Source organism: Rattus rattus, chromosome 11, assembly GCF_011064425.1.
Source record: "Rattus rattus isolate New Zealand chromosome 11, Rrattus_CSIRO_v1, whole genome shotgun sequence".
NCBI lineage: Eukaryota > Metazoa > Chordata > Mammalia > Rodentia > Muridae > Rattus > Rattus rattus.
In genome coordinates, this window is record NC_046164.1 from 80857622 (window position 1) to 80979517 (window position 121896).

The 121896-nt window shown below is 44.6% G+C and overlaps 1 protein-coding gene across 2 annotated transcripts; it reads right to left on the reverse strand.

Moving 5' to 3' along the window:
* Positions 1-14957: 14957 nt before the first annotated feature.
* Positions 14958-120296, reverse strand: Grb10 (growth factor receptor bound protein 10). Of its 2 annotated transcripts, XM_032917145.1 has the most exons (17): positions 120257-120296; positions 69676-69754; positions 53401-53626; positions 50076-50229; positions 38710-38874; positions 35415-35571; positions 30353-30468; positions 30058-30126; positions 29596-29733; positions 28905-29015; positions 28044-28142; positions 22833-22910; positions 22206-22322; positions 21342-21408; positions 21064-21151; positions 18590-18683; positions 14958-18053 (listed from the first exon to the last, which is right to left on the reverse strand). In XM_032917145.1, the coding sequence occupies exons 3-17, from the start codon at positions 53598-53600 to the stop codon at positions 17907-17909; spliced, it is 1800 nt and encodes a 599-aa protein (XP_032773036.1). In that variant the 5' UTR covers positions 53601-53626; positions 69676-69754; positions 120257-120296; the 3' UTR covers positions 14958-17906. The 2 variants fall into 2 exon arrangements, with proteins under 2 accessions (XP_032773036.1, XP_032773035.1); XM_032917144.1 differs by lacking the exons at positions 14958-18053; positions 18590-18683; positions 21064-21151; positions 21342-21408; positions 120257-120296 and adding an exon at positions 108903-109040 and having other exon boundaries at positions 21669-22322.
* Between the last annotated feature and the right edge of the window lie 1600 nt (positions 120297-121896).

The following is a 121896-nucleotide window of genomic DNA, read 5'->3' on the forward strand; positions in this document are numbered from 1 at the left end:
AGCAAGTCCTTGCCTGTGTCTACATCCTGGAGTTCTTGATTCATTTGGAGTTGATTTTTGTGCGGGATGAGAGATAAGGATCAAATTTTATTCTTCTACATATGGACACGTGGGTCCTTCCACATATGGAGTTTTCCCAGCACCATATGTTGATGCTGCTGCCTTCCTTCCAGTGTGTATGTTGGCATCCTTGTCGAATATTGGGCTGTAATTATGTGCACTTAAGTTTGGATCTTCATACTGCTTTTAATGTTTTGGGGTTTTTTAGAATTATTTATTTTATTATGTGAGTACATTGTAGATCTCTTCAGACCACCAGAAGAGGATATTGGATCCCATTTTAGATGGTTGTGAGCCACCATATGGTTGCTGGGAATTGAACTCAGGACCTCTGGAAGAGCAGTCAGTGCTCTTAACCACTGAGCCATCTCTCCAGCCCAGCTGTTTTAAGCTGTTTTTATTGCTAAGGCTCTGTAATATAACTTGAAATCTGGTATAATAATCCTTTCTTTTTTCTTTGCTTAGGGTTGTTTTGGCTACCTATGAGTCTTTTGTGCTTCCATATAAACTTTAGGATTCTTTCTCTCTCTCTCTCTCTCTGAAGAAGATAATGTGAGTTTTATTAGAACTGCATCAAATCTATAAATTGTCTTTTGTAAAATGATAATTTTCCCAGTTAATTCTACTTACCCATGAACATGAGAGGTTTTCCATTTTCTAATATCTTCCTCAATTTCTTTCTCCAAAGACTTAAAGGTTTTCATTGTTGGGGGCTGGAGAGATGGCTCAGTGGTTAAGAGCACTGACTGCCCTTTCAGAGGTCCTGAGTTCAAATCTCAGCAACAACATAGTGGCTCACAACCATCTGTGATGGGATCTGACAACCTCTTCTGATGTGTCTGAGGACAGCTACAGTGTACTTATATATAATAAATACATAAATCTTTAAAAAAAGTTTTCATTGTTAAAACCTTTCACTCAGTTAGTCTTATGCCTAGAGATTTATCTTTTAAAAGGATTATTTTAGTTTTAATCATGGAGTGAGGAGCATGTGTGTGGGCTTGCATGTGAGTACAGATGCTCATGGAGACCAGAAGCACTGGATCCTTGGGGACAGAGTTACAGACCTGATGTATGTGTTGGTAGTCAAGGTTGGATCCCCTGGGAGAAGAAGCCCCTTAAGAGCTGAACCATGTCTCCAGCCCCTAGAATTCTTTCCCTCTCCCTCCTCTCCCTCCTCCCTCTCCTCCTCTCCTCCTCTCCTCTCCTCCCTCCTCTCCCTCCCTCCTCCCTTCCCCCCTCCCCCTCCCTCCCCCCTCCCTCCCCTTCTCCTCGTCTTTGAATTTATTGTGAATGGGGATATCTGCATCCTTTCTCAGAGAGTTTGTTGTTAGCTTACAGAAAGGCTATTGACTTTTTTAAGGTACATTTTGTATCCTACCTCTTTTCTGAAACTTTTAGAAGTTTAGTGACATCTTTGGGATCTCTCATGGATCATATAGGATCTTCTGCAACCAGAGAGGATTTCCCTTCTTTTCCTATGTGTATCTATGAGAAAAATGAGGCAGAGAAGCAGATAGACTCAGTCTCAATAGGCCAAGGTGGCTTTATCAGAGCAGCAAGGGGCCACAACCGTTCTTCAGACTAGAAGTTACACGCATTTAGAGGGGGCTTGGGGACACATTCATAGCTACTGGAAAGTGGTGGCTAATTTCTTCCTTCCTTCCTTCCTTCCTTCCTTCCTTCCTTCCTTCCCTTTTTCTTTTTTCTTTCTTTCTTTCTTTCTTTCTTTCTTTCTTTCTTTCTTTCTTTCTTTCTTTCTTTCTCTTTCCTTCTTTCTTTGTGGTTTGCCTGGTGAGCTGAGTGGGATGTTTTTGGAAAAATCATTGTTCCTGCAGGTAGAATGGAAAAGTCACGCTAGAGCTAAGCTGTTCCTTTTGGCTATTGTCCAGTACAGCCTGGCTCCATTCCTCATGACCTGACAGTATCCACTTAGTTTCCTTCTCTTGTCTTATCATCATTCTAGTTAAGGCTTTAAGTGCTAGGCTGAAAAGGAGCTAAGGATAACTCATTCCTCCTTATCAGTTTCTATAAAAGAAGCAGTTCCTGAGCGGTAGATTGACTTGAGAACTCATATGCCACTTTAACAAAGAGTAACATACCCTGGTGTCAGGTTAGCATAGGGAAAAAAGGTTTCAGTTTGGAGTATTACATTAGACAGGTAGAAATGATGTGGAGGAATGTGACGGAAGGAAAGGCTTATGTAGATTTGTCCTTATATCATCTTTGTGGTGATGACTGACCTAACTCAAATGTTAAGAATGTTTACTCCTTATTACAAAGAGAATGCCTTTTTTTTCCCCTTTTTTTTCTTTATTAACTTGAGTATTTCTTATTTACATTTCGAATGTTATTCCCTTTCTCGGTTTCCGGGCCAACATCGCCCTAACCCCTCCCCCTCCCCTTCTAGATGGCTGTTCCCCTCCCCATCCTCCCCCCATTACCGCCCTCCCCCCAACAATCACGTTCACTGGGGGTTCAGTCTTAGCAGGACCAAGGGCTTCCCCTTCCACTGGTGCTCTTACTAGGCTATTCATTGCTACCTATGAGGTTGGAGCCCAGGGTCAGTCCATGTATAGTATAGTCTTGGGTAGTGGCTTAGTCCCTGGAAGCTCTGGTTGGGAGAATGCCTTTCTTAAAGGAAATTTATGTACCACATTTAGATAGGAAGGCCAGGATCAAGAAGCTTTAATTAAAAAAAGTTTGAGAATTTGAAATATGCAAATAATGCATTTTTATCAAATTTACCCTCTAGTTCTTCCCTCCAATCCTTTCTTTTTTTATTCTTCCCCCTACCCCAACCTTTTCTTCCCAATTCCTTTTATTTTTTAAACCCACTGAGTCTAATTAATGCTACTTGTGTATGCATGGATACGGGACCCTGAGCTAGAGTGTGGGGAGCTACTTGGAAACCACATCTCTGGGAATTCATCCTTGAGAAGAGAATCCTCTTCACTCCTGATTCCTATGATTTTGTCTCCATTTAGGATGTAGGCTGTGGTCTTGTCAAATAGACCCTTCATTGTGATGAAGAGTGTTCCCCTTAGTCTGATTTTCTTTGGGACATTTATCATGAAACCATGCTGGATTTTTCAAAGGACTTTTTTCTCGCATACGTTGAGATGATTGTGTGATTGTTGTCTTTAAGTTCTTCTACCCAATTTACTGAATTTATTAACGTACGCATTTTCAACCATCTCTGCACTCTGAGGATAAAGCCAACTTGATCACAGTAGGTGCTCTTTCTGAGAGACACCTTCATTCTGTTTTCTGTCATTTTCTTCAGCCACACTGATACCTGATCGGAGGCAAAGAAGATGCAAGGTACTGATCCTGAGTCTTAGACAGGTTACCAGTCTTCCTGTAGACAAACTGTCCTCTCCTGCCACTTTTTAAAGTTTCATGTGTTCCTTGTCTGGGAGATGAACCAATTTAGAATTAGGATGCCTGTCTTAGTCAGGGTTTCTATTCCTGCACTAAACATCATGACCAAGAAGAAAGTTGGGGAGGAAAGGATTTATTCAGCTTACACTTCCACATTGCTGCTCATCACCAAAGGAAGTCAGGACAGGAACTTACACAGGGCAGGAAGTTGGAGGCAGGAGCTGATGCAGAGGCCGTGGAGGGTGCCGCTTACTGGATTGCTTCCCCTGTCTTTGCTCAGCTTTCTTTCTTCCTTTCTTCCTTCCTTCCTTCCTTCCTTCCTTCCTTTCTTTCTTTCTTCCTTTCTTTCTTTTTAAGAATTATTTATCTATATGTATACACTGTAGCTGTCTTCAGACACAACAGAAGAGAGCATCAGATCCCATTACAGATGGTTGTGAGTCAACATGCAGTTGCTGGGAATTGAACTCAGGACCTCTGGGAGGACAGCTAGTACTCTTAATCACTGATCCATCTCGCCGGTCCCTCAGCTAGCTCTCTTATAGAACCCTGGACACCCAGCCCAGAGATGGCACCACTCACAATGGGCTGGGTCCTCCCCAACCTTGACCACTAGTTGAGAAGATGCCTTACAGCTGGGTCTCATGGAGGCATCTCCTCAAGGGAGGCTCCTTTCTCTGAGATAGCTCCAGTTTATGTCAAGTTGATGCACAAAACCAGCCAGTACAGATGCCTATGCTGAAATGAGGAGCCGGGTGACTTGAGCTTAGTTAGAGAGCAAAACTAGCTAGAGTCTGCTACTGTGTCTGGTACCCAGGGCGGTAGGAGTGAGTGAGACAAGCCCAGAGCTCCTTTCTAGTTACCAGTTAACATGACTGTTTACTACTTTTTTTTTTTTTCAGACAGGGTCTCAGAATACATTTCAATATAACTAATTGCTAGTTCCCGATATATCTGAGGTTAGCCTTAAACGCTTGATCTTTCTGCCTCAGCCTTGCAGGTGCTGGGATTATAGGAGTATACCAAGCTTGATGTACATACTCCTTTAAAATATGTGGTGCTAGGAATGAACCCAGGGCTTTACGTATGTCAAGCACGTGTTATGTCATAGAGTGCATCATGCTAATTATCAAGAATGTCCCCAGCCATCTGGGAGGTGTTATAAAACTTAAAAGGTATGGCTTAGAGGAGGGGACGTTAGTTCTTTGGAGGGACTATCAGGGCAATTCCCCCACAACCCCTGCCCCGGCAACCATGAGTAAGCTCATTGAACCACTGTGCATTCCCTTGATGATGTACTGGCTTGACCCAAGCTCATTGTAAAACCTTCAAAACTGTGAGCTAAAATAATCATTTCCTTCCCCCCTCACCCCCGCCCCCACAAGGTTTCTCTGTGTAGCCTTGGCTGTTCTGGAACTCATTCTATACGTAGACCAGGCTGGCCTTTGAGATCACCCTGCCTCTGTCTCCTGAGTGTTGGGATTAAAGGCTTACACCACAGTCATAGCCACCACCACCACCACCCGGCTTCGTTTTCTCTTTTTAAGTTATTACCTCAGGTGCTTTGTTACAGCTATGGAATGCTACCACAGACTATATTACAGCCGGATTTTAAGTAACATTAAAAATAGTGTACTTCACCTTATACACAAGTTAAAAATTCATTGGTTAGTGCCTGTTTCTCAATTAAAAATGCGTCAAGAATCTCTCGAACTTGAAAGAGGCCGGGGAGGTGAATTGGCCTTTCAAAAACTAAGGAAGCAGAAAACACCACTCTGCTCTACCTAAATCACTTTTGAATCATGAAGTCCGCTTTAACTTAATCAGTTAATGTTATGGTGCTGGGGGGAGCATCCTGCCGTTGAGCCACACCCTGGACTATGATCCCTACTTCAAATGCGGTTGCTAAGACAAGGTTGTCTTTTTTTTTTTTAATTTTAAATCTTATTTTCTGTACATTGGTTATTTGACTGCATGTGTGCCTGTGTGAGGGTGTCAGATCCTCTGGGACAGAAGTTACAGGCAGTTGTGAGTGGCCATGTGGGCGGTTGAACCTGGAGCCTCTGGAAAAGCAGACAGTGCTCTTAGCAACTGAGTCATCTCTTCAAGCCCCAGCAAGGCCATCTTTTGAGAAGTTCTACCAGCCACCATTTTTTCTCTCACTTGGCAAACTGTATCAGTGGGCTTTGTACAGGCCAGTGTGTTCTATGTGGAGAGAGTTCACCTACTCTGAGTCTGCAGAGATCTCCCATAGATAGCAATCCTGAGGGTGAGGTGCCTATCTTGAGAAGTATAACCTTTTTTTTTTTTTATTGGATATTTTTTATTTACATTTCAAATGTTATTCCCTTTCCCGGTTCCCAGCCATAAGCCTCCTATCCCATCCTCCTCCCCTTTCTATGAGGGTGCTCCCCCTCCCCAACCACCTCCCCTTCCTGCCTCCCCACCCTGTCATTTCCCTACACTGGGGGAAGTCCAGCCTTGGCAGGACCAAGGGCTTCTCCTCCCATTGGTGCCCACCCTCTGCTACATATGCAGCTGGAGCCGTGGGTCTGTCCATGTGTACTCTTTGGGTAGTGGTTTAGTCCCTGGGACCTCTGGTTGGTTGGTATTGTTGTTCTTATGGGGTTGCAAACCCGTTCAGCTCCTTCAATCCTTTCTCGGGGACCCCATTCTCTGCTAGCATTTGCCTCTGTATTTGTCATGCTCTGACTCAGCCTCTCAGGAGACAGCTATATCAGGCTCCTGTCAGCATGCACTTCTTGGCTATATCAATACTGTCTAGTTTTGGTGGCTGTATTATATATGGGCTGGATCCCCAGGTGGGGCATTCTGAATGGCCATTCCTTCAGTCTCTGCTCCATATCCCCTCCTATGAATATTTTTGTTCCCCCTTTTAAGAAGGACTGAAGAAACCACACTTTGGTCGTCCTTTTTCTTGAGCTTCATGTGGTCTGTGGATTGTATCTGGCTAATTCAAACTTTCAGGCTAATATCCACTTATCAGTGAGTGCATACCATGTGTGTTTTTCTGTGATTGGGCTACCTCACTCAGGATGATATTTTCTAATTCCATCCACTTGCCTATGAATTTCATGAAGTCATTGTTTTTGATAGCTGAGTAGTACTCCATTGTGTAGATGTACCACATTTTCTGTATCCATTCCTCTGTTGAAGGGCATTTGGGATCTTTCCAGCTTCTGGCTATTCTAAATAAGGCTGCTATGAACAAAGTGGAACATGTATCTTTGTTGTATGTTGTAGCATCTTTTGGGTATATGCCCAGGAGTGGTATAGCTGGGTCCTCAGGTAGTGCAATGTCCAATTTTCTGAGGAACCCCCAGATTGATTTCCAGAGTGGTTGTACCAGCTTACAATCCCACCAACCATGGAGGAGTCTTTCTCCACATCCTGGCCAGCCTCTGCTGTCACCTGACTTTTTGATCTTAGCCCTTCTGACTGGCATGAGGTGGAATCCTTTTGATCTCTGCTCCCCACTTGCTTCTTGAAAGGCTGACAGTTCAGTTAGGAAGCATGTTTCGGTGCGGTTTTTCTTCAGACACCTTTGGGGAGGAGGTCAGGCCCAAACAGTGGAATTTTGCATCTAATATCCACCTACGCTATGGAGTGTTGACATTCATTTATTCTCAGAGTAAAAAGACCAAGCTGAATACAGGTAGTACGCAGTCCATTAGAATGTGAATGAATCTGACTGAGTCATATGTCTTGTCTAGGCGATGGGGTAGGTAAGTGGAGGGTCCTTACTCCCAAATCTAGAGCAGAGGTTTTCTGGACAACTGGGCAGGTCACAGTGTGGGAAGATTCTCCAATGAATCCCTGCTCACTCCAACCCACTCTTGCTACTTCTACATTTGTTTCTCACTTAGACGAGTATCTTTTAATTGAACCTTTTTACGGTGATGAATATACCCTCTCTGTACTCTGCGGCAGCCACTAGCTCCGTGTTGCTATTCAGAACTTAAAACACAACTGAGAAGTTGAGAGGCTCTAACTTTTCTTTTATCTATTTGGGTTCTTTTTGGGCAGAGGACAGGGTAGTTCTTGGCTTTGATCCTGTAATCTTCTGTCTTCGAGTCATGAGTGCAGGGGCCACACTGGTAGGTTGGTTTTAGTTAATAACTTAATGATGTGTGTGAATGCATGGTGAACATGGATGTGTGTACATCTAGTGCGTGTACCTGGGTTGCGTGAGTAGACACCAGAGGACCTCTTTCAGGGGTTGGGTCTCACCTTCAATCTTGTTTTGAGTCCGAGTCTCTCTTGTTTTTCTTGTCTGGTGCCTTTGGGGGTGCCTTTGTGTGTTTGGGGGACAGGGTATCTCTTATTCTTGACCCTACCTGGTTTGGAGCCACTGCCTTTCCTCTGCTTCTCACCTTGCACCTCACTTTTGAAGCAGTGTTGCTTGTTCAACTCCTCCAACCTCTTCTCAAGCAGCCTCTTCCTGTGGTTCTTCCCTTCCGCCTCGCTTTAAAGGCAAAGCCCTGAGTTCTTAGACCTTATCTTCAGGAAGCCTTTCTCACTGTTATGTGTCCATCTTCCAGGCTTCCTGGCTCACAGGTTTCACGTGAACCTTCTGTCTCCTCTTCCCAGCTCACCATGGAAGTGCTGTAAATGCTTTTTTTTTTTTTTTTCAACACTGGTTCTAGGAATCAGAATGGAATTCACCAGACTTGTGAATTCCACAAGTGCTTCGACTCCTGCGGCCATCATCATGGCCCTCTTTTATTGTCTGATCAGTGGACATTTAAATTTAACCTTCTATGGGCTAGTGGGGTCATTGGACAGAACACGCAAGGTCTAAGACCACCTGTGGTCAATCACGGAAGCCGGTGCTATTAAGGTTGCAGTCTTACCACGTCCACATAGGCTCTCTAAGCTCAGTGCAAAATGGAAGACTCCTTTTCTCCTCAGGGCTTCCTCTTCCCTGCCTAGTCTTATCTGGAAGAGTATCTCGAAGCGCAGGTGTGTGACCTTATCTAGAGGGTGACTCTGCAAAAGCTTCCTGCAAGTGTTGCATGACTCAGCAAATAAATGCTGATTGCCCCTCTCCACCCTGTGATAATTAGGTACTGGGTTATAACCAGTTAGCCCTTCTGACCTGTAACCCCTCCCCTTCCCCCCCAGCCCCACCCCCAAAAAGAAAATCTTTGAGGAAAGTCCTGTATCCTATGGCCAGATTACAGGTTCAATTTCTTCTCTCCTGATAAGAATTCCCCTTCATATAAATGAAGCATTCCCAGGTGTCCATCCCAGCCAATAACGTATATCCATCTTAGAATTTCTGTCCTTGTTCACTCCAATGAAGTCAAGCTGTCTTGCTGAAGCTGATCCCAGACGTCAATCATCCTTCCATGGTTTTTACCCTGTGCCTTGCTTCTGCTCCCTTTGTCCTGGCAGGCTGATGACCAACAGCCCCAGGGAGAAGAGAGGGTCACATATCTTCACACTTCTTCTTTCTGCCCCCACCCCCACGAGGTTTCTTTGTGCAGCTCTGGCTGTCCTGGAGGATCAGGCTGACCTCGACCTCAGCGATCCACTCATCGACTTCCCAAGTGCTGGGATCAAAGGCATGCACCACCACCATGGCTTCGTCTTCACAACCTTTATTACTCACCTTCTGGATGAATCTCCCCTCTGACCCAGAGCTTACCTTGGCACTTTCTCCTTTAGCATCCTGTGCTGCACCCCTCACAGACATCAACGCGTGCGTGAGAATGCACACAGTACAGTCTCTGTTTATCTGTGGGGGATTGGTTACAATATGTTCTATAGATAAAACGAATCTGCGTATACCCAAGTATGTATAGTCTCAGGTCCCCTGTGCCAAGTGGCATCATATCTGTGTATAACTGAAATATATCCTATTGTAAACCTTCTATTGTCAATAGAATACCTATAGTACCTAGTATAATATAAAGGTTGTGTGATAATGCTATACTATATTGTCTCTCTATGTAATGTCTATGAACCTAACTAGAGAGTACACATCAACAACAATGCAACTGTTTCAGTTCAATCTACTGAGACTGGTGGAGGCAGGGGGCTGGCTCTAATTCCAACAGAGATTTTAGTACTAAGAGAATTGGCCATAGCTTTCATCTCAAATAACAAGCCTCCGAAATGACATCTGATTAATATTCGATGGAAAAACCAAGTGAAAATGTTTTTCTGGTTGTAAAATTTACTGGAAAGCATTTCAGCAGGAGCCATCTGGAAGGTGCGAGTGCACGTGTGGGAAGGGGGAATTTATTGAGACGATCAGTTCTAATCGCCTTGAGCTATCCACGCAGCTCTTCGTCACAGGGCTTGCTGATTTATTTTGTGGACAGACGTCGAGGAGTAGTTGAGAAGGTAGCAAAGAGTAGATCAGACACTAAAGGATTTGGGAAGAGAAGGGGCCAGGGGCATCAGGGAAGTGATCCAACATACAAATAATTGAGCTCTTTAAGACCAAACGAAGGGCTTGGGAAAATAGTTCAGTGGTAGAGTGCCTGCCTAGCATGCATGAGGTGCTGGGTTTAATCCCTAGTATTATTTAAAAATTAAAAACAAAACAAAACAAATCAAAGCAAAACAACATTAACAGTAATAAAACAGCCAGATGTAATACATGAATTAGTTCAAGGAATCAAACCTACAGTTGGAAGGTGTACCCTGTGTTCCAGAAAACAATCTATCAGAAAAAGGACAATGGTATTAGCTGCCGTTCTATGCATGGTCTTTTCATGGCTTCTCAAAATATGCCATTTATCCCGAGAATGCCCTCTGGGGCTGAGATTGGTGACCTGGCTCTCTTTGGTCACTTTGATGTTTCTGCTACTGGCTCCTGACCCCTGACAGCAGCCTCACCGCTGTGGTGGATGATGGGATGACACATGAAACCTGTCTTGGTTGGTTGGTTGGTTGGTTTGTTGTCTGTTTGTTATGGTTACCAGCTAAAGTCATCTAAGAACACGCTCCCATTAGATTGGCTTCTAGACAAGTCTGTGCGGCTTTTTCTTGATTGATGTGGGAGAGCCTATCTGTAATGCCTGTAAGCTCCACTTGCCCAAGGACCAGGTACCTTCCTGAAATATTGGGAGTTGTAGTTCTGGAAAAAAAAAAAAAATAGGAAACAGCAAGCAAAGCCTGTTGGGAAATTACCGTGACCTATAGGTTTGTCTTTATAAGCCATTGCTTTCATATGGGGCCATTCAGCTGGAAAATTCCAGGGAGTGGTCCTGACCAAAGCCCATCTCATGGTCAGTATTTAATATTTAATAAAGCTTGCTTTAAATGTGGCTCAACATAGTGGAATTGGTTTTTTCTCCTGCAAAATCTCAGGATTGTACCCTGGGTGATGTCATCCCAGGCCAGGTGGTCCTGAGCTGTTTAAGAAAGCAAACAAGCTGGGCGGCGGTGGTGGCGCATACCTTTAATCCCAGAACTTGGGAGGCAAAGGGAGGTTGAGAGGCGGATCTCTGTGAGTTTGAGGTTAGCCTGGTCTACAGAGTTCCATCTCTGAAAACCAAAAGCAAATTAACAAAACAAACAAGGCAGGAGGAGCAAGCAGTCAGTAATCAGTGTTCTCCTCACTGTCTCTGCTTCAGTTCTCGCCCTGGTTCCCTTCACGATGGCCTGTAAACCGAGGAAGCCCTTTCCTTCTCAAGTTGCTTTTGGCCGTGCTTTGAGCCTTATCGCACCAACTGATACTGGGACCGTGGACTATTGCCGTGACGGATCTGAGCATGTCCCCCCCACCCCTCTTACCCCCACCCCGAGGTTGCAGGGTCGGAGGGAGGTGCTGGTCGTGGAAGTGCTCAGAACTTTGGCCTGGAAGAGCCACTCGAGTTCTCAGGGTTTAATCAGCTATTGTGGGAACTTAGAAGACAGTGCTCTAAAGAGTTCAGACCGTGAAGGCCTGGCTTGTGAAGCTTCAGAAGGAGGTGTGAGAGTCTCTCAAAGACTCTAGCAGGGCAGTTCATGTGGTAGACTTAAAGTTATCCTCTGTAGTGTGTGGTCGGTTAGAGCTGAAGAGTTCATCCATGAGCAAGGCTGGATAAGGACCACTGAAGTGAGACCTTTGCTTTATTTACTGCAGCGGTTCTCAGCCTTCCTAATGCTGACCCTTTAACACACTCCCTCATGTTGTGGTGACCCCCAATAAAATTATTGTTGTTCCTACTTCATAATATGCAGGACGTCTGATACGTGACCCTTGTAAAAGTGTTGTTTCGTTCCACCCTAAAGGGGGTCATGCCTCCCAGGTTGAGAACTGCTACTTTATTGGGACAATTGCTGCTGGTCAGCTGGAGCTGAGAAATCCGCTATGGTTAAGAGGAGACCAGGATTAGGGGGAGACTTGTATCCGTGAAGTGAAATCTTCTGAAATTATTTCCTCAGGGCTAGCGCACAAAAGCTGTGGTCTAGAAAGTACCAAGGCTGCACCTCGTACTGGCTGCTGAACTTGATAAGGCGTAAGAGTCCCCTAGGCGCTCCTGGTTTTGAAGGCATGAAGGGTCATGGAGAACAGTTGAGGCTTAGCACTGTGAGAGGCCAGGAGAGGTCATTGTGAAGGTGCATCCCAGATTCAAGACTTTGAGCTACAAGGATTTAATTTACATTGTTGAATTTTGGTTTTGCTTTGATCGCAACTATGTCCTGGTTCTAAAAGTATGTAACATGGTTTTCATTTTTACAGGAGCTCACAGTTGAGAGTTTGGACTTTTAAAAGTTTTTTTTTTTTTTTAATTTATTTACCTTTACTTCATGTGCATTGGTGTTTTGCCTCCAGGTATGTCTATGTGAAAGTGCCAGATCTTAAGAGTTACAGACAGTTCTGAGTTGCCAGGTTGGCACTGGGATTTGTACCTTGGTCACCTAGAAGAGCAGTCAATGCCCTTAACCACTGAGCCATCTCTCTAACCCCAGGAGTGTTTGTACTTTCAAAGAGACTTTTTTTTTTTTTTAAATAGATCTTGGACTTTTAAAGGCTTTATAAAGTTCTGCTTTGTTTTATTTGTTGTGATATTAATAGCAATATGGGTTCTTGGGGACAAACAAGAAAGGAAAGTTTATGGCTCAACAGTGATGAGGTTGTGTGTCAAGGTGAGAATTCAATTATGTTGGCTTTTTTTTCTTTGTGAACTTGACACAAAGTCATCTGAGGGAACTTCAAACTGAGAAAATGGCTCTATCATACCGTAGGCAAGTCGATGGGGGTATTTTCTTGATTGATGTGGGCAGTGCCATTCATGGGCAAGTAGTTCCGGCATATGTAAGAAAGCAAAACAACTGAGCTTTCCTCCATAGTTTTTGATTGAGTTCCTGCCTTGAGTTCCTGCCCTGGTTTCCCTTCATAATGGACAACCGTAAAATGAAATAAACCCTTTACTCCCCAAGTTGGTTTTGGTTATGGTGCTTTATCAACCTAATAGAAAAATGCACCGAGACAAAGTCTGATACTTTCTATGATGCACTTTCCACTGTTTGTTCCCAATCTTTAAGAGTGAGGTCTTAGGCCAAGGTACAATGTTGTGTGACTGATTTTTCTATTCTAATGTTTTTCACTGAAAAAATACCTTTTGAAACAGTGTCATATAGTCCAAGCTGGCTTCTGGCCTCTATTGCTAAGGCTAACCTTGACAGAACTATCCTCTTGCCCCTTCCCAAGTGTTGGTATCATAGGATTATAGGTATGTGCACTGTTTGGCACAGAGATTATTTTAAGTACTTATGAAGCAGTGATATCAAGGTTCATATTATGCTCTGAGCATTTTTTTTTCTTCCCATCCATGCGTGCTCTGTTTGGCTTCTGTTCTATTTGGAGTGACCAAAGTACATTTGAAACTGGTCTGGTAGTGCCATACGCACCTTGGCTCTCAGTATCAGATCTGTGAAGTAGTGCTGTGTCATGATAGGATGAAGGTGTGGTACATTATTGCCCTGCCTTTGAGATTTGCTTGTTTTTGTGAGGGGAGCTTATAGCAAAGACGGATCACGTTGTGTGTGGTGTGCATGTCAAGGTCCAAAGTGGACATTGGTTGCCTTCCTTGACCACCTTCTACTTAAGTTTGCTGAAATGGTGTATCTCACAGAACTCGGGGCTCACCAATTCTGGCCAGTTTGGCTAGCCTGCTTGTCATACAGACAAGTCATTGCCTTACACATGTGGGGACTACAGAGCTGCCACACTTGCCTGACTTTTAGTTAGGTTCTGAGACACACACTCTGGTTTCTCATGCTGACACATCAAGCACTTTATCCACCGAATCAGCTCCATAGTCCTACGGACTTGTGCTCTAAAACTACACGAACAAGTCTTCCAAAACACCACAGGTGACAATATCCATTTTCTCTGGGTGACTGGGATAGGTTGTGGAGGAGGCATGAAGACAGAGAGCCCTCCATTGAGGGCTTACAATAGCATTGGCCAGAGTCCGTCCATTTTCTTAATTTGCCAACTCCTTTCAATAATATTATACTCTTGTTTGTGTGTATCAATGTTTTGCCCCCATGTATGTGTACTGTGTGCATGCCTGGTCCCCAAGGAGACCGGAAAAGGTCATCTCATTCCCTGGAACTATAATAGGTAGTTGTGAGCTGTCTTGTCAATGCCAGGACCAAACTGGAAGAGCAGCTGGTGCCCTTAATTGCTGAGCTGTCTTTTTAAGGCCACTTAGTTGCCAATTTGAGAAGAAAACCCAGGTCCTTGGATGTTTCAATGCCTTGACAAATGCGAATGTCTGATTTTGGAGGCGTTTGTTAAACTTGGTGGATGTCGACTCTCTGAAACCATTTAAGGTCTGTGACTCCTTGCGTATGCCTATACATAGTCCTGGGTATATGCGTGTCCGTGAACAGGGTGCTCCTGTTGGTATGGAGGCCAGAGGTTAACCTTGGGTGCCATTCCCCAGGTGCCACCCACTTTTTTGAGACAGGTTCTTCGATTTGATCGGGAACTTATTAGGTTAGGTGCCAGGGAGTCCCAGAGGTCTGGTTTTGTGTTTTTAGCACTGGGATTACAAGTCTGTGCCACCATTGGTTTTTCTGTGGGTTCTAGGGATGGAATTCATATTCTTCCTTTTTTTTTTTTTCTTTCTCCAAGATAGGATTTCTTTGTGTAGGCCTGGTTGTCCTGAAACTCAATCAGACCAGCCTCAAAGTCCGAGCTCTGCCTACCTCTGCCTCCTGAGTGCTGGGATTAAAAGGGTATGTCATTACTACCCGTTTGCAACGCATATCTTTATCTTGTGTGGCAAACATTTTACCAGCTGAGCCCTAGCTCTGCAGCCCAGGCCTGTGATTCTTTCTTGTGGGGAGAGAAGGGACAGGTAGAGGCTGGTCAAGGTTGTCTTGGCATAGCTGAGCTGGCCCCACGTCTTGTCTAATTTTCACAGGTACTGGAAGGATCTGATTCTGTTGTGCTCACAGCAGGCACTCGTACCCACTGAGCTTATCCTCCCCAACCCCAGTTTTTGGATATAGGCGCAAGCGTAACAAATGACAGGAGATGAAGAACACTTTATTAATGTTTATTTCTAATAACAAGAAACAGAACATCAGTCCCTTATTTGTACAAAAATACCTGAAAGTTTACAATTAGGTTCACGAGCCAAAGAGCTATATAGCACAGAGTGAAGCAAAGCACGCGGGATAAAGGTTTTGTCTATCAATTAACACCCTCTGCATTCCCTGAAAACGTTTACACGTCAGGTCATTTTCCGGTCACTGCAGTTTGCACTATGATATCACAAATCTACGATGAGCTAGTAGCGCCCTCGGAGGCACAGTGATCGGACAGGCTGTCAGGTATTTAAGTGCAGAAAGGAGAAGACAAAACATCTAAGCTGAGGCACATATTTCTTCAAAGTTTAAGCAAACAAAAAAAGAAAAAAGAAAACACGTCGTTTGGAAACTCTTAACACCTAATAATATAACAGAGCCTACCTATTAAAACGCTAAAAACCCAAAGCATTTGGCATTTTCCTTCTCAACTTAGTCCAGGTGGTTACACGGAGTTGTCCTTAAGAAAAGAAAATCACAGGCAGAGATTGCAAAGTCAAACAGGCTCCAAACACCCCTGAGCTGTCCCCTTACATTCATGTCAATTAAATACAAAAATAAAAGTCAGTTGTCCTTCAGTCTCCGGTTAGGGGCGGCTGGGTGCCCGCTAACCTAGGGACCAGCTGTTTCTGGTGGAATTCCCAGCTACCTGTGCAAAGGCTGGTGAGCGAGCTCGGGGTCACTGAAGTCTGCTACACTCAAGGCGGGTGGCTTGCAGCCTTCAACAATTCACTTCAGCAAGGGAAGTACAAAATACTACGTCAAACCAGCTACGTACAAAATTGTGAACCAGAGTCAAGCCTATACTTCCGCTTAAATAGAATGCGTACTTATAAATATGAGATACACATCTTAGCTGTCTACTGTAGAGGCAGAAGAGTAAAGGGTTATGCACTGTGGGGACTGGTCTGTGTAAACTGGAGAAAGAAATCCTAGGGCTGTTTGTTATCTGTTTGTAAAGGTCTGACCTCAAAGTCAGCGGAAAGAAATGAGTATGGTAAAACTGAAATGTCCACTATTTGTCTCAAGGGGAAGATCAGTGGGAGCCTGCTGCCAAGTATGAACTTGAGAATTCTCTCATTGTCAACTGAATGATTAACTAGCTGCGAAAGAAAGAGAAATGCAATTGAGCGTTTATGCGTAAGAAAATGTTTTACTAAAAAAAAGTCAAAAAAGATTAAAATGAAAAAAAGGAAAAAAAATTCTTCATTTGTTGTAATAACATCACGTGGAAACACGGTTGCGTGGTCTGTGAACTACAGTGTTCCTACACCGTGGACCAGCGAGCCGCTGGCCTGCGTTACAAAGCGCTGTCATATCTATCTTCCACCGTGCCGTCAACCGCAGCGCAATCAGAAGTGGCTCCCTGGGGAGCACTTCGTGCAGTCGGGACTGGCAATCTAGTGGCTAGCTCAGGTGTGTAGCAGACTTCCTGTGTGGTGTCAAGAAAGGGAAATAAATGTGATCACCACAGCTGTCTGTGCTCCTCAAGGGAGTCCTGTCTGCTACTCTCATGCCTGATGAATCATCAAGGGGACAACAGAGGGTCCTCCATGGAGCTCAGGGGACCAATGATCACTCCGGCCACCTTCTGACTCCTTTCTCAAAGGAGGCAAACATCATCCTCCTAAAAACTATCCAATGTTCACAACCACTGTGAGGTACTTCTCACCCTAAGCCAGCAGAGGCAGGACCTCTGCATACCCTGCTCCTGCTGGCTTAGGGGGTTTTCAGTAGGGTGCAGAGGTCATCAAGCAAAGACTCAAAGCCAGCCTATGCCTGTGCCTCTGCAGTGTTTCCTTCTCTTTAATCACCAAACATGCTCAGAGTGACAAGAGCACAAGGCCAACAAGTTGGCATTTTTCTCTTTCGATCCTTTAACCCCACCCCCACCCCACCCCTGTGGGAGAACTGAAATGACGGAGGCTACTGCAGAGGGTAAAGGCAGCGATCATTCTACAACAGTGGGCGGCTGTGAAAATGGGAGGCACGGGGCACCCCAGATGGACTGTGTGGCATCCACAATGAATACCAATGTGTTCCAAGAAGGCTGGCTGACATCAGTCTGAAGCTGAGGTCATGCGGCTGTGCTGCGCTGGGGAACAGCGAGTTTTCCAAAGTAATGAGGTCTCCGGCACTGGAGAACGAGACACACTAATAATAAATGACCAGACGTCAGCACAACAACAACGATGACCAGACTGTGGCAGCTTGACTGCGTCCACAAAACATGCTTGGTGTCAACTGCGGTTGACACTTTTTATTTTATTATTTCTTTAAAAAAAAAAAGCTTTTCAAGTATAATGGGGAGGACTGGGGTGTCTATAATGTAGGAGCCAAATCCACACTGTCATAGCCTGCAGAGCGCAGGACGCCATCTAGAAAACTCTGGGGACCCATGTGTAGGCCGAAGCCTGCCAAATCAAAAAACCTTTGTCTCATCCGGGTTGCAAAGCCACATCCTCTCCTACCATAGGCTGAGTACAACATTGACAACGAAGAAGGAGTGCAAAAAAGTGATCAATACAAAAAGTAAACATCGCGGTTTGAATTGTCAAGGTTATTCCAGGGCAAGAGTTCATTTCCAATCATTTCTCTGCGGTTTTCACCCTACGTGGCCTAATCAAAATCATCATTCCAGTTTCTTCCCACACTTGCACTGGATCTCTTCCCTCCCCCAATTTAAATGGCTGATGCAGAGGGAGGTGGTCCTGTTTGATCCGCAGCGGCAAATCTTTGTAAAGTCCAATAACTAATTGATGTTGGTCGGTTGGTACCGATCAGAAAGCCATGTTGATCTGAGTCCTTGGGTGGGAGTAGGTGTGTGTTCTCACCCTCATGCAGGCCTCTCTTCTCCGTTCCAGTGTTGCTGCCTCCAGCCTGAGTGGGCAAGGAGGTCATAAGGCCACGCGGATGCAGTGGTGCTTCAGCTTGCAGGGCAGGACGCCTTTGTTGAGCTGGTAGAAGTCGACCAGCTGAATCAGATCCGAGAACTTGGTGTTCCCATCATCCAGAGTGAAGAAGGTCTGCCCATCATCCTCGCACTGCTGAGAGACAGAAAACACTTGCCATGTTAGAGGGCGTGACCCTGGGGGACAACCTGTGGTACTGCAGGAGACTTAGACATTGGACACTCTCCTAATTTCCATGTTTTAAAGGAAAGCAAAGGGGATGGAGAAGGTGTTCTGTAATGGCACAGTGGACCAAGGGCAGAACTGTTTGGTGATCCAATGACCAAGTGGACAGAAAACTCATGCTCCTCTTGGGAGCCACTGAACCATCAGCAAGTTCCTTTATAATTCTGAGCAGCCATGAGACACATTGGCTCAGGTTAGACCATTCATTCTTGTGTTGGAAAGAGCCAATGTCAAACTGCTCAAGGCTCCAGTGGATCTAGACTCTCACACGCGCTGAGGTCTCAGGGCAACAGGGGCCTCTGCAACATCTCCTCTCGGAGACTCTGAGAACTTCCCCAGCCTGAAGCTGTCGGTCCTGTCCACAAGCTTGCTGTGTTTACATTGGAAACTGCATTAGAACTAGAGCAGGGGACTCGGGAGGGCGGGCGGGCTGAGGCACTTACAGGTAAGATCTGGAAGTTCCTGATCTTCTGCTGGTGGCACAGCGTCAGCACGAAGGCCTTTGGATTGCTCTGGCTGTCACGAAGGAGGAACAGCCTGGGGAGTGGGAAACCAGCGATTAATTACTGACTCCTTTTAAAACCCAAAATGAATTGTCCATGTATGAATATGCATGTATGCATGTGCATACCAGCCAGAACTGACTGAGAAAAATGCACTTGCAAGCCATGACACTTCAGTGTTGTGGCACATGAGTGTTGGCATCTGAGTGGCATTTAGTGGCTACAGAGACCATCCAGAAGTCTACAATGTCATTCAACACTGAAGGAACCAGGGCCCTAGGAATATGGCTGATTCTGGCAAGGCAGAGAAAGTATAAAGGTGGAACTGAAATGTTCTGTGTTAGAGGGTCAGAAAGTGTTCAAGATTGACAGGGACAGGCCAAAATTATCCAACAAAGGGAAGCTTTTCTCTTGAGAAGATGCCTAGCACACAAGGAGGGCTGGGAGACTACAAAGTGTTCACCTGGGGACACAAGCCTGAGAAGAAACTTTATTTCCCACTGCAACAGTACCATAGTCTTGATATTTACTCTTTACAAAAGGGAAAATGTTAGCTTGACGGTCCAGGAGTCAGACTGAGAGCACCTCCTTCCAGTGTCGGATCGCCACCATGGGAATAGGACAAACGGTCCTTAGATGTCTCCAGCCTCTATCTACTGAGGAGGCTACTGCACCATTTGCTGTGCACTCCTGCCCCAGATACACGAGCCAACTCTAGCCATGGGACACTGCCTGGAGCAAATCCAGACACCACTTGTCAAGTCTGGCGTCTGCTCCCAACAGGAGCCGACGACAATGCCTATGGGGATGTTAGACGCAGTACCCAAGGTTGTGGATTTTTCCTTCTGTTACGAAGCACACAATGAGGGGTACTCCAAATGTAAATGAGTCAGTAGCAACGGTTGATATCAGCGCTAGCTTCTTGGCCTTTATAATGCCACTGTGGTTATGTAAAACCACACCAAGCTTCCACCCAGAAATCACTGGAATAAGAGGACACTGAGCTATAATTTACTTTTAAATGATTAAAGTAAATAAACAATGGTGGAGTGAACGTGCTGTCTTGTTAACCACTGGTCCTGGTAAAGTTATACATGAGAGTTAACTGGATTTGCCTGAGACTTTCCTACAACTTCTAAACCATTACAAAATAAAATTTAAAATAGAACAGCACAAAGAAGCCTAAACTCATGCTTTCCTATACCTGCAGACTTTAGACTAAACTGCCACCAACAGTGGTGTCGCCAGCTTGTAAAGTGTGATACCTGAACAGAAGGCAGTTAATAGGACTGGGAGATCCACACCAGCATGCTAGTCCCTGGTTCGGTTTAGCCAGGCTTATAGGGAGAATGTTATTCTGGACCTAAGATCTGTCCATGTTTTCCTCCTAGTCGAAACCCATCCTTAACTATTCATCTTTATCTGTATCTACAGGGATCACATGAAATCAGTGAACGTAGGAGGGAACAGTCCTATTTGATAGAGAGGAGAGGGACTAGTGGAAGACAAGGGACAAAGAAGGTAATATGGGAAAAGTGCAATGACAGGTATGTATGAAAACTCTAACGAAGCCCATTGTTTGTAAACCACTTCTGGGGGGGGGGCACGGAGGGGACATCACCATGGATGCTGTTGTAATGGGACTCGTGCCAATGCAGGCAAGGTAACAAGATGTCACGAAAAGAACGTGGTTACCCACTCACTGAAGTCTGGAAGCCTAGAGTGCTCCTTTCTGCTCAGAGACAAGATGGTGGTCCCTGTCTCAGTCATTTACCTCCCTACTATTTTTGTCTGTAGATAGAGTCCTGGGACAAGATGAAGGCAGGGCTGGGAGAGGCCACTGGGACAACAGTGCTGTGACACAGCTTGCACCCTGAGGTTCAAATTCTCTTGCTGACTCTGGTTACCTTGTGATAGCTGTGATGTGAATGTAGGTCAACCTGCTATACACAAACATACAGTCGCCGAGTCACTCTGGCCAATGGCTGCCATCACCCACATCCTCTGTTGTCCGGAGTGGCCTAGTAGTGAGGCAGTCTACTTGAGCAGTCCCAACTATGAGATGCAAGTCTCTCGTGGTTCTAAACTACAGCAGTCTGAGGTTGCTCCTCATAAAAGGGAATTTATAATATATAAATAAAAAGGCATTGATTTCTTTTTTCTTTTTGTTTATTGCCTTAAAAAGTACAACTAACCAGCCTTGTTCTTTTCTATTAAACTTGAGTGAAGAGGTAGAGGGCACATATGTTTGTATCTGTAGGACAGGATATCACCTCTGCCCTTAACTTGGCAAGGCCATCGTACTTGGCCTCTGAGCTAGTTTCTGCAGGGAATTCCGAGTCCTTGTGTGAGGCAGAGCATGTGTTCAGCACAGTGAGACCTCAACAGGTCACAGATTTAATTATTTTCCTTACCCGTCCACGAGACCTTGTTGCTTGATGATCCTGTGAGATTCCTCGCGAGAGATACGTCCATGGAACCAATGCTGAGTCCTGTGAATCACTGCAGGAGGATGGAGAATGGAGGGTAAGACACGGTTCCTCTACAGAGACCCTCAAGAGCCCAGAAAGCAACATTGACAAACTCGGAGCTCAGCTCTAGCAGTGTGGCAGCTCAGGTCGCTTGGCCCATGCACTGCGCACAGCTTGGAGCGGCTCAGAGAGGGGGTCTTTGTGCTTACAGACGTGCTTACCCGAATTCAGGGTCGAAGGATGAAGGGGACTTTGGCTGCTTAGAATATTCATCCTTGTGCTTCTCTTCTGCAAAAGAAATGCTTACATCAGCAAAGATGAGAGACTAAGTTACCCAGTATCCAAAACACGGTGGCTGAGCAGTGTCCCCTAACCCTTAGCCTCCATGACACTACCTGACTATGGAGAATAGAGAGGTTACTGGCCAAAATGGTAAATCGAATACATTTTGGTGATTTCTTATATATTTGGTTGTGAGCCTAGCCTTTAACGGCTGAGCCATCTCTCCAGCCCCATTTTGGTGATTTCTAACCAACTGAGGTTGTGGTAACATGTTTCTTATTTCGACTACTTAGGATACAAATCCTGGAAACTCAGCAGAGCAGCACAGGCTAGCACTGTAAGCTCTGACGACTCTCAGAACACTGCTCTCCTGAGTCCCTGTACTGAAGACTTTTGCCCTTTTCCCACAGTATGGATGAAGGACTGGAATGTCTTCTAAGCAAAGCCCGGCGCAGGTGTTCTGCACATGGTCTTTAAATTTCAGGGAAACCTGAGATGGGAGATAATCTTTCCATCTGCACATTCAGCACTTGAGCTTAGAGAGAGAACTGTTCCCTGTGGAGTCCTCATGCGAACGTCTGGCCCCGTGCCCTCAATGAACAGCCACTAGTAATTTATCAGCAGGAACAGCTCAGGATAGACTGGTGTGGAAGGCTGACAGCATGGCGGACCTTTGGGGCCAGCTGCTTCCTGCACTTACTCCCATACCCGCTTCCACTAACACCAGCAGAGCTATATTCTCCTGGCAAAACTTGGGTGTATGTGTGTAACCAGTTTCAACCAGACTAGGGTTAGTGCCTTACCCGCCAGGCATGGCCCTCTTCCAGGGCAGCACTCTGGGCTTCAGCCGGGTTATCAATCACTCTTCCAATTTGTCCAGAAAAATCCATGGCCACAAGAGAATTCTCAGAAACACTGCGCTGCAAAGCAAAGGCCACAGGGAATCAGCCAGGGCGACATGTCAGAGGCCACCTTCCTATCATAAAACCCCTATCATAAAGCCGCAGAGTTCCCTGTTTTGGGCTGAAAGCTCAGTTATCTAAACAGAACCACACTCAAAATGTCTTTGGGCTTTGTTTAAAAAGAAGGAAAGGAAAGAAGGAAGGTTGATCATCTCCAATTCTTCTCTGAAGACCATGCTTGGGGGCATTGGTTTAGGGAAGTAGACACAAGGCTCTTCTATGATATAGCTCACTCTCTCTTCTGGGAATGAGTACCAGAGGGTCTTTAAGATCATATTTTGATAATATAGTGCATCTCTGCTTTCTGGGAGCAGGAGTGGTTATACTGTCAGTGTCTTCACTAGGAAATGACTTCAGCATCCATGGCTTCCAAAAAAAAAAAAAAAAAAGCCAAAGATAAGAACAGGCAAGGCATGCTGCACTGTGGTTCCCATAGCCTTGACCATTGAGGGCCCTGACTCCACTTACCATAGGCGCGTTCAAAGGAGGAGCCAAACCCTTTCTCTGCTGCGGGATGCGATAGTTTTGGTACAGGAGCATTCCATACTGAAGAGGAAAGACTAGAGTCAGTACCAGCACCCAAGAGCTCCCACAGCCCCAGCCTTGGGGGAGGGAAACGAACAGGGCAATAACACATATCATAATACCAAGATCAAGATAAATTACCTTTCTAGAGTTCTACATGAGTCAAACAGTCTAAGTGGTCTACTGCATTTGCTACTACCCATTTTTATGACCAATACACTAGCCTCACTTTATAGATAATAGCATAGAAACACAAAAGAAGGAAGCAAGTGACCCAAAGTCACAAGAAGAGAGGCATTCAGGACCCGATACACACAGCCAGTTCTAAAGTCCGTCTCCAGAGGACAGAGGTTTCATATATTTTGAACAGCCCCCAAACTATTGATTCAAAATACCAAATGAGAAAATTGTGAGAGCAAGTGAGTGAGCAGGCACCGGGAAGAGGAAATAAAATTATGAAGTGACTGCATCATCCTCTTGTCCTTCCTTCCTGAGACACAGGCTCTCTTGGGGTTTTTGGTCCTATAGGAATACTCCTCCTAAAAACAACATGTACAACATGAAAACCATTCTCCTGTGAGAGGAGAAGAGAGGGACAGGTCAAGACAAGTGTTTAAAGTAAAAATCACCAGGAATTCCCTCCTACTGCTGAGAAGATACCAGACTACAGAGTCAAGAATATATAAATCAAACACATCATAGACGACTGTTAAAAAACAAAACAAAACCAAAAAAAAAAAAAAACAAAACAAAACAAAACCCAGAGATAAAAAAATACATCAAAACCAAAAGAGAGACAAAGGACAGTGAGAAATTACTGTGACTAGTGAGCTTTTCCTTTAATAATGTAGGCAAGACTAAGTTTCTAGGGTCCACTAGAACTAGAGTTGAGTTCTCCTAGTTCTAGAAAAGAATGCATGTGCAGGGGAAAAGTCAGTGCAAATCTGCTGCTGCTGAAACTAAAATGTGACTCTATAATGCACAGCAGCAGGACGTCTTAGGGATTTTAATGCAGAGGATGATTATCTACAAGAGCATTTCAGATAGATGGTAAAGGACATGGAGAAAGCTCTATGTCAGCCTGACTGTGGCGAAGGGATCAGATAACATAGCTTTTTAGTAAGTTAAAAAGATGCATGTTGTTGTACTGGGGTGCCCACTGGAGAACAGTGGCCTCTGAGTCATTAGAATAGCCTGCCTGATATACGTGCTTAACTGGGCGCCCTAGGCCAGACCACAGAGCCTATGTTAGAATGTGACTCATGCTGGGCTGGGGGCCATGCTAGGGACTAAGGCTGGCCACATAAGTGATGGGTCTGTATGGCCAACAATGCATGGAAACTGGGGTCTACACTGAGGCCTGGAGAGCGTCTCTGGTCAGTAAACTTTGGGTGAATTATACATTTTGTCATTAGGTTCAAGTACTGTATGTACCTGACTCCTCTCCTCTCCTCTATCCACTCACACCTATTATCCCTTTCATTACAATAATGTGTATAAGGACTTTGCTGAATTTGTAGTCCTAGCTCATTAATGAGGGGAAGGAGATCCAGGGGGCATCTCCCCACAGTACCCAGTGATACGACTAATAAGAAAATCTAAAATGTGTGAACTCTTTTGAACAACAATATAGTGTCTCAAGTAGAAAATCCCAAATTTGATTTTGGGATTGAAAGTGATAGATCAGTGTTAAAACCTAGGCAAGTGTGTAAAAAATTACTTCAGGCATGTGTAAAATATATGTATGAAACAAGCGTATTTCATGTTTACACAAATATTCCTTGGTCACAAAAAGCCAAAATGTTTCTGCTGCCAAGTATTTTGGAGAAGGGTCATTCCCTCTGGACTATACTATATTATTATGTTTGGGAGTGTATGCTCTCATGGTTCCTTTCCTCAGACCTGCCCTCCCTTGCTAATTGGCTTGAATGCCTTCAAGAAGACACTTAGATCACTGACTTTAAGCTTTCTTTCTTTTTTTTAAAACACATATTCAACATTAACATTTGCCTCTGAAATTCTGCTGTAATTGTAATCTGTGGTACTTTTATTATTACTCAATTGATATATCTTCTGATTTTCTTTTGCCTTCTCTCCTTGATCTGTGAATTATTTTAAATAGATCATTTCTATAAGTAAGTATAAATTATACTTTATTTGCATTGGATTTTTGAATGTGATTTTTTTTTTTAAACTCAGTTACTAAGGAAGTAGAAAGAATGTTTTCACATTTATTGTTTTTAGTCTAAAGACTACAAATTCACACCGTTTCTACTAAGAATATAAGGCCCCACATGGTGGTGGTTGTATCCAGGGTAAGCTGTTAAGCCGTTGGTCATTATGTTCTAGCTGTCTATAGCGTTTCCTTCTTTCATTTCCCTTTTCAGCTTAGCTGACTGGGCTTTAAAGATACATGTATAGTCCAATTAATGTTATTTCCTTTGTGTGCCCTAACAATGTTTCCTGCTTCATTGCCGTGTAGCCTTTCATTTCCTCGTCACATCAAATTAGATGTGACTCTCTCAAACACCAGAGGATTAAGGTAATGGCGGACTGTTTTGTTGCTTTGTGTAGAGACAACGGCCATGTCTCCACATTCAGAGCTTGCCATGTTAAGAAATATCCTCTGGGCTCTCGGTGAGTAAAGGTGCTTGTCACCAAGGCTGGATTTGGTCCCCAGAACCCACATGGTGAGGGAAAAGACTACCCCAAGATGTCCTCTGACCTCCATACACATGCCCACACACATTCCCCTAAAGAAACTAATTAATAAATTAACATAATAAAGAACCATAAGCACATCAATAAAGTTCACAGGAGTTTAACATTACAAATGGGGTTGAGTTTGAAGATCTAATGAAAGGAACCCATTTGCTTTGTGAATCTATTGTGCACTGACAGATTTCCTTTATTACCTAGTTTCCATTCTGGCCATTAATCCTGGAGGACCCAAAACGTCAAATAAAAGGACAGATCTTTCTCTACTAACTCAGTAAGACACATAGGTTCTTAAGTGAGGTGGTAGGCAAGTTTACTGCTCTATGCAAGGGTAAAAAAAGGTTTAGAGTCATGGACAAAGAATGCTTCAGAGAATGTACCTCAACTCCAGGAATGCAAGACAAACTGAGAGAAATGCTTTTCAGCAGGGGGAGGCTAAAATCACATGGGAGGCAAACCCTATTTAGCATAGATGTTGAACAAAAGCAATCTATTAAGTAAAACTAGTCTCAACCCTTCCATGGGCCCTGGGATTGGATGGCTCATGTCCTTGGTTCAGAAGTGGCAAAGTCATAATCTTGAACATAACTGAAGATGTGAGTTATCCCTTCTTCAGGTCATGGAAACCCAAGCTGTGGCTGCTTTCCTTGCCAAGTTCTAGCAGGCCAAGGGTAAGGAATAAGTTGCTGTTGCAACCCACTGAGACTAGAGATGCCTCACAATACTCTAATATGCCACATCTAAAAGAAAATCAGGCCTTTTATTTGCTTGTTATATTGGGCTGTTACAGATTCTACCCTGAAACAGGGAAAAATTCTACTATAAAAATCTTTGAAAATCACTAGCTTTGGCTTCTTTAGGGGAAAAAAAAATACAAGGAAGGGTCTAAACCCACAATGCTTACATTTTAGATACAACAAAGAAATACATTTGGGGAAGGGGAAAAACTCTAGCTGCCTAAGGTTTGAACAACCGACTTACGAAGTTAGACAATTAACTGAAACCTTCCACTTGGTCTCATACAATTATAAAGCAAAAGCTATTTTAACATCATTAGGTAAGGTAGCCACCACCTCAGAATTAAGGGTTGCAAAGCTGTCCTTTCCCTCTGAACACAATTAGCTTGAGGTCACATTCATCCTCCTGGCCTTACCCTTCATTTCTACCAGGGACCGGAGACTGCTTTCAGTAACTGAGACTGCCTGTGTGGGACCTGGAGGGAGTACATGCACCCTAGAGGAGATCTCTTAAGGAGAGGCTGAGGACACTAAGCCACCCAAGTCACTCTGTGGTTCTTAGTCTCTGCTCTCCCTGGCAGTCGGGTCTGGGCTCGGCAAGGCTTCTCTGACCTCTTTACACCCAGTGCAGTCTTTTGTTCTGCACAACCTTCTCACTGCAGAAAGGACTTTGAGCCCCACATTGAGCTGCTTCAGAGCACTGCAGTGAATTCCTTTGTTTCCAGCATGCTGGTCCTACTGTCAAAGTGCTTGTGCAGAGGAGGCTCCCTGTGCCTCTTGGTGGTCTGCTGTCTTGCAGAACACGAACCTAATTGCCTTTTCAGGGTGGGGTAATTTAAAACCAAAGCAACCACAATGGCAGGCTCTTGTGCTGACTCAGCAAGACATTTTGTGGGGGGAATTTTTACATCAGTTTAAGAAACTTTCAGAAAAGGAGGGAGAATAGGAGAAGTAGGTAACTGTTACAACTTTCTAACCCTCTAGTATAGTCCTGTGTCCAAGAAATGACGAAGAACAAAATCTGACCGTACGTCCTGCATTGCCCACTAAGTAAACCTGTACCAGTAGGCACAGCAATGCCTTTCTCCTACATACACATCATTATACACTTATTTTTTAACTAATAGTTTTTCTAGAACATCGATCAACTTTTTATGTATTTTTGCATTTTTTTTTAAATGAAAGGATTTCTGTCTAAAGTCTAAGCTGGCCTCAAACTCAACAATCTTCCTACCTCCCTCCACCTCTAACTGCTGGGATCTTAGGCATGTGTACCACACCTAGAAATCTCAGTATTTTAACACATACAAAGTATTCCTTTCATGCTCGGCTTACATCCTGTCACTTTGATGACAGACTTTGAACAGGCTTAGAACTTAGAGTTGTCTACTGCAGGGGAAATTCCTTACCCCTTGATGCTCAGAGGACATTTGGAAACATCTACCGGCATTTTTGGCTGTCTCCACTGATTGGGGGCATCTCGTAGGAGAGAGCTACAATGCATAGAGCTCTGTCTTTAGCCAAAAGAGCATCAGTTTCCATCAACACTTATAGTGCTCAAGTTGGAAAACCTGGTTCTACCCTTACATGGTCTGAGACCTTACGTAGTAGAAGGATAGACAACTACAGTTGATAAATCACATTTGGTAGAAACGCCATAGCATTTTTGGGCAGGGATATATAGCCTTGAGCCATGTACCTTGAGCAGTCTGAAGGCTGTCATCCAGCAGGTACGGATCTGCTCATCTTCGGCACAGAGCAGACGCAGCTCCTTCATCTCGACCTTCGCTTTGTTTGGCTACAGGAGAAACGAGGAGCCGACCAGTGAGTGAAACAGTGAGAACTCATACACCCAATGTTAGAGAAGGCTGTCCTCAGATCTTAGAAACCTCACACCACGGGGAGATCCAAGTACAACGAGTCACTGGTCATCTACTCAAAGGCTCCCACCTCCCAAGTATCCACAAAGGTTAATAAGACAGTGACCATAAAACACTTACAACAACTCATGCGTAAGAGTTCAGGAGACAGTGGTCACCACTGTGATGATCAACACTGCTACAATCTCACCAAGAGGGAAAGAACATGGTCTTGGCTGTGGTACGTGTGCATGTACGTGTAAGCCTGCATGTCTGCACCTAAGTGTATATTCACAGCTGTGTGTTCTGTACAGGCACACATCTGTATCCATGTGCCAGTGCTCTCATATACACACAGAGGGGGTAGGCAGTACCATGGTCAATCATGACCAGAAGCCCACACAAACAGTGGTACACTCAGTGGCTGGAGCCCCTGCCGGAGGCTAACGGCTACCTGGCCTTAAGTCACTGAGTCCTCTCAGTGATCCACAGAGCATGTGTCTACCTTCCCCAAGCTCCCGGGCTAATACAAAAGAAAAACATCAAATCCTAAGCACACAATGAGGCCAGTGTTAAAGGGAAAGAAAAAGTTTCTGTTTAGAGCAGAAGGATCCACAACCAAATAAATACCGGCCAGGAGAAAACTCCTTTGCACGGCTCCCAGCCCCAGCCCCAGCCCATGGACTGCATCCATGGAGTACCTTGATGCACATTCCGTGTTCATTGGGCGCGTTGTACTGCTTCTTTCCGGCAATCAGGTAGAAGATGCTGCTTTCTTCCAGGTCAGCCAGCAGCTGCAGGTGTCTGGGTTCCTGCAAAACAGCAGTCAAGTTACCTGTGAGGTCACAGTTTCTGGAAAAAAAAATCTATAGTGCTAAAAGCTCACCTTTCCCCTGGTCACACACACAGCCCTAAAGGAAGACGTGGACTCTGAACAGCGTGAGCTCAGATGCCAGCTCTGCTGTAATAGACTCGGTTGTCTCACAGGAACTATGCAATTCTTAAAATTTGCTCCAGTAGAGTGAAAACCAAAGTTTGCTTTATGAATACAGGACAACAACCCAGCACGTATCCTATGGCCAGGTTGGATCTAGAGTCTAAATTATGAAAACTAAATGCACCCTTGCGTGGACCGAGTCCATCAGGATGGGCTGCATTCAACCCACAGGCGGGATCCAGGGCCGACCATCCTAGAGGACAGGAGCTGCTGTATGTGATGCCATCCAATTTCTGACAGACCAGTACACTGGGTCCCTGCGTGTACAGTTTTATATAAAGTGCTCATTAATTAGTTAACGCTAGCATAAGGGGTTCAGGGTTTTTTTAAAATTAAGCCCAAGTCCACAGCAAGAACACCTAGTACAGGGAGCGGTGGGGAGTTCTAAAACTTACCTTTGAAGTCCCCTTGGTGGAGTAATAAAGGCCAGATCTGCGCAGGCACACATACAGCTTCTTCCAAGACTTGCGTCCCACCTCCTTCACCTGCAAGAACCCCTGGATCTCAGGGCAGCTGCTGGAGTTCAGGAAATTCTGTGAAGGAATACACTTTTACCATTAGGCGGTATGCACATAAAACAATGACAGCACGTATCTTATTACTACATATAGGTGACATTTTCAGAATCATTAAAATACTTCGCGGAAGGTTAGGCAAAATTTTCTTCCTTAAAACTTCTTAAAATCCCAACTGATATTGTGTAGAATTTGTGTAGGTGTTGACATAGAAGCAAATGGCTCCCACTATAGTGTAGACATAAGGCTGCTACTTTCCTTAGAAGATGGAACATTTCAGGAGTCTGCTCCTTATTTCAAACTTCCAGCAAGAATGAATGCAGCAAGAATTTTGCTTAGTACCTGCAGAAGCTGGGCCTGGCCACCGTTGGACTGCTGGCACCAAGTGACCATCTGATCCGGAAAGAAGTTCTGAGAGACAGGGAGAAGCAAGGGTATTAGGGACGCATGTCTGACAATAGTAAAACTTCTCCACGTATGATCATGATCCACTTGTATTTCAGATGACAGTCTCATTCTGTTTAATTAAATAGTGTCCCACTTCCTAAACCCATGTACCCAGTAAGTCTCAGCTCATCATCTGATAATCAGGTTTTATTCAACCCAAGTATAAATTCCAAGATTTCAGGAAACTTACCACGGGGTTCTTAAAGAACTCATACTTGGCATAGTTCTTTCTGAATAAGAATTTACTCTCACTTGGCATGGTGCTCTCCACTTGGACCACGATCTCATGGTCCTCCAGGCACCTCTCTGTAGGGAGAAGCATCACATGTAAGATGTGACGGGACTTCAGGGCAATCTCACAAGGTCAAAAGCTGTTTTTAAGTACTGAGATGAGTCTGTCAGGAACACTAAATTTAACTCTCTTTAATTCTCTGACAGGTATCTAAAAGAGGTCTGAAAATTCACTAAAACACAAAGTTTGGGTTAGTACCTACATGGATTTCTTGACACAACATTGAGAGAGTCACAAATGATTTCTACTCTTATACTACAAAACTAAAGGCAAAGGAACATAGGCATAGACAGCAGGAGGCAGGGCAGGTAGGACCACAGGGCACACAGGTGGTAAGACCGGGAGACCAGTGGACAAGATACTAAGCAGTGGGATGTACTCCTCATTCAGACCTAGCTAGTCAGCACTGGTCATGCCATGGGATGAAGGATCCAGCTGGACTGTTCGCCTCTTGCCTTCACTAGGTAGATGACTCACTCCTCTCAGAACACCCTACGTTATGATCTAGAATGGCTGCTTAGTCCCTTCTCTGAACCTCTGCTTTTACAGAGAGCATGAAGGAAGGGCCCAGCCTGCTCCCTGCTGACACGAATACCATGTTTGGACGAGCTGTGCTTTTCTCTGTGGAATGGAGATCAGAGGTCCTCCCACAAAGCTCCTGAAAAGCCATAGTGGAGGTGGTAGTGACACAGAACTAACCACATCAAACAACAGGATAAACTATTGACAAGTTCACCCCAGGCTACACATGTGACCTGATGCCAGCCAGGCATTCACAGTTTCAGTGAACACAGGCGCTCTATCCTGAGTCCCCACTGTCTGCCTCTCATGCAGCCATGGCTGAATCTCTAGAAAAATCTTCCCTTCGAAGGAAGGGAGACGGTTAGGAAAGGCCACTTTAAAGGGTCTCAGAATTGGGAGAAAGAATTTCTGTTCACAAAGGAGAACTGTGGCTATGGGGCACTGCTCCCATTACCAAGAGCAGTTGGGCAGAAATAGCTTTAGCCTCCATTTTGATACTGCAAGAAGGGGACATCTTGGCAGAAACATATTTAAAAGCAGAATCTGTCCCCGTTGGCAGCTACAACTCTCACAGGGCATGAAAAGCCAGGCTTGAGGCAAACCTAGAATAGTTTCCATTTATTTCTATCTGGGAGAATTCTCCCTGGAACACATGAACGCTTGTGTTTATACAAGGGTTATATTTCCTCAAGACGCATGCGAACAACCACATACATTGACTAAAAACTGATGCATGGTTTAAGAAAACAGCCAGGCTTAAGTTCATTCATTTTAAACAGACTTTCTCGTCCAAAAACACATCAGCGAATTCCATCAGGGGCTTTACTCAGAGAAAATATTCTAAACAAACTTAGAACAGAACTCAACGACCCAATAACCTGTAGGTGGTTGCTTTACAGAATAAAATATTTTCACCATTTCACAAACAGTAAAGCAGAGAGGTAGCAGCCACCCCAGTAAGAGTGCAGTGGCTAGCTCTAAATCAGTAAGTGTTGTGCTTTCCAAAGAATCTGCGGAAGGAGGCACAGGGACCCTGTGGGGAGCTTCCCAGCTAAGACCAACGCTGTGGTCTGTACAGCTCTGCTCCCTAACAGCAGCTGCCTGGGAGAGGCCGGGGGAGCTGCACACATACTGCACGTACACAGAGGGGAGGGCTTGGTGCCTGGGGAAAGAGGCAGGGGAAACTGGGCCCCACTGCGGTTTCAGGTAACCAGTGACTGCTAAGCTAGCCCATGCGGCCCTAAAGGATCATGCGCCCCTCCTCCCTCCCCCGCTAGTCAGTTGACCCCAGAGGGGCCTCACTGAGGGCTCCTCGTGCAAACCAGCTGCAGCTTTAACTCCAGTTTCCTTCCCCAGGAAGCTGGGAAACAGTGGAGAAACCCTGCTGAGCCCTTGTTCAAGACTCCATAGCTGGTGGCCTCAGGCTGCATTGGTGGAATATCTCTAGGCGTGGATTTATTACTGACTATTCCCACTTTCAGGAGGCTGTTACCGCTTCTCCATCAGTCCACTCCATGACCATAGACTCTTGTAGCAGAAAGGGCGCTGGCTCACACAGAGCATCTCTGCAACTCTGTCTACTTAAAGAATTAACTTCTGGTGAAGTTTCCAGTAGACCAGCTGCTAAAATCAGCATAGGAATTGTTTTGAAGACCTTAATTTGAGGTCACCTATGAACTAAAACTATCAGAATGCTATCTTTGTGCTCCCATTTGTCACAGTTTTGGGTCATAATCTGTTTTAGAATTTGTCTGAAAGACTTGTAAATTGTACCACTGTTTCCCTGCGTGTCCTCCTCCCTAATAAGAAGGCTCAATATAGACTTGCCTAAGAGAGTTATTTCCCTGGAGACAGTGATTCCCAGGAATGTGAGGCAGGGTGGGTCCACGCTGAACATAGGTGAGGCCCCACGCTTCAGGCCAAGACCCAGAAACTCACCCTAGAGCAACAGCCATTACAAAGAGCCTCCCACAGTCTGTGGTTCAGCCCTCAGCAGCAGGGCAGCTGACTCTGAGGAGGGCTTTCTGAGAGGAACCACAGAGCCAGAGCGCCACGTCTCTCTACTCACAGGACCCTGACAAGAGACTGCTGTGTAACTGTGGCAGAAACAGGATTTCCTTTAAAAGAGCTAATTAGCTATGTACTTTTTTTGTGTTTTGTTTTAATTAAATGATAGGTTGAATCAACACCCACCACCACCATACACGAACGTGCACACTTGCACACACAACCCCCCCCCCCCTTACATGGAGGGAATTGGAGGGCAGAAATGGAGCTTGTATTGGGGTTGCTTTCCAAGATCTAGCCCAAGCGGTAAGTGTGTTTTACTGTCTGTAACAAGAGAGGAACCGGTGTGGAAAGAACACCCAAGGGAAACAATGTCTGAGCACACATCCAGTTCTTCTAGATTCTGGCCTTGTGAGGCTCATTAATTTCTTTTTGTGAAATGAGACCCAAATTTTAACTCAAAGGTTTCTGTTTCCTTTAAAATAATTTCATTTATTCTTTCTTTTACATTTTCCCCATTTTAATTTGATTTTAAAATAATATACTATTCATTTTAAAGTACACTAGTGTACTTCTAAAGTGACTGAGAAAAGAACAAAGAAAGGGACACAGAAATATCGCCATTGGGAGGCTGTATATACCGTGTCCTCTCTTCGACTTCCTTACAGTAAAGCGCTCTAGTTCTTCCCAGAGCTTTAGCACTAGTTTATGTACTGTGTGGTGACTCCACATGACGGCTCTGACCAGAAAAACTGAGTGCAGTTTCCAGGCCGTCCCTGTGCATTAAGAACCCTGTGTGGATCTGTATGGATTTTCTCAGTGCACGCCATTCTACCCACAGACTGAACACAAATACCTGGGACAGTATAGTTCGACTAGACAGACTCATCCCTGCAGTCTTCCCCACAGTCCTCACCCCCTCTGTTTCTTCTGGCTTCTCACTACTGCTTAGTTTTTAAGTGATGTGTGTGTCAACAGAGATTGCTAATGCCTGCCGTAGAGCACTATACAGTCCACTTGCGGTCTGACAGGAGTCGGTCATCTCTGTGGGAACAATTGACCCCCATAGTCCGTCATTATGGAGCAGTGAAGGACTATGACAGAAGGGAGGATAGGTAGTAGATGGGAGAGAGGAGTGTGATGGCTCATGTCGGTATGACTGTACTTAGAGTCATTTAAGAAACATGCCTTAGGGCACAATGTGTGAAGGGCTTTCCAGAGGCGTTTGGGCCAGAAGGAGGAGACCCACAGCCTATATGGAGAGCTCCCAATGAATGTGGGCAGCACAAGGGTTCAGAGCTCAAAGGACTAAGCAAGGCAGCCTGGCAGCCGTCCTCTCTGCCTCTCCTCTACAGATGAACTGTAACTCTGCTGCCAAGGCCTGTTCTATCCTGGACTCAATCCTCTCCCACCCCAAAACCCCGTTCCATAAGCCTTTCTGTTGTAGTAATGGGGAGAGTAGCTGAGACAATGCACTAGAGTTCTGGGTGCTTGCAGCAAACATTACAGGAATCTGCAAGTCCAAAGAGAGGCGGGAAATCGCGACTCAAGCTCACATCGCATTATCTGTGCTTAAAAACTATACTATCTGCTGGAAGAGTGCCAACCGTTTCAGTGAATATTCTAAGACAAGAGGTTGCACTCCACTTTACTAATCTTTCAAAAGGGTTATAAGAAGAAATTAAAACTGTGAAATTTGGTATCTCTCTTTTAAGACATGGAAGGCATGGGGAAATTATAGCTTAATTGAGTGAAAATTCTGTTTTTAAATACCTGCTCATGATTTTGCAGGCTTCAGACTTCATGCAAATAAGATTTTAAGCAAAAGTCTGAAAGCTTCTTTACCTGAGATGAACCAACTGAGTTCTAAAATACACTCTCGTTCCACAGACAAGATACAGACATATATGTGCCTGTGCACACACAGTACAGGCTCCTCCTCACAAAGACGCTATGTAGGCATTATACGCCTATGAGACGCCTCTGTAATATTATCCCAACTCCCTGTCCCTACCGCAGAGGACTCATGCCTCCTCCTTCCTTTGTCACAGTGAGCTGCTCTCTGATTTGGGCAGCTGTAATCCAGTGGACGATAGGTTCTAACACACATGTGGGCAGCAAGTCCCCTCAGGGGTCTAGACATCTGAGAAGAACCAAGTCATAGAAGACCTACAACCCAGGCTAAGCCTCCGGGAAGTTACTGCTCTGAGAACTCGGAGAAATTCTCAGAGTATCAGAGGGAGAGGACTTGGAAGGAAGAAAAGTGAAATTTAGGAAAAAGGAAGGGGCCAGAAGGAGTGAAGAACAACTATTGACCACCAGCCACTGTGGCAGGAAACAGTGACACATTCACTCTTGGCTGTGGCATACCCATTTGGTCACATACTGAAGTCCCAGGTGATGTTCCCAAGCTAGAAAAGCAGTCCCCTACCTAGTCCCAGTTGTGGGTGATGCTCCACCAGAGTCCAGCTGTTATCATCCACACAGTGACTTTTGTAAACCAGCAGCTGGCACAGGTCCCTGGCAGTCATGTCGGTTAGAATCTCCACCACTTTGCTTGTCCCATCTTCACTAAAGACTTTGACATCCTGCAACACACAAACGGGACAAGTACATATGAAGCAACTTTGCATTTACATGAAAGAAAAACAAACAAGATAAAACAAAAGTAAAGACATGAGTGTCTCAACACATGGACAAGTGGGAATTCTGGCTCCACAGATGTAGGCCAAGGGCTATGGGATTCCCTTTCCTCTCTTTGGAGGAATCAGGGAACCTCATAGGCACAGACAGAACACAGCCAAGCCACCAGTCTAGCTTAGGGAGTAACAGAACTCACTAAACACTACAGGTGGTTCCAGGTTGGACGTTTAGACTTAACAAACTCAGCAAATGTCTGAGTTGACCCTCCTTCTACCCTAAATTGTGGTAACTCGTTCCTCTCTATCTCCAGAGCCCACAGGGTCTACAGCTCCTCCTAGCTCTACACCCTTCACAGCTCCTGAGGGACAGGAGCAAGCTGAGGTAAATGAATTAGGGATATGCTGATGTTTAGACTGGTGAAAGGGGGCATGGAAGAATCCAGTCATGAAATGGTTTGGCCTTCTTCTACAAGACTGAAAACAAGCCATAGTTTCCAGGTCCTATTCAAATCCATCCTAGGGAAAGGGAATACAAATCTTGGGAGGCTAAAAAACATTCTACCTTTTCCAGTTGATGGGGATGCAGTCTTTAGGAGATGTATTTAAACGAACAAAAACAACTATACGAGCCCTATCACCACCACCAACGACAAAGCTCTACCAAAGACCTCACCTCAGCAGCATGGAAAAGGCAGTCAGAGGGCCATGGTGGCGTTCTTAATTGTGACTGCCTCCTGCCTGGCAGGCTGCTCCTCGTGTTCCTACCTTCCCTGAGAGGCTGGGCTCACGGTTGAGCAAGAGTTGCAATCCTAGGCAGCTCTGCTTCAATCAAGGCTGCCTTTGCCTGCCTGCCTGCCTGCCTGCCTGCCTGCCTGCCTGCCTGCCTGCCTGCCATCTTCTCACCCCTGAGGTAGGAATCAATCACTTCAACAGCCTGCTCATGCCCTTGCTAGCACTGGTGTAACTGCCTCTGGGCTCTCTTCTCCCACTTGTCTGTAGGGGGACCTGGGGCTGAGGCTGATGACAATGGTGACACCAGCAATGACACGCAGCATGACTGGCTGCAAAACTCCCTGGGTGGGGAAACCCTAGCAGGCTGCTCAGACTGGAGTGTTCTCTGGGTTCTGACCAACTTTCCATTAATCTTTGTCCCCAACTGCTGCCATCAGCTGCCTGTTGATGTCCTGATAAACTACCTCCAGGGGCACAGGTCTCTGCTCCCTTCCCCAGTTCAGATGCTTGGAAGGATGGCTGCATGGAAGGGAGTCAAGCCAGCACTAGGGAGGGTGCTATGGCACTGGGCATAGGACCTATGTGCACATCCTCTTGTAGAAAGGACCACTACTGCTCAGCGCAAGGCAGCACGAGGCTGGGGAGAGGAAGGTCATACTTCTCTGGTCTTTGAACTCAAAAGTTGGGGTAGAGATGCTTCAGGGGTTTCAGGAAGGGTCCTTCTCTACGCAAGAGAAGCTAGGGGAATCCAAAGGGCCTCTCTACTCCTGCCACTCCCTGACTCAGAAAAATCTTAGGGTTTGCTTTCAAACCCTCTTTCACTTTTAAAGAAAAATACTCCTCCCTCTTCTGGAATTTATGCCTCAGTGAAAGTTTGCCTTGACCAGCAGAGCAGATGCCTACACACAGCTCACATGACTGACTCCGTCTAGGAACTAACACTTAATTCAAATCAAGAAAATATGTCTGTGGTCTCTAGGCAAGAACATTCTTTCTAAAATGCCTTAACATAAAAGAAACAGAAATTTGGAAAGTACAAATGCATTTGATATTCTGGTTTGCAGTGTACAGGGCCTCCTAAGTCAGTGAAGCTCTCCACGCCTCAGACTGGTCTTCTAATGCTCTTCCTTTCCTAAGCTTTGAAACATTTATGTGGTTACAGCAAACAGTGTCTCCTCCAGGAAAGTTATGTGGCGGTGAAGTATGTGTCTCATGTCTCCCCAAGTCTACTCGCCACTCTTCCTGCCCAGATCAGCCGTGGCTCCACGCTTCAAAGTCTGTTTTCAGCCCACTGCATTTTTCTTTAAACTCTTTCTTTTTCCCTCAAACGCTCCACAGCCAACCTCTCTCCCTGATCTATATATAGTCTGGGCAGTACAAACTAACACGTACTCTGTCACAGGTTTATCTCCACTGCTTTGAGATTCCTGCAAAAAGCCAGGCTGGCAGGACGGGGCAGTACGTGATGGGCAAAAAGCTAAGGCTTGCCTCCCACCCTGAACCCCAAAGCCTGTGACAGAGAACAGACAGAAAAGTACACATCTCCCGTTATAGACTCTAACTGACACACCATTCTTTGGCTATTTCTCCAAACTCCACAGGGCTTGCTGCCCGCAAGCCAAACAAGCTCCAAGACAGAACTCTGGAAAAACCATTACACACACCAGCAGTGTTGATCTGGGGAAAGGCTGGAAGCTACAGAAGGGACGTTTTGTGGCAAGTATATAAGGCACAAAGCTAATGCTGTGTGCAGCTCCATGCTCCCTCCACGGAATCTTTTAAAGGAGGGTTCTAGGTGAAGCATTTTGTGCCACACTGTCATATGTCCCTTTAGCAGACCTCTGAGCTGTGCTGGGGCTCATTAAGGAATCAAGTAAGGGTTGTATATTTCATAGGTCTGTGCAAGAGCCTGGGCCAAGAGCTCCTGGGAGCAGCCTGGGCCTCTTAGGCACACTGAACGCTCTTATTTCTTACTCAGGGTGGACACAGAAGGTTCTCTCAATAAGAGCAAGTTCTGGGCCCCCCGCAACTCATATTTCAGCAGGGTGAGAGCCATAATCTGGCAGCTATTTTCCATGGGAGAACTGTCCAGGGCACACATGATTCTGTGCAATCCTGGAAGGGGCTGGAGAGACATAATTCTATCCTGACATCTAGGTAGCTTCCTTAGCCTCACCTTCCTCATCTGAACCCTGAAGCACTATTTGACAACGAGGGGGACACACAGAGCCTGATGCTCCATGTATACAACTTTGGCAATGGTAAGAAGTTTTGGCATGACAGTTAGGGCTGGTTCTAAGCAGCAATTCTAGAATCAGAGGGAGCCACAACTCCCTCCACAAGTTACCCGACCTTTCTGAGCCTCAGCTTCTCCATCTGTGAAGTGGGATTCCGTGACACTGCATTCGCAGTGTCGGTTTGACACTGGTTCTTAGGTTGCCTCTTTGAAAATCTCGCAGTGGTCTTTGTCCACAGACCTGGACGGGTGAGTTTCGCCAGCTGAAAGCCTGGAGGGAACTTAGTAGAGAGATGGGGAGGGCTCTAAATACCTGTTCACCAGTACTCCCAATTCTTAGAAAGCAGACCTCAACTGGTTAAGATGCAATGGGAAAGCATCACAAACAAACAAACCAAATATTCAATTGCTTTAAAAACAAAACAGTAATGTGAAAGAGACCAGGCACAATTACGTCAACAGAATAAAACTTTTTGAGGGGGATAGGGATGGGGGTGCTTTTTTTGCTGTATTGGCCCACTACACACACTGCTGTGAGGGCCCTGATGAGGATAAAATGTTCCATTGTGCTGTCATTTCTTATACATTCACCATATAGAGGAAGAAACAAAAGCCCCTTTCTCTACAGACCTAAAGGAAGGTGTTTAGGAAGAGGGTATTGGGGCACGTCTGCTCCGTGGCCCCAGGCTGTAATCTGGGATGCCTGGCTTTCTGTCTTCATGGTCCCCAGCAGGTGAACAGTGTGGGGGTCTTTTCGGCCTCTCAGTCTTGGCATAGATTCTTACCACAGCTTCCTGTAATAGACCTTGCTGCTGCTGGCTGGAACCTAAGGAATCCTGTTACTGAATTCAAAGATCTTCCGACTTTGGCAGCTAAAACCCTGCCAGCAGCTCACCTTATAAAAATAGAAAACAGGACACTCGAAGCTCTGTGCCTCCCTGTCCCCCCTCACCAGCTGTCTACACTGCAAGATGTCCCTAAGTAGACGGCCTGGTCCCTGGGGGCACACAGGCTGGTGCCCACTCTTCCTAGCACTGCACAGGACCTGCAGCAGTGATGGCAGCCAAAGCAAAGGCTTTGGGAGCCTCAGTTGTCTTTATTCGTAGTCTCTGTTTAAATCACCCCTAGATCAAAAGATCTTGAGGCTGGATGCAATCAGGACCAGAGGAGCTCTGGGAAGGGCATGCATGGGACACTCAGGGAACCCTACACTGAGGTCTGAGCAGTGACTATTATTCTGAGACTGCAGGGCCGAGAGAGACAAAGGTAGAACGGTCATGCCGGAGCAGGCAGAGGAAAGCTGCCTCAAGGGAGCTGGTGTCACCCCAGCCTCATCAGAAGCATTCTGGAGGATAGCCAGTCCTGGGTCCAGGGTTTGAACCTAGGGCTCTCTGCTCTAGTTGGCCTTTTTTCCTACACCAGCTAACTAGCTGTTCCTCAGCTCTTTGAATCCTTCTTGTCAGAGAGGCTCCAAGACTTTAGAGCTGAGATGTTTCAAATACCCACAAACAGAGGAATGGGGGACTACCCCATGACTTGAAGTTTCAGGATGAATATGATGGGCTAAACTAATTTTAGTAAAAAAGAACTGAATTTAATTGAGTCTTCTGGAGCTTTAAGTTTGTCTCTGAGAACTGAAGCAGAAGCACAGGATTCAATGGCAATGGTCACGGTGGCTCTTCCACCAGAGGAATACACAGCCCTGCTTGAATGTTAACTTCAGCTTCCTCTGAAAGGGTCTCACTGGCTGAGACTGCCCTGCACTGGTTTTACTTCAGCCGACAAGCTTATGTGGATGAATGGATTTTGTTTTACTTATCTGTGTATTTACCTCATCTGAGATGCATAAACTCTGCTATTTTGACAAAACTGATTTTTATATTTTAACACCAAGTCATATCAAATTAAACTGAAAGCTACTTAGGAAAAAAACCTGTTAGTGACCCAAAGACAAATCAAAACAAGGCTCCCTTACCTTTGTGGCCCCTAGAGCTGCCTGGGACAAAGGACAGAGAGCACTCTAAGCTACGTGAGGTGTTCTGTGAGTGTGGGCCTGTGATAAACATTCAGTTACAGACATGGCACGGGATTAACAGCTCATAATAACAAACAATAACAGCTCTTAATAAAACAAAACAATTCTGAGGAAGTACTGTGGTGAAAAGTATTCAAGTAAGTCATTGCTCTTAAAAATATTCGATTTACTCTTACCTGTTCAGTTACAGAAAGTACTTTACAGCGTCTCTGTCATTCCCAAGTGGCCAGGATCACTGTTATTGGGCTTTAGAACTCTTATTAAATAAAACAAGGGTTGCTTGAACTCAAGAATTGTGATACCAAAATATACAGTCACGTTTGCACATGAACATATGAACATACCTGTACAGTAGCAATATGCACACATATATCCAAATACATACATATGCATAAAGATAATGACTAAAGACAAATACATGTTAGCTTTATATAGAAATGACGTGATTCGCCTATCAAAGTGGAAAAGTACAGTAAGGAACAAAGGGGAGATAAACTCTGCTAATCACCGACAGTTCACAGACTCGCTGTGACAACATTCCTGTGAATATGATATTTATAGATAGAAACCCTGACAGAATTGTAAGCAGACTGCACACACACTCAGGCCGGGCTGTCCAGCCTCACATTACATCAGAGACACTTTACCATGTCATCATGCGTCTTCGCTGCTTCAGAGCTTACAAGGCATCAAGAACGAAGAACTCTCCCACGCTGCCCCCTGCCCCCCTGCTTTTTGTTCTTATTATAGATTAGAATTGTCTTCCAATATATATCTCAGTGCATATGTTTATTTTCTTAAGATGGATTGCTTGACATCATGCCTTGCTAAGACATCTCTCTATTAGGCTTAAACATTTCTCAAGGACTTAGTTGGCTAGACATTTTGGGTAAAATGCTTAGCTGTTGAGGAACAAGCAAATTTGTGGACACACCCATCTGTCATCTCCGGATTTTCAGTTTCCCCAATGCCCTAGGTATTTCCCCCTGGTGTCCACTTGTCACATCTGACAGAAATTGTGGTGCAGCATGAACTTTCAGCCCACATGTCCTAGACATGTCCTAGACTTTGCTGCCTGCTGCATGTGTCAACCCTTCTGACCGGATGTTCTTAGCAGTACAGTTAGAACGGTTCAACACTCAGGGTATCATGCAAGCAGTGTAAAAAAGTACCTTACAAAGAGTTTGCACTCAGCGAATGATTTCTGACACTCATTGAACATATTAATCGATACCATACACACCCTCCCAGATGGCTGTCACAAGGACTAAAAATCAGGCAACCCAAGCAAAACTTGCCACTGAGGACACCATTACAACGTCTTCTGGCCTGCTGGACAGATGAAACTGCTGGGGAGAAACTCAAACCAAGAAATAACAGTGTGTGCCCTATTTCCTTTAAACCAAGGGAACAAGGGTCTGTTGAGCAGAACCTCAGAAGGCCAACCTCAGAATGAACACAGACCTAAAACTAATGGTGCACATTTTACTGCCTTCTTCCAAGTGGTTGGTACTCAGAGTCAAATGGGTTTCCAGGACAGATTCAGATGCAAATGACACTGCCTCAGATCTCTTGGCTTGTCCCCTTGCTCCAGATGGGCTCAGTAAACATCGTCTAGAGAGTCTTGAAACTACAGAACAACTAAGCAGCATGGTGGACTGTCTGCTCCTCTGCCTTCACATCCCAGGCCACGGTCGGCCCAGAGTCTCAGTGATGAAAGGCTACTCGTAGGAATCTAACAGAACCAGGCCAGGGGCTAGTCCCATCAAACCACATGACTGTCTAATTCATGGACCCCACTTGGACAGAGCTGTACCCCATCAGGTCTCTTACTCTGTAGAGGGTAGACTTTCTCTTCTGGGACTTTTCTGAGGTCTGAGAGCCCTGAAGAGCTCTGGCTGTTCAGTAGAACGTATCCAGACTAGTTCAGGGGACGGGTACCACTAAAGAGATGCTCAGACCCCTCGGTCACCAGGTCTGCCATGCCAGGATACTGTCCTGTGCACCACTCCCGGAGATGCCTACTGGGACCACATGCTCAAAGGCTTCCTGACCCCATCTTCCTCCCTTTCTCTGCTCTTCAAGCTCTTCCTCCATCCTCGTTATGCCTCTCCTCCACTCTTTAAACAACTTCATTCCTTGTATTGGGGAATATACTTAGAAACCAAAAGCAAAGAGAAAGTGTCAACTGTCTTATTGTTACAGTTTGAACTGAGTGTCTCCAAAGGTCCCTGTGTCCAGGACTTGGTCCTTAGACTGGTGAAATTTAGAGAATGGAAGCTTTGGGTGGTCAGTCACTGTGGGCAATGTCTTCAAGAAGACATTGTGGAATTGAGTTCTTCCTCTCAGTGCCTCCATTAACAGCAGCACCCCCACACCAACAGGGCCGTGTGATCTTGGACCAGACCCTCCATAACTGAATCAAAATAACCTTTCTTTTTATCTTTACAGGTTTGTGCCTCAGGTCTGCTTTGCTGTAGTGGTGGCAGGCTAACACATTTATTGTTAAAACACTGTTTTGTCTTGACTCAATGATCAGAACTCATATTTATATTCCAGAGTTACATGAAAAAGGAAATACTGTCGCTTCCCCTTTCAAGTATTTATGATATTGCTGCCACTGATCTGGTTCCTTTCCAGGGCTCAGTGGAGAAAGTGGGGACGGTGTGAACAGAAACACTCCCAGGGATAAAAGCCGAGGAATGCACTGCTCATGTAAACGAATCCAAGACGCGAGGACACTAAAACCGTTAGGAACCTACCGCTTTGATTGAGCACAGCATGTCTGTGTATGAAATTACGAGAAGGAAACTACTTTGAGGTAAGGTGAAAGATAAACAAGTAGTCATTTGCATGTAGTTCTCTAGAGAACCTGAAGACATGTAATTATTAACCTCCAGATGAGGTCAACATCTGTGTTCTCTTTCCTAGAAATGTGGAGACTTGGCACTCGTGGCCAGAGAGAGTGTTTACCCCATTCCCTCTACTGAAGACACTCAAAATACCCTGCTTGCTTCCCTCCAGGGATTCTTATCATTCTTATGTTTGTTCTGACTCCACTCAGGCTGGTTAAGAGGGTGAGGTGAATGTCTGGGAGACAAGTACCCAGACATAGATGAGGGCGGAGGGAGAAGAGAGGAGGGAGGTGCCATGCTGGGAAAAGACACCTCACAGCACAGGCGCAGATGTGAACAAGGGCGAGTCTCAGCCAGCAAGGCAGTTTTATACTTAGCCTAATGCCTGCCTCTAGAGTGCAGAGGCTAATTAAGGCTCGGTAGTGGTGGTGAACACTTCCCAGCTGTACGGGATACCCTCAGCTAAGACAAAAAGCTTTCACCTCTGTTCTAAACCAGGAGGAGCCAGCAGAGGTGCGGAGTGTGGGAAAACACATTCTTAGTTGCTCATAGGGCCTACCTTAAATGTGTGTAATTTTAAGTTTCTTCAGTCTGGGGACTACTTGCATATGCACAATGAGGTTACCTGGGGAGGACACTGAGTCTAAATGTAAAGTTTAGTTTCAAGAGAGGACTAATCTTTAGCCTGAAGGTTCTTTTATATAATAAAACAGTAACTTTAATTAATATGTTAATAGTTTAATGAAGTAGCGAAAGCGGAGTGCTCCATTTGTGGCCTCACGTTGGAGTCTGAGGCATTTCAGATGCCTCTTTTGGATGAGAGATGCTTAGCCTGCGTCTATAAAGAGCAGACATTCACATGCTGTGGGTGTAACAAGCTGCCTCCCCACCCCCACCCCCACACTGGGTTCTAATGCTAACACAGGGAAGAGTGCTCTTTGAGGGCAAGCGAGATGGCAAGCCCAGCCACTGCAAAAGGGATGCGAGCCTGTTTTCTGGTGCTGAAATAGAACTGACCAAAAGCAACTTGGTGGGGAAGGGGCTACTTGACTTATAACTAACTCCAGGTCCCAGCCTGTCACTGTGGGAAGTCAGGCAAGAGTTCAGTACAGGAACAATGGAGGAACATTCACTCAGCCAGCTTTCCTTATAGTTCAGACCCATTTGCCTCTGGACGGGGCTGCCCAGGCATGGGCCAGGCCCTTCGACATCAATCACCAGTTAGGACAATCTCTCACAGACATGGCCACAGGCCAATCTGATCTGGGCAATCTCTGAACTGAGCTCCCTTCAGATGACTCTGGGCTGTGTCAAGTTGACAGCTGAAGCTAACTAGGACAGAAGCTAATCAGGTAAAAAGTTCACTAGCTGGCGACGTTCCCATTTTCTAATGAAATTTAAAGCCGAACCATCAAGTAAGAATTCGCAAATCAATTTTCCCAGGAAAATGATTTCTGGTTTCTAGCAGCCGCAGAGGCTTTTTTTTCTTCTTCTTTCTCTCTCTCTCTCTCTTTTTTTTTTTTTTTTTTAAAAAAAACTCACCAATGTTCAAAAAATAAGCCCTTCCCCTTGCTGGTCTCTGATTCTGCAGAAGGATCTTATCACCTTAGTCCCTGTGCAGGGAAGGCACAAACTCATTCCTGTAGCTAAAGGCTGGTGGTTCTTTCCACAAGATAAAATTTAAGGTTCATGTTTGCAGTACTCTTTCAAGATAAGAGAGATCTGAGGCTGTAGTAATCAGCTAGGCTTCTCAAATTTATAGAATTTATATAAGATATTTATAGTGCAGAGAAACACTAGGCTGGGATTTCACACGAGATTCCTGGGATGACTTCCTGTCTCATTTTTAGCCAAGCACATGGTCGGCTCTAGGTCACGACTCCCTGCTGGGATTGCATCATTTGTTCAGAGGCGAACAGAGACATGAAGGTACCGTCACGTCGTCCAAGCAAGAGGGACTGTGCTCAGGTTCCAGAGGCTGTAAAGCTTGGGGCTCTGAGCGCTTAGCAACACCACCAGTCAGCCGTGACGGTCAGGGCAGCCTTTACTTTTATCTTGGGCAGGCTCTGTGGGAACTGTTTTTATGTGAGTATTTTTATAATATGTAGTATCTAATAAATACTTAAAATATGTAAAGTTTTTTTTTTTATTTTTTATAAAAACCTTCAAAAAGCTCTAGGTTAACTTGAGTTTTCTTTGTTAACTTTTTCAGGTCCTCTGAGACCAAGTAGGAAATGTGAATTCCCAAGAACGTGGGGGAAAATGCAAAATTTCCCAAACTGTGGAATACTGGAGTCTTGTACTCGCTAGACAAATCCTGCACCACAGAACTACATCCCCAGCCCAAGCTAGCGGTTCTGCCTGGCTGCGTTTGGTGTTCACATGGGTGCTCCTACTGAGACAGTGCAGGGGTGTCCAGCTTGTTCTGAGGCTCAGGTTTGCTGTGGCACCTACTTCAGTAAAGGTCTTACGTGTGAGTGGTCTCAGATACAAATTTTATCCTTTTGACATTTTAGTTACTGACTGCAAAGTGGCCTTGCCTTTCTTGGGCCTTGGCTGATGTTTGAGCAAGTCTCTGGTGGTCTGTTCTATTTCACAAGAGGAGAAGAGGATAAAATAAGTGCCCACAGCGGCAGCTGTGGCATTAATTAGGTCTTGTATCAAATATAGGAAGTAGCTGCACTGTGTCTATATTTTCCTATGTGCCGAATTAATATCTGAAAGACAAGGGTCAGTGACACCAGCCTCCTCCAACAGACAGGGAGCTCGGGCTTCCCAAGGTGCTGCTGCTCTGAAGGGGCCACCAGCCCTGTCCTAATGTGAGTCTAGGCTCACCCTCCACACTGGACTTGCCTCTTAGTACAGAGGAGACAGCCACCAGGCAGGGCCTCCCTGGAGAGGTGTGAGTGAGTGAGTAGGAGGTTAGAGGAAGAAGAGAAGGGTGTGCCAAGCAGAGGGTTTTATCTTCTGACGCGGATGAGCTGACATGTCTTACGCCAGGCTACCATAGGATATTGCCATTGTCTCTGTCTCACTGGGTATCTCCATCTCAGCTCTGGCTGCAGCCCGGGGACTTCTGTGAACTACAATTGTCTCAGGATGGGGCACCTGAACTCAAATTAAACCTCGGCTAGGTCTAGGTCGCCATACTTCTGACCTCAGGAGGCACCAGATGACACGACATGCTGTGGAGGGTGGAGGCACCGAGAGGAGTGACCGTGTGAGCGTCTACTCTTCACATGGTAACCATGGCCAGACTTTCCCACTAGACCAAGGTCTCAATGGCAGTGCACTCACGGGATGCAGGTAAAGCCTGGGAAGACCCCAGTGGCCATCGGTAAATGCAGGAGTAGAATCCTGTGTAAGGCCATCAGTTCAGTTCCAGAAAATTAATTTTAAAACTAGGCGAAGAGAGAAGACCTGTTTGGGGCTGAGGCCGTATTTGTGCACCATTAATGATGGGCACAGAATATGAGACTAATAGTGTTTAAAGAGCGAAAGGGAAACACGCTAAGGAGTCACTATGTGGTCACGGGAAACTTGACTGGTTGAAGGAGAAGCCTGCCATTGCTGAGCCTGTTATGAATTCAGTAAGGTCCCGTCTACAGCACTACCTAACATGAATCAGACCTCCTGTTCCGAGTTCCCTTGTCCTCCATACTTCTCAGAAGTTCTGCCCTTGAACAGTACAATCCAGCAACAACTTATGTCCGCTGTGTCAGTACACTCCAGACAGGACCTCAGTTTTCCCTGTCACCACTGCATGTGTTCAAGCACCTGGCTCACCCACTGAGGTGGAAAGGCTGTGCTTAATGACAGGCCCGATTTTGGTTACGCCAGCTCGGCCTACAGAGACAGTGTATAAGTTCCACATCACAGAACAAGGTCAGGGCAGCTTCTGCTTTCTGCCCCAGATATCCTACTCCATCAAAGTTGTGTCCTCATGAAGGAAGCCAGCCAGGTTTGGTTTTCTGCAGCTAAATATATCCTGACAGTGGCTGAGACAACTTGGAAATCCATAAATCCAGAAGCTATGTTAGTGCCATTGTCATCTGTAACTATGTCAGTCCTCAGTGATATGGGGTCCCTCACGTCCTTCCTAATAAGGCTGTCCCACCAGGCTGCTGAGTACACGGCCCCAGACAAGTTACACTCAGGGCAGTGTCTGTCGGATGGTAACAAGCTGGATTTAGCTTACTCTACTCTCTGCACAGCCCCTGTCTGTATGGGATGAGAAGCAGAACCGGGGAGCACTGTTGTTTGCAAGAGTGGGGCTGGGGGTCTTTTCTGTCCCCTGCAGAGTTTCCCTCCTGTGCTTCCTTGAGTCTTGGGGCTGCCAGAACCAGCTGCTTACTGAGTTTCCATGAGGCATTTTGTGAATCTATGAAGGAGCCAGGCTAGTGCTGCAGGGCGACCGAGCGTGGCAGCGGCCCCCAGACAAGACCACTGGAACCTTTGGTAGCAGAGCTGCATGTGCCCACACGGCACTCTGCAGTGCTCCAGGTCTTTGGTGTTCAGCATGTGGTCACTGGGATGGGCTTGTGGAACTGTCCCATGCAGGGAAGCGTGTCCACTCACATCCTCACCTTCCTAGGAATCAGTACTAGGACTCTAATGCCTAAGATGAGCAACAAGTCCACACCCCAGCATCTCTCTCAGGGTTGGGGTCCAAACACCTATGCCAGGACACTCTTGCCCCATTAAGGAGCCATTGAAAAATCCCTGGAAAGGAAACTCAGAGGGAGTGGAAGGAAGGCCTCTAACTCGCCGAGATGGGACAAAAAACACAAGAAAGTAGGATAGGGCTTCTGTGGAAGAAGAGACTCAGAAAGAGTGGGATATTGACAAAATTATACAATTTACATGCATGAGGTTATCAGAGAATAAATACAAAATAAAACTAAAAACAGCCACAAAGAACAACAGCCTTCCCCAAGTGAGAAACACCCTCCCTGCTCTCACTGGTCCCAGTTGGCTTGAGGAATCTGACGACAAACACACCAGTGCAGTGTTCTCATGAAGAGCCAACTCTGATCCCAAGAAAAACACGAGCAGGCAACATTCCCGGGTTTCCTTATTCTTACAAATTTGGACAATCGGTGGGGAGGAGGCTTATTTTCTTGCCAGGCAAGGCGAGGGCCAGACAGTACTTTTGTGGTCTACTTCAGGACAGGAAACTTGTAAACAACCTCGGGGACAAACCATACACGATCATCAGGATCCTTACTCAAGGCAGAAGGTCACCAGGGAGGTAGACAGCCCAGATGCACTTCAGCATGTGACCCTGTGCGGAAGCCAGGACAGTCCTGGCTCTGAGACAAGGAACACTGACCTCACCTTCTAAGTCTGACAGTGCTGTAATGCGGGCGGCTCGAGAGGCGCTCAGGGGCAGCAGTGTTCCAAAGTCAGCGAGAATTAGAAAAAGCCTAGTGGGGAGCTGGTGCTGTGTGCCACCAGGCTGCAAAGAATGGGGCTTGCTGGCTCCCCTGTGTAAGAGAGCAGCGGAGGCGGGCAAGCCGGAGGAAGAGTGGCTCTAGTGGGAAAACAACCTTTTAAATTGCAAGTGTGAAAGAGGCAGTCGTATGCTGACACCAGCCTCAGTTTCCTCCACTGTAGGAGATGGTGGCATCTGTACTGAATTTATAGGGCCAACCAGAGCAGTAAGTGAGCGCCATAGCAGCCTGGGCTGCGAGCGGAGCCTAGCCTCCATGTAAAGTCACTGTCTCGGTTAACATTCCCTGCCGCAGGCTGTGGTGTGCTGCTGGGCCATCCTGTTCCCAGTCCACTGCTCACCAGTCGCCTGCCCATGTCTCTGATAGGCTGAGTGGCTGTCACTGGGGAGTTTCTCACATGGGGGCAGTGACCAGCTCTCCACTGCATAGTACCACTTCAAAGGAGAAAGAAGGTTTAAAAGGACAGTTATCTCCTGAGTCAAGGGGCCATTCTTTGGCCTTGAGCAGGCTGCATTCGAAGTCAAGACCTCAAGATGGAAGCTCTGACTGCATCCCACACTGAAGAGTGCGCACGGAAGGGCCAGCGGTGTGCCACAGCAGAAGGGCTGGTTGACCCGGACGACCTGGTTGCACGATTTCTTTAAAAGAGCTAAAATCATCCTCAAGCATCAAATCATTAATTAAAAAACAACAGCAGTATCAACAACAACAACAACAACAACAACAAAACACAGTTAAGATTCTTTGAAACACAGTGATGCATTCCTCAGTCTGGCGAGAGGCTAAAGACACTTGGATGCTAAGCCCGAGGTCCTGAGTTCGATCCTCCAGGACCTGCATGGTGTAAAGAGAACTGACTCATGAAAACTGTCCTTTAATTATATATATGCATCATGGCACACATACTGTCTCTAAGAATAAATAAACACATAAATAAGTATATACACACAGTAATTTTTTTTTTTTTTGCAAAACCACCCTGATACATTCCTAACTTAGTAAATTGAATTTTAGCCAATGCATTAAAAGGACTCATGAGACAAAAGAAGTTCAGTATCAACCCAAAGAGGCCATCTTAGAACTTCCCTCTTTTCTCCACAAAGAAATGCATCACCGTGCTGTAGTCAGGGACCACTTACATGCTTGGCAGGAGGCTGGCTCGGAGGAGGAGGTAAGGAGCTAGGAGCAACTGAAGGAGGGCTCCCAGGGGCCCCCCCAGCGAGCTCCGGAAACGGATTGGGGATGGCCGGAAGAGATGAAGTCCGGAGCTGCTGGTCTTCCTCCTGAAGGCGCCTACAAGGAAGGAGTTAAAAACTAATGTGCCATGCTCGCACGCACTTGCTGGGTCTACACCCCAGAGAAGGAAATGCTGGGTTTCTATGGATGCTGGTACAACCATGCTCATGATGACAGCACTGTTCAAAGTGGCCCAAATCGGGAAGTAGCCTAACTGTCCAACCGTGAATGGGCATGTCTCTGTAATGAAATATCATGTAGCCTTAAAAAAAGAATTACTCAAAAAATAAGGGGAGGGAATTCTGACATATGCTGTAAGTGCAGAAAGACACATGCTAGAAGACTGCATCGTGTAGGTCATATAAAATAGTTGAATTCAGAAAGTAGAATGGTGGGGACAGAGAAGTGAGAGCAGGAGCTCCTGTTTAATGAGTACAGTTTCTGTTCTCTAAGATGAGAATATTCTGGAGACTGGTCATCAATCCCAATTGGTCACTTACACTTTAAAAAATGGCGACTATGCAACGTATATTTTGGGCTCAGCATACCATACTCTATTGGCATCTATCTGTTCAATGTGTACTTCGTACTTAAAAAGGTTTTGTGAATAAAGTCAGATTGAAGAGAACAGGACTTCCTGGTCTTTGAAATTAATACATATCTAACCATAGGAAGCTTCCTGTTTCCTCACCTGAACTGTGGAAATTATCAATTTATGAGCAAAGTGATTAGGACTACACTGTTTGGAAATCAACGCTTCCTATATCGTTCTTCCTAGAATGTTCTCACTACTCATTCTCCTCTGTATTCCTTGGTACTTATTTAGGGTCATCTTTCCTTCCTCCCCACTTTGGAAAATCCAAAGCTCACTAGTTACACCATTAAGCAAAGGATGATGAATTGGGTATAATAATGAAAATAGGAGAGAAATCAAGTTCAAAGTCAAAGCTAAAATGATAATAAATTCCCAGTTCTTTTCTTTGTAGAGTCCTACCAGCGACCTCCTGACTCCATTTCCCAGGGCTTACCGGAGAGACATTTCGTCCCACTCACCCACCAGTGAGGGAACATTACCAGTGTGTAGAGCCTTCCTTTCAGGATAGGCAGAGAAGGGGCCACTCATGGTCTGCTCAGGTCTGGCCCTCCTCTTATTTCAGCACACTGGGGAACTACCCTTTATATATTATCTTCAAATAATTTTTTGAATATTTTTACCATCTGATAAGATCATTGACCTATGAGCCTTCCTGGGAGAATTGGCTATTGGAAAAGTCACTGTGTGATCAATCACTGGCTTTACCATCCATTCTGACTTCCAAGGAAGACCTGCCTCGCCATTTTCGTATGGACCAGGAAATAGTGCTCTGACCTTTAAGATGCCAGCTCTCTCAGTGCATGGAGGGGACCTGTGCTGTGAGACCTGAGGCAGTCCTTCCTATAGCAGCCCATCACAGATCCTGGTAGCAGACCTGATCTTCCTGGAGCACTTTCAGCTTTAGCCTCTCTGATCTACAGAACCAGATGGGACTCTTCCTGATGTTCCAGAAGTTCACAAAAGCCTCCCTCTTTATTAGGGTGTACTGAAAGTTTATAAATTATTTCAATTGTTAACCTCATTAATCTTTTTATGCTATAACATTTCACAGATACTGCGCAGAGGTGTAATTAAGGGGCATTATGCAAAGATGAAGGCAATCCCCGACATAGAGGCTCACATCAAGAGGCTGTCCCTGAGGCTGTAGAGGGAAAGTGTCTGTGGAGAGGACCTGGATCCGGGGATGTCAAGATGGTTGTAGAACTGTGAGGACCTGGGAGGTGGAGGGGTCTGTGTTTCCAAAACCTTGCCTGGTCTTTTACTTGAAAGTAACTCTCTCCCTCACCACGGCCTTCCTCCTGCTCCATTAATTAGCCGTGGAATATATGGGCCTTCTGAAGACTTTTCCTTTATAACTGCCTCGACTTGGCTCACCCAGCCTGTGGGAATCTTTGGGAGCCCCCCCACAGTATGAACCCAGCATCCACATCTTTGGAAAGAGTAGATACCTAGGGAAAGATGGTTACTGAGGCTGAAGAAGATTTGAAGAACCCTTTTAGAAGTTTCTGGAAGCAGGGAGGTGGAACATCCCAGAGTAGGCAGTGATGTACAACCACCAGAACTGCAGCTGGACCGAGGCCGGGCAACAACCCAAGCACCGTCCACTGCACACACATCTGCGAATTCCCAGAGAGGCAGGAGCAAGCTTGTATTAAGAGCTCATCATTCTCGCTCCGTCGTGCAAGCCTGAAACTCAGGGGAGTCCTGAGACTGAGCCAGGCCAAGGCAGTGCTCTTCAAGAGCTGCCTTCTTCAGCTTGGTTTCATAAACCAAGATGGCTACAGGGCTCTCTATCTTCCCCTCAACAAAACCAAACTCCCTCAACTATGCGCTCGCTCTCCTTCGCACAACACCAGCCCCTCGTCTAATCTTCTGTGCTCCTGAACTCCACATAAAAGTCACGTGCTCACAGTGCAACTTTTCCTTTCTTCTATGTTCTAAACCTTTCTTTGCCCAGCTGCTGGGAAAAGTACAGAAGCCTTTTAAACCCGCTCCTTGCCTCCACTCTGCAGCCTTCTACTTTCCTATTAGCTTGAACTCAGCTCGGAGACCTGCCTCCTCCCAGGAAGCTCCCTCAAGGTCCCAGGACTCTCCTTTTCCTCACAGATATGCCTTTCTGCTCACATCAAATGCTCAGACGCTGCCCAGCACACCCGGGACCACTGAGGGCTGAACTTTGACTCTTTGAGGTCAGCTGGCAGAGGCATGACTTGAGAATCCTGACATACATGGTCAACTACAGCCGAGAGTATCATGACACCCACCCCACTTGCTTCCCTCCATCTCACCGCTTTGTGTCATCTTTACTATCACAGCAGGAAGAACAGGAGCCACTCATGTGACTTCATTAGTGTTATAATTATCCTGCCATACTATTAATTATTGTTGTACATACTATAGTACTAACTTATAAGTCATGCATCGTTATGATGTGTAGGGAGAACTACAGTAAACCAGGAGCTCAGGCCTGTACTCTGGCTTTAGGATTATGGATCATTTTCCCCAACATGATAGGGTGACAACTGTAGCTGCTGCTAACAGAAGGGTCTCATCTGACTTGATTTCACAGGTACTGCCCATCACCGATTGGAGAGCGGAGTGCACTGCCTCTGCAGACAGCACATGTGGCCCACCTGAGCGGTTGAATGTGCACAGGCTGCGAGCGCTGCATCTTCTGCTTCGGGGACGCCTGCGGCTGTCCCCGGGAGCTGGATGCTGACGGCTGGTTGCTGGCATCCTGGCCATTCTCAAGGAGTGGCGCAGTGTCAGTGTCAGACTGCATGTTGCAAGCTGAGTTAAGGCTTTCCACGGATGAGTTAATATCGTTGTTCATTAGGACTTGAAGCCCAAGAGCATGCTCTGCACATAAAAAAGGCAAGAGGCGAAAAAAAATGTCAGTCAGGGTGTAGAGTTCTACCAAAATGGTTACCTTTGATCAGGCCCTTAAACCAAACAGTATTCTAAAAATACTATGAAATCATATTAGTTACATACAATACATGGTAAGTCTGTGTGTATACATATACATGTATAGTTCAAAATGAAGTTATCCCACTTGGAATGATAATGCTTCCTTCAAACGCTATATATCGTCAAGGAAACACTGCAGTGCTAGGCACGGAACAAATCTCCTTTCGGGTTGTTCGTCAGGGGAGTCCAGGGCAATTCAGCTGTTGCAGCTGCTCTTGGCTGCCTTCTGGCAGTTAGAGGTAAGTCCCTCCCTACTGCTAAAGATACCATAGGGTTTAGACGTAAGACTGGAACACCCAAGCTGGGTCTGACTGGAAAGTCTCCTCCCTGAGGATTAGCTTTCACAATACCAAAAGGTGCTACAAAAGCTCCAAAGGGAAGAAGGTGGCCAAAGTCCACCCGGCTATGACACCCATGAAGCACAGCAATGGCCAGTACGGCAAGACATCAGCCGTGCAACAGTGGCACCCACATCAGTGGCAACCAATGACTTCTCTCGTTTGACTTAAGGCCAGTACTGGAAACCCACCCAGTTTCCCAGGGCAAGTGAGGAAATGGGTATTAGAGAAGCTTGTTTTACCTCACTTTACTATACCAGCATAATTTCTAATGGGATTCTATGCATCCTTACACCCACAGATAGCTATAGCTCTCGCCTCCTTGCAACAAATGGAAACCATTACAGAGAGCTTAGCTAGACCAAGTATAGAGAAGGACTGATCATGGGGTGCTCAGATATATCTACAACACAACTCTTGTACTTAAGGGACACTGAGGAAGAAGGGGCGGGAAGATGGTAAGGGGCAGAAGAGCAGAAGTCAGCAGTGAAGGTGTTTCCTAAAGTTGTCAACTTAACAACCGGACAAGAAGGGACCTAAACTGACTGCATCATAGCACGTCACAAGTTGTAAGATATGGCCAGCTGTGACCCCGCACAAGGCTGGGAGTCACAGAATGCTAGACACTCTCATAGAGGTCAATGCCTCCAAAGTGTAGGAAGAAAGAAGAGAGTGCATTTTGAACCTGCTTGTCATGCCCAGGCTGCTCCTACAGCCTCCAAGCCTGGGACAACAACCGGAGGTTTCTGCTTGAAGTCTCCTCAAGTCTAACACAGTTAGCAATATACCCACCCCTAGGGGCTGTGAGGGTGAAGTCAGGTGTGGCCTGTTTTCTAATGGAGTCTGGTACAGAAGAAGCAGCTCCATTTCACCTGTTCACAGAAAGGCAACTGGCCTATCAGCCAAGGAAGCATGCTTAAGGAATGACGTTACTTGCTCTGTTCCAGAAAACATCAGCAGTAGAGCGCATCTTGGATTTGAAAATAAATTTAGATGCTTGTTTGACCTGGACGATGAACAAGTGGGCTTGAGGATCTTTCTGGGTTTAGCTGGGCCAGTGGTCCTGTGGTGCAGTGCTTGTCTGGGGTGTGTGTGCACGAGGACTTTGGCCTTCAGCACTACAATGTCTTAGGGGCCTCTTGTTTCTTAAGACTAGAGGATGTGACAACAAAAGATACTAAAGCTCACTAGAGAATACCTGGCAAGGTGTACATTCCAGGGATTAGTATCTCTCTGGTGGGTGAAGGAACAGGGCATAATTATGAGACTATATAGGCAAAAGCAAAAGAACCTTGAAGGGCCCTGGCTTGGAGCTATACGAGAGACCCTGACGGAAGCTGAATAGTGGAAGTGACCCATGGTCCATCTAGGCTCCAAGGTCACTAGGAGAGACAACATAGCAGGTTGCTGAAAACAGTGGTGATGGCTCTAGCCGTCTGACTAGTGTAGCCACTGCTGGATAAGAGCAGAGACCTTGTGTGAGAGATGCTGACAAGCAGGGAACAGTGGGCTGTGCGCAAAGAGAGAAGTGGTTCGGTGCACACAAGCATTCAGATTGGTAATGAAGAGGAGAAACTATATATAGATAAGGTTAAGGAGGAGGAAGAGGATCGTGATACAGCACAGGTTCTGAAAGGTCACATATTAACCCTTCAGTTAGATACTAAATGGACAGAGTGCTGAATTGGTAATTAATAATGACCAAAAGCCTAGCATCACAGAGGGACAGCTGAGACAGCAGAGCACTTGCCCAGCTAGGTGCTGCCTGCGGGACAACGATCTAAGACTCCAGCAGGGCAAGAGGGGGTCCCACTTCAGAGTCTGCCGTCTTCTGAGGGGACAGGCCTCTTACAGGCCTCCCCAGAATAGCAGTAGAGCAACATTTATCCCACTTATAAAGGGAGGGAGTCAGAGGAGGCTAAGGAGGAGACCTCAGTGGGAACAGAAGTTACACTGTCGTTCACAAGTCTGGCACTTAGAGGAGAGTTCCAGAATACGTGCCTCCTGACACATCTACATTCAGGGCTAGTTAACATACTAACAATTATTTTGTTTTCCAAACAATTATTTTGTTAACAATTAATAAACAATTGAGAATTATCCATGCTTCTACCCACAAGTAAGCATTTCTATGCTGATAGATCATTTAAGAAGCAACATTGGGTGAAACGCAAAGTTCTCTATACTAAAGGATATGTGTGTGGGAGGTGGGGTGGGGTGGGGCTCAGGCCAGGTCCTATTCACTGACTGAAAGAACCCCGTGACTGAAAGAACCCCGTGCAAACCAAGTTTCGCTCCACGCAGAGCTACTTCCTAAGTGTTTAGACAGAAAAGAACGTTGTAAGACACCGAGCCCTATTTTTCCTGCTCTAGTCCTAGAGAAACCTACTGGCAGTGCGGTTCCTGGTCCGACAGCGCTCCCAGCCTCTGAGAATACGAAATGGCTTGGTCCGTGCTGGCAGATTAGCATTCATGGCTCTTTTTCCCTGCGCTTGCTGTAGTCTTTGGCTGTGCCGACCCCTGGTGGCAGTCCTTGGTGTCTCCTGCCCTATTTCTTTTTTTGGGAACAGGTAAATTCCTGGGTCAGTTCTCTGTTGTAAAGTCAAAGTCAAAACAATTCTGATACTGTTCAAATATCATTCATATAAAGCAGGTAGACTCTAGAAGACATAACACATGTACACAGATTGTTGTCCTCTCCTCTGAAGTGAACAATTTCTTCATCTGAATATACTTTATTGGGTGGTCTTTGAAAGAATGCCCAGTTAGTCTGATAACATTCAGTTATCAGCTTACAATCTCCACCAATCAAATGCAGCCACTGTACCTGGATTCTTCAACCTTCAAGCTTTTCAGAGCTGTGAGAATGGAAGTAAAGCCTCAAAGTCCTAAAATGGCTACTCAGAACCAACTGGAATATGTCCTGTGAGGATAACTACTAATTTATATGTTTGAATTTCTTTTAAAAAATTACTGACTTTTGAACTTCCTTAAATTCTAATGTAGACTAAAAATGAAATCTAAACTATTTTTAAACAGCTGATTCTCAATTTTATTTTTTAAGTACTGGAATAAGATATACTAAAATTATATTAGTTCTTTTTAGAAAATTATACATATTTATTTATGGCAAGGTGTGAATCACAGCAGTTGGGTGGAGGATAGAGGACGACTTTGAGGTTGGTTCTCTCCTAATTACAATGTGGGTTTTGGGGTTGAACTCAGGTTGTCATGCTTGGAGGTGTCTTTCCCCACTGACCAGCCTCACATTTGGTTCTTGTAAATTTTCTATAAACTTATATTTTTCTCAGTGAGGACCTTGTATGTCTTTTCTATACATGTGGGCAACTGCTAAGCTTCTGTGTTCTCACGAATCTGAGGAGAGCTACAATAACCCATTTGGAACTTCCTGCCAGTGGACAGAAGTGGAAGGAGACAGACTAATATGCTCTGATTGTCTACTCAATGCTAACCTGACGGAACAGGTTCCACAAGGGGACCCCTTTAGAAAGAATACCAGGAGAGAAAAGAAAACTGACTTTTATAGACAATTTTACCTTCAATGAATTTGTATGACTGTGTTTCCTGACAAACATGGCTGCCAAATCAAACTCTTAGTAGCGTCTCCCTTCCCTAAAGAGCCAAGTCCCAAATGGGCATGGACTTTGCCCCAAATATTTGAGGCCATCTGATCTCAAATTCACATCTCTTCTTGCTTCACTGTCATTAACAAACTCAAGGCTAGTTTTGTTTGGAAATACATGTAATTTAGTTAAATAAATTATCATTTTGTTCTTAAGCCATGACTGGTAAATAACTATTTCTCACAAGCCAAGTGAGGTGTGCTGATCTGGAAAGGGCAGAGAGGTGTTGGCAGAGGAGGCTCTCCCTCCCAGGCGGGCGTACCTTAGCACTTTAACAAATAACACACTTCTTGGTTCATAGCACCATCTAGTGTCTTTTTTACGGGAACTGGAGATTAACGGTGATTCTGGGTTTTCTTCACTGAATTATTTTGTCTCGTTAAAGACGGTTGCATTATGCATGTATGATGTATCCATTGTGATGGCCCAATCTTCACAGGAAGCCCCCACGCCCCTCCCCCACGCCTGGGACCATGCAGCGCCTTCCTCGTTGGGAAATGAGGAGCAACATAGGCAAGCTTGTGTGACTGTGACTTAATGACTGCGTCTCTGGGAAGGAAGAATTAAACAGTATGTCTACATGAGAAATTTCTGATTCTTCATTTTGGACCATGTTTTTGCTGCCATTTTCCTAGACTTGAGTCAGAGACATGGCATGTATTTGCTACCCTATGTCATCCCAACAAGGACCTTCTTCTCTAAGTGCCTTCTGTGCTTGGAAAATCTTTTGAAGTTCAGTTATATGCTACTTTATTTGTGTTTTCTGATTTGTCATTTCGTGGCAGTCACTTAAAAGGCTTGAAGACAGAAATGACTATCAACACTCTTTCAAAATACACTTGAAGCTAAAAACATGATCTATGGAACGAGACTTCACTACAAAAAATAATTTTTGGTACTGAACAACTGTCACGGTTCATGCTCCAATCTGAGGGGGTAGAAATCAATTTAACATGTGAGAAGTGTTACACTGGGAAGTTCTAATTCACTAATATTTTATTAAGCATATTTAATAACTAGGTGAAAGATGTTAAGATCCACTCTAGCTTTTCTGTTTTTTTAAAAAAGTAAATGAAGGTATTATTAGTGTCCTTTAAGACACTAATGGATTCAAGAACACAGATCAAAACATATTTGGGGGAACAAAATCTATACATCTACTTTAAATATTTGCAGATGATTTTTGTCATCTTTCTAAAGCAATGCAGTATAGCCTATATTAGTAGTTCTATAGAATTGTTTGCTATAAACAATCAACTAGTTCCTATTTTATATGCAAACAGAACACCATTTGGCTCTTGAAACACAAACATCTACAGTTTTAGTTTCTATGGGATCTTGAAGTCTATGTGTACAAATGAGAAAAATTATACATATCCAGAAAGAAAGCAAAGGGAGGGTTGAGGTGTCCAGAGTCTAGGGGCAGAGAGAGAGTTGATATTTGTGGGTTCAGAGTTGGAACTGGACAGAGTTTTGTGGCTAGACCTGGGTACCAGCTACACACCAATATGACTACTTTTGCTTTGTTTTTTGAGACATTGTCTGGCTATCTATCTCAGTCTCCTAAGTGTCTGGAATACAAGCATGTATAACCACACATGACTCTAATTTCCTACATTAAAAAATACTAAAAAAGCAATTTTAAATAAACTTAAGATTTTTAGATACCTTTGAACATGGCCATTTAAAGTCCCAGTTTCACTGCTTTCCTTGATAGGCCTCTGCCGGAATGAAGTCATACTCCACACTCACACTTCAGAGATGAAGCCTGCTCTAGCCTAATGTTACTGTACTCTCTCAGAGCTTGGTCACTCACAGCCCAGGGCTCGCCTAATCTGGGTTCTTGATCCTAGACCCTGGGCACTTGATCCTTGTGCACAGCATACCCCTAAGAATCACTTTATCCCAACCGAGAACCACTTTCCTAGCTGTTTTTTCTCAACTTTTCCAGCACTGCCCACTCAAACATGTCCCACCCCATGATGAGCACGAGGCAGATGGGCATGGATGCTGATCATGATGGCCATCATAGGGCTGGACTCATCAAAGTCAGACTTCAGAATGGCCTCAGGTGAACAGTAGTGACACCAGCATGGCCAGGGAGAAATGCCAGGAGGAATCCTTGAGAAAATCAGTTTAAGGAAAAGAGGAATACCCTAGTCAGGAGACAAAACAAGAACGGGAAACCCCTGAGGCAAAGGTGTGTGAGCAAATATTAAGGATGCTCAAGGGTACCTGACACTGTCTGTGGGGAAGCTCTCCAGGTTGTACTGTGAGCACTGGCTTATTATAGGGGCACAAAAATGCTGTCTGTTTCTAAAGTGAGTTACAGTTAGCATGGGGTCCTCTTCCTCAGAAAAATGAATCTTCAGTATAAAATTAATGTTTGATCAGTACTCAGGATAGTGGCAGGAAGCAGTTGTTCACTGTGGACACATCATAATGGCGTGTGCAAAGCTCTACTGCCAATAGAGCCTCAATCAATAGAACTATGGTAAACAGAAAGTTTGTCTACTTTATAGACAATTGGGGCCCACCATACCCCAGGGGCAGCTAAGTGCCATAGGCTAAAGCCTAGGGCAAATTAAAGTTGAAGCCAGGTATCTTGGTGGCTGTGCAACTGCAAGCTACTCTGCACCCTTGAAAAACAACAACAACAACAGTAACAACAACAACAACAGTAACAACAACAACAACAGTAACAACAGAACAATAAAAAAATGATTGATTGCTTTGTATTTTGATTCCTATGAGATTTATTTTTAAAACTATGTTTCAGGGAACTGTACAATAATTTCATTTTAAAAAATAAGGAAAGCTACTTATTTTACTCAATGATTCCATTTATTAAAACTAAAGAATTGGCACTGGGTGTTCAATAAGTGTCCCATGGTACAGTGTCCTTCCTCAGATTTTATAGGGTCCTCCCACAGTGTTCAAGGAAGCACCTGGACATGACTAAGTCTCTTCCCAGTTCTTTAAGGTGACTTGGATTCCGCACCAAAGACCCATACAACACAGCAAAGGAATTTTCCACTACCCAAATGTGTTAGCCCGCCAAATGGAAACCAAAGACCTGAGCTGCAAATTACATTGTAAAAGCACAGATACAGCCATGCAATTTCTATTTTTACTTTCAGAAGATACCTTGCATGTGTACACAAGCTACAAAATAACATTCCAAAAGGACAAGAGATAAACTGTATCTTCCTTACCAATTTAAACTGTTTCTTTTCAACCTTCTAATTTCAATTCCTACTTTTTCTATTACATCATAAATCAGGCAGAAGCCTGGATACAAGAAACTATATAAATAACTTGTCACTTTAGAAGGTTCCCATTTTCCATCAACCCTAAAAATATTAGTCTAAGAACACTGGACTCGAAAAAGGAAACTCAAGGTTATGGTCCAAAAGTCTGTCACTCATGGGTCTTGAGCTCTCAAAGAGTCAATGTTTTAAAACCAAATAAGACACTGAGGAATCTTTATCATCATATTAAATAGAAACACTGTGCATTCAAGAACTTAACTCTATAAATTCAAAATCTATTCACCTCCTCAATGCTGTTTCATTCACACATATTTAAGAGAGTACAAACTGCCTATCCATCCTCAGTTAAGGTAGTGGGTACAAAGGTTAAAATAGACCAGCTCTGTGTCTCTATACTATTCGTAAAGCATTTCGTATTTTTTTTTTTTTTTTTTTTTTTTTTTTTTTTTTTACAACCAGGCCTTGCGCTTCCTAGGCAGCGCTCTACCACTGAGCTAAATCCCCAACCCCGTATTTTTAAATGTTTACCAGAGAGAGTATTTGAGAAGAACATGTTTATCCTGACTTGAACATTATACAATGTATACATGTACTAAAACATCACATGGTAACTATAAATATGTGTAATACTTATGTCAGTAAAAAAAAAAAAAACCCACAAGCATTGGAAAAGGGTTAAGGTACTGAATATAAAGTAGCGGGGAAGGATATAACAATTGTTATTTTACAACTTTTGGAAAAGTAATTCCTTCTTTGAGTTAAAACCTGCTCTAGTTTAAGTGGTACCTATCAGGGTATGTCCAGTAGGAATGTGATCATGGACTCCCAACTGAAAGGGATGATTTTTGGCTTCAGCTTAGGGGAAGTGGGAAGGTACAGCAGGCTTGTATCCTCAGATGAAGGGATTCTTGGCAGAGTGAAGTTCTTGGTCTATAAACACACTCCAGAGGCCAGCACTCCTCCCAGCATGGGTCTACTCAGTGCTAAGGGAGAGAAGTTGACGCCACCTCTGTTTACAGGCCAGGCAGTCGTAGAAAGGGCACTCGGCTCTCAGAAGAGCCTCAGTGTTAAGGCATCAGAGGCTGAAAGCCATCCCAGGAGACCCCAGAGCCAAAAAGCCCAGGAGACAAAAGCTGGCTTCTAGGACAGAGACTAGACTGCAGCTGTACCAGCATTGCAGGTTCAGACCAGGGCTGGGTAGAATAGAACATCCAGAGCCATCTCCTAATATGCACAAAGTGCAGGGCTACTTGGGGTTCTGTGGGTGAAAACATGTTCTTGGAATGCACCTGGAGGTATAAATCCCACTCTTTAGGGCTGGGCACAGGATATAAGTAGAATTGAGTTCCTGCTAAGGTCTGAATTTTTGCAGGTCTTGAAACTAGGTACTAGGGCCAACTTGCATTGAGTTGGTGGGTGGGACCTCTGGTAAGTGATTAGGTCAAGAGGGCTTTGTATCAGAAATAGGATTAGACACACTTGCCCCTCCTACAAGCTGCAAACACAGCCAGAAGGCAGCTGTGAGGAAGGTGGTGCATCTGCAGAGGCCTCTATCTTAGACTTCTGGTCTGTTGAGGTTAGTGCAGTACATCCCTGTTACTTATATGCCACCTAAGCTGTGGCACTGGCTTGTGGCAGTCTGAAGGGATTACGACCGTCACTAAGTGAATGCTTGCTCTTTTCATAATAGCTTTTATGTTATGAAGAATAAATACATAACCCTAAGCAGCACCTTCTTGAAGAACTGACTCAGGAGCACAGGCTCCTCTCAGTCAGAGTGTGACAGACACGTGTCCTGATAGAACACGTTCTACGCAGATCTCATAAGCTGGACGCAGATGAGAAAAAGAACGTTACTTTTTTATTGCTGCCTTTCTCTGAAAGGTTGCAAGTACTAATGACAAGGACAAAACTGAGCTGTCATTTTCTCAGTACCTATAAGGTGCCATGTCCTATGTGGCACATGTCACAGGGCAGGCTCTTTCTCTAGCTATTTCTAATATCCTACCAAACCAGCCAAGTAGTCATTTTTTTCTACTTTTTTCTTTCCAGGTAATGAAACGGGGCTGAGTCATTCAACTACTGCAATGGAGACTAACGAACAACCTATGGGTCATTTGGAAGAGAAATGCCTCCCACTTGGTCCCCAGATGGCTACACCATTTGTTGAGTGACAGAGGTGCAGCCTCACTGGAGGAATTTCATCACTAGGGGTGGGCTTTAGGGGTTTATAGCCTCAGCTCATTTCTAGCTTGTTCTTTGCGTCCTATGTTTGGTTAGAATGGTCATTCTGCTTCCTGAGTTTCCATGGAAATCTGGTCAGCTGGCTTCCTGCTCTGACTGAGTGCTGACATGCTTCCTCCCGCCATTTTGGACTCCCTTCTGGAACCATAATCCAAAATAGAGTGGTCTGTAAGCAGCTTTTGGTTAAAGTATTTTATAACAAAGAGTAAACAATATACCACCTAAGTCAAAAGTTGGACACATTATCTCCTTACATCTTAATTACTTCCTTTAGTTCTTTTTTACCTGATATGGATTTCAATTTTCTATCTCCCTTTGTCACTACACTTGAATTTCTACGTGGCCGGAACTAAGTTCTTTCATTTCTGCCTCATCACCTAACACTGGGGTCTGGCACAGAGTAGTACTAAATAGTTGAGTAAGTTCATAAAGCTACAGTCTTTCAGGAAGTTAAACTCTGTGGTCAGTTACATCTCTACTCTTCCATTCCTTAGAAAAGTGCCACAGGGTAGACCGTGAGTAGACAGATGTGAACTCGTTCACTGTCCTTCCATTAGTTAGGATGCAGTCATTCACTACACAACCTACCCAAAGGCACACAAGCTCTGCCATAGAGTTTCAGTTATCTGGCATGTAAGCATACTATTTAAAAAGATAGCCAAAAAGATAGCCGAGTCAAGGACCTGCATGCTAACTTCATCTTGTAGGATTATTAAATCAAAGACTTCTAGAGTCTAAAATCAAAATTGAATCTAGAGTCAGAGGCTTGAATGACCAGGCACTTACGTGCTAAGCGGTGAAGCAGAAAATGAGTTAATCAGTAGACGCTAGACTCTAATAGCTACGGATTGGTGATCTCTGCTAACAGTGCTTAACTCCATTGAAAAACTCACTGCAGACCAGCATGCACCAGAAACATGCAAGTAGAAGACAGCCAAGAAATCATGTCCAATCTAAGAGTTTATAATTCCTCATGCTGTCTGATACCAGACCAGTCATCATGATGTACAAGTGTCATTATCTGGTAAGATAAATGGCAAGAGCTATTTAATTTTCCATAATGCAGAAGGAATTTAGACACTAGCGATTTGGTGGGAAAAGAACTAGAGGTAATTTTCCCACTTTTTAACATCCTGACTCTAACAAATGTATTAGGCTTCAGTACAGAAGTGAGGAAAATTTCGGTAATTCCACCCCTAAGAATATGCCCATGAGACTTGAAATCTAGAGATTTAGACACTCAAATGCTAATGGCCACAAGAGCCAAAGGTGGAAGAAAATTGAATAATCATCTATCTACAGATGAATGGAGGCCAACATACCAGAATATTATTCAGCAGTAAAAGATATGAGGCTATAATATAAGCTAATATAGACCAGTGGTTATAAGACTAGTGGTTGTAAGAGGCAGGAGGATTTACTGCTTAATTGGCTCAGAGTTTCTGCTGGAGGCTAAGAGAGCCTTGGAAATAGCTATTGATGACGGTTGTACAGCACTGTGACTAAAAAGAGCAGCACTGAATTATACCCTTAAGATGGCTACAATGATAAATTTAATTTTATGTATTTTTCCATAAGAAAGTTTTTTTTTTAGAAATTGTTAGAGTAGTTTTAAGTATTAGAAAATGAGCCATTTTTGAAGTAAAGTGTAGCCCTTTCTGTTGGTGCAGCTAAGAAATACATGGAGTGTTTTTAGCAACTGCCACATAAAAATAAGCAGCTTATGTTAGGAATAAGATAACCAAACAGGAACGACAAATCCTCTTTGCCAGAGAGAAGTAAGAGGTCAAGGAAAGGCACAGCTAATCTTTTATTCTATACATTAGGTCCCTTGTAAGGAACTGGCAACTCTGGGTCCCACATATTTGTAATCCTAAAGTTGGTATCAGAAATGAAGGAAGCAAGAAGGAACAACATGGTGTCTTGGTCCTAGTCAGCCAAGTATCCCAGGAACCTTATATACTGAATTTGGTTCTGGGTGTTGGGTATGGGGACAAGAGGATGGTAGTTTGGGGAAAGCACTGGAAAGGTGCCCTGAAGGTTCCTGTGGGGCTTTATGCTTGCCTAGACACAAACTGGTCCACTTTCTCCCAGGAAGGGAACGGCCTCTGTACTGCACTGCCAGAGAGCTGCACACCCAGGACTGCTCACCACAGACTCCCAAGTGCTGTGTGCGTGCCAAGAGGGAAGATGAACATTGCACTTGGACACACTTGAAAGAGGGACTGTGCCCTTGTATTCCATGAACCCTCCCTCGGAGCATCGGCTTCCTTGATTTCCACTCAGTTGGTTTCCCTGGTTTTCGTGTGAACTGAGTGTCCAGAATCAGAAGGAAGACAGCACACTCGATGTTTCTGCCTGCCCGGGCTCTTTGCTATCTGTTCTATGTGACACTGTCTTTACTATTTACAAGAATAAAGTTAGTTTCTTTCTTTTCTTTCCTTCCTTCCTACCTAACAGAAGACAGTAATACTATGCATGTTACATACATTGTTCCTCCCTACCATGGAGGAGGGGCTAAGTACCATTTAGTGCCTGTGTCATTTAAACAGAAATTCGTATGTACATGCACTGTTCTCTAGGGTTACAGGACAGAGGTCTTAGCCTTTAAGCATGAAGAGCCTCACTTCTAGTTTATTCTTGTTATTCAAATAAAGGACAGAGTTCTTTCATTTTTCTTTAATATTGTAACATATTTGCTATATCCATCCCTAGCTTATGATGATAAACCACCTTTGTGTAATTGACTCCAACTTGGGTATAATACTTCTAAAGACTAAACTAAAAGAATTTGATTAATTACGGAGTTATTTAGGTTTTAAAATGTGTTAAAATGTGAAACAGGCCTATAATTTTGGCTTCTATACTATTTCAAATATATTTATAAATACATTTCTTTTTTTTTTTTTTTCTGGTTCTTTTTTTCGGAGCTGGGGACCGAACCCAGGACCTTGCGCTTCCTAGGTAAGCGCTCTACCACTGAGCTAAATCCCCAGCCATAAATACATTTCAATAGAAGCATTCTTATGCCTATATCTCTCTGAAATAGTCTGCATAGACAGACAATATGTGTTCCTTCAAAATTTTGTAATATTCATCTGGAAACTGTAGATATTACTGAAGGAAGAGTCTTGATCACTGGTTCCCATTCCTCTAGAGCTATTTAAGATTTTTCTATTTCCGGTTTCAGGTTTCAGCTCAGTGGTAGAGAAAGCACTTGCCTATGCCTGGGGTCCTAGGGGTTCAGTACCTAACACCACATCTACACAAAGATTTGCCTATTTTAAGAGCAGATATGCTTTTACACTGTTGCGATCATTTATCTATATTTTCACATTCACAGCTTGAGATCTTCTTGTTTCTAAAACTCTAACATGCTACTAATATGGTTTGCTTTGATACAAGTCTGTGGGCTGTGATATAACTTTCTATTTACTTAACACAAAAGACTAGCTTTGATTTCATTATTGTTTACTGATCTATTTTTATTTCACTGAGTTCCTATTTTAACTTTTGTAATTGCTTCCTTTGAAACTGCTCAGACTTACTCTATATACACTCTTTTAGCTTCAGCCATCCCTTTTGGAAGACAGAGGTGAGGCTCTACATAGCACTTGCGCAGTGTGTGGACACACTTTCTATCTGCCATACACTCATGCCCATTCCGTTCTAAATGACTGGCATTTCCCGCATGATTCCTTGTGTAGGCCATGAGTGAAATAAGGGTTTGTTTTAAAGTTTCTACAAACATGTTACGTGTTTTGTTTTGACATTTGATTTAATCACACTAGGTCAAAGAACGAGGCTTGCATGAAATGGATTGCTTAAAATTTACTGCAACTTTCCATATATGGCCAACTTTTCAAAAAAGTCAAGCAGGTTGAGTGGTGGTGGGTGTAAGGTTGGAGGTGAACCTTGAGAGTGAGTCTGTGTACCATTATGGATATGCTTGGAGTCACCTTACTGTCTTGTATGTTCTGTATGACTTCATTTTTCCTTTCCTGTCTTATTTTTTCTTCTTTTTCTATATGGCAGTTCGATTTTAAGAAAAAAACATTCTCATTTTTCTGTTTAGTAACTATAGATATATATGTTCTTTTAGTAAGTATAAACTTTTAGCTGCATTTAACATTTTCAAATGTATAATCAAGGCTTTTCACAAGTCTTTCCACATTTTATTTCTCCTAACTAGATTCTCTTCAGGTTTGACTCATACTCACTGACGACTCCCAAAATCTGAGTATGTGGTGTTCACTTTGTCCCCGTTTCAACAATTTGCATGGCATTGCACTAACAATACCATGCTAGTTTCTCTCCACTGCACTGTTTCATGCTTGCCTTTTCCCCTCAATGCTCCCATTCCCCTTTCCTGAAGTAGCACCTTTGATAACCTTTTTCAATATGAGAAATAAAACCAAGGGCATATGCCTGGTAAGCAAGAGCTCTACCACTCACTTATGTTTTCCCAGCCCTGAATCCTTCTTTCAACAAAGCTTGCCAGTAACTTGTTTCCTGAAGAACTGCTTGAAAAAGTGTCATTGTACCTTACTTCTAGAAAGGATACATTGGTATAAAATTCTAGATAGAAAGTTACCTTTCCCTTAGTGTTTTGAAACAAATTAGATTTCTGACATTTGTTGTGCCCAGGTTGGTTATTGGTCTCAGTGTGTTAGAACATGTATTTCTTCCCTTTACATCTTCCTTGGCTTCATTACTTTGGACTAATCTCTATTTGTTCTTGTTGGTTCTGAGGCTACGCTACCAGGCCTTTCTTTGGGTCTCTTTTTTCTTCTGGTTTTACACTATGCTATGTGAAGAAGAGGGCTAAGGGAAGCCAATGTCACAGGTATGCTTAAAGGTTAAAACTCTGAGGGCAATAGGCAGTTGAATTTCATATGAAAACATGATCCTTTCCCCTTTAAGTCCTATTTCAGGTGCTGTGACACATCAGAGTCCTAGCTTCCACTGGCTGCTACATAGCCAATAAGAGAAGGAGAACACACAGGAAGCCAACTTTACCTACTGTGTATGAGTAGTTGAGAGTGGAGTGTAAAGACGAAGGATAAGAGATATGTTCTTGAGAATTCCAGATAACACCTGGAACATCTCAACTTCAATGAGATCATTTGTCAGTGGTAGGCTATACTGAGTTAAAATTCACACCTCTCCTAATGAACATGTATTCTTTTACTTATATTATATGTTCATCTTATATCTATAGCTTATGCCAAATATATCATACTTATCATTTGAAAATGTTCTGAGTGTGAACCTGTGTTTGTCTACCGCAGACGATGGCTCTTTTATGAGGTGTTTGAAGCCTGAGAAACCTTATTTGGTTACACAGTACACCTCAACACTGATTTTTTGCTAAATATCATCCTTTTTCAAGAAACAATAAGAAAAATATGACAACTCGTACCAGCTCAAAACTCTGTGACTTCTTGAACTTACACTCACCAGCAGCCCAACAATGGGCTGTGTGCATTCCCCCAGTCTCACGTCAGGATCGCATTCTTCATTCTTGATTAAAGTTTTCATTTATTAGACCTAATTTACCAAATTACTTTCATATTCATTTAGAGACATTTCCTTCTTCCCCAGAGTGACGCCCTCAGAAACCCAACAGTATAGAAGAAATGAGAAAAGAGAAGACAGAAGCCATGAGTATATACATGCAAAACTAGCATAGCTGAAAAGCAAGAAAAGTCCCAAACACACAGGATTTTGCTGTGAAGTTACTCAACAGAAAACTCAGCAGCAGGTCCCAGGGTGAAAGGACCCCAAAGTTAAAGAAGAGAACCCTTGGAGAAGGACCCCAGTAGGCAATGGTGAGTTGTCTTTGTGCAGAACCCAGTGAGAGGCGAGTCCCAGATAATTCACGCAAAACAGAACATAACTTTTGGCTCACTTTCATCCAAAGAAAATATATAGGGTGGGAGAGATGGCTCAGCAGTTAAGAGCGGTAGCTGCTCTTCCAGAGGTCCTGAGTTCAATTCCCAGCAACCACATGGTGGCTCACGACCATCTGTAATGGGATCTGATGCCCTTCTGCTATGCAGGCATACAAATAGAACATTTTATACATAAATAATAAATAAGTCTTAAAAAAGAAAATGTATAATTCTGTGTATGTTAGATCTTATTGGCCTTAAGAGAAAAAGAAGATGCTGGCGTTTTAATCTGTTAATGCCAGGAACATTTTAGAAAATACAATTGGGTTTTTTATCCCTAGAATTTACAATTATAGGTTCAACCAGGCACAGATAAAAAATACTTGGAAAAATTTCAATCTTACTAAACATACAGATTATTTTCTGTGTCACTGCCCCCTAATAACACAGTATAACAGGTGTTGCAACAGTGTCACGCTGTGTCAGGAATGCTAAGCATTGTAGCAGTGATGTTCTTGAGTCGTTGCAAAGTTAGTCTGTACTTACCTGGTTGGCTTCTTGGTTGTGGCGAAAACCCAGACTTAGCTAGGTTTTCGGATTTGGACGTTGACTGCCCCACTTTGTCCTAAAAAAAGAGAGAGAGACAACAGAGTGAGGGGAGGCATCATACCCGGCTGGCTCGATGTGTGCAGTGTGCAGTTTCTTCTTTTCTTCCAATTCTATCCATATATATATATATATGTATATATATGCAATATATATATGCAAATATATATGCAAATTGTAATCTGTTGTCAAAGGAGTTAGATTTTTTTTTTATTTTTGTTTTAGAATCCACTGAAGAGTAATTAAAAAGGACAGCTGTCGACTGCTCAGTTCAGGCAATGCATGTCAATAATCAACACTCCATAGAGCGCACACTAGAACCATAGTAACCATCACTGGCCTTCCTGGGCCAGAAACATCCAGAGACGGGTCATCCAGAGCTCCTTGCAAAGGACAGGGAACTCAGTGGCATGTTGAATAAGGACAAAGTCTTAAGGCAAAAATTAAAAAAGCACATATATAATTCTAGAAAAGTATCTTCATAGAAACAGCCCAAGATGGTGAAAGAAATGTTAAAATATGGGTAGAAATATGCTACTTTATATCCGTATGCTTAAAAAAAAGAGCAGCGATTAACTCTTGGTAGTCAAATGTCAACAATCTCTGATCAATCTGTAAAATCTGTGAACATTTTGAAAACATACATACTACTTCTGTAATTAGAAAGGTTTTGAACTGTGCCAAAAGCGCAAAATGTTCATTACGTCCACTTAATATACAGTCACAAGCAGGGCACAGATGCCACTTCGATTGCAGTGGGATCATATCCCAATAGATAAACATAAACCAGCAATGTCTGAGGTGAACATACCCAATGAACTCCACGCTGCCCTTGAGACACAGAACACTATAGAGGCCACCATGAGGTCCAGCAGGACCTGTGGTTCACATCTACTGCCCAGCATAGCAAGATAGCACCATACGACGCACCATTAGTCTAGGAAATGATCCAAGATTAAAATTCAAAAAGTCTGTGCTGAATTATGTTGCTTTTACACAATGATAATGTCAAACCTTAAGCAGGACAATCATAGATTGAGGGAAGGTCATCTACCACTGATTAGTAGCAACCTTGTACCTATCCATTGTTCCCAGCATACCAAGCTGCTACAGCATCAGATTCTTACTCTGTCAATGTCAAGAATATTTCAGAATATACAGTTGGTCTTCTGTGCTTTTTATTACTTCCCCTGTGGATTCAAACAACTGCACTGGAATGGTTAGAGGCAGAAACACTTCCATCTGTGGTCCTATGGACTATCAACAAACACAAAACCCATCGTCATTTATCCAGTTGGTGGCTTCACATTATGTGCAACAGAAAATGGAGCACTGCGAGGGTTGTTGAGTTTCTTAGGAATTGACCACCAGTATCAAGTTGCTTCTAGGACTGTAGCAACTCCAACAATATGAATAGGAAAGAGGATGAAAAACAGAGAAGTCATATTGGCCTTATTTTCTTAAATTTCTGTAAGTTACTCTTTGATCTTTGCTTATACATATTTCTTCGTTGAACTGGAGCCAAACCCATGTTTTAAATATGAAGTTTGAACTCTATTAACTCACTTAGAGATCTCAGTAGTATATCTCAAAGTAAGCATGGTACGCTTGAGTTCTTGCTCAGGGTGGGGTGCGATTTCAGACTGACCGTTTGCTTTCATCTTGAGTTTTCTTTAATTTTCTTTCTGACTTGATGAACTACTCTTTTATATATCTGACATTTATTTTGGTGATTAGTAGGAAGAGAGAGATTTGACAGATGTCACCCAACCAATTTGTGTTTTCTGTTACTATATTAAACACCCAAGATAACACTTATTATCTTGGTTTAATTTGACTCCATTTTTAAAATTTGGTCTACAACTGGTTGGCCTCATGACTTCTGGATACCTAGAGATGCCAGGTGGCAACAGCAGGGAGTCCATGGTGACTTGATTACCTCATAGCCAAGACTTTCAAGAAAGTGGAAAAAGAGAGCCAGAGACAAAGAAGTGGCTGCCCTCAAGAGCAAGTCCCCATCGTCTCTCCCTAGGCTTGACCTCCCGAAGGTTCCATCACCTCCCTAAGTGCCACCTAGAAGAGCAAACCCTTAACAAGAGTCTTTGGGCAATAGATCACTTGCAAACTACAACACTATTTGTCACCCAATCCTTCCTTTTGCTTGCTCTAGGTTGCTGTGCACACATTAAGTCTTGCTTGCATTTGCTCGCGCGCGCGTACACACACACACACACACACACACACACACACACACACACACACACACACACACCCTTCTTAGCTCCCTACTCATCAGTTCAGTACATCTGTCTGCTCTTGGGCTGACATCCTGCATTTTCCACACACATAGCCCGCCAACAGGTTTTATCATCAGCAGAGTATTTCCTTTCTCACTTCTTTTACATGAACATCTTAGTCATTCTCTTTCAAGCAAATTTCTGAGCCAGGAAAGATTTAATACAGATTTAGAAAAGTCATAGAGCACACAGCTTCATTCATAAAGGCTGTATATCTGACAGTGGGTACACCATACAACCCAGGTATTCAGGGACATCAGTTAGCTTTGTATAACTATACTCTATGATGTTTGTTCAATGATAAAATTGCCAAAGAACACATTTCTCACAATGTATCTATGATATGGCTTTAATTTTAAGGTTTACTTGAAATATTAAAATGTCTCATCTGAAACACGCCCTTGAATGAGTAGTACCACTAATGGAAACGCTGCTACCACCCCACTAGCCTGGAAGTAGATATACAGAACACTGGGAAGCCAGTACCAAGACATACAAACCCATCATTTCTAGGAGCTCGAGAGACTGTGTTCTAGTAGCTCAGATCTCATTCAGTTGTACTTAAATATACCTTCCTCATCACACACAGGGCCCTACCTGACAGCACCTGGCTGTGTCTTGTGAACACTCAGGTCTGAGGCCCCTTCTCTCATGCACTCACAGCACAGCACTTCCCCTGAGAAACCTCAGAAATCAAAAGTACATTGGGCTACATGGATGCACCTACTTAAAAGGCAAGTAGCTTGCAGGCAGAACTAAGGCAAAATAGTATAAACTAGATTTAGAAATAAAAATACAGCATGCCTAGTTAAATCTGTGGTTTAGACAGAAAATTATTTGGTATAAGAATGCAACCAAATATTACATAGTATTATCAAATATTACATAGTATTACCAAATATTACATAGTATTACCAAATATTTATTACATAGTATTACCTGTAGCTTATCTACAGCGTCTTGGGGCATTTTCTACTTCATCTGGCAACACTTATGATGCCTCAAGCAACCGTTTAAATGTGGTACGATCATGAAAACCCACTATGAACTGCATGTGTTTGTAAAATCCAAGATGAAACAAAAGACACATTTTAAAATTAAGAATTCTGTCTCTATGAGAAGCCAAGAAGATTTAACTCATGGTGAGTGAGACTTAGCTGAAATGTCTGAGACTAAACAATTTTTCACATTAAAAGAATATTTCGGAGTATCTGTGCCCAGATAGATAGAGCTTAGGAATAAATTTCAGGTCAAAACACAAATCAGTTATGTGTCCTGTACACCTTTTCCTCACAGTAGACATATGGCATACTTTTATTAATTATATACAGGGTCAGGGACAGATTTTCTAATTGTGGTCTCATATTTTTTTACAAGAAGTTTTTAATTTTAGAGTTCATATTTCAGGTTTTTCAATTCGAAGCAGTAAACCCGTGTACTACAAATTATGGCATTTGTAAAATGAAATCAAACCCCCAAAGACAGAGGAGTAAAGTTACCTACTGACTGTGGCATTGACACCCACAAGGTCAAGAGCCAATGTCTGCCCACCATTCCGAGGCAAACAATGTCACACTGCCAGGAGCGAGGGAATGAACAGCGAGGCCAGACTGAAGGTTTCCTCTTCAGGTTAGTTTCTGTTTATCTGCATGTCTGCTCCTAGCCTCCTGGCCTCCTCCAAGATAGAACTGGGCAGGGGAGCGAGAGGGGGGCCTGTGGTCCAGTCTGCCTAAGCAGGAGGCCCAGGCAGGGCTTGAGAGGAAAGCTGAGGCTCTTCTTTGAAGGACAGACTAACAGTAAACACTTTTTAGAATATGCTTCTTAATCACTATGCTGTCTACCTCCAGAAATAGATGGGAGGGCTGGGAGTGTGTTTCAGAAGTTCTTTACCTGAAGCCCTACAGGGCACTTTCTTAGTTAATGCTGGACCTTCTCAGATTCATGTGGTTTTGGAAGTACTTTCTAAAGTAAAATCTGACTGCCAAGCACATTCAAGTAGAAACACGTCTTTGTGAAACAGGAACAGGAAAAGCCCACCCTCTCTTGGGTGCCCCAATCTGGGACACTATACTAAATGGTGGAGTGGTACTCACACAAAATCCTGAAATTGGTGAAAAAGGACAGCGAGGATGGTCAGCTCCATTCTGTCTCTGTTTTAAGACAGCAGGACTGCCTGGGCTGCACCATCAGATCCCTGGACCTTTAGCTTCACAAAATGGTGGCCAATGGAGCAAGGTAAGCCAGGAGGGACAAAAGCTGGGAAGAGGTTTGATGATTTTAGGTTTTATAAGCAATATATTAGTGTGCTGTGTAAAGAACTCTTTGGAATTCTTGCTGAGACCCTCGCCTAGTGAACAGACAGTTTAATTTCTCATTCTACTTATCAAGGACCCAGTGCTTCAAAGCTTGGGGAAGTGACTTGGGGAAGAAGAACAAGTAGCAGGGGTGCGTGTGGGGCCTAATTCAAAGGAAGACCAGTGACTGCTATGCACTGACCATCTGTGCGCTAGCTGCCATTCCCCCATAATGTCTTGGTTTACAACAATCTTTGACCATCTATGTTCTTTGGGACATCAGTTGGGATGACTGGTACACCGTGCTGATAGGAGGTGGGGAGAGGATTTTGTCCAGGTGCCCAGTGCATAATTCACTGGTATAAGCCCATCTATTCTTAATAGTAGATGTTGCTGTACCTACTTTCCCTACAGTAACAGACAATTTGGTGAACGCTCAATCCTGGCACTCTAATCCCTCTTCTGGTGAGATGTACAAAATCAGCTGCCTCAGTGGGTAAAATGCTCACCACAAATCTGCAGCCGTGCTTTTGTCCCACATGGCCCTGCCTGTTTAGATGACACACACTTTATATCTATGTAAAGAGCAAAGACCTATGTCAACCAGGCACGAAGCCCAGGCCAGAATAGTTTCCAAGAGCCCAAAGGAGAGAAGAGAAGCTCAGCGTGCCAGCTGTCTCTATCAAGGAGGGAGGGTGATAGCTTTTAATCTGTAACGGTGTGAATTACACTTTTTGCTCATAATTCTATTTATATAAGCTGCTGAGTCTAACATGAAAATTGTTTGGGCCATTTCTGGCTAGACTTCAAAAACTTGTCTCCTATATGCATACATGTGTATATATGAATAGATGGTATGTGTTAAGATGTGTGGGTGTGTATATGCATGCATGCTCGAGTTCCCACTTAGATCTGCTACTAACCTAACTACTATGACCTCTGAGAAGCACAGAACAGCCCTAGTACTCAACATCTGGCGTTTCTTCAATGGAACTAGCTCCAAAGGAGGCTACTTTTGACAGCATCAGCAAAAGCAATTTTCAATGGCTTAGCTTTAGCACCCGTTCTGTTATGCTAGACATACAGACATCACATTCAGTTATTCATGGTAGAGTTTGACAATGTCTCATACTTTAAAATACCTACACTGAGATGTTACATAGCTTACGCTTCCTCTGTTGTACGTGTGTTGTACTCACAATCCAGTGAGTGCTGGTATCAAGACAGAGAGTACAACCCTCACCATGTTCTAATTTTAGAATATTTCCATCACCCTCCAAAGAAACCTTGTGTCCAGAGCCTGTCAATCTTGACAAATGGTTTTCCCAAAATAAAATATCTTTGCCAAGTCAGTTTTATTCCCAGTTTTAGATCCGGTATTCCCACATCAAGGAGGCGGCTTGGCCTTAATGTGAAGGACACCAGTTCTAGAATTTCTGCAGATGAGCAGCTACATGACCTTGGGGAAGACTCCGTAGCCTCAAGGGCTGCTGTGGAGAGTCCGTGTGGCCATGCCCACAGCAGCCCCTCCATGTACTGCTGCACCGCCACCTATCCTCACAACCTCCATCTCCAGTTCACTGCGCATCTTGCTCCATCTTCTCTACCAGCACCAGCTTGACCATCGCTATCCTCCATGGCTCCCCTCCCTTTCCTCCCTAATCAGTGTTTCCTCTTCCAGCATCCCTCAGCCTCTCCCATCTCCGACACTCATCCACCTCCCTTCTTTCCCTCCATCTCCTCCCTCACCTCCACTTCTACCATCTCCATCTCCTACACCACTCCCTCCTCTTCTAGTGTGGCTTCTACTTCCTGCCACCTACCAGCATCGCTACACCCTAAGCCTCCACTGTAACTCCCAGTGAACCCCACCGTCACCTCTTCTCTACAAGTTTAAGCACCTTCAATCCACCATTGCTATGATTTTCCTCTCTCCCTAACACCACCTCCAGCACCCTTAACCTTTAATGAACCACTTCCCTTGTGAAAAGACAACTGAAAAGGACGCCAGAGCTTGTACCTTTAATTACATATGGCTAACTATTAGATCTGCCATCAAGTAGCACCTTAACCTACTGTGAGCTCTACAGTCACTTCAGGCAGGAAACAGGAAGAAGTACCCAGAGACTTTATACCCACATCCCAGAACTATCTAAGCAGTAAGAATGACAACTAAAGCCTTCAAGTATGTAAGACTTCCAGTCAAGGCACAAGCAGGGGCAGGGATAGAAGTGGAAAACAATGCATTTCTAAACTGAATTTAAAAATACTTTGATTCTGACCTCAAGAAATTATGGCCTCATGACTTAAAGTTTTGGAAAAGGGAGAAATTCCAGGTTTTACTCTCTGAATATTACTCTTTCCTCTCCCCGTTACTAAAGCCAGATCCCCAAACACACAATTAGGACAATAAGCAGGATGGAGCTGCCTTCAGAGCGGAGTGCCCGGCGCACAGCAGGCACACCGCATGCCTGTACTCTGCCCTTAGTTTAGCATAAGGAAGGCATGCGCCCTTCCTTGAACTTGCTCAACAATAATCCCAGAGCTTGGGAAGGGCTCTCCCTGTCCTGGCTGAGCAGGAAAAGGCCTCGGGGCTTAGTGTGATGTAATCCTGGGTAGTGGTTCTTCCTCATCTCTAAGTCCCTGTAGATGGCAGAAGGCCAAGGGAATTGGTAGCTCATGGCCAAGAGCTGAGAGGTTACCTGGACCAGGTGTGATTGTTCTTCAGAGGGGAGGTATGTGTTGGAGAATGCAGAAGTTGAAGGTGATGATGGTTCAAGGTGATCCTTCCCTAAGATGTGCTGTGGTTTGAATATGAACCATCCCGTCCTACCCCTGGGCTCCCGTGTTTGGATACTTGGTCCTTAGTTCTTGGCTCTGTCTGGGAAGGTTATGGAACCTTTAGGATGATAGATGCTTGATGGAGGAAGTCACCTGAAGCAGGTTTTGAGGTTCCAAGCTCACACCACTTCCTATCTTTCCTCTCTCTGTTTCTTGTCTGTGGATACAATGCTTTGCTTCCTGCCTGCCAGGTAGACTCACACTCCTGCCCCTATGCCTTCCTTTCCTGCCTGCCATGCTGGGCTGTGCCCCTTTGAACTGTAAACCAAATAACCCTTTCTCTCATAAACTGTTCTTGTCAGGGCATTTTATCAAAGCAACAGAAAGAACGGATATAAAATCTATTTTGTCTTTGGATAAAGCACGAGCCTAATATAAAAATGAGCACAGAGGCCAAATCTCAGAGCTTTGGTCAGAGAGTGCCTTCTCTCTGTAAGACAAGGCAGCTTGCCGCCTTAGTAGGAAGGATGGTTGGGTTCCTCAGTAGAAAGGACGGTTGGGTTCCTCAGAGTGGGCCTTAAGAAGTTCACCTCATCCTTCACATAGGACAATCTTATTGTGGTGTGAATCAAATGTTTGTAAATGACCAGTGTGGCAAACTAAATACTGAGAGCTAACTCTTCGTTGTGTGGGCTATTTCCTCACCTAGAAAGAAGGACTAGTACATTCCCTTTCAGTTCTAAGACAGGACTTGCACATTTTATAAAAATATCCCCAAGACTCTATTCTTAGAACCATGGTTAAAACAGTATTATGAGCTGGGTCCTGTAGTGCATGCCTACAATTCCAGTGGTGGAGAAGCTCAGGCAGGATTATGAGTTCAAAGCCAGTCAGATATACATAGTGGGATCTTGTCTCAAAAAAAAAAAAATCCTAGGAAGATAGGAACAATGGCCTAGGCCCTACCAGTCACCCCTGCATCACCTGTAGAGATTTCCAAGCTGTGATGGCCCATTAGAGCAAAGTGGTGGAGACTAGCCCAAGCTTGAGTCCTATGCTGCTTCCTGCCTTCCTGACGTCTGGTATGACTGAAGGGAGCTGCCTTTACTTTCTTTGCCAACATACTTACAGTTGGACTATCAAACCACACCAACCCAGGTAGAGCCGGAAGCTGACATCTTCACATCAACTTGTCCTGCCTCAGTACATCGTGAAAAGCTAGGAACCTGGGTTTCATTTGTAGACGGATTTGGACAGTTACACTAGTAAATATGCTTAGTCCAGAGGCTTTGCTGGGAAGACATTGAGTTGAGGGGTAAACAGTCCAGTCACAAAACCCAGGGCAGCTTCTCTGGCTATCCTGGAGGAGATGGCTTCCTTTTCTGCCATAGCCTAATATGGGCCGGGGGAGAGGTGGTAATTGGGCAAGGGGCCAAGAAGAAAATCATGGAGGCCTTCACCGTTCTTTTTAATAAGCCGTCCATACTCTTCCATGCCTGAACAGCAGTTATAAATGGCGACAACCTGGCTATTCATAGGCCATTCCAGCTTCAACAGACAGCAAGACGAAGAGCCAGCTGCCTCCGTCACAGTGGCCCCGCTGCCAGGCTGTGTGCTGCTAATACTGTATGCAAATACAGTGACACTTGCAAGAGAAGACGGAGGGCTGTGGGAGTGAGTGGATGCACATATTGATGTGATGTGTATGTGTTGCACTATCCACACTCAGGCTGTCTGTAGCTACCATAAGCTCTTACTTTTCCACTATTAAAGTTGCAAAACAGTTCTCTTCCTCAAGATTTCCCCCTAAATCATAAACTGATTCTACCCCAGAACATCAATAGGTAGTTACTTACCTGCTTACCTGTTATCAGCTATACTTGAAATGCCTTCCTCCTCCGCTCAAGGCTTCTTTTTCAAAAATGGGGTTCAAAGGTTAATGAGTCCCTAGCTCCATTTGTTGACCCTGTTCTGAGACCAGTATGTAGAAGGACCTTTGAAGAGTGACAGTAAGGCCATGGGCCAGTTTTCAGCTGACAGTATGCCAAGCTACACAGGATGGAACAGGTGAGAACAAACAAGGCCACATCTTACTTCCATAGCACTCTGCTTCCTGTGTCATTCTTGGGGAACCCACTGAGGGGTGACAGGGAGGCCTCTTGTCTGTTCAAACATTTCCTGCCCAAGTGCTAGGATGCAAGTTGTGGTGGGAATTTCCAAAATGAAATCCAGTGGTTCACACAAATGATCTCGTAAGGATGTGATTTGACAACTCTCTTTTAAAAAGAACAACTGAATCAAGTGTCCTTGATGCTATCAGTGACCCTTCCAATGGTAACTAAGCTGGAAATCATAATTACCCTTTCTAACAAAGTACTTCTCTTACTTTCTAAATATTTTCTAAATAAGACATGCTGTCTTCTCATAACCACTAAAGCAAAGTCCTGCCTTTATGAGGTTCATGTTTTTGGTCTGGTAATTCAAGGCAGAGATTATCCATGCATCCTCCAACCCTTCTGCATCTGAGTAAGTAAGGATGTTTTACAGCACCCGAACCCAAGCAAGCGAGATTGTCAAAATAAACCAAAATAAACAATGCTTCATCTAAGTGTCAAAGAAGAAGGCATGCCCCGAGTCACTGAGGTGTCACCAACCGTTAACACAGACGCCATGTGTACTGCTCGCCACACTTGAACAATTACAGCACAGTAAAGGTCCCCAACCAGGAATCTATTTTAAACTTTCTCGGAATACACAAATCACTGCAGGCCTCTGTGCCCAGCCGACTCCGCCATTGCCAAGAGCCAGCCGCTACCCACCTTCCTGAGCTGGGAACATGCCTAGGCTGGGCCCCCGCAGTGTAGAGCCCAGGCTGGTTGCAGACAGGGCTGAGTGTGTACGTGCAGGAGGAGGAACTGGCCAGGACTCCTGTCTACATTCTCAGTAGATTATTTTTAATTCTTTTTTACTCATCTGAGGTAAAGAAAGATCCCAGAGGATTAAGCTGTTTCTCTAGATTCTCTGACATTGGCTAAAAGTCTACTTTCTGTCTCTGTGAAGACAGAAAAATACACATGTACCTCAAATATCAAGAGTCTGATCCAAAGACCAATGGAAAGACTTTTCATATGCTGGCAATAAAGGACATTCATACAAAATTTACTCTACAATGAAGGCAGTATAGAGGGCAGAGGTCTTACAAGAGCAGTGAAGAGCTTTCTAGGTTCAAAGCCCTTGACATTTCAAAGTTATTAACAATGAGTTTTTTGTATTTACAGAATATTTCAGACTCATTCTGTGTTGAGTGAACTGTAGACTCCTCTTCTGACCATCAACCCCATCCATCATGTTTGGGCCTTCACACTCTTCTGCAACTCATCACACTACCCTCAAATGCTTGGGAGACCCTTCCTGGCCCTCTCATGGTATACTGGGCCTATCTTCTTCAGGAGACATCTCTGACATCCCTTGCCTAGACAGCCCATCCTCTGCCAGACTGTCTTATTGTATTTGTTTCATGATTATTATCACTATTCATAATTATTTCATTTATCACTGTTCTATGTCTATCTCTTTCAGTAGAGTTTGTGAACCTACTTAATTTGTCTAGTAAGGTCCAAGATGGCAACCTGACCACTCAAATGTGCTTAGTACACGAATGATACTTAGCATCTGAGAGATTAGAATTCAACTTATAACCCTTGAGTAGCTTCTAAGTTGTGGTTGTCTTGATGCTGAGTAACTTGTAAGCATTCCTGGATGTCTGTCACAATTATCATGCTGCTAATGACTTTAACAGAGGGATAGGGAAGGTCTTTGATCTTGCCGAGACAAGAGAATATGAAGTTCCAGATTTTAAAGGTAGAGTCTAGGCCTTCTACCTACGAGTCAGCCCCTGCCTACTATTGTCCTGCCCTACTACTACCCCCATCATTCAAGCAGAAAGCAGGGTCATTAGAAGCATGCAACAATTTTGAAGCTTCTGTATGAATAAAAAATTCACCTATCAATGACTCATTGACTGAATTATATATCTGATCCAAGCCACAGCTATTAGTGAACACAGCTAGAATTAGAAAATTATTTGTATGTTGAAGATTTTAAGAAGAAATTTTTTTCTCTATAAAACCCTGGAGATTTATCTAATTGCTGTAATTGCAGATTGCTCAAGACTGGAACCCACTGTAAATCATCCTGTTTTCTGAGAAATTCTGGAACTGTCATCTAATTTTCCAGGAACACTGAATACATACTGCCAAGTCTTGATGCTGGATTTTTATAAGAGTAGACAGTGCCTTCAAAAGCCACTGAACAGCATTGAACATGTCCTTAAAGTATGACAGAGGAGTGCAGAGAATAGTCAGCATTGGTGTGTTCCTGGTGTCCTGGTTCCTAGGGAAGCAGCCTTGGGCACAGCAGCATCAAGGACAAACACCCTGCAAGTCTACAAAGTAAGGCATTGATTGGAGTCTGTGCCGCTGCCATTTCTGTATGTACCAGCAGGAAATGGAAAACGCCAGGGGGAGGTGATTGAAAAGTAAGAGAGTCTTTGTGTCTTTACCCTTCCCTGGGCCATTATTTGGCCCTCAAAGTCTATCCTGTACTGAGCTGACAATGACACTAGTAAAAGAACTTAGAGAGCCTCTCCCTTGGGATATGGTCCTCTGAGTTCCACGCTGTGTTCTCTTGGGCAGAAGGAATGAAGGGCCACACAGCATGCAGGGGGAAGGGCTACATTATGAGCCTAAACAAGCCAAAGCTAACTGGCCACATGACAGTCAGGCCTGTGACCATGGATGTAGCAGAGAGCTTCAATCAGTCACAGCCCCTTTAAGAACAAGGAGACCAGTATGTATGAGGCAGAGGGAACTGGATTTCTACACAAGACCTCACCCACTAAACAGACTCATAGGTTGCCACCAACCTTCACAGTTGGCTACAGTTTTGATCTCCTTTTCTGGCATGTAACTGATTTTGGCTTTACATCAGATTCAATAATTAGAATGAATGGTATTCCTAATCTTCAGTTTTCTCTGCAGATTTGCTCACTTGGAGAGCAAAAAGAGTGAAAAAGATTTCACTCTGCAGCCATGGCACTGTAAGCAAATACTTATCACTAGATAAAAAGAGACTTCAGAGACTAAGGGAGAAGAAAGACACATTCAAAGAAGTGAGAAAATATGATTAAGGCCAGTACATAGGAAAAGACTTCAGAACCAAGGAGGCAGGATGAAGGCCCGAGAGGGATGGCGCGAGTGCTTCAGTGATGTGAGTACTGATAAGCATAGATCAAGAGTTCCTGCTCCAATCTGAAGAGCCAAGGACCAACCCTCAATCCGTGCACACAGTTTCAGCAAACGTTGGAACTGAGGTCTATTTCAGAACCTGAAGGACACCGAAGCTCAGGAAGAGAAGCTGGAGAAATGGAAGAAATAAAGAAGAACTTCTCCCCTAAGATTCTACCTCTGGGAAGAAAAAGACCCATGCTGTGGAAGCTGACAGCTAAGCCAAGCAGCCATCTTTTAAGAAACCGTGTGTCCCTTTTCCATCTGTTCCCTTGCCTGGCAGACTCATGTCTCCAACTGAATGCCCCAATGCGTGCCAGCATTCCAGTGGGCCATTGGAGTTTTTGAAGAGGGGAGGTAAAAACAACCAGTTAATTTGAATACCTAATTTTGGGAATCAATGCACACAGTTGTGCTATGACAGAACTGTCAGAAAGAGATGCAGTGATTCTTTGCAGGAAAGCAAGGGTGGGCCAAGGTTGTCTGCACTATGGGGCCTTCTATTTGTCTCTAGTACTCCCTTGGTAATCTGCTAGTGAAGGAAATGGCAGATAAAGCAGAAAGTACTCTGTCAGTCAGTCAAAGCTCTTGGTTCTTCGTGTGTCTTTAAATTGTATTTACTACACTGTGGAACCTGGAGCAAAGACCAAGCAAGAAAAGTCATGCTCCCTCTCCTCAGAAAAGTTACTGCTCAATTTGGTTCTTTTGTAGCATGCTGGCAGGTTCAAAGAATGCTAGCTTTTCTTTCTGAAGCCACCAAGAATGGAGCCTGGAGATTTTTATGTGGTCAGCAGAGTGTGATATCCACAAGAACTCGGGAGAAATCAGATCTGTTAACTTTAATATTTCATAGCTCTCAGTGGACATTAAACCTGACATTTCCATTCAGTGCTATCTCCTGAAGTACACAGTACTTGATACTGCATACATTAAGGATATGTATTCTAGTGTAGGACTAGCACATGTACATGTTGCCCCTCGGATCAAAAGACTCCAGTATAGGCTGGATATAAGCTCTACCCAAATTCATAAGCCCTATTCTCTACTTAGAATGTGACTTTATTTGAAGAAAAAAAATTTTAAACAAAAATTAAGAAATGAGATCAGTAGGTGAGCCCCAACACACACACACACACACAGATAAACAGAGACACCACTTGAGTTTAGAAGCATCCAGTCTAGAAAGAATGAACTAAATGTTCTATTCACCAATGAAATCAGCTCACTTGTGGGAAACACTCAAGATTACATATCCAAAGGCAGGCCCAGCAGTGCATGCCTTTAATTCTAATGCTCAGGAGGCAGAGGCAGGAGGCTCTCTGTGAGTTAAAGGCCAGTCTGGACTACACAGTGAGACCTTATCTCAACAAGACAAAACAAAAAGCCAACAAAACCAATCAAACAAGAACACAGCAAAACCTATTAGAGCTATTCAGGTACAATGGAAACAATTTGTAATTTCTGCATTTGTGTGAGAAATTTGAAGGCCAAGTTTGAGGCCAACCTGGACCACACAGGGAGACCATTGTCTCAAAACAAGGCAAAACCAAAACAAGTAAAATCTATTAGAGCTAATACAGAAACTTATCAAAGGTATGATACAAAATAAAAAAATGAATTGTATTTGTAGCTTAGAACAGTTGAATACTTAAAAAATAATTAAAAATATTCAATTTACAAGAATAAATTTAGCCAAGGAGGTAAGTGAGCTAGATAACTGAAAATTATAAAATGTTGTAAAGGAATATAAATTAAACATAAGTAATCAAAGATGTACTATGTTCATAGATTGAAAGATTGCTAATATAAAAATGCTATCAAAAAATCAATCTACAAGATCAATACAACCTATTATCAAAATCTACTGGTAGTCATTTTTTCCCCTGAAAAATCTAAAATGTACAGGTTCTCAAGAGAGTATGAATAGTCAAAACAGTATTGAAAATGAATAATAAAGTCTAAGTATTCTTGTTCTCTGTGTCTAAAACTTACCACAAAGCTACAGTAACTAAGATTGTTCAATGCTAGGTAAGGCCATTGACCAGAGGAATAAAACAGCTCTGAAATAAACTCTTGAGGATATAGCTGATTTTCAACAAGGGGGACATGACAGTGTCTCCAATATACTTCTGGGAAGACAGGATGATCTTCATGCTGAAGAAAAAAATGGAACCTACCTTACACCATGAACAAATGATGTGGATGGAAGACCTAACTAAGAGCTAATACTAACTCATAGAACACAAGGAGGAAACAGAGGGAATCTTCATAACCTTGTATTTGACAGTGACTTCTCTGATATAAAAATCAGTGGAACAGGTATTGGGAAAAAAAATCACAAAACTTGCACGAATTATGTCAGTAAGGAAAATTAAAGACTCAGAAACAGAGTTTGCTTAAGGAATGCGTGAAAATATGTTCCATATCACTAGTCATTAGGGAACTAGATACTCAACTATACTGGGATGCTAACACGCATACACACATGCACATGCATACAGACAGAGGGCGGAGTTAGTGAGGATGTGGACACATTGGAGCTCTTCTGCATTGTGGGTGTAAATGTAAAATGTTGTGGTTGTTGTTGCTTGTGATCCCACAAGAGGCAAACCCTTCTATTAATATATAGCATACTATACCATGTTCATAGACACTGAAGAAATGTCTTATAAGCTTAAAAATTTACAGTTGACTACTATCTTAAATGCTACCAGGCTTTCTCATCGACAGCTGTAGAATAACTATAGAAGTGTGCCAAAAACTGTGGCCCATTTGTCTTCCTTAATTTGAAGGCCTATTGACAAATTTGTCTTGCTGTCTTGATTTCATGTGCACATTTAATGTTAAATCCTTCTTTACAGACTGTCATTATAAATAATGTATGAAAGTCTGTTGGTCTATGCTGTTGTGACCTCATAAACACTTAAATAATCGTCATTATAAAGTTTATTCTTCCTTATTAAAACTATAGGTTTGAAATACAATTAAGACAAAGTCAAGAGTTCGATGATACCAAAGTCAATATTTTTCTTTGAAAAGTCAATATTTATACTTCTGGATCCCACAAATGAACTTGAATATGCCTTTGTTCTTTTGGTGTTATGTTTTATTTTTATATTTTAAGGGCCATTTGTACCAATTAAATTATTTTCATAAGTTTGAATAACATTGTACTCAGTAACACTTTTTCTGAAAACTATGTTGGGCATTCCTCACCGCCTTCTGGAGACTAGCAGAGCGCAGGTGACATCTGAACCCTAGCTACCACAGCTAACTGTAAATCCTGTTCATGATGGACTTGATCTGTATGTGTACACACTCCTATCCTACTGTTGGTCAAGCTGACAATCCAAATGCAAAGCAAGCAAGCAGTGGATTTAATGAGGCTCTGTGACGAAGCCTGACTTACCTCAGTTGCCTTTCAAGACAAGTATCACATGACCACTGGCAGTATGCTCAGTGCACGGTAAACATCTCTGCAATCAACTTGAAGTGTTCTCTTCTGTTTCTAAAGCTTCTCATTACCATGATTTTAAAGCATGGCTGAGGGGTTAGCCCGCAGCCTGCAAACAGGGTCTTGGCAGAGTTTGGCTTTGTGAGAGTGATGCGTTCATCATCCCCAAGTCCAAAGACCATGCTCTGGATACCCAGGCCATACCCAGCACAGTGGGGTGGCAGATGTACTGGGCCTTCTTCCGTCTTTTCTCCTCTCTTGGCTGGATCAGGCCCTTAGCCTGTCCCACACTGTTTCCAGCCATTATGATCACCTCTTCCTTTCTCTGACCTTTGCTTTTTAAAACATCTGCTTAAAGATGACTAGCAAGGGGAACCTGGGGTGGGGGTGTCATAGAAATACACATTATTTGAATATATAATAATAATAATAATATCTAATGAGTTATAGTCTAACTTTAAGAAAAGGAAGTTAAAAAACAGCTGCTTTTGTGGGTAAAAACAGAGAAAGTGATCATACAGTGCTTGGGGCAGGCTCAGAAGAGACCTGGAGTGACCTTCCTTGCTATGCCTTAAATGGTACTCAGTAATGGGGACTTGGGATAATTTGCCAACTAATAGCTGTGTTTTGTCTTCTTTCTTTATTTGATTTCTTTTTTGTTTGTTTCTGGTAGCCCAGGCTGCCTTCACATTTGTGAAGGAACCACTGATGATGACCTTAGTTTCTTATTCTCCTGCCTCAAATTTTCAATGTGTTAGGATTACAGGCTGGTACCAGCACACCCAGCTTTAAATAGCTTAAGTAATACAATTTAACTTAAAAAATTAAAATTAAGAAGAAATTTAAGTCTTAAATTATTACCACAAAAGGTTGTACCTTCCATAAAAGCTGGGAAATTCTATTCTTTATGAAGAGAATTGAGCAATGTTCATGATCTATTAAGACAATCACATTCATAACAAACAACAGAACATTTGTGTTCTCAATCTTAATGAAAGGATAAAAAGAAATGAATACTTTAAACATCAAAGGGAAAACAGAGAAGAGACAAATGAAGAAACATCTAAAGCAGAGACAGTTTATGATAGAAGATAGATGGCTTGTGGCAATGAATGTCAACTGTCCAATTATCTCCTGTTCGAGACATTATTCACAAATATTCTAACATTGAAAAATATTTGAGGCAGACTGTAATAGAAAAGTTTTAAAGAGACAGAAACTGAGCAGACATAAAAAACTAAGCAGAAATACAAAATCACTTAGTAAGGCACAGGGAAAGGCCAAGAAAAACTAACTCAAATTTTAAAGTGATACACTGATAATAACTCACATTGTAACTTATAGGAAAAGAGAAGTTAGGTCTTTATTCCTAAAAGATTCAAAATTTAGCCCTCGAGAGATGGCTTTGGAGCTAAGAATATTGGCTACTCATACGGTAGGCCTGGTCTGGGTTTCTAGCACACACCTGGAGGCTTCCAATCATCTGTAACTTTAGTCCCAGCAGATTCCAGCTCCCTCTTCTGGTTTCTGTGGGCATTGCACGCATATGGTACACATACAGACATGTAGACAAACCATACATAAAATAAATTTAGATAAACTTTAAAAATAACAAGTGAAGTGCATGGAGTTTTAAGAATGAGGCAAGAGAAACAAGTGCCATGACACTTGCTTCTTTTATAAAAGAGATAAAAGAATAATTCAAAACTCTTAAAAATAGAAAACAAGAAAGATGAAATTGAGTCTAACCCATCTCAGCTTTTATTATACAGAATATGTGTACTGACTCTGCTACAGCCAGTCACGCTACATGTTACGCTTCTAGCTCTGCAAATGTAAGGATTTGCTCACTCTTGCTCTAAACCTCTGTGACTGATTAGTCCTCTCTGCTCCCATCTTTTGGATCTTGAGTAATTTTGTACATTTCCCACCTCAGAAAGGTTATGTGAAGTCTCTGTGTCTTGCCACTGAGAAGACCTACTGTGATGCAGAGTCCATTCTCCTGAATCAACACTCTCACAGACGACAACATCTCCAATGCGGTTCTTTCCCAACTTTATAACTTAAACAACAGCTCTCTCTCTTCAGTCTTTGTAGCTTTTCTACCTACACCACCTGGAAAACAGTCTCCTAGATTTGCACTACAAACTTTCAATGTGGTCTTCCTCAGGTGTCATTTGTAGGATTCTACAATGGGAAGATTAGACCTGGGATAAACAGGGACTTTGTTTTAAAATAGCTACACTGTGAACAGTAAGTGGGAGACATTCCGAAGACTTTAGAGACTTTAGTGGTCTTGTTGCTCTGGATGGCTGGGTGGGTGAAGCTGGGGAAAGATGAGGAATCAATCCTCTTCAAGCCAGAAATAGCAGGTACAGAAATTAAGTCCCAAAGTTGGCTGGGGCACATGCTCTTGATGAAGAAAAAAAGCAGAGAAAAAAGCCTGGAGTCCTACATTCCTTCCAAATCCACAAAACAGACAAGACTTTATGGTGAAATAAGTTTGGGTTTTATACAAAGCCAAATGCTTGGCTTTTCCCTAATATGTCTTTGAGCCTTTAATCTAGTAAGGCAGTTCTCTAAAGCAAGGTGAGAGGAAGTGCTTTTCTATGATTTAACTTCCTCCCATGCTTTGCTCTCCTCCTCCTCCTCCTCCTCCTCCTCCTCCTCCTCCTCCTCCTCCTCCTCCTCCTCCTCCTCCCCCTCCTCCTCCTTCTCCTCCTCTCCCTTTTCTCCTCCCCCTTTTCTCCTTTCCACCCCTCTCCTCACTCTCTTCATACTGTTCCCTTTACAGAAGAGTTGGCTGGGCCAGTAGGGTGGAAATCTACTCTGAGGACTCTGCCCATTCAGAGTTGAGACAAGACAGGTCCCCATCTTACAGTGTCACTCTAGGCAGAGACATCAGCTGAATCCTTTGTTCCAGTTTTAGAGAGCTTTTAATACCAGGCATTGTTTTCAGGGTTGGGAGTCATTGTAAGAAGGACTTCAGAGGCTTTATGAACTTGTGAAGGAAAAAATAATCTAAGTTTCCGTGAAGACACCCCACCCTGCAAGATATTGTAGATGTTGAGACAACAGGATAACCTGCTAAGATAACCTGTAGCCAAGAATGAGCCTGAACAAGGCTTATATGGTGCTACTGTGAGAAATATTACAGCTTTCTTGAGCTCATAAATATGCCAATACTGTATTAGGGCCATTTTAACAGAAAATTTACAGAAAAACAAACAACTCCCTTCAAAAACAAAACAAAACAATGAAACTCAATACTGACATCTAGGGCATAGTACAAGCATTGGTTTTCAGTATTGAATCCTTGTCTGATCTCCCCTGGAGTGCATGGTTCTTATTCCTGCATGTGCATCTGTGACTGGCCACAAAGGTGTACAAAACAACAGATCTGGAAGCTTCAACAAGTCGTTGAATTTACGAACATAGAAATCTCAAATAGGAAGCATCAAGAGTATCTAGCTTCTGAGCATTTGCCCCTCTACACTCTGGAGACACGTGTCACTCCATGGGTGACCAGACTGACGGAGCAGCCCCCTGCATACATGCAGCCCAGCATGTCTCGACTGGTGTGCTGCTGCGTTCATTATCCTTATCTGCTCTGCTCTCTGCTCCCATGAGAACTACCGCTCTGCTCTGTTGGACATGTGCTCCATGCTGTTATCTACCTTCCAGTACACCAGTCCCAACATTTAAGCACGTTCTGAGCACCAGACCACACTGTGTGACATCAGAAGCTACAGGGATTGTGCCTGCGCTGAGACTGCTGGGTTTGATCTCTGTGACGTACCTTAAAACGCCACATTCGCTGCTTCTGGACTCGCACTGTATTCATTCTACTGCAACGTGGGCTTCGTGTCTGCTTAAAGACCAGTAATAGTCGACACTGCCAGAAATGTACCAACAATTCCGGTATGTTTCCATGCTCTGGAGAACCTTCTTGTTTATCGGCCCACTGGCCATCACCAAAATTAAAGCACCACTATTTCATGTTTTGCAACTAGATCTTCCTTCAGTTCTGACAGGAAATAACAGTGAGAATTACCATTTGCTTCTGAACCCATAGAATGATGGCAAAGAGACGAGTTGGCAACAGAAACAGAAGACTGACAAACCACCAGGATTTCAAAGATCACTGAGCTATGGTCCTTCCAACCTAGAAAAATGCTGGGGTCTCTAAAATACCCACAGATTGAATTTCTAGAAGGTACTGTGAGAATTCTGATAATTATTTTCACTTTCTGGCTGAACCTCCTAAGGGCCAAATGACAAATCTCTAAAATCTCCCCATAGGTGGGAGAGGACCTGAGAGAAAAAAGACTTTTTAACTACCAAACACTAAAGCAGAAGATAGTCCCCGCTGCCACTAATTTCAGGGAGGCAACAGGAGTTGGCGTCCTACTCTTTCCCAGATTCTGACATGGATCAAGCAGTGATACTCTAATTCATTCCCCACCACTGGGCATACTGGCAAATCTATTTCTCACCTGGTAAAAGGAGGTGATGAACCCAGTCTTCTATAGGGGCAGAGCAAACAATAAACGATGGGAGCCAATATCTCCACCCCATGCCAGTGAGGGGAATAAAGTAAAGAGTAGGGGCTAGAAGTGTCGGTGGGGCCCACGGCAGCTCTGCCATCTCACAGTGATGACAGTGCACGCAGTCCTGTCTCTCTGTCATCTCTTACCCACCGAGGGGTGTGCAGCATCCACTGCACCCCACAGAGCAATAGGGAAGCTGCTCACTAAGAGGAAGGTTAATTAGGATTCAGAGACACGGGGTGCAATGCCTAAAATACAATGGGAGAACAACCTTCTAGACCAAGAATGAGGAAAATGGCAGCTTGGCTGAGAGGAGACAGCAGGCAGCAACATCAAGATGACATGGGTGGTTTTAAGTAAGCTACTGTAAAAATGTTTGCAATCAGAGTAGCAAATACTCTTGAAACAAAAAGGAGCTAAAGTGCTATTATTCAAGGGGCGTGTGTGTGTGTGTGTGTGTGTGTGTGTGTGTGTGTGTGTGTGTGTGTGTGACAGGTTAGTGCTGGCTAATCGAGGACGGCAGGGCAAGTGGGAGATGTCCAGTATGATCTATAAGAGACAGAGCACACAGAAAACTACCTAGTCAGGACTATCCAATAGTGACTCAGGTGAGGCCAAAATAAAGTAAGAATTCCACAGAAGAATGAGTCTCCTTCAAAAAGAGACTGCTTGTTGTTTGTGGCTCCTGGTGTCAGCTCATGGCTGACAGACTCCATTCCCCTGGCCTCTGAGTATATGTGAGAGGAAGCTCGCCTCATGGTGGCTGAGAACGGAATGAGACATGGAGGGAGGCTGGGATTTAGATATACCTTTCAAAGGCACACTTTGAGTGGCCTCTTTCCTCTAAGGCAGACCCTGCTTGTTCTGAGGACCATGAACCCCTCAAGGGAATTATCCATCAGTCCAGTCAGAGCACTCAGAGGGCAATCACTTCCCAAAGCCCATCAGCTGACAGCCAAGCTTCCAACACATGAGCTTTCAGAGGACATCTCAGTTCAGACCACAGGCTTTGCCCACACTAGGCCTGGATGCCCTGGTCTGACACTGCAAAGCCATTCCTGGCTGACAACAATCTGCCCTGCCGCAAACCCTGATTCTATTTTGTGTCATCCTCCCGAAATGCTAAGGGATTGGGCTTCAATCAAAGCATAAATTCTGAACAGAGTATCTTTCTATTCAAAGTATCCCCTATGTAAGGAGGCTGTGAAACCTAGGACACTGCCTTGTATCAAATGGGCATTCACAACAAACATGTGGAATGGATTTAAAAACTGGTAGGAAGGGGAGACCAAGTCTGTTAACAGTTTAAAGTACACCGAAAGCATACTAATCCAGTGAGTCTAGTTTCAGGTCAGATAGCCCCTTAACAACTGGGCTCGTGAATACTGAGCCTTGCCAGTACCCCTGATGGACTGGCACTGTCTTGGAAAAGATACATTTATTCCAGAGCAGGGAGTCCATACACAACCACCCCCCCTACTATAGCCATTTCCCCATCACACTGCTTTAGGAAGTGCCTGGTCAGGATTTAGGATAAAGTATAGGACCAGGAAACATTAGGTATAACAATGTTAACTGGTTCTCCCTAAAGTCTAAAGCTTTCCACCCTGGTCCTAAACTTAAGAAAACACAGTAATCAGTTACCTCAGTGAGTATAGTGTGTGGAGTGGTGCTTCAGAGCAGTCAGTGAGCTCCACAATGGACAGTTATGGGAGCTTTGAAAGCTGGGCATGATAGTATATACCCGTAATTCTAGCATTCGAGTGTCACTGGCAGGAAAACCAAGAGATCAAGGCTTCCTTTGCATATGTGATAAGTTGGGATGGTCTCAAAACAACAAACAAAAATATCCCAAAAATTTATGGCTAAAAATGTCCGGAAGTGTTTGGTGGGATGCACACTAATTACTACTGATACTTGTGAGGACTCAGTTGTCAATCAGAGCAATAAGGTTCAGAGTGTGTCATTGGTGAGAGTGCTTGCTTAGTATATGTAAAGTCCATGGTTCAATTGCTAATACCAGGAAAACCAAATTAAATATTTATGACAGTAGATAAATGCAGACCCAGCTCTTGGAGCTCAGATAAAAAGTAGGGCCTGTCATAGCACCAGCCTTTCCTGCCAGGAGGCCCCATTCCTTAGGCTGCTATTGATGACCACATTTCAAGCCAGAAAGGCCAACTGTGAAAAGCGTCTTCATTTCCCTGCTGTGTCTACATCAAGCAGTCCTGATCAGGCTATCGGAATGCAGAGGCTTTGAGGAAGAGCTCCATTTGAATGATGTAACCAGAAAAGAAAAACACAGGAGATACAACTTGGTCAGATGATCCTAGTGGGGCCAGGAGTGGTTATGGATGGCCTTCTGCCTATTCAGATGTCTCTCTTCAACCCCGAGAAGGCGTGCCAAAACAAAAATAGACCTACACCTCAAGGAACCTCCGTGCTGCTCACAATAAATTCTTGTAGTGGAGAAAGACTCTGGTAGCACTAAGGGGCAGAGAGACACAAGGGGGCTTTTACTGCTGGATGCCAGAGCACCGGTTATAGCTTCCTTACTCAGGATCACCCTCCCTAAGTGTGCATGCACCTCAAGCTGCACACACGACAGGAAACTCAAACAGCCATTTTCTAACTATTCCTTGGGCTTCAGACACCAAAGCCCTAACACCTATACTCATCTGTGCCATTAGGAAGAGGGTAAGGTCTGTCAGAGAGATGAGGGCTTTAAATCATGTTCTAGAAATGACTTCATTTCTAATTCTCATGTTTGGAGACTCCTACCTTCATTGGACCTATTCTTTTCCTGGATCCTGGTTGGGTACCCCAGAGCCACTGACTAATGCCTCTGCCATGTGTGGACCTTCAGATCCAGAGACTTGCTTTTAAAATGTGTGGGGGCACAATAAGTCAATCTCTAAAATAAAACAAAAAAACGTGGAAGGTCACCACATCAAATACTGTTGTCTATTTTAAAAAAAATGGATGTTAAACTTTGTAGTTGGAAAAACAAACAGTACACTTTTTAAGTCTTACAAAATGAACTAATACACAACCCACCACAATGACCTCAGGGTTGATCCATAGCCACAGAGACTGTACAAACACTTCTGGGCACTGCTTACCATGACCCCAGACAGCACCTACAGCAGGCTCTGGTAACCTTCCAAAGCAGACCAACATGCCATGGTCATGGGCTGACCTTGACCATTTCCATGGGGGCCAGGCACCTTCTGAGTCCAGATGGAACTCCTTCATCTGTTTTCCTTTCAGGAAAAGTATATCTCATGCAGTCTTATAGTTAGACATAGAAAACTTAAGATTTTATTAAGGAATACAAAAACCTGGACATAAACAGATGTCTTAGCTTATTTCAAGATTTTCTAGAAACAAGATTCTTGTTTGGTATCTTTGGTATCTTCCAAAAATTCCTGAGCTAATATAAAGTGTTCTTTCTGTCTAGCATTCACACACTAAATATTTAGAGTAATAACAGTGACTATTTAGACACGCAACAAATCCCAACTTCCACAACAAAGATATTCAGCCTGGTTGGCCACAGGGAAGCCCAGACCTTCTTGAAAGGAGGCAGAATAAATTTAAAAAAGCAAATTCCACATTGGAAAGATACAAGAGACTACCATGTGTTCACAAAGTAAGGTACTTAATAGAATAAATTAAGAAATACATGAATAAGTAGGAATGAAAGAAAAGGCAAATTTCTAAAAGCAGTCATGAAATTTTAGAATTCTATGGCTAGAACATATGGGCAGCTTCAAAGTGAATCAACAATTAAATCCAGGAGACGCAGTACTGCTTGGTGGCAGTACAGGTGCTTGTAGGGCCCTGGATGTGAAAACTAGCACCTTTAAAATATAGAAGTGGTCTGGGCAGACAACTCCATTGACAAAATACCTGCTGTGCAAACATGAAGATCTGAATTTTGATACCTAGAACCCATGTAAAAGGTCACACACGGGAACCACAGATTCAGTGAGAGATCCTGCCTCAAAAATAACAGGTGAAGTACTTGTGTGTGGGTGTGGTACATAGGCAGGTTTATGCTCACGTGTGTGTGCACATGTGTGAGCACAATGAAAATAGGTCAATGTCAGATGCCTTTACCAACTGCTAGCTTTCTGCACAGCTATCTGCTTCTGTGCCTTCCTCTCCATCATTATGGACTCTCCCTCTGCAACCATAAGCCCAAATAAACTCCTCCATTTTGTTTCTGGCCATGATAAAATATTTTATCCCAGAACAGAAAGGTAAGCAATATCACTCATTGAACCCAGAACTCACCAGTTGGCTAGACTGGTGGCCAGCAAGCTCCAGGGACCCTCTTGTCTGCCTCCCCAACACTGGGAATAGAGATGTACCTGGCCAGACCTGCTTTTTTTTTTTAATGTGAGTGCTGTGGGTCCAACTTATGTTTGCAGTGTAAGCATTTTACTGAGTCATGTTCCTCACCTTATTATCATTATTTTTAAAGAAAAATATCATTGAAAGAAAAAGCCTAAAATCCAAAGCACAGTTGGCAAGAGAAAAAAAAATCTCCTGCTTGCTTGAGGATTTTGGTGATAAAATATGAAACAATAAAGAGCCTTAATCTTATACATGGTATATGCCATGCATAAGCCATATTCAGTAGACACGTAGCTCAAAAAGAAAAGAATGAGCAAAACAAGGCCATTCCCCTTACATCAAAGGCAAAAAGCCCACATGCATCATGAGCCCTAACCACCCCAGGGCCAAAGGTCACACGGTGAAATGATAAACAGATATGCAAAGGGAATGGGGGATAGAGAAACAAATTTTGAAAAAAAAATCATTGTTATTTACAGATGAAATAAAGGACAATCAATCAGAACCAAGATGAACATTGAATAAGGTTGCAATCTGGGAGCAGGCTGCAACCCCTGCCCCCTGAATCCCAATAGTAATGCAGTAATTAGAAAGCTGATGGTAAAAAAAAGCCATTTCATTCACTAAAGCATTAAAATAATATTCTCCAGGCAGAAATCGACATGAGACTCTTTGAAGAGAACTTTTGTGGAGGAGCCTGAGGGAGCAGATATAGAAAAAAGTTTCCCAGGATGGGGATACTTCTTTACCACTCCTGCGGGACAGGGGAACACAGCTCACTTCACACCCAGTGTTCAGAGTTCCCTTGTTGAACTGAGGTTTTACGTCCTCAGAACACATAGAAAACGTTGAACAACCTAAACTGACCTTCCAAACTCCTGCTTCCCTCCTCCATCTACTCTGTTCACATACTGGGCACCTATCAAAGGGCATCCTAGACCCTCCACCATTCCTACATGCCTTTCACCCAATCCACCAGCCTAACTAACCTTAGTTATAAAAGCAATGGAGAGCCATCCATTCCTACCTCTACTGCTGACAGCAGCCAGTCCTTCTCTTCAGATACAAACACTGCTTTATCTCCCAGCATCCTTTTACCCACCCATCCCCCAGCACTGCAGGGCCCATGAACTAAGAAGCATCGACATGCCACACTTATCCATCTTCTGCTGAGATATCAAAATATCTGAGCCTAGATAATTTATAAATAGAAGCTTATTTGCTCATGGTTCTAGACACTGCCAAGTCCAAGTGCATGGCCCTGGAATCTGCTTGGCATCTGTCAAGGGCCTTCTTGGTTCATCAGAACATGGTGGCAGCATCACATGGTGAAACTCAACAAATATTCTAGCTTGCTTCTAGACTCTTCTTGTAAACTCACTAATACCACTATGGGAGTCTCCTACACTCATCTGAACCTTATCGCCCATCCGAGGGCCTCAGAGCTCCATATACTACTTAGAGATTCAATTCTCCATAAAGAAACATGCAAAGGATGAATTCAAATATGATATTTATTGTACATTGAATTCACCCAAATATCCAATGGATGTTGTCAGGCCTACTCGGCAGGAAGGAGCCCCATCCGCCTGTGCCCTTGAGGAGCTCTCCCACCCTCCTCACACCTAAACACAATGGGCTTATTAAGTGCTTCAGGCCAAGTCACATGAACACTGACTACATAGACCCTGCTCCGTGTATAACTTCCAGGAAACCTGGAAGAACTTAGTCTTCTACTTTCTTGTCTTTTTTACCCATCCTTTTTCTTTCTTTGTCTTTCTTCAGTAAAGGAGTTTTAAGAAAAGATAAGCACACACAGGGAGAGCCATGAAGGGCAACCCTGGAGGCAGCTACACTTTGAGAGGCAGCAGGCAGGTGACTAGATAAGAGGATCCCCCTCCTTCTGTCTGTCTCCTTTTCCTCCTCCTCCTCCAGGACTGTGTCTTTGGAGAGATGGAGTCCGAGCTCTCTAGCACCTTATCAGCCTATTATCAATGCTGGCCATGTCACCTCACATTCCTCAAAGTCCAGCAACCTTTACCACCACTGCTATTTTATCACACCTTTTCATGCAGCACATTCTACCAGTAACTAGAAGAGACAATAGCAGGTTTTCAGAGTCAAGTTATACCCATGCAAGTGTGAGGAAACCTTGCCTCTCAAGGGATCAAAATTTTAGCAAAGACAATGAAAAAAAAAAAAAGAATAGCAAGAAAGCAATTATTACTGACTCAGAAGTGCATGGCACTGCACAGAGCAGGTCTGATGAAACAGGATACACGTAAGGACTAAAAAGTACTCTACTTAAAAATGCAACTATCTATATTAATTTTCTGAAAATTGGCAGCTGTTTATAAAAACTACAGGTAATCTCTTAGTTGGTCTTCTTTGTCCCCAGCTCAGGTGTTAGAAGTAGACTACTGCGTTTTCAGTCTTGCAGACCAGTCTTGTGAGGAGAAAATTATCCAAAGACAAGAATGTTGAGCTTTGGCCCTTTCTACTCCTTGTCCTCCAGTTCTAAAAGTGATACCTGGATTCCAAGGAACCAGGACAGGCAGTGTACAGCATATGCCACTTCAAGGATAGCATTCAAACTGAGGGAGGAGTTATTTTAGAACTGGAAGTGTAGCTCACTCATACTGGCATAGCCTCACTTGGTGGCTCTCTTCTGGTGCCCTATGGCCACATGGGGGTATTAAGAAATAATCTCTTCAGAAATGCACAGGCCTGACTATTGAAGCTCCCCTACTTCTTAGTCCCATGTCTTCTGTCACATTTCTGAGTCAGGATATGGTAGTCCCTTCATACTAAAGCTTAGGATGTACAAGGGGCAGTTCAGTCCTCAGCATATGCTTAGAGGCCCCAGAGATGGCCCATTGGTCTTTCCACCCAATTTGGTTTATATGTTGGGTGCATCCTTTGAAATTTAAGTGTTGAGAGCACAGAATCCTCAAATTCATGTCAATGGACTTGGAAGCGGATGCTTTGGGAGAGGGTTGGAAGTGTGTTATATGGTGAGACGGTTAGAAGTGTGTTATATGGTGAGACGGTTGGAAGTGTGTTATATGGTGAGATGGTTGGAAGTGTGTTATATGGTGAGACGGTTGGAAGTGTGTTATATGGCTTATACTATTAGGAAGACTCGACTGAACACAGCTGCTCTGTCTCCCCATGTGACACCCTTGGCTGCTTCAGACTCAGCAAGAAGGTCTTTCTGAGGTGCCAGCACCTTGCAGAACTGTGAGTGAAGTTGATGTTTACCAATTACCTGAGCTGGAATATTTTGTTACAGCAACAGTAACTAACAGATTAAAAGGAAATTCTCTATTTGACTGACTATTATGGAGAAAATTAGACTCTCCTGACTTCTCCACATGCCCCCATGTTAGGGACTGGAGCTATGCTGGGCTAGCTTGGTAGTCTACTTGTTTTCTATCTTATCATCCATCCTCTCAACAAACCATTATCACAGTGAACTCCTCTGTCTAGCAGGACTCAGCCGATCAGCCTGACCATGTGATGCCTACCATCATGGATTCCTCATTATGGTTGCAGGCCCTGGCTCTAACCTGCTTTCTATCTCAGAGGCTGGAGGGGAGCTGTCCTAGCACCACACAACCATCTCACCACAGACTCCCAGGCCTGCTCCCTCCATCCCGGGTACCTAGTACCTGGGAGTAAGGCAGACAGTACGCATCAGACATGAAGTAGAGCTTTGACTCTGCTTCAGACAAACTGCCAAAGGACAACCTGGAAAACAACCGTGGGAAGCTGAATCTGTGTTCCACTGTATACCTGACTCGGAAAATTTAGTTAGAAAAGGCAAAAATCCCATATTTCTGTCTCCTTCAATTCCCAAATTGTCCTAAAGGAAGAGCCTTATCACTTCTCTTTCCTTCTAGAATCCTTGGGCTAATGGCCAGCAGTTGTGTGGTTTGTACAACCTTACATAACATTTTGTTGCAGCAATCATAATGGACTGAGATAGCATGTATCTCAGATCTAGAAGAGAATGGATAAGCCTACTAGGCTTTGGAATTCATTATTCTTTCATTAACTGAGTCATTATTAATTATTGAATTATAATTTTTGGGTGCTCACCATATTCTCAGTCTTAACACCCTGAATTATTTCAACATCTTCAACATGGGCCCTAACTTTGCTTCCATAAGCCTAGAGATTCAAGTCATGAGTAGTGTGGCCAACTCTTATCATTGCTCAAGACCCAGGAATGAAGAGTATGGAAAGGCAAACAGGTTGTAGCACACACGGTCAGCTATTACTTTTATCAGTTCTGCAAGACCTGCACGTGAGCGAGTGTTTAAAGTGTTCTAACTGGGCTTGCCCTCAGGGGGTCCGGAAGGACCATAAGCTGCTGACCTTTGTTCTTCAGGCAACAAAGCCTTCTGATGGGATGTCCCACAGCCATATCTCTGTGGCCCTGAGCAACTGCCCCAGACAGGAGTCAAGAAAGAAAGCTGCTTTCTTTGCAACACTCTTCCTTCTAAACCTCTAAAACTTATAGCCCTGTAATGCACCAAGGACAAAAGGCCACCTCACCACCCCCTGCTCATCCCCATCACTGCTAAATAGCTCTACTTTGTCCTAAAGTCTCTCCAATGGTATGGGAATATCACCAGCATTGGTTTCTTTGGCCTCCAACTGGTAAGAGAGATTGAAGATAGAGCTTGTCTGTCAGTAGACCTGTTCAGACCAGATTCACTATACAAACTCAGCAAATAGGGGGCAGGGAAGAGTCAGCTACCTGAACTCAAGTATCAAGCCTCCCATATTTGATAAAGGCAGAGCTTCTGAGTCCCTCAGACTCCAGAGCCCTGGTACTACCCTGCCTGATCCTGTATACTCCTGTTCTATGGCTGATGGAAACTGGCCGCTTCAGCCAGTAGGAGGTGGCAAGTGGCTTTGGTCATCAACATTTCCAGGATGTTCCTTTATTTTAACGTAAGGACACGACAAAAACACCGGAAACCTGAGGAACTCAGAGGTGACCAGATAACCTCTTCTGAAACTGTAGTTGACACCACAGACTTAGATGTGCCAATGAACAGGTGGGTTCTGTCACAGGGTACTGAAGGGGACATGATCCCACTGGGTCCCCAGGTCCCTGCACCATCCCACACTCCTTGGAGCACGCGACAAATCTCATACACTGGAGCAAGAACCCTCTAGGATACAGGCCAGAATTACTTTTAAGAGACTATAATCTAATCTTTCCACCTTCCTCCTCATTCTTCTAGGATAGGTTGATCTAGAGTCACAGGGCATGTGATTGACAACCCAGCCTTCTTCTACACTGGGCACTAGGAGGACTCGAGAAATGGTCGGCAGTGCCTTTCCTCAGAGTTTTTAATACTGTACTTTTTATTTAAGTGGCATTGTACTTAGGTTGTTTTAAAGGTAGGGCAATAATATATATATATATATATATATATATTTGCTTTGATGTCTCAAATGGTAAATACTGGCAGATAAAGCTCACATGGCCCTGAATTTACACTACACTAAAAACATCTACAGTACATTAAAAAAAAAGCCAGGTGTGGTGGTCCATTCCTGTGATGCAGAGGCAAGAAGCAAGAAGTTTAGTGTCACCCTTAACTAAATAGCAAGACTGAAACCAGAAAACAAGGAGTAGGGGATGAATATCAATAGATGTAGCCATTTGGCCACAATTTTTTTCGGCTTTTTAGTCATTTTTAAGGACCAATAGGCCATGGGATTGACAACTTAACAAATGTTTGTGCTTTGACATCTTCAAAAAGATATTTCTAAAACAACTACACCAGGCTTCATAAATTTTCTCCCGAAACCCAGTCATACACATGAATGTCCCTGGCCAGACCATGTGCCTCCCAGAATGCTCAGGGTAGGACAATGTCTTCTATTCTGCTCCCTGTCAGGAGGCACCCAGAGGTCAGCACCTTCAAAAGTGGCTCGACTGTGCTCCCCAAACCCCAGCCTGTGTGTGGACTCTGGCATGATATGTAGTCCCACCATGGAGAATGTTCTTTAGTCTCCTTCTGCACAAGTCATACACATGAGGAGAGGACAGAAGAAAAATGTCACACTTCCAGTATTTCTAGTTTCCAAGAAATTTCTAGCCTTGCCCCTGGGTGAAATGCAGCCTCTTTGGGGTGGCCAACACCCAGAGGTGGCCAGAGCTCGACCATCTTCCCTTTGTCACGGTGAATTCAGAGGCCAAGCTCAAAAACATTCACTGGAGTCCCAGAGAAAAAGTCCCCAGCCACAGAGGAGCAACAGTGCCCAGCTTTTACTGACACACACTATCTGTATTCGTCTGTTCCAAACGTATGACATTAAGAATTTGCTGCCTGTGAGGAATGGACCGTGAGGCTCCAGTGAACAACTGTGTATCGCAGGCCTCCCAATGGGTTGGAACATCCAACCACGTTCTGTCTGTGGTCAGGCCACCACATCCGGGACTGAGTACAGCTCTTCAAGGATCTATTTCTGACCTGGGAACATGAGGCACTTTCCAAATGGGGCAAGGGCCTTATCACACCTCTTACTTCTCCTGAGGACTTGGTATAGTACAGTGTACAACGTTCTCCTTGAAAAGCCAAGGCTGGCCCTGAGAGAGTGGGATAAACTCAGTCTAACTTTAATGTGATGAGGGTATCCGTGGTCTGGTAGTAAACTAAGAGTTCTCATGAGACTGCGATGGTGGTCTGCATCTTACCACCATCTTCCGCAATCTTACTTGTCATATCACCCTCTCTATGACCTCAAAAGTTAAAAAATAGAGCAAAGTATGGTGTAAATTATTGGCAATTCTTCCAACAGTTAACCACAGAACTACCAAACGGCCAAGCACTTCCAGGTCTGGATATCTATCTATCTATCTATCTATCTATCTATCTATCTATCTATCTATCAATCAATCATAATCTAGAAGCGGGAGAGTCTAACATGAAGGCTTGGGAAAGCCTGAGGTCTTCACTGCTGGCTTCCAAGATGGCCCCTCATTACTCTGCCCTCCATGGGAACAAACATCTCCAGATGCATGAGGATAACAGACCTACTCACTCAGTTCTTTTTTACTAAAGTCCTAATCCCATTCAGAAGGTCTCTGACCTCATGGTTTACCTAGCTCCTAAGAACTGCGACTTCTAATGCTACTGCACGAACGGCAACACAAGAATTTGGGGTCACATATTCAGACCATAGTAGCACACTTATCCATAAATACACTAATCGAAATTAAATTGAATATTTTAAATGGGTAAATTTCATGGTGTGTAAATTATACCTCAGTAAGACCGATTGTGTAAAAGGGAAGGGAAGAGAACACTACAAAAGGCTATTGTCATGAAGTTCATGGGCAAAACAGGGAGTTCTGTGTCCTACAACTTCAAGCCACCATATGCACTCCTCCCCTGAGTATCACGGTACGTTGAAGCACAGTGACTTTTCTGGAAAGTATTGCCACAAGGAACCTGCATTGGCCCACTGTTCTAAGCTTCCTCAGCTCTGGGCCGTCAGGAAAGTGCAGAGTTGCCCAATATCTCAACACAACCAGGATGATTCTTGATAAAAAGGTGACAAGGAATGGGACCCAAAGTTCAATGGCCCTATTAATACATCCATTGAGCAACTAGAACAGGCATGAATACAAGAATTTAATAGTGCTTTTATTATCCAGGGAGGTATTTTGGTGTCAGATTTTCTTTTTTAAACGTAGCACTAAACAAAGTAGAAGAGAATTTAGAATTTAGGGTCACATGTTCAGATAAGATGGAAGCTAATTGTTGTCACTTCCCTTACCAGGGTTAATAATGAGACGGCTTTGACCTACCTTCCAGGACATGTCAGACTTCATGCTGACATGAGACAGGGCAAGAGCGTAGTCTGCAGCCTCAGTGGGACATCTCTGTTGTTGCTGTTGACACTGTGAAAGGCCCTTCCTGGTTCTTACCTTACTAAGAGGCGAAGACAGTACGTTGGGGCCCCTGGAGAAGCAAGGTATTAAATTGTACAAGTGCAAAGCAAGTTACTCAGTGGTCGAGGGCTCAGGTCCAGTGCCTCAGGCCCTGTGTTCAATCCCCACAGGACAAGGATGACCAAGAAAGGCACAATGGGTTTCCTAATCCACTCCAGATTCAAAGGTTTACGGGTTTTCTGAGAGGTGCGCCATTCTAAATGAAGGACGACCTCCTACACAAAACCTATAGGAATGCAAGTGAGTTTGCAAACAGGACACCTTGAATATGTATACCGGAAAACTGATTTATAATTTAGCACATTTAAGAATGCTACTTATGACAATGTGAGGCTAATGACAGAAAAGGTTTCGCAAATATTCCTGGACTAATAGCACTATTAATGGTAGTTCTTAAAGGGTGAAGTATCTTTAATGGAAAAATTCTAGAGAAAGAAGCATTGGGGGGTAACTAGAGGGAACCATACTAAGGCCTCGCTGCACAAGGCCTGGACATCAAGTAGCATACTGGTCAGAAAACCAGACCTAGGCCCCGCACCACACCAACTGCAGCAGATTTTTTACGGGGCCTTGAGAGACCTGTGCATGCTAAAATTAAGGAGCACTGCTTTCAAACAGTGAGGCGGTGTTAAATATTAACAGTTAACAGTATTAACATTTAACTTGTCAGAACTGAAACTTGCTAGCTCCCTTCAAGACAATAAATAAATATTAATAGCTGGCCTCCCTCCTTGCTTATAGCTTTAATTTCTGTGGTCTCAGTTACCTGTGGTCAGCCAACATCTGACATGAAATGGAAAATTCCAGAAATAAGTAAGCTGTGCCTGATTCATAAGTACAATCTCACCACAGATGTAAATGTGGACAGGCTCGGTATTGCCATAGTTTGGATCTAAATGTCTCTCAAAGAACTGCATGTTAAAACAGTTGGCCTTTACCTTGGAGCTATAGAAGATGGCTGCAACCTTAAATAAAGGAGGCCTATACGGAAATTTTAGTCCTTGAAGGGCTTCAGATATGCCCTTCTCCTTGTCTCTCTCTCTCCCTGCTTCTCATTGGCCACCACGAGGTGAACACTTTCCTCTGGGACACACTCTCCCCACCAGGGTGGACCACGTTGCTATAGGCCCAAAAGAATGGGGATAAGCAACCATGGAAGGAACTTCTGAATCCCTGAGCTAAAATGAGGGTTCCCTCTTTTTAGCTGATTCTTCCCCATATTTGTTAAAACAGTGATAGAAAGCTATGAAACTCAGCTCTTGTCTGTAGTTCGAGCCTCCTCTGGGGGGTCTCGAAACACTCCTGTGCATGCGAGGGACTCCTGTGCCTGTGTTTGTCTGTCAATCATCCGGAGCTATCCGTCCACTCTTTCTTCTCATCATTTCATTTATTTTCATTGTCATATTTAGCCACTTTTTTTTCTTAAATGTGCTGCAGTTGCTGCGACAAAATGCTTGACCGAAGCAACTCACGAGAGAAAGACTTTTTATTTTTGGCTTACGGCTTGAGAGGGTACGGCGCATCATGGTGGAGATGGCGCAGTCGAGGGACAGCTCAGTGCTGCAGGAACTTGGGGCAGCTGGTTAAATTACACCAAGAAGCAGAGGAAACTCCAGCGGAAACCAGGTCTAGACACTACCTGCTACCAGCAACCTCCTTCCTTCGTTTCCCGAAGGTTCTGCCACCTCCCAGTGCCACGGGACCAGCTAGGGACCATGTGCTCAAACACACGAGCCTATAGGGTCACACTTCACACGCTAACTGTAGCTAGTTTCAACCCTAGTTTGGGAAAACAGACCAAGAAAACAGGCCGATTCCTCAAAAGTCTGTTGAATGTGACAGGAGAAGGTCTTGTCAAAAGCCATCAAGATACTCCTTGCAATTTTTGCCCCACTTAAATGCTAAACAACTGCTTGAGGTTGTATCAGCCATCATGGCCATGGCTGACAAAGGTGAAGAGTTCCCAGACTGGCTCTGAAGTGGAGAGAAATCATGTGTAGGTGACTTAAAGTCCCATTTATACCATCAGGATTCTCTTTCCTCCCTGCTATCAAGTTTCAGGCTGAAGCATCCTGAGTTCACCCCTGGTGATTCCTGATGCCTGCAGAAAGCTCTCCACAGACTAGGAATGTTCCTGAAGTGAAGTCCCTGTCCCCAGAAAAGCAGGAAGGCAGAGTCCAATCAATGTTTAGCTACCTCCCAACCCCAGCTCACCATCTCCTTACTCTAACTCCCACCAGCCTTGAGGGAACAAAGCCCACTTGGTGGGAAACAAGAAAGGAGAATACTGGGGGAAAATGGACAATCATCTATAGATGGGGTTCAGGCACTGATGGCCTCAGGAATGAGGCAAGACATTGGGACATGTCCACCTGTATAGACAATCCTTGAGTGACGGTGGCTTGTAAGTTTTAAATACTGTGTTTGAACAGCACATAACTCTCCACCTCTACAGAGCAAGCCTGCGACTCAGTACACTGTGAAGTACTAGTCTTATTTCCTCAGCATATCATGGCTAACTAGAGCTCTGTTTGCTGCCTCAGCCTAAGGACTTGGGAGAATATTACAGAATGGTACTAGCCCAGGAAGCAATCAAAATTCAAAGTAGGGCTTCTGTTGAATGTATGCTGTTTGCATACCATCATAAAGTTGAAAACTTTTAAAGTCTGGATTAGAAATTATAACAGTGGTAATTCACTTATGAAACTCCCAAAAAGTTAAATTAAAAAAAATGAATCAAATTGTCTCCAGCCATGCCCTCTGTAATGTATTCTATGGATTACAAGCAAATGTGCTCCAACCAAACAATTTTGGATGTGATGAGTGGCTGTACCAACTGTCAGATTTGCCTTTCATCCTCCTGCTTTGGTGGAAGCTGGAATCCTGGGGTCCAGGTTGACTCCCATTTTAAAATGGGATGAAATAGAGAACAAGATGGCTCATACAAAGGCCTCTTCTGACACGCTCTCCCAGACCTCCCAGAGTCCAAAGGGCTCAGACTGCTTCCACACCACCCCTCATTTTGCTGTCGTCCCTCTAGTTAGGTAGTAACTCCGCCAGAAGAAGTTGCCAACCTTTTGCCCTAATACCCCAAAGCCCACGTGGTTACAAGGCTCAGAACACAGCATCTCTTCTCCAGCTTCAAGGCCATTAGGAACCAGCCATGGGGGCTGGTGAGATGGTTGACCAAATAAAGGCATTTGCCATCAGCACAGCAACCTGAGCTCAATCCCTAGGTTCCCTTTTCCAATACCTAGGTCCCCCATGGTGAAAGCAGAGGACTTACATGGTCTGATGACCTCGACACATGGTCTGTGCATGAGCCACCCCTAAATAAAATGTATACATTTAAAAAAAATTAAAGAACCTCCAAAGGGCCTCACAATGATGGTGGATTCCATTTCTCAGATGCAGCAAGGGCCAAGTGGAGTCTGAAAATGGGGGCTGAGCAGTATGTGCTCCAAGGTCATGCCCCTCCCCACCTCCCCAAATACTCTGCTACCCTGGGTATCATCAAACCTCAGTCCCCCAGGTCGAAAATGGCATGTTCGTTCACCTGTGCTAACCCAAGAAAGCTTCCTAAGACATTCTTTCTAAGTCATAAGTATGGAACCGTCTGGTTTTTGTGGGACCACAAAGGTTGAAAGTCAGGGAATTCAGACTAAACGTTACCTAATTCTAAAATTCAAAAGATGCACTGTTCTCTGAAATTTCCAGAGCCCAGTTCTGGGTGGTAATTACACCACACTGAGAAGAGTGACTGGTGATGGAAATCCTTAGGAGAGGGTTTAGGAAAAAAAATAACTCACATTTTAATTCTACCAATCTGGCACTTCTCCCACCCCCTTCAGACTGGTAGTGAAATTGCCATTAACTCCATCTGCTGCCTTCTTCTAACCATTAGCACACGATCCTCCACACTGCCAGGCGGGAGCTATAATCCCCGATTTCTAGTCCAGACACAGGGAGGGGCACGAAGCACAGCAGGAATTCAGCTGGAAGTCCATATGGGGACCTCACACCTACCCCCACAATTAAGTGCATAGTTCTGTGGAACCCTAAATGAGAAGTACCACTTACCATCTTCCTTCTCAGGGCTGACGGAAAGGAAAATCTCAGTCGCCCCAACCCCCAGCCTATCATTCCCCCCATCCTCACCCCATTTGCTGAATACAAGGGGTCTGGGCTCAAAGATAATGCACAGGACCATTACCAAACACCCCATCCCAGCCAACAAAACCCAAAGCAAAGAAACAGGGACACGTAGAAAATGATGGCCGATGGCCCTGGCTACCAACAGGTCAAAATCCCTGCAGTCATTCACTGCGTTCCAAATTCAGACAGAACAAAAATGGAAAAAAAGAAAAAAAACCCCACTCACTTTTTACTCACTGGTCCAGAAATGAAATTATTTGCTAATGCAGACAGCAATGTTCCCAGCCAGCAGCTGCCTGGGTGAATGCTCTGTCCAGGTCTCTTATCAATACCCTGGCAGTGGCTCCCGCCATCAACAGAAAGACGGCAGCTGATGAGAAGAGCAGTCAAAATGTAAACAGGTGATCTGACTGCTTCTCTGAAGACCTACGTCAATGGGGAAGGAATATTGGCTATGGTCATGTGAACAATTTGTTGAACTCAATCAAAAACATAGAGATGACGACAGAATCTGTCACCCAGTTTTAATTAATTGATATTTTCTGTCATTGAAATAAAAGGTTTTATGAATAAAGATTTACAGTGACAATATGCATTTATCCCAGGTTCCTATACTAGACTATTCTCCATTGAGGTTTAAAAGATGACCAGGCCAACCTTAGTATCCTATTTTTAAAGAGAAAAAAAAAGGTTCAGCTATCCCAGATGCCCATGTCTGCTTACAGCCAAAGCTGGTTCGCACAACCGCTGTCTACCACTTGGCTGAGAGCAGACGCTACGTCTCCACGTTCCAATTACAGGTTTACGTGGATACAGTTACAACTTGTTACATAACATTTTAAAAATCAAGATTAAAAATGGTTACATAAGACTATCCTACGGCTACCGTCCACCCAGGCTCGCGCGATCCCGGACCGTAGGCGAGCCGGTAGGCGAGCCGACAAGCAAGCGCCGGCAAGCAAGCGAGCCGACAGCCAGCAGCGCAACAGCGCGCCGAGCCCGAGGCCACTCGTGCTCGCGAGCTCGCCGGAGCTGCTCGCCACTTGGACCTTTGCAGATTTCGGGAGGCAAACCCTTTCCAAACGACCCCCGTGACTTGAGCACGTCTCCTCTTACCCCGAGACCCCCGGAACGTTGTGGATGGCGGAGTACCTGCGTACCTGGAGAGCTGGCTAGCACAGACTTCGCCACACGGGGTCGCTGCGTGCGCGCTACCGGGGTAGCGGACAGCTCCTGAACCCGTCAGTACCCAGCGCGTGGACAGCGCTCCTCATGGACAGCGCTCGGTCGCGCGGCTCGCTGGGGTTCGCCACGGCTCCGCCCCAGCTAAGGGCCTACGGCTCCGAAGAAGGGTCCCGGAGCCCGAGGAGCGTGGAGGCCCGGCAGGCACGCGCTGACAGGCGGCAACATGCGATGACACGCAGTTAACACGGGCCGACACGCGGCAACACGCGCTGACATACGTGTTACATGCGCCAACACGGGCCGACAGGCGCCAACACGAACCGACACGGCGAACTAGGTCCTAAGCGAACCAACGGGGCCGAGCTGCGCCGAGCCGAGTGAACGCAGCCGGCCCGGCAAGCGCCAACACAAACCGGCACGCGCCAACACAAACCGGCACGCGCCGGCACGCGCCAACACGAGTCGGCACGCGCCACACACAGGCCGGCACGCGCTGGCACGCGCAAGCAAACCGGCCTGCGCTAATACAAACCGGCACGCGCCGGCACGCGCCGACACGAGCCCGGCACGCGCCGACGCGAGCCCGGCACGCGCCGGCACGCGCCAACGCGAGCCCGGCACGCGCCGGCATGCTCTGGAACGCGCCAGCACGCTCCAGCACGCGCCAACACGGCTGACAGGCGCCCTCACGCACAGACATACGCAGACACGCGCCGACACGGGCCAACACGCTAAGCGAAGCAACACAGCCTCCCGAGAAGCCACCCCAACAAGGGTGCCCTACCTCCCCCGTACCCCCCAAAAAATGCTCGCCGGGACCCACCCCCATTATAGCACAGGTGCTGGGAAGCCTGTCCTGCTGAGCTGGTCCCTGGTCCTCTACCGCTCTCCTCAGCTTCCAGGGAACTGACTGGGCACCCCTGACGACCGGGAGGATGAGGGACGCGGCTGGTCCTTGCGCACTACGGGAACCCCAGGACCAAACCCATGTGACGCAGCCACGCCCCGAGGCCCAGCGGGGGCCCTCTGCTGCCCAATCCCCGGATCCCTGGTTCTCATGGCAACCCTGAAGAACCTCTTGCTCCTAGCTTCTCGTCCTCCCCTCCCCCACTTCCCCCTTCACTCTGATGGGCAAGAACAGGAACAGCGCCTGCAGCTCTCATGACGCCAAAAGTCCACCATGTCCACTGGTTAAATCACACACGGAGCTCAGAAATGGGTGGTGAATTACACCAGAAACACCATTTATTTTTTTTTGACCTGTGAGAGAAGGGGAGCTCTGACTGGTCATGACCAGAGAACCTCAGCATCCAGAATCATTTTCATCTCAAACCCTTTCCCAAAATGTCAAAGCAGGCATATCAGAAAGGAGAGAAAGCCAACAAACACCCACTATTCTATCGGTGAGAAAGTATGGTCCCATATATAGAAAAAACTAACAAAATAATACTCTATAGCAAGCATCTGCTAAGCACTAGCTCCGTCTCTCTCACATACACACACAAACACACACACAAACACACACACACACCACACTCACACACACACACGCACACACACAGACAGACACACAGCTGCAACAAAGGAAGCAACATATAAGAGGATAGGACATGCTTATGTTTTCTCTCTCTCTCTCTCTCGCACACACACACACACACACACTCACACACACACACACACACACACACACACAGCTTACTGGTATCCTTGGGAGGCTGGTTCTAGAACCCTACAGGTATCAAAATATACAGATGCTCGAGTCTCTTCTATAAGTTTTTTTTTTTTTTACATACAGCCTATGAGCATCTTCCCCGTGTACTTTTAAATTATCCTTAGATTGTCTGACACACTATAAATCCTTGTAAATACATGCTATAGTATATTACTTTTTTATAATGACATGAAAAACTCTAATCATGGCCAACAGAAAAGCAATTTTTCTGAATATTTTTCACTCAGTGTTAATTAAATTAGTAGATGTGGAACCCACAAATACAGAGCACGGAGCACGCGTGCACTCACACACATACATGCACACACACACACACACACACACACATTTACAATAAAGAAAGTAAAAAGAAGGTTTGGAAAGATTATTTCTGACTCTTACCTACCAAGGTACAGAGCAGTAGCCGTGGAGTGGATTTTACACTCTCCTCTGACAGACAGAAACTGTAGGTGGCGATAAAAACAGTAGCAGCCACCAGTAGATCTCAGATCTGGAAGCTGAGGTAGACTACGCAATATTCACATCTGCAAAGGGAGGGGGGAGCTTTGAAATCCCTATCTAGGCACTTTCCTAGGCCAATCAGAAACGTTGCAATAAGGCAAGTAGGCTGGACATCACTCAGGTCCCTAAGTACTACGGGGGGGGGGAGAGAAAGATGGGGAAATAGAAGACGCTCCCTAGGGAACAGAGGCTTCAAGGTGGTCCTGCTATATAGAATTCTTTTAACTGTGAAGTCAACCCAACAAAAGCAGGTTTGAGGCAGTTCTGAGAGTGGCCACCAGCAGTGCTAAGCCCAAATCAAAGACAGCAAGCCCTGGTCTGAAAACGTAACTTAGACTAGAGATGCTAGTCTTTAGTGGGGATGCTGAGCAAAGCAAACACCACCAGGGACAGAATGACAGACAGAAGAAGTCAACCTTAAATTTCAAAAGGGAAAAGAACACACTTCAGCTCGTGGCTAAGCTTAAAGCACAGTCCGAGGAGAGGTTCCTGGGGTATGTTCGGTTTGGACAGTCAACACATATGGGAATCCTTGGACCCCTCTGCTTGGGGTAGGTAGGGTAGAGGAAGTCCTTTGCCTGACCTGGACACCTGCTCTGTACCTTCCTGGCCTAGAAGTGCAGGCCATATAGGACAAAGAGTTCTATTAATAAAAAACAAAAAAAAATCCCCCAAAAATGCAAAGGGGGAACAGTCTAATGATGACTCGGGGAATCCAGGGGAGCCGTGCCACCTGTGCCTTCTAACATCCTAGACACCTGCTTTTGTTCAGTGGTAACATCATAGCAAGTGGAGAAGGGGTAACTGACTTATCAAATGCTTAAGAGCTGAAATCTAACTGGAAATCAGAGATGAAATTTGATAAACTCAGTGGAAGTCCAGGAAAAAAAATCTCAGAGGTGAGAGACATTACTCCTGTAAACACAGACAAGGCCGAATCCAAAGCAAGAAGCAGCACTGGAGGTCTGAAGGGTAGTTAGACTTTAGGCATCTCACCCCTTCCTCAACAGACTTTTCCAGAAGCAGTGGGACAAGACAAACAAATCTTTGGTCTCAGACTAGAAACAATGAGTCTGGTGAAAGTTCCCAGGCCCCATTCCCCTCAGAGCTATGGAGAACTCTGAAGATACAGGTATCAGGGGGGCCACACAGGGGACAGAGGCTCAGTTAAAGTCACCAGGCTGTACTCCACAGCTTATTCAGGCACATGCTTCTGAAGTAGAAGGACAGGGAGGGTCTCAGGGGTCCATACAACCTCTAAAATGAGACAGGAGACACTAACAGGGGCAGAAGCCACTCTAGCTTTCCACGAGTTAACTATGGGCATCACCTCCATGGGACCTGTCCACCATTTTGTCTATCCATCACTGACCTAAAACTTCTTCTTTAACTACACCCCAGTGACCTACTGCATGCAAGAGGACCACCGTCCACCATTTTGTCTATCCATCACTGACCTAAAACTTCTTCTTTAACTACACCCCAGTGACCTACTGCATGCAAGAGGACCACCGTCCACCATTTTGTCCATCCATCACTGACCTAAAACTTCTTTAACTACACCCCAGTGACCTACTGCATGCAAGAGGACCACTGCCCTGACGGTAAGAAGTGCCAATTAGAGAGACAACCCTGGACTCCAGCTTCCCCAGTTTCACAGTCAGCCCAAGTCAGTTGCTGCCCTCAACTCCATCAGCTCCACAGTGGCTCACTAGGCCCCTCCTTCCTACCCATCTCTAGGCTCACTCCACTTCCCATTAAGTCAGATGCAGAGAAGCTAAATGAAACAAAAACGTAAACGAGAAGAAACTATGCGGGGAAAAGTTCCTTAAGTTACTATTTCTCAATGAGATAGCGAGATAGTGCACAACGACCCTAGACTTAAGTTATGCTGTGCAAGAAGAATGCTGGCTCTGGGTATACTAAGGGGTCGACACAGGAGAACGAGCCGAAACAAATCTGTCACTCTGCTGTGAGATGTGGCACAGTGGCAGACGCTGGCGAGACAGGCCATGTAGAAGTGCTGTGCCCACTGCATTCAAGTATATCCTGAACCTAAAATTGCCCAAAACACTACTGCAGAATCCAAGAGGGCTGGGGGTAGAGCTTATGTCCAGCAGATACGACGCCCTGAACTCAGCCGCCAACATAATAGCAAATAAAAGAAAAAAAAAAAAAGAGGTCCTTTAAAGTTAAAATGTGAAGGAAAGCTAATAGAAAGGCTAAGGATAAAATTAAGGACACTATGTAAAACGTAAAGCCCCGTGACAGATATAGAATTGTAAATCAAAACTTTTAATAAGAGATCTGGCTGGGGCCCTAATCTCAATTAGTAGAATACTTACTTACCTTACACCGGTGAAGACTTGGAGTCAACCACCAGAGATCAAGTGTAGAAGGCTAAAAAAAACTCAAATAAGTAATACCACTCTTGGAGAATAAAGAAAAGAAATGAAAAGAATTGATTCAATTGTCCGAGACTTGGGGGAAACATGGCTTCTTGCTTGAAAGAGGCCTCGACTTACCCTGTTGATTCCACCAGGTCACAGGTCCAAAGGAATTTGGCACACAGAATGAGAATCCCTAAGAGTTCCCAGACACAACAAGAACGGGGCCAAACCACCACCATCCCCAAAAATGGTCTTCTTTCATTAAAAAAAAAAAAAAAAAAAAAAAAAAAGTAAAAATTAAATGAGCTTCATTCTCAGCTCCTGGCTTCCCTAAATCAATAGCTGGGTTCGACTCTTTGAGGGAAAACTAACTGAAATCTAGAAATGAACTCAACTAAATAAGGCTAGAATGAGGACATCTCATACCTACAAGGCACCTCTTCTGAGGAAAGCTGACATAGACTGCTCTCCATTAGATTTGATAAACCAAGAAATTAAAAAAAGAAACCTGAGACCCATGCATGAGACAAGGCCATGTTGAGGGTGCTGTAGAAGGGAGACACAGAATTGGCAATGTACAATGTACAGGGAGTCTCCAATGACTGTAGGCATGGTCAAAGGGTACCTAAAAGATTGCTTTCAAACAAAAAACAACAAAAAACAAAACAAGAAAACTGAGGGATTATTTAATGCATCTGAAGATATGATCTGTGTCTGTTTGGGGACAGTGACAACAACATAAAAACACCTGGGGCGGGGGGGTAAATTAAAAAAAAGGAAAAAAAGACCCCCCCAAAAAATCTGTGTCTGTTTGGGGGCAGTGACAACAAGGTAAAGACACCTTGTGTGTGTGTGTGTGTGTGTGTGTGTGTGTGTGTGTGTGTGTGTGAATAAATTAAAAAAAAAGGAAAAAAAAAACCCAAAAAAGATAAAAAAAAAAATCTGTGTCTGTTTGGGGGCAGTGACAACAAGGTAAAGACACCTTGTGTGTGTGTGTGTGTGAATAAATTTAAAAAAAAAAAAACCCGAAAAAGATCAAAAAAATCTGTGTCTGTTTGGAGGCAGTGACGACAATGTAAAAACACCTGGGTGGGGGGGGGAAATAAATTTTAAAAAAAGGAAAAAAAGAACCCCCCCCAAAAAATCTGTCTCTGTTTGGGGGCAGTGACAACAACATAAAGACACCTTGAGGGGGGAATAAATTAAAAAAAAGAAAAGAAAAAAACCAACCCCCCCAAAAAAAACCAAAAAAAATCTGTGTCTGTTTGGAGGCAGTGACAACAATGTAAAAACACCTGGGGGGGAATAAATTTAAAAAAGGGACCCTCCCAAAAAACCTAAAAACAAAAAAACCCAAGATCCTACAGCAAAAAGTAAAATGTCTATGAGTTTAGGACAAAGTTTCCACCATAGACTACAGTGCCAGAGACGTGAGTGGCACTTATGGGATTGTCCCCACTCTGTATATGCCTTATCTGGCCAAAAGAAACAAAGTACTCGGGACAGAACAACAAAGCAAAATCTTCACCTTCTACAGTAAAAGGAACTGTAAAAGCCTCAGCTCCAGGGGGTCAGACAGGAGATGGGGGGAGGGGGGAGACTGCAAGGGATTGCTATGCATTAGCCTCTGTTTATGAAGGTAACTGTGGGGGACTGCAGTTAAGTCTAGCTTTTTTTTTTTTTTTTTTTTTGAAAAGCAATTTAACTTTGTTCAAAGCACTAATGGCTTATCTATCATTCTGATTAAAAACAAAAATCCCAAAACAACAACAACAACAACAAAAAACCCTACCTTCTCTGATCTGATAACTGAGGAACTGAGCCTGTGTCCCTCCACACAGTAACCCAGAGAGCCAGGGGACAGTGCCCCAACCTGTGTGTGCTTGCAACCCTGCAGGCTACAAGTTAAGAGAGAAGGGCCAGGCACAACCTGATATCTGGGGGTGATCCCACAAGGAAGGGAGGCACTCCTTTTATCACCTCCTCCCTCCTCCTGTGCTTAGTTACCACAATGAGGAGGTGCACCCCAGGCAGGCACAGCAGGGCACAGTGTTCCCACCTCTCTAGGAACATCCTGGAGTGGTTTCTGTAAGATCCACACGATTTTCATCGAAAGAGAGCAAGCAGCTCCCTAGAACTGGCAACCAGTAGGCTCTCAGGGAAAAGTACACTGCAGCCTGTGCTGGCCCAATAGAGGCCAAGGTGGAAAGATGGGCTCTACAGGCTTTAGGTGAAGCTGGGCCATAGAGAGACTTGGAGGACTCCCAACTCACCTGGCTCTACCTCCTACCTAATATCCCATCAGAAAGACCTTCTTGGTAGCAGTCTTCCTAAGCTGGCCCCAGATTCAGCGCAGGACATTGTCCTCAAGTAGCTCTACTCATAGTAGCTTTTGGTTATTACGAGCTTCCTGGAGCAGAGACTCCTAAATCTATTGCTAAAAGTTTTAAATCTGGTAGGCAGGGAATTATTTATTTATTTGTTTGTGGACTTTAGATCATTTATACATTGCTGAGCAGTGAGATATGTCAGGGATGACACCCAAGTCTACACACACAATGCATCTGTTTATCATACACCACATCCATAACAGTCTGAAGGTAATCTTATACAACACTTAGTAACATCATGCCTAAAATAAGCTTCACAGGGTAGGAATGACTGCACCTTTGTTACAGCATTAAGTTGTCGCTCAAAAAACATTCTGATTTGTGACTTTTGACTTTTAGATTTATAGATAAACGGCATTACACATAAAGGCTTTTTATATCAAAGAGCATCTCAGTTATAAACTTACCATGAACTCCCAAGGACGATACCTTAAGATATTAAGGTCTCAGGCTATAGCTCCATGATGAACTCCCTTTTAACAAGTACAAAGTTCTGAGTTTGATCCCCATCACTTTGAGAGACAGGGAAAAATAAGCAAGCCAAAGTCCCCATAAATCTCAAAAAGTGAAGGCAGTAGGTGGTTAAGTCCTCTTTCAGTTCATGGCCTCCTATAGGATGGGGGGTGGGGTGGGGGTGGGGGAGAGGAGGTAGGAAGGACCTGCAGGTATCCAGCATGGTTTTCCTATTGTCAGAAGCTTACACAGAGCCACCATGCTTGACCATTACAGGGCCAGCCAGCCACACTCTTCTCTGCAGCTCAACCTGCTCTGGAGGTGCAAGCGAGAATCCCAGACCCCCGACTTAGCATTGGCTGTGGTGACAAGGATGATGGCAGACCAACAGGGCTTTCTGTGCTGTGTGCTTTAGGAATGCCTTGTTAATGGCAGTTACTCAGGCCTAATTACTTGGCTCTAAACCCTGCAAGGAAGTCAGTGAGGGGTGGGGCTGCCCACCAGCACGGCCCTGGAATGGGGCTGCAGCCACTCCCCGGGGGACGTGGTCAGCATGTCCAGGATAAGTGTACGTGCGTACTTCATTCCTGGCTGGGATAAAAGCCTCTATGGTGTCCAGACACAAATCTTTATAGAGTCTGAAGACAAATGTCACAGGCTTCCTATGCCTGCAAACCAGAGACTCCTTTATATATATACCAACTTTCTGCCCATCTGAGCTTGTACCTTGTGAGTTGACGCTACCCCACAAACTTCCATTCTACAAAGGCGGGGGTGGGAGGGGGCTGGTTAACTTGTTCAGACTCAGAAGTGTAGTGACTTGTAGAACCAAGAGACACAAAGGAATTGCTGGTCAAGCAAATCACAGAGGAAGTGCCACAGTGAGAAAGGTGACTCCTCTAAGCACATATTCCTATTGCCCCAGTAGATGTGAGTGAGCAACAAGAAATCCTGTTTGGCCGGGCTCAGATCAAGTAACAAGCAACTCTAATTTAGGATCTGAACAATCAAGAAAAAAAAAAAAAAAAACCTTTCCAAAATCAAATGGGAAGTAAATGTCTAAAATTAAAGAATACTCTAGCATAGGGGGATAAAAAAAGAAAACCTTTTATTATCCACCTCCAGAGCAGAAAGCAGAGGCACCCACCTCCCCCCCCCCTTCTCAGATGCTTTTTTGATAACTCTAGAAACTGGTTTTGTGGTTGATATCTCAAAGGACAAGCATGGCATTTTCACTCTGTTTTTATAAATGAGCTTTCAATCTGCCTTTTCATTAGTACACAAACCCTGAAGAATATATCCCAAGTCCCAAAGCACCTATTTGCCAGCTCTCCAAGGTAATTTGACTGCCTCAAAATGCCCCCAGAATCTCCCCTATTTCTGGATTGGATTTTATAAGAAAACAATGATTGCGCTATCAAACTCTGCAGGATGCAGCCAAAACAGTGCTCACAGGGAAACACCTAGCTTTAAATCCTTGTATTAAAAAAAAAAAAGAGGTTTAAAAATCTGTGCTCTGAGATTTTTATCTAATAAATTCTTAAGAAATAAAAAAAAATCCTACAGCTTTAGGATGAAACTGAAGGCACAGCAGATGTCTTTGTTGAAGCGAAGTTCAGTTTCTGAACACTGTAAAGTCTGCGACTTTGATGGAACATCGAAATCAAAAAGCCAAAAGAAGAGAAAAATAAACTTTACAAGCAAGTAAAAAAAATAAAATGGTGGGTAAAAACCCAAAAAGAAGGAGGGGGGAACCTAAAGAAAAAAAAAGAGAGGAAAAAAAAGAAAAAAAAAAAGAAAAAAAGCCCCCAAATCAAAAACAGCTTCACTAACGGAAAAGATTTAAATTTGAGCATGTGACCAACCCCCTAAATAAAAAGCAAGTAATATTTTCTCCTTCCAAAGCCCTATACTGCTGTGGGTTTTTGTGAGGGGAATTTCTCCAGGGAGGAGGACTTGGAGCTGGAGTTAAAGCCAAGGCCTCATCATGGCTCTACACTGAGCTGCTTCGTCTGCCCTCCATGTTGTTTTAACGGGCTGAGAAACAGACACTGGATTATGCACAGGCTTCCCTCCTATGAAGTGCCAGCACTGAAATGTCCGGCGGGGAGCACTGAGTGTCCATGGATGGACAACTGCCCCCAGCGCATAGTTGCAAATAGATACGACGGTCCTGTAGTTTCTTACACGTGGAACAGACTTTCAAGCAAATAGGTTCTCTAAATCACACCATCTATAAAATACTAGTTTAAAAAAAAAGATAGGCCAAGCAAAAATCTGTACAGCTCTAAAATGAGCTAAGGGCGCATGGACGCTTGGTTCAACCAAAGTTTGGCTTCGAAACACTGTAAAGCCTCTGACCCAGCGGGTTCAGCCACATCCTAAATTTTGAGCTGGATCTTTGGTTCTGATTTTGTCCTTCTTGCCCAGTGGAGGCTAACTGGACAGACACAGCTGCTCTGGCTTCCAACCATAGCAGTAACCACCACCCAAAGTCCTAGACAATTAGCCACCAAAAAAATCTGCCCTGCTTTCTGGTTCCCTAGTCCGCCTACAAAATCCACTTTGACCAACCCAACACTGGTTCAAAAGCAACATAGGCCAAGTAGTGTGTAATAAGTGATTTAGGTGCCACGAAGCGTTTTAACTTTAATCATAAATGAACAAAATTATCATATCAAACTCATGGCTTCATGAATATTGAAGTTTCTTCTCAAAGTAAATGAGTATGTAAGTAAAAAAAAAAAAGAAGAAAAAGAAAAAAAAAAACCCAGTGATAATTGCTTGGTCTACGTGGCATTAATCTAGAAGGCTGGAAGCAACTGGTCTAAGAAACCAGGCCCCGTCCTCCATTTGCTCTGCTGTGTGTCGAGGAGGGTGTCCCTCCTCTACACCATTTCTTCTAGAAGTGGATGTGCTTTTGCAGACGTGTAAAAAGCTCAGGAGGTCTCCCTCGAGCTTTGTCCTTTGTTAGCTGGTGCGGCCTGAGGCATACCAGTTAACCTCCTGAGCCTTGGTTTCCAGACCTGTAAAATGGGGACCGTGGGGGCCACGAGGCGCATAAAAAGCAACAGGGCTTTTGAAAGCGCCTTGTAAACTGCGAAATGCTACCTCAGTATCAGTGGCTACACTTCTCAGTTACTGCAACGCCTGCTGGGCTGCAACTCCGTCTGTCCTCAAATTCCCTCCCTGTAATGTGGGGACTGGCCTCTTTCAAATGTTCCCAGTAAAACTCAAAACTCAAAACTCAAAAAAAAAAAAAAAAAAAGTATGTTCAGTAATCCTAAAGTTTTGATTTTTTTAAAGACAAAAATTTGGTAGGCGAGACTCATTCCTGGGAGCACATTTGATCGCAGCACTCTTGGTGAAATAGTTCTAAGACGCCTCATCCATCGCCTTACACAATTCCCTCAGCTGCAGAAATCCAGAACTCGAGGTCCACTTCTGTAAAATAGGAACCTCACTAAAGTGTAAGCCTTAGTCTGTTCTCGAGGGGGTGAGGTGGGGGGGGCGATGTTAACGACTGGAGTTCTGGTAAAGGAGAGCGAAACGTTCAACTGAGCACCATTTCTGAAACTCAGGGGCTCCAAATGGCTGAATCAGCAATTTCTGAAACAAAGTCTTCTGGGCCTGGCCTTTTAAACAGCCGCAAAGGGAAAGTTGTGCAATAACACATATTTACTCACTAATGCTACTTGTTTTGGACTTTTTCTTTGCATCTCTTGAATGAAACAGTTACAAGAAAAGAGTTTTTTTCAAAAACATCCCAAAGACCTCGGGCCTTGTAAAAATCACCTGTGGCGCTCCTACTTTTTTGGTTAAAGCAAATGAAAAGAAGTTCGCGGGGTTTCTTCCAACGCCGAGAGAAGGCAAATACAATTTTTTTAAAAAGTGAATACCCTAATTTCCATAACGCACATGCCGCAGGCCCTCGCCAGGCAGGCGTTTGGAGAGGCAATCAGCAAAGGCGGAGAGTTGCATCAGAAATTTCCTTCTGCAAACGGTACCGCTCTTATCACGTTTCCACCGCTGGCGGGCTGCTAGTTCGCGAGCCCTCAAACTTGGTGTTAGGCCCCAGCGACGGGTAGCGGGGCCACTAACAGACCCGAAGAAAGAAAGGGGTGGGGGTTGGGGCGCGAGGGGGGGGGGTAGGGACAGATCCTCGGACCGCGGCCCGGGCGGCGCTCGCTTGGGACTTGGGAGTGTCTGGCACCGCTGCCCGGCCCGCCTGGCGCGCGCGCCGAGGCCCGGGGCGCAGCGGGAGTACCCGCCGCTCCGGTGATCCCCGGGCGCCCACCCTCCAGGGCGGTGGCCCCCCGAAAGCGCGGCCTTGACCGCGGCCCCCGCCCGAGCCCCCCGAGCCGTCGCCGTCGGACAAGACGGCTCAAGAATGTCCCTCCCGGGGCCCCGCGCCTCCCCCCGGGGGCCAGAGCGCAGCGGAGAGCGTCGCGGGGCGCCGCAGCCGCGCGCCCGCCGCCCCTGTCCGCCATCCCGCGCGTCCCGCCGCGGGCCGGGGGCGCCGCAGCCCCTCCGTCCCTCAGCCCCCCGAGGCGACGCCCTTCCGCCCGCCGCGCCTCGCAGGGCCCCAGGTCCCCGATCGCAGGCGGCCCCGAGCGCAGACAATGACGGCGCGGGGAGCCGCCCGGCCGCCGGGCCCCGCGAGGCGCGGACCACAAAAGTAACTTGCCGCCGCTCCCCGCCCAACTCCTACCTGGCGTGCAGCTCCTCGTCGCCTCCGCGTGGCCGCTGGCCACACGTTGCACGAGTCCCTGCGAAAAAGCCGAAGGCAAAGACGGACACTGGACGGTCCCAGTCGCCGTGCGTGAGACGGAGCGCGGAAAGTTCGTGCTCCCGTGGGTCTCGGAACGCGAATCCCGCCCGCCACTGGTCGCAGCGCCCTTCTCTTCCTGCCGCCTCCCCGCACCCCACCCCCTCGATGGGCTTTAAACTCTCCGGGCCCCGCCCGCCCTCCCCGCCTCCGCCGCCGCCTCCGCCTCCTCCTCCCCCGGCCGCTTTTCCTGCTCCTCCTCCCGCCGCCGCCCGACCGCTCGGCGGCCGCCAGCGCAGGAGGAGCCGCGGCCCCCTGGGCGCAGGGCGTGGCGCGGGGGGCGCAGGCTCGGCGGCCCGCAGGGTTGGCGTGGCACGATGCTCTCCCGCCCAGGCCGGCCCGCGCCCACCATGCTCGCAGCTTGCGGGACCCCCGGCGCCACGCCACCGCCCCGGTGCGCGGCCGCGCCGGCGAAGACCGACCGGACCTGTCCCGAAGGGCCATTCGGAAGGGAATTGTTCGAAACTCAGAAAGTACTCCCCAACCGCACAGTTCAAATTCTTCCTGGGCTGCGGCCGCCCGACACCGTCGTGGGCAGCCCGGGGCCCGGACAAGGAAACTCGGGCTTGCTCACGGCGGGTCGGGTCCGAGCCTCACCTTTCTCAGCCTCAGTTTCGCCAGCTGCGTGTGAGTAGCCGAAGGAGGGAAGCCTGAGAGGCCCTTCATTGTTTCTTGAGGCAGCCTAGCAAGCCTCGTGTCCTTTACCTCTAAAGTGGGGCCCTCCTGAAAGTAAAGCCCAGACGGGCCGTGCCCGGTTTCTAAAGTGACCCACGAAAAGGCGACGGGGCTTATGTGATCGGCCCCTTCGAAATAATTCTTAATGTCTATATTGGGTCGCTTTTCTCGCACAGATAGGATACCAATAATTACACCTTTTTCTTGAGTTTCGGCTTGGTAAAAGCAGCCCCAACCGTAAATCACCGTAGTCGAGAAGACACGTGGTGTGAAACATTCGTGAGTTCTCCTACTTCTCCCTCACTCAAACTTCTGAGGTTGTTTCTGGAACAACCGTAGGAAAGTAGAGAGACCGAGTCTCTTAAGAAGTAACTTCTAGAAGGTTGAGAAGCTGGGAGGGAGCTCAGGGCAAGGATTTGAAAGCTGTGCTGTGCACGTATTGTCCCGACGCGCTTTTTGAGAGCACTGCTCTGTAACTCTTGCTTCTAACCGTGGTTTTTCCGACCTCAGATTGATGTAATCAATGAAAAGTTTTCCCTTTCTTATAACTGAACACTCACTCCTGTTTCTGGCCGTTGGTCCAGACTCAGAAACCCACAAGGTGAAAATCCAGAGAAAAGGATGTGAAATAAGTCTTAGATTCCTCGGGAAAGGAACACAAGAAGTCTTTTGTAGACAAAGGACTCAAAAGCGAACCAAAGCAGAGAAAACTGGGCTAACTTTTCCCAAGTTGATTTGCTTCAAACTTTTTAGTTTTCCTGCAAAGTCTCACCAGCGATCCATACTGTCCAGACACAAAGCCTGTCAGGTCAGGGAACTTTTACAGATATTTGAAAGTTTCTACATAC

What these genes read in the sequence shown, in the direction of transcription:
- Grb10 (XM_032917145.1), bottom strand. Translation starts at nt 53,600, where the DNA reads ATGAACAACGATATTAACTCATCCGTGGAAAGCCTTAACTCAGCTTGC. An exon ending in AGAAGCTGAGGCTCAGAAAG is followed by an intron (nt 35,572 to 38,709) that starts GTCGGGTAACTT and finishes TGTGTGTTGCAG; the next exon opens with GATGTCAAAGTCTTTAGTGA. An exon ending in CAGCCTTCAGACTGCTCAAG is followed by an intron (nt 22,911 to 28,043) that starts GTACATGGCTCA and finishes TTTCCTCTTCAG; the next exon opens with TATGGAATGCTCCTGTACCA.